Below are 121,896 nucleotides of genomic sequence, written 5' to 3'. Positions count from 1 at the left end.
CTTTCCATTTGATCTGCCATTGTTAATAGAAGAACACACTATTTCATTATGTTTCTCTTCCTGGCAGCCTGCACAGTAATTGCACACAGTAGCTAGAGACAAGTGGACTAGGAGTTCTGGAACGATGAGCAGGAAAGATGAACAATTTGTAAATTAATCTCTTATTCTCGTGGTAACAAACAACTGCAGTATTTATTTAAAGGAAAAAAAAAAAAAAGTTTTACACCAGCTGCATTTTGCTGCACACTGAATAATGTCAACATTTTATGAAGGGTTTGGTACTATTCAAATAGTAAATGAGCTCCAGCTCCTTCCTGGAGTTCATTATTCCATAAACTTGACTTTCATGGGGGTCCAAAGTAAAATGAAAGGATTTTTGAGTAAGAGATGCCAATTTCAGATAGTGATTAGAGTGTGTTTTATTACATTGCTCCTATTGTACATAACATTGGAGAGTCAACTCCTAGATCAATCCCAAAATGTGGTTTGTTAGTGAGGTTGGACTGCTTGTGGTATGTAGCATGGGAGTCATGCCTGTGAAAGAAAAAAGAAAAAAATAGCCCAAAGAATGTGGACACAGTGTTTTTTCCTCACTATAAAAGTCAATTCTCTTATTGCCATGACAGCTAATTATTTTTATTTTGTTTTCATGAACCAAATCTTCAGAAAGATCACACTACAGATTTTAACTGCAGGTGACTTTTTTTTTTTTTTAATGGAAATAAATCTTTCTTGTTAAAATGTAGAAAGCAATTATCACTTCAGCATCCAGATCAGCTGGTGGGTTAATACATGCCATTAATCAGTAGAAACTTCCACAGTCCAATACGTCTCACCTTTAGGACATCTTTTTTTCCCAGATGTTCTGTCTGAAATTTTTTCATCACTTTTCAATCCACTATTCCCAGTTATAGCATCTTTTTTCAAGTCGGAGTTTTTGCCCTCTTTGTAATTTGCACATAAAAAATACAAAGTCATCATGGTCCGTCTTGGAAATTATTTGGCCAAACTTTCCATGCTCAGTTTTTATCTTTCCTTGTTAACATGTTCTTCCACTCTCTTGAGCAAGTTTAATTCTTCATGGGCTGTAGTTGAGAGTGAAGATCAAAAAATGCAAGGAAGAAGATGGTCTAAGATAACATCCAATTTTTTTCCAGCTAAGTGCAGAATTAGGCCTCATTTAAAACTGCCCTAGGAGAATATTTTCATAGACAGAAGATTGGTTATGAGGAATAACAAACAACAAAGCAATTTATCCCCTTGGTTTGAAGCACTTAACCCTAACTACTTCAGGTAGTTTCCACATGGCTGACACACAGGAAACCGATGATGTATGGGCTGGTACCAAAGGCCTGCATGATGGGTGGCTCTGAGATCTGAAGGAGAGGGTCAGCATCACAGGAGAGAAAGCAGATATCTTAGAGGCTGATCGTATAGGAACAGGTATTCACAAAACAGAGGAAAACTGAATATCCAGAACGCAGATCTGGATGTATTTTGGAGGGGGTGGGCATTAAAAGCACTGTAACTCAAGGCTGAACCCAGTGTTGCAAGAATTAATGCAATATTAACAGTTTATAAGATTGAAACTTCAACATAGTGTGTTAATACTGTGCTGTGACAGACCTGCTTTAGATGCACCTGAAGCAGCCAGCTTTATCTTAGCCAGGGTAGCAAAATGCAATAATGCAGCAGACTGATTAAGTCCCAGCATACATTCAGTAGCCAACATATACTCTGCTGCAAATCTACTGCTGTGCATGTATAAACCAGTTTTAGTTAGATAGCTTAGATATGTCATGAGCTGTAATCATTCCTCTGATCACAGCAGGGTATAAACAGCCCTAGCTGAAAATGTAGATTTTTTTGTTTCTTCCTCTTAGAGTATGAGAATTGTATGTGTGTATATAGAATTATATAAACTCACATATATACATTTTTTATATGTATAGACTTAGGGTTCAGATTTGAGGGTGACTCTAATCCATGGAGTTTCACATGCAAAACTAGATTTGAGGAAGTTAGTGCAGGGAATAGAAGGATTCAGAGTTCTAGTGTGCAGTAAATACATGGAGATTCTGAAACTAATATATACTTTGTGCAAACAAACAAACGAAATAGGTACATGTATATTAAAACAAAAGGATACCAGTTTTGATCTTTTTAACTAAGAAAAAAAAACAACAACACTTAAGAGCAATGTTCCACAGGTGCCATGTATATTCTTGTAACAGCAGTCCATTTAGACTCAGATCTGACTCACCTGTGAAATGCTGCAATTTTAAACAACTCCCAGTAAAATCACAACCCTTTGTGTGCTGGTGGGTACAAGAAACCTTATACTCAAGTACATTTCTTCACACATAAGGATTTCTGCTTCCTCCACCTGAATGGCCCATCTCTTAGAAATGCTAAGACTACCAAGGGAGAAATTTGCGGTTTACACGCTTCTTACACGGTATTACGTCTGTCTAACAAAATAAAGGACTGTTTTGCAAGAGGACCCACCACTCAGCAGACTAATTCTGTCATGTTATTGCCAACTGCACCCTGGGGTGCACCAAGCATGACACTGCTAGCTGGTTGTGGGAAGTGATTGCCCCACTCTGCGCTGGTGAGGCCTCATTTCAAGCACTGCTTGCAGTTTTGGGTACCACAGTATAAGAGGGACATAAAACTGTTAGAAAGTGTCCACAGGAGGGCCACAAAGATAGTGAAGGGTCTAGAAGGGAAGATGTATGAGAAGCAGCTGAGGTCCCTTGGTTTGTTTAGCCCAGAGCAGAGCAGGCTGAGGGGAGGCCTCATGGTGGCCTGCAGCTCCCTCACGAGGGGAGCGGAGGGGCAAGTGCTGGGCTCTGCTCTCTGGGGACAGTGACGGTACCTGAGGCAACGGCAAGAGTTTGCATCAGGGGAAGTTCAGTCTGGATGTTAGGAAAAGGTTCTTCACCAAAAGAAGTGGTCAGGCACTGGGCCTGGCTCCCCAGGGCAGCAGTCACAGCCCCAAGCCAGGGCCTGGACTTATTGACCCCTGAGGGCCCCTTCCAACTCAGGATATTCTGTGACTCGGTGGGACTACACTGTTACCCCAAGGCAGAGCCAATGCCTGCAACACTAAGTCTCAGTGAGAAGTACACAGAGTGATGATTCTTTATTCCTTTACCCAACTTGAAATCTACGTTAAAAGGGGTAATAAAAGATAAGAGGGCTGTACTTAGTGTGAAAAACTAAGTTGTGTTTTTGCAGTAGAGGACTAATTTTCTGTATTCAAAGGTGGTTGTGTAGTCATAATAAGGAGAAATGCTAAGTAGGTAAGAGGACAGTAGAAGGCCTCACTGTTCCAAAATAAGGTGGAAGCTTGAGAAAAACAGGATGAGCAGTGTGAGAACAGTAAAACAAAGATCACAAGTTCTCAAAACATAAGAAAGGGGAAAAAAGGGAAAAAGGAGAAATTAAAGGGTTGAAAAAAAAAAAATTGTACATATGTGGTGTAGAGGAGCATCGAGTAGCTTGTGAACCTGTAGTACTCAGCCAATGAGGAAAAAAGGGAAGTGATCAGGTGTCGGGTAATAAGGAATAAAAGGTTATGATTTATTTACTAAAATGTGCTCCTAATTGACAGGATGCCCGCCATTGCAATCGCAAATAAAATAGCTTCACAGAAGATCCTGTCTGAAGAAGATTATTTGAGATTTTTCTCACATTAGCAACATATGATTCAATAAATTTTTCAGAATTTCTCTTGAATGCTTTCCATGTAGAGTTCCCCACTCTCTGGGCACCAGACACAGAGGTTAAGTAATATGAAGGAATATTTCATGCTAAAGTAAAAGTCCATAAAGTGAATTCGAAACCTTTATAAACAAATTTTGAAGAGTGAGTTCCTGAATTCACTCTACTGATATATTAATGCTTTACAGAATCAGTCTCAAACTCATGAAATTCTAATCCTTTCTTACCTGGAATAAATTTTAAGAATTAGTAGTGTGTAATTCAGGAATTTAGCCAGTGTATTCATCGGCTAGAACAGGAGAGCGTGTTACAAAATAAGCATGAGGAATCATTTTAATAAATAATCTGTGGTCCCATGAAGTTGTATGTTTCTGCATTTCTGCAGTTCCAAACTAGAACCAGTAGCAGATACATGGGATGTGAGTTAGGAATACAGTCTTATAGAGGAACTAGTCAGATACACAAATAAAACAGGTGAGTTCTGTAAGCAACAGAACATAGTGCATTTATTTATGCAAAACTTGAAAAGCACTTGAGAATAAATAAGCTAATAAATTAGAAGGAAATAAGCTAATAAATGTCTGTGGGGATGCTCTACCTTATGACATCTGGCTGATGTTCTTAAGAGCTAAAATGCAATTGTGTAAATCCATCACCTAATACTTGAATGCAATTGCTGGCAGGAGCAAAAGGTTTCAGAAGCTAGCCTGCAGTTGAGAAATATCCCTATCAATCTACAGAACATTTATATCACTTTTTCATATATTGGGGTGGTAATACAGGACTGTGGTATTATGAGTACGTTTTAAAAAGCTTTTAAATCTCACTGAGACATCCATCTCACAAACCTTAAATTCTCGTGCCATTTCTTTGACAAAGAGTTATACTTAAAACGGCCTTAAAATGAACTTGCACTTCCCTTTCTATTGTTGGAGCAATTTGCAAAAAACTTTAGTGTCAAAAACAAAAAAAAGTCACCCTATTTTACAACCACGCAACTTCAATCCCCTCCCCAATAACCCCCAGTGTTCAGTGGCATGTACAATTATGAATAAGATCAGACAAGCCCAGTAGAGGATTCATAAAACAATCGTTGCTAACAGCGAACAACCTGCCTTGTGTATCAGCAGGAAGCCATTCAATAAAAGCAGATGTATCAACAACATAAACATGGCTATTTAGCAAAATAAGATTTATTTTCCTCATTTCTGACCTGTTAGCTCTACCTGCCAAAAGCATAAGGCTTTATAAGGCATCAAAAGAACTAATGGAGACTACTGATTATCAAAAGAGTCACAAACGGACAGGGCAGGTGGAAGCTTCCAGGTCATGGACACACAAAAAACTGCAAGTGGAAAAACTCAAGAAACAGGATAGTCTGTTCTCAAAACAGAGATGAAGCTTTAAGTGACTAGCACAGCATCACAGCTACACATTAAAGACTCCTTAATATAATTGTTTCTCTATTAATGAGATCCAGCCCAATTTCAGCAAAAGAGTGGTGTGTCGTTGTTTTTTTTTTTTTTCTCTTTGCCTTAATGTAACTTTGATTCAAAGCAATTGAAAAAAACACTGTGGTTTCTAGAGCTATTTAGTCTAACCAAATGTGGGCAGATCCTGCCGATAAAGGAATGATTTAACTGAAATGAATTTCTATAATCAAAAATAAACTAGGCTGGGGAGCTCCAGACAAGTCTGAATGAAAGAAAACTTTAAAAACATCAATTATTTGTTGCAGCACAGTTAAATATTAATGTATCCTCTTTAAACTCCTTCCAGTCAATCACTTTAAAAATAATAAAACATGGGACTAGAAGGGAAATAAAATAAAACGTCTGGCTAGCTTCCCCTCTCCATTTTATTCAAACACTAGAAAGACCCAAATAATTTACACAGATCTAAGAACACAGAATCTGGCCTTCAGAAACATACAGCAAAGCCCAGGTTTAGACCAGACCCAAGCCCCTGCTAACAGAGAATCTTCTTGTGCCATCCTGCTTCAACAAGTCTTAGGGAGAGTTTCCTAATTCATTTCCAGAGTATAAAAAGAGACAGACACCTTTCCACCACCCAAAGGAGTCACAGAGGAACTAAAGAAAAGCAAAAGTAAAAGCCAACAAACCTCTCCTGGCACGCATATGAAGCCTTTCCTCACACCTCAGCCTCCCACACCACTCACTGCACTGGTTGCAGGTGAAAGCCATGAACGGATATGGGGAGCAGCTGGTCTCCCCTTGCCAGCTGAAACCTACCCATTCTCACCTGTAAGCTGCCCCACAGGGCCTTAGCTGTTGTTCTGCAAACATTGGGAACACTATTTGGATGTTCAGACTAGGACGTTTTCTCCACTTCCCTAATGGTTTGATCTTCCTAACCCAAACCTGCAAGTCTGGGATTTAGCCATTCCCAACAGTAGCAGAAGAATGAACATAAAGGTTAAGCAGGTCATTACAAGGGTATCTCTGGTATTACCTACTAGGAGTTGTCACACCACTCTTACTCTCCAGAAACCACAGTTTCTCAGAGCTATTTGTTTGTAATCTGGTCAGCCTACTTCAGCTTGCTTGTTACATCACACTTGCAGGAGAAAATGTCTTCAAAGCATTCCTTACCCTGTGAGCTATTTGGCAAAAGGAGAACGATGAAAACTCTTCCTCCCCTGGCTAGACTGAGAAACCCTCTGTTTCCTTTGCTCTGTAGACGTTCTGACTAAAAAACATACTATATTTGAATTGATCCAAATGTCTCTTTTGTTATCTGCAAAATCAGGGTAAAATGTGAAGTTTATGAACACATTTACAATGCATTGTCAAATACATTTTTTAACATATATGCCAAGACAACATTTTTGAAACACACATATTACACAGGTTACCCTATGCTTTCCTAGTTTTAATTTGCTGGATAATGTGTCCCAGTAATGTTTCCAGTAACTGTCAATACCCCAGAAATCATTCCACAGATGCAACAGCCAGCTTGATCTTCCGCTGTCAAGTCATAGGAAAAAAGGCAGTCGGGCCATGAACTTTTTACTACCCCAGCCATCTCTCCCTTTCTGCAAAATTCTATTTTCTTTGTATTTCCAAGAGGCGTGTGTAGACAGCAGGTACCGCAAGCCAACTCGGAAGCCATCCTTTTTTTTTATCCAAGAAAACACTTCAGTACTAGTCTTCCATTTGTTTTTGGCCACTGGGACAAACTTGCATTTTTTTCTACAAAGCATACAGCAGTGTGTCTTCAAATAGCCAGGGATGCCCCTAGGCTGAAGGCTATAGTACAACATCGGGATTTTTATTGCACTTTGCCTCCACCTACTGCCTTCAGCAGGATTGTCTTCACGTAAGCTACTGCCTACCTTTTCATTTGCTTGCCTTGGAAAATCAGGCTGGAAAACCTCTCTGATGTATGTCCCTGACTACCTGTCATTCTAATAATATCTCCAGGACTCATGTTCTAGAACAAAGGAAAAGATTGTGCAACAATTGTGCAAAAATACAAAGCAATGGCACAAGAAAGCAAAAAATTAAAAGTAAAGATGCTTGAAAGGTTCATGTTTTCTTTCCTGCACAGTAATAATCCTCAGATTAGACCACTGAAAAATTACCTGTGGCATGGTGCAAAAACTATTCCCTTTTTTTCAAAGACTAAAGTTTCCTGCTTCAGCCTGCACATTCAGTTTTCTATGGCCGTGGACATCTCCTTATCACAAAGGCTCTCATGACATAAGAATGTCATTTGTTGAGTCTCGGTCAAAATCTAGGATGATTTTGCCTTCCAGATCATACTGGAATTGTCATTTCCTTCATTTGAAACATTGCAACAGTAAAAGAGGGTGCATTCTTCCTCAAATGCCATTTCTGGAAAATCAATGGATTTTTCCCATTTTCTCCCCAATACACAGGCACTCCAGAAGTACTCTCATGTTAAGCACTCAGGACAAGTTAGGTTCTTATAGATATACAACCAGTCACTAAGAAAGGAATCACTACCTTCCTTTTACGTCTCCAGTGCAGTTATCTGTCATCCTTAATGGTTTTTCCAAACCATTTTTGTGCAGATTTCATTATTAATTACAAGCCTCCTCCTTGCTCAGTTTCCTGGGACACGAGGTCATTTAACTACAGAGGACTGTTACTTACATAGAAGACCACATAGATGCATACAATTGGAGCTGATCTGAACTGGCTTTGCGCTTTCCATCTTTTCATCATTTCCCCTGAAACAGACAGAAGAGTGTTTTATATTAGCAGTAGGAGCTCCTGCTCTAGTCTGAGGAGGAAAAATAAGGAGCCTTTATGTAAAGTTATGCAGTCTCAAGATAGACCTTTAGCAGGGCATTTTGCAGGATGATTTATCCATTTAGAATTTGATGTTGCCGCCAACTGTATATGTTTTGCCTGAAATCTTCATTGTGATGATTATTATGAAAAGACTTCATTTGGGGATTTTGGATTTTTGATTAATTTAATCTAAGTGTTTAAATTATTTATTTTACACTGTTTGCAAATACCATAGAAAATATAAAACTTCCTCATGTAAAGATATATAAACTTTTCCAGTTCATGGAATCAGTCCATTAAACACACAGGCAACATGATCATTTTTGCCTCAAAGTTTACAACTCATATAGTAAGGAAGCTGTTATTCTTTCTTTCCTATAATATGTATGCACACACACATTTATATCAGATGCAACAAAATAAATATATGTACCTGCATTTGTGTCTCATTTACCATATATATTGGTCAGAATCGAGATAGTCACCATAACCCTAAAATCTAGTAAATACTTTGAACGAGATAAACTTAGTTCCTGGTCTACCTGCCTGATTCTTCAGACCAGTTTTTCTTTCTTCTTGTACAATTACCCTGTCATTTTCAACAAATGTTTTTCCTCTTCTATTCTACAGGAGATCCTAACAACAACAAAAATTGAGTATGGATTTCTTGTTTCCCTTTTGTAATATAACCATCCACAAAACTACTCCAAAATTTGTTAATTGTGCCATCATATATTTTTTTTCTTGTAAAACCCTGGGCAATGTTGCTGGTCCTGGTGTAAAAGCACGCATGAATTTGCTAGTTTCTGGAACACCAAGGAGGGAAAGGTACAGACTTAACTCTGTTCACTTGAAAGCACAGGTATAAATCACTGATATTTTTCTCCTTATCAAAGAAAAGGGAGGAAACTCCTTGGCATTCTATCCACGTTATAGAACTAGATGATCTTTAAGGTCAGGATGAAGGAACTGAGACAAGAGAATAAGCATCCATTCTGCATGAAAACAATGTGTCTAATCACTTCAATAACTAATTCATTGTTTTACATAAATGGAAATATCTTGAATCTTCTTTTACCTTTTTTTTTTTTTTCTATAACCATTGTCCCATTGAGCTCAACAGAATTACTCTTGGCTTACCTCTTGTTCACTGTCAGAACCAAGACTCCTGTTCAAAGACCCCTCACCTTTGCAGAGTCTGGATTCAGACCTGAATTGCAAAATTCTTATACTCATCTTTTTGAGTTGTGACTTTTCACTTCTGGAAAACTGGTGAGATCTCTTTAGTGCCTTTCATGTCCAAAGTGACACAAGAACCATGAATATCGCAGAATAATCACTGAAATCATTTCATCGGTGCTAATCACTGAGATTTACTACCTATTTCCTGAGTAGAAGGAAGACAAATACTTCTTAACTTGGATATGGAATTGGGCAGTTTCTAAAATATCATGTATTTACGATGCACATGCAGCTTTCAAATATGATCTAGGGTGAGGGACTTGTACACATCAATTTCCTCCTTGTAAAATAGAAACAAAACCTATTCTGCCTAGATTGTCAAAGTAATAACCTTCTTGTAGTGAACGCACAGTGTGTCTGCCTTACAGATCAACACAATGTTCTTCTGCCTTGCAGATCAACAGGTAGCCTAACATCTACTTGGGTTCCTAACACTACGAGAACCTCAAACATTGTTCTTCCCTGGCCCAAGTTAATCTCCTGCTCATTCTGAAATGCTTTATACAAAGTGGGTGAGCTTCAAAAAGGATATCTGGGTGAAGCATATCTCCTGTGATAAACCAGAGAAATGACAAGATAATCTAAATTACCCTCTGATTTGGGACTTTCTGAAATCCAAGCTACCCAGTATGAATCTGTAAGGCTATACTGAGTGCTTTCTTCTTATCTTTCTCTTTTCAGGTTCCTGCCAAATTGCGATTCTATCTTCATTCAGATCATAACATGTATCCAGAATCTCAGATCCAGAAAAATAGCTTGAGTTGGTATTACAGTAGGTAGTAAGAAAGGGTCATGACCACAAATTATTTAGAAGCAAGAATGTAGTTATCTGTGAATGAAGCCTATGTACCAGCACTTGCCCTGAATACATCCATGTTTGAGGTCAACTTCTTTTGAAATAATGTACATAATATTATACAATTAAAATGGTAGCTGTCTTGATAAAATATTGCTAACTTAAAAGAACCCTAACAGACTTGCTTTCCCAGACCATTTGACAATGGAACAAATTCTGTGGAATTGATTTCTTAGATAGGATGGATGCTTTCCGTTTCCTAAAAAACTCTGGTGCCTTAATAGTTTAAGTGTTATTCATTCCCTTGTGGATTGGGCTGACAACAGAACCTAGTAATGTGAGATCTATTAAGATTCTCAGAAAATCCCAGGTTTTACTCTGTTTGAACTCCTAATTGTGAATTCATTTGGGAAGAATAGTATTCATGATATGCCTGTAGATTTTGCTGTGGAAAATCCTTTAAATAAGGAACAACATCTGAGATCTTGAAATACACAGAACTTTTTTTTGCAGTCCCTAGAGAATAGAAAGCCTTGAATGCTTACCAAAGAGGGTAATTCATGTCTATTCCATCTCCTAAAAACACTTCCTCCTTCAGATTTACAGTTACTAAGAACACAGAGCAATTTTGATCAAAAGAAGCAGCAGCAGCAGCTGTACAGGAGAAGTGCTCATTTCTGATTGCTTCATCTGGAATGGAAGGGGGTAATGGCATAACTTTATTACACCAGATGCAGTGAAGGCCTTTATTTCATTTAATCTGGAGAACAGAGGAATTTGTCACATACAGAAGATGAAAATAATCTCGTTCTTCTTGACACCACCCAGGCATGATGGTTATTGGCTGGTTCCACAGAAGAAGTTGGAGTTTATGATGACTACTTACTTTCTCCTCCATGACTGTCCTAAGAGGGCTGGTATTTTGCTATACTCCAGAGACATCTTCTGTTGAAAAGTTATTTTTGTTTGGTATTTGCTGGAAAGCACTTGTTTTGGGAATGTGTGCTTCTGGGATTTGTGGTAGGCTCAAAGTTTCAACTGTACATCATAGCATACAATTTGTTTGGCACAGCATTTATATTTAAGTTGGAATTTATTAACACTTACTCTAAGACTCTTCTCTATACCAAAGCCATTTTTGACTAGCAATGTATGCTGATAACAAACAATGGCCACAGATAGGACTTTTTACTTAATTTCCCTTCAAGGGTAGTACAAAGGATTATTCAGCTCAGCAAATGTATCAGTGATTCATCAATGTAGTATGTCACTTTTCTTTTGTTTGTTTGTTTGAACACAGTTTTGGGGGTTGTTTGTTCTGTAATTGTATTTACACCATTAATTCAATATTATGGCTCTGGGTGAGGTCCTTACCGAGCAAGAGCTATCTTCAAAGTTAATAGATATGTTTTATCCACCATCTATTCTTTTGACAAATAGATTTAAAATGCCACTGTTTCTGACACATCAGTATGTTAAAACCTCTTGGCACAAGGGGTAGTATCTACACAGAATGGAGAGCAGGGGAGAGTTGAGCCCAGCATTTCTAGGTCATACCAAGTTATTAAGTGCATTTTCTTGAATATAGGAAAAGCAAAGTAAAAGTTATTTGCTCCTTTTTCTCTAAAGGGGGAATGACCAGTAATAACTTGTTTTCAGTGGATTGGCAGGTTCATTAACATGCAGGTTCATTAACAATTAACATTCATAACCAGGATATAGATTGGCTCCCTTCAGTAGCGTGTCCGATGTCACGTCACCCTTTTTTATATATAGATTTGCAAGAATAATCCTGCTTCAGTGCATGATTTACAGTCTGCCTGGAATTCCACTTGTTATGGTGGCTAATGACATGTAACTCACTTCATCGTCGGTATCCTCATAATACACGCAACCTTCCCACTTTCCTTAGTTTCCACGACCACAGAGGTGGTGCCTAGTTACAGGGGCTCTGTAAGCACTCAGGCAGAACAGCAACAGAAGAGACCTTTGATGGTCCCATAATGATTTAACACCGGTTGAAACCCCGTCCTGACAGTACTTTTGTCACTAGCTCTGCTTGCAAATGTTTTGTAGTGTTTTGGATTTTTTGGGATCCAGAAAGACAGATCTTACTTCCTCATCATGATCTTAAATGTCTATTTTCACTTTCCTAAAACTTTTCAAGCCTTTCCATTCACATTTTCTCCTTTCTGTTCGTGGCTATATTGAAAAACAACAGAACATCTTTATAATAAACATGGGAAGGATTATCAAGCACTGGAAGGCACTGACCACTAGTTCAGAGAACAAAAACGCACAAAAAGATGTTTCTGTAATATGCACTCATGGTACAGTGTCCTGAGGAATTGCATCTCCTTTCTCCATTAACTGCACAGGGAGCCAAAGCCTATCATGCCTGCATTATTAACGCTCCAAACTGTACATTACAGTCCTAAATATTAGAGTTGTCTGACTCTGTTTTAGTCACTAGAGTAGGCAACCAGTGTAAGTGTAAAACCTCTGCCAAAATCCTTGTGTTCTGTTAGATAGGAACAATTGAAATCATGCTTTTGCAGGATTAAACTGAAAAGTTAGCAGCATGAAATTCTGTTCTGCTTGGCACAGGCAGACTGAAACACCTTTCCTGCATAAGATAAAAAGTATCAAAAATGTGACTGTAATCAAATTACATTTTTGGCTTTTGTGCAAAAAAAGCATCACTGTTTCTGCTCGTCTGTGAACCGGTTATTTCCTTATGCTGATTTCATTCAGGTTAATATACATTTTTGTTATATTTAAATGCATTTGCTGTTTACACAGTTCCCAATTCTGGGAAGTGCTTCCTACTAAGAATATGATGTTACAAACAGCAATCACATCGTTTCCTGGATCATGGCATTCCAAGGAGTGGAAAACTGCAGCATTAATTGTCCTTATGCCCAAGTTAATTTAACTGATTCCAAAAATTCCCTTCTTGCTTCTCACCCTGTATCCTGTTTTGTGGGCTATCACTCTGATTTTAAGCAACCGGTATCAGAGGATACTGATGTTACCAGAGCGTCTTCCACAGCTTGTACAGAACCTGTGGTGTAAAACCACAAGAATCGCTGAATAAATTGTGCATTTCAGGGGCTCAAGCGCCACCTGCTGTGGATGAGGGCGATACACACTGTGGAAGCAAATAATCCAAAATACAGCTGTCCTTCTGAATGTACGAATATCTATCTATCTATATGACCATAGGGTTGAAAAAACTGACCTCCTGCAGGCCTGTCCAGCTTCAACTGTTTTATCATTCGATAGACAAACTGTCAAAACAAAGGGGGAAAAATTGTAATTCTTTGCATACCTAAGTGTCAGTGCTGTAAAGTCAGCTTCAGATTTGAAACTCAAGCTGTTTGTTCCTTCCCCTACACTACCGCGGCTAACAAAGAGTTTGAAACCAGAGTCTAGTAAACAGCTGATGATACATGAGCGAAGAAAAGATTGTGTTACATATCTTCCACACGTTGCAGCTCTTAGAGACAATTCTGCTGTATATCACTTAAATACAAACTGCATTTCTGGAAAGGAAAACGTTAATTCTAATCTCTGACTATCCTGCCTCAGGCTTGGCTACCAGCTTCATGAGTGAACAGTGCACCTTCAAGGAAAAGAAATTAATCATCTTTTCAGCTGGGACAATTGGGGTTATTCCATCCTGAGGACACATTTAGTTTCCACTTTCATTCCTGATGAAGAACCTAAATGAACTTAGTTAAGCAGACCCATCACAGAGTCAGAAAAATTGATGCATGCCCATGTGTCTCAAAATAAAAAAGGAGAGTTACACAGAGCTTTTTGAAGCAGAGAAGGGACAGGCAAACGGTAAGTCCAAGCAAGTGATGAGAAGAGCAGTCCTTGCCTAGGAAAGATTCTAGAAGAGGCTGTACCAGTGCTATGAAGTACATGTTCCCATTTCTCTAATTAGCCATATCACCAGTGAAAGAAAAGAAGTGGAACTGATTGACATTAGAGAGAGAACAATAGAGTGGGATGGGATTTCCAGTGATCCTACAAGCAGCAGAAAGCAGCTGATGACAAATTGTTTTAAGCAACCAGAAAAACATGGAACAGACAACTGTGGACTTGTTCTGAATTTGCCAACTGACATGCTCATAAATCTTGAATCTATGGACAAACACTGACTCATTACCACTTCCCTGTAGGCAAGTGCAATAGAGTAACACATGACAATAATATACAATTAATTCTTGCTCGGAGAGCCAGTATTCTGTCCACTCACCTCTCATTTTCACCTCAGATCCTCTTCTGAGGGTAGAGCAATCATACACACATTTCTTCAGTCCCCTGCCCATGGATAAAATTCATTCTGTGAAAATATAAAAATGAAAATAAGTAACAGAAAACCTGTCCAGCACATTTGTCTTCTATCCTATACATGCAGAAGCTGCTTTCACAGCTGCTTTGGAAAGAGTTGTTTGTCCTTCCCTTTAGGCCATGCAGAAAACACCTATTTGGCTGACTAACCTTTTCTCAAGCCTGAAAAGATGCATTAACAATTCTCCAAGGGTCAGCAGCGGTGGCTAGCTAATGATAGCAGACCAGAGGAACGAGCTGTCCTACCTGCTGGTGAGCTCATCCAGCAAAGCACTCATGGTTACAACAGATGTTAAAGCTTTACAGACACATTTGTTCTCCCCTCCCAGCAGCAAGCTCGCACAGCACAGAAGTCTGGAGAACAACGTGGCACTGATACGTACAGAGTGCGCAGGACACAACAAAGGATGTCCACAGGCCTGCTACCGTGCTACTCACCAGCGTGCTCCGACAAGCCTTCTGTGCACTGAGCAGATGTGCATGGCTGCACATCAAGGAAGCAAAGAATAAATAAATAAATAAATAAATGCAATCTTTGCTCAAGTTGCACACCTATTTTTGATTCATTTAATCAAGGAAAGTGAATTTTTATTACTATTTTTAGTACTGATGTTGTTTTATCTTTCTGAAAACATTTTAAACACTTTCAAAGTGAGCTTTTGGTACTGATGAGCCTGGTTTATACTATCTTATGCAACACTTCTGCTAGAACTCTTATGCTATCTCATGGTAGAACACATATAAGACTTACAAAATAGGAACATGGGGGAAAGCGTCTAAAAACATAGACCCTGGATTACAGTTACAGGAAAACAGTGTTCACAATTTCTTAATTATATTTGTTCAAGTACTTTATTAGTTTCAAGTGGCTTTGCATCTTCTTTATAATTCACTTTCCACAGATTCCCTAGCAAAAAGTTTAATGGGAGACAGCCACTGAAACAAGCAATTTTAAAAAAGGACTACGGAAAGTGTGCCTAATATATTTTAAAGTGGCAGTCCCATATGTCCGTGCTGAGAAATTGATTCTAAGGTTTGTTCTGAATACCCCTGAAGTCTGTGGAGATCATTATGAAGGGTCCAAAGTAAAGCTATTGTATTTGTAGGTGATTCATACTGTTATTAATTTGTACAGCAGTAACACTGCAATGTCTCATTTGTGATCCATGGACTTTTTAAGTAAGGAAGGGATCAAACACAAAGAACAAAAAAATGGGTCCCTCCATTAGTGATAAATAATCTTCATTGGAAGCATATTTTGATACTAACTACAAATTGCCTCCAAACAAGCTACAAGCCAAACTACTCTGCAGGCACTGTTTGGTGAACAAACAAATACATTCTAGAAGATCGCAAGCAAAAAGGCACAGCACACACCAGATAATTTCTTCCTCATGCTTTGTTCATCCATCTCTCCTTGGCAGGTACTTCAGGGGGGCAAGTTGCCACAGGTGGTGTTGATTTATGTGATTAATACATGTCCCTTCATTCACTAAGCAACCAGTGAAATAGTCTACACATAGTAAAATTATTTTATGCATTATAATAAATTCAATGGAGTGTTTTAATGCCTCAAACAGTAATGGATTTTTAGTAATCATGTTCCCATCACATAATTTAAATACAACTAGGTCCATATCTTTAAATAATTTCTAAAATAAAATGAGATATATAATTATTAGGTGCTACAGCTGTAAGAACAAATAAATAAATTTGTTCCTCCCATACGAGGCTAGTACCTTCAGGGTGTTAAGCATAATACAGGGCATATTATGTATCAGATAAGCATGATACAGAAGTCAAGCCATAAATACAGTGCAATAGGATGTTTTAGCATCAAAAGTACTTCTAGTTTTTTTGTCAACCACACCAAACTTCAGCAGAGTCACCTCACAATCTCTTTCATGTTAAAGTGTCCTTTCAATAAAAATAAGGTGGGATACCACAGAACGGAGATTTTAAAAAAATAATAATTTCATTTTAAGAAAAACATTTTAAAGGAGGTAGATTTGCTACATGTTTTAGGCATACCATGCAAAAAATTGGTTTCTACAACATATGGAAAGTATCTGAATCAGTAAGACAATGATCTTCATAAATCACTCCTGGTTCCAACTTTAAATTATGTTTTGTTCCCTCTCTCATGGGATATTCACTGTATCTCATACAAACTCATGGTTGTATGTGCATAGTATTCCTACCTTTATAGAGAATTATGTCATATCAACACATAGAGGGTATGTAAAATGAAGAGTAAACACATTTTTATGAGATTCTGACCAGATGGACCCACATACTCCACTCTTTATCACTTCCCTTTGGCTTAAGGGAATATTCTTTTCATTGTATATGATTTATTATATGGACTAACCAAAACTCGGGGGGATTCCTCTTCAGACTTTATTTATGCAGCAGTGCACCGTGGGTGGCAACGGCCAACACAGTGCCACACAGGAGAATAATGTGGGACAGAAATCCCATTTCCCTCACCTTAGGTACATGAAGGCCATGGGTTTGTTCAAGCCAAAATATAACTGCCTATGAACACAATGAGGATTTATGAGATCTTGATCAAAAGCATGTTACAATTCAGTTAAGACAGCTGCTTGTGGCTAGTCTTACCTTTCCCTTCTTGTCACAGGTATGTTAGTTGGACAAACAGTCTATAGTATCAGCCTTTTGTTTTGTCTTCAAGATCTACAACCAGGAATATTCTTCTCCTAAAAACAATGCAGAAAGAACATGTGTAACTGCACATTTACCTTCTGCTTTCAGTAAACATCTACCTGTTGATCCTGTTCGTATAGTCTCAGATGAGCACCTCATATTAACAGAACCTTCACAGAGATAGTTTTGATTACCTTTTCTATATGTTCTGTTTCTTCTCTACATTTTTTGTCCATAAAGACCTTCAGAGAAAACTTATCTTCATAAGTCATCTTAGTCTATGATTTAGCATGCAATACTTAGAAATGTCTCCAAATTCAAATTTTAGTTCTGTCCCTACTGGCAATTATCTGCACCCCAACACTCTCATTCAACAACTGCTAACAACTATTTCATAAGGTGTATATGCAAAGTCCCACCTGACCACTCCCTTTTCAAAGACAAATGCAAGAATACACACCATGCTTCATGGACATTATTGATATCGTAACTGAGATATTTCCTTTTTTTTTTTTTTTCAGTGAAATTTTACTGAAAAGAAGATAGAATAAAAGCAGAATTTCACAGTGTGGACTTGTGGACTTTGAACATACATAGGTCTGAACAGTATATAATGTCAAAATCTATATTATTGACCATACAATAAAAATATAATCCCTTAAAAAGATGCTTGAACTACTACTACTTCAGCTATTTGTGAACTAACTGAACTCATTCTGCAATGTGCTGACAAAAGATAAACACAAAAATGCTAAAACTCCACTTGAATGAGGATCATGCTTTAGCAGAAATTACATATCCATCTGTATTGTTTAGTTGTATGTGGTAAAGCAAACATTCTTTCTACAGATTGCTAACAAGGGATTTATGAATTAATAATGTCATTGATTTGCTTAAACATTTAAATCTGTATGGTTTGGAATTGTCTTTGGCTCTAGCAACCAGATTGTTTAAAGCGACTAAAGTGCAGTGAGTCACAGTTATAAATAATGGCAGTGTGAAACACTAAACAAAAATTTCCTAAATTTTCAACCAAATAGGAACAACCAATATCAACAACTGGTCTGCTCTTTTTTTTTTTTTTTTTAATCTAATAGATAGATTAATAGATGGTGACTACATTTTCACTAAAATGACAATTCTTTATCCCAGTGACTTGGTTTTGAATTGAGCTTCAATCTGAAGTTGCTACCTAGTTGTTAGAACTTAAAGAGAAGGCAATGAGATGTCAGTCTGCACTCCAGAGATGATTCTGAGACCAGAAATCTTCAAAAAAGAGCAACTGTCCTCCCTCTGAAATGACATTCCCAAGCAAAGTTAAGAATATCAAATCCTAGATGAAAAGACAAGTACGATACACAGCTTTAAATCAAGATGGATGTACAGTATATAGGTAAAGCACGGCCACATTGTAATAAAGACAAATGAATAAACCACAACTATATAGGGCAGGTAGCTGTGAAGAGAAACAAAATACCACCAGTGCTATTTCTCAATGGAGATGAGACACTTTCAAAAGGAACTTTATCTTTCAAACTTTACTGGCAGAAAGCAATTCATCTTCTCCTGCGCCAGAGAGGCAGAACCGTTCTCCCGTTTTCAGAAATACAGATAACTCCTTTGGCATTGTTAACAGCTTATACCATAGAAAATAAGGCAATGAAAAATTCTGCCCCTTTAACTTAACACAGATGAGCTTTTATATATGTAACATCCCTCCGTTAAATATATAATCTGATTAAGAAGCAGAAATGTAGCCATTGGTTTTACATTTCCAACAGGTGTGTGTGTGCATACATACATATATGTATACATCATACTTTCTTTTTAAATGCATTTAAGTTAGGGGAACTAGAAGATTCTTATCTGAGATTCATCATAACTAAATAAAGCAGTTCTGGTTTTTTGATGTCTGTTTTCCCTCACTGGGACTTGCCACATGAGTGTTGCCAAATTTATCACTTATTCTTGGAATGTCTCATTTGCATCACTTACTGCTCACATATGTGCCAGAATAACTAGATCAGGACTATCCCCACCAGCCTCTGCACTGCAGTCACCAGGTTTCCTGAGCAACTGACTTCCTTCCCTAAAGTGGAGGGACCAGAAAAATTCCTGAATATAACAACTAGTGAAATTCCTTTCCCTCACACTGTAATGAGGTTATACTAACTACTCCATAGTCAAGGTAAGAGTTTCCTTTAAACCATAATCCCAATACTAAATTCCTGTAACAGAGGGAAAGAAAAGCACCTTTCCATTTAAAATATCTGCTGTCTAGACCATACACAGAGGAAGATATTTATCGTGGAACAATCAGACAAACAATTTTGTAGTTATGAGACACTGAAAAATACTAAGTTTTGGAGTTTGGACATTTTTTCTTTTGTTTTTCCCTGTTTAGAAATTGCACTCCTTTCCTTACTCCTCTTTTTGCCCCCTCTCTCCTACTCAAAGGACAAAGAATTCCAGAGATTAAAAACTTCCTTTGCAAACCAGCCCTCAATGAACACAAAGGTCTATTTTCAAAAAAATAATAAAAATAATAATCAATGGGGATGTGTGACATGATTGGCACAGGGGTCAAGAGCTTCCCTGACATATTTGACAAATATTAAAGACTTTGCCATGCCTTATGTGAATTTTTATTATTTGTGTTTTACCTGCCCACATTTAACCTTCAAGAACATGTTTGCTTACATGGATAGTAGCACGTTGCTTCTGTACAGCTGCTGGTCAACTCCTGTGCCACTTAAATCATGGTAGCTATTTACGTACTCAGCATCTTTGAAAAAATATTTCTGCTTATATACTTGGGGCCTAACTTCAGGCATGTGACCTGTTAACTTTTCATTCTGGAAGTAAATTAGAACACATAACCAGCCACTCAACTTGTAAACACGCCACGTGTTTCTTTAACTATACACCCCCAGAAGTGATGTTACTGCCCTACAGACCTGTTTGCTTCTTCTGGGCTATCCAGTGCTATGCGATCTATAGCACTAAGGGGACCAATGACAAGTTTCTGACAATCATCGGTCACCATTTTTCCTCTAATTACAACAAACCAAAACTATCAGGAGAGAAAGGTGCAAACTTAAAATGCCTTCACAGTCCATTGCCTCTCTTAAAATAAATGTGCAACATAAAGTACCACATTGTACATTCCAAAAATAACCTCCTTGCCCTTCTATTTCTGCCCTGCCTCAGGCTATTGACAAGAAGCCTCATAAACCACCACTCAACAGCAGCATCTGGCAATTTTTAAAGTTCAGTAATAAAAACAAGAAAGGGTTGATCAATTTACTTGACACTTAAAAATAAATCTAATCCAGCCAGGGATTAACAACAGGATTTTTACACCAAATAACTTTGCCAGCAAAAGCTATACAGGAATAAAGACTGACAATCAGATTTCTAATGAACTCCTGGTCCTACTTCCTGTTATAGAGAAAATACCGTATCTAAATAACAGTGTTTTCCTTGAGTGTTGTGGAATAAAAAAGGGTTTCTCTGACCACAGAATCACAGAATTGATTAGTGGTTGCTTTAGGGACCCCAGGTTCTGACCACATGCAAACTATTTTAGGGTGTTTTTTAGGCACAAGTTTTCCCAAAAACCTCTAAGCCTCATTAGCTAAGCATGAAACATGGTACTCACAGAAGTTGCAAGCCCCACAGGTCATGCCAACAAATCTTAAAAACTTATGTGAGGCCCCCGGTACTTCTTTTTTTCATGCTGGTTACAAACTGGTAAGCTCCTGAGAACTAAATGTGGTGCCTCGTAGGAGCTGTCAGTCTCCAGCGAACTTCAGATGCAATACAGGTCTCACTACACCTAGAAGTGCACATTATTCAGTTAGTTTTGCCCTTTCAGTAAAGGTAAAGGCACTTCTTAAATAGAAGTGCTTATGTAAAACAGAATTAAAGCTGGGGATATATTGTTCTTTAAAATGCAAGCCCTTGAAATGCCAAAAAAAAATGGAAATTTGTAGTTAACCTCCTCATCTCTGATCCAGTACCTTCACTGTTACTCATTTCAAACCCTTTATGCCAACTATTTTGGCTACAAAGACAAGATGACTCTGCCCCAGCATCTTCTTTCCACACCGGTCAGCAGACTACCTTCCTTCAGTGCCTTCAAGGTTGAAAAGAGCAAAATATCTGAAGGCAGACCTGCTCCAGTGGAACTGGTATGTGTGGGAACAGATTAGCTTGACATTGGAGCCTCAGTTTGAAGACGCAGGTTTCTGTTGAACTTCCTGAACTGCAGGCATAAAGTATTTCCAAAGAGACGAAGAGTAAATTTCTGCTCAAATTGCTTGGTGCAGTGGGTCTGGCTGGGATGGAGTTAATTTTCTTCATAAAGGCTTGTATGATCCTGTTTTAGATTTGTGACCAAAACAATGCTGATAACACACCCAAGCTTTAGCTGTTGCTGCAGGGCCTTCCCTGCTTCTCCCTCTGCCCTTCAATGAACAGACTTGGGGCGCACAGAAGAGGTTGGGAGGGGACACGAGCAGGCAGATCACCTGAACTAACCAAAGAGATACTCAAGGCCGAATAATGTCATGACATCTTCTGCTTGGGAACTGGCTGGGCATTGGTCTACCCATGGGAAGTGGTGAGTGACAGCTTTGTATCAATTCTTTTGTTTTCCTTCTTTTTTTCTTCACTTCTTTGCTTGTTAAGCAATGTGTATTGTGACCCCAAGTTTTCTTGCTTTTCCTCTTCTTTTCCTCTTCCCCTCTCCCTCTGGTGCTGGGGGGCCATTGGTAGAAGTGAGCAAGTGGCTGTGTAGTGCTTAGCTGCCTACTGGGGTTAACCCACAACACTTGGATATCTTGATCTACATGCCAAGACATTTCAGAGCCAATAAGAAAAAGCATGCCAGAGTTCAACTGAAATGAAACCCAGCTACATTACTTGTGTAGCTTTTGCATTTCTCTCTGGCTGTCTTTGCTGCTGATTGCTACCATTTGGTTGCAGTTGCCTTGGGCAGTGGTCCATCCAGTTCAAAATTAAATCTAGCAGTGGCCAAAAAACTTAGGAGACTTCTTCTGTACTGGGGTCCCCAGCCTGTTTTGAGAGATCCAATAGGCTCAGATTAGCATCTGTGCTTTTTACTGCTATCCAAACCAGAACAAACCTCTGAATATTTTGAGATTCACACATCACCACTATACTATTATTTCCTAGACACTCAGCGTTGCCAGTATAAATTAAACAAGCTTTGTAACCTACAGTTATGGCTACCCATGAAATACAACATGAAGTGCAATGCAGAGAGCACAGCTGCACTCACTTTAGTTGCACAGGTCTACACAGTTTTGACAGATTTGATGAACTCTAATTACATTGAAATACCCTTCTGTCTTTCATGGTCAGAAATCTTCCCCTCATGTGCATTTGTCTCTGTAACACTCTGCACCTAGGGGACGCAAGGAGGATGACAGCCTCACCTTTTAACTCTCTGTCTGTCCCAAGGGCTGAACAACGGCTCATATCACATTGCAAGAGGCAGTTTTATGGAGACAGGGTGACCCCTTGGCCCAGTAGTAACATACCATTTACCTCAGGTTTCTCAGCTATAAACTTTGAATGCCAAAAAAAAAAAAAAAATTCATTTTCCATTATTTTCCCACACTGAGAACAACACCCTGGTTGACATGTGGGATGTGATACTGCATGGCTTCAGCAAGGAATGTTAACGCACAAACACAAAGTAGAATGTGATGAGTAAGACATGGATCTCAGGGAAGCCTGATTTGGCAGGGGGAAAGCACAAATGAATAGCCACCAAGTTACTCTTGCCTCAAAACCAGAACAAGGCCCCAGAAGGGAGTACAGATGTTAATCAAGTCACTAACCCCATTATGCAGTCTTCCATGTCCTACCAGCTAGAAGACAAAAGGGTTTCAGCTCGAAAGCCCATCCACATCAGAACATTTTGGCTTAAAGCATGGCAGTCTGGTCATCACCCAAATGCACTTAAATTGTCCTTCCACCAACTTCTCTCTTGTATACGGGGTCAAGGTTCACCTGGCACCAGCAGAGGTGATAGGTTGTCCTGTTCCCTGCTTTGACGGAGAAGTCCCTGGAGCGATGCAGCTACCAAGACTGGGAGCCATGCACGTGCATTTGGGTTGGAGGCCACTCGTAAGCTTGTCCTCACAGTACAGGCAGATAGAAAACAGCTAATACATGACATGGACTGAAGAACACTTTAGAAGTAAACCAGCAGTTTAAAAGGGATGGTAGGGATGGTCTCTTGGGATCAGGGCTTTTTTTTGGATGTGTTTGCTTTTTTATAAATGGCACTTCATATATGGAAAGCAATAAATTCCTACTCCTGTATTAAGTTAAATGGTCTAGGTCTGTTGACTTCAAAACAGCAGAGTCAGTTTACACTGACCAAGAATTACATAAATCTGTTTTGATTAAAACCATAATAGTTTGAGATACAGACTTCCTCCTTTTTCCTCTGATATTGTTCTAATTGCTCACCACTTGCACTTAAAGTGTTACCGACCAGAGGTTTGTTACTCTCTTTCAGTTTCCAACCAACATGATAAAAATGACTGGAGCTTAGGAAAGTATTTTTACAGTAAGTAAATGCAATAGGCTCTGAAAGGCTCTAAAAAAAAGCCTTTATAAAAGTGAGGTAGATATTTCTTTATCATTGAAGTACTCATGGCTCAGAAGTTGACATATATTTTTATGCTTATTGGATCAGACATTGAGGCTTTTGGTAAAGAAAGTGGAAGGAGATTGTGGGAAAGAATGTCATAACTGCAGGTGCAACAACACATTTTACCTTCCCTAAAGTTGGTGATTATGATCGGTTTGACTCTGAGGTGTTGAATGTACCGTAAAAGTGGACTGAAAGCAAATGAGACTGGTTTAGACCTTAAAATAAATAAATAAAATTTAGGAAGGCCATAAAAAATAAACAATTACAGATTTAACCTTATTGTGAAAGGAATGTAATACAACTATTGCTATCCCACAATAACTTTATGCAGATTTTACAAACACTTCCTTTCCAAGTCATCAACTTGCATTAAGTCTTCAGTAAAATTAAAAACACAATGAATAAAGACAAATATTTGGAGGTGTTTGCATATTACATGGAGCTACCCATTATCAGCTTCTGAGAAAATAGAATTTCTAGTTGATTTCATCCTGTGAAAGCAAAATTCAATATTTAGGCTTAGCATAATTTTTCTCAGTTTCTCAGATAAGCAATGATAATAATATTAAAGCTTACTTTTATTTTCTTTTTCTCCTCCAAAAGAAGTGAAAGCACTACATTAGTCTCCCCTGAACTCTGTGGCTGGTGAAAAACCCTGAGATGTCTCTAAAACTTCATTTCTAACAATTGGTGTATCAATAGTACTTTTGTGATTGTAATAAATTACTTTGCCTGAAACAGCTTTAATAAGAATGGACATCCTTCCAATTTTATTGTGGTTTGTATAGGGAAAAAAACTCCCTCGTTCTATACAATTTTATTTTATTTTATTTTTTTTTAAATAATGAAGAAACACAATCTTCACAAGACAGAAGTCTTAGGAGAATGTCCAAGTAAAACTGGGAACATATATATTTTTCAGGGGTATTTATAGATACAAATTAATCTGCACCACGTGAGTTAGCAGTACATTCTGCATGATCTGTGTCTAATTTAAAATATAAAATCACAAGTACTCCAACTCAGATTTTTACCATAGCATTGAATGCAGTGTCCTGCTCAGCTAGTCAGAAACAAAAAAGAAGCAAATAACAGTGACTTACTAATTATTTCTAGTATATCACTGGTAGCAGGCTTTAAAAAAAGACACAATCAAATTCATTCCTGTTTTAGAAGGTGGTTGTTCATCTTGAATCTCCTTCACCAAAAGATTTTTCAGCCTTCCCATTTCTGGAAGAAATACTCATTAGCATCAATAGCTTTTTCCAAATGAGCACATACATTAAAAAAAAAAATCTAAGAAATATACTTTCCCTTCACAGAATGCAGGAAAAAGAGATGAACTGGGTGACAGAGCAGTGGAACAGTTTGCCCAGAGAGGTTGTGGAGTCTCCTTCTCTGGCGATATTCAAAACCCGCCTGGATGCCATCCTGTGCAATGTGATCTAGGTGATCCTGCAAGGCAGGGAGTTGGACTGGATGATTTCAGAGGTCCCTTCCAACCTTGCCCATTCTGTGATTCTCTGAAATGTTTTCAATTTTCATGTCTTCAGAGTGCAAGCAGTCTGTAAGGGACATGAAGCAGGCTTGACTGTCTGAAAATGGGAAGATAATTCAGATTTTTCTATATGTCTCACACTGGAAATTTGCAGAATCTTAAGGCATCCAAAACAACTAGTCACTTTGGAAAATCACAATCTTTCACATCGAGTCCCTCCAGAATAAAAAGAGTAACAGACAGTACAAATGCAATTAAACTGAGACATCATGGTTGTCCTTTTCAAGGTGCAACCATACCATCCCAGTTCTTTAGAGGGATTTTTATTTATTTATTTATTTTTAAATAAGGAAGGGTGCAATGAATTTTTTTCATGATTGGGTTACAACAACCTGACAAACACTGCACGGCGGCTGCCTAAACAGGTGTTTATCTACATTATAATGATATAGAAAAATACATTGTCCCTCTATGTTCTAGGAGACATAGCAGACTCACCCACAGGAAGAAAATAAAAGTAATTTTTTGGCCTTTGAATCTTTTTGGATGTTTACTTAACACTGATTCTACTATTTAGCTATATACATATATCTGTTTTATTTTTGCCAGAACATTTAAAAAACAGATGGCCATAAAGAATGCTACACCCTGTTTAACCATTATATTTCAAAAATAAACTACAACGTTTAGAGGAACAGCAACAAAGTCAATGCTTATTTAATAGTTTCATTTGGGATTTGAAGTAATAAAAGTCATGGTGATGTCTCTAGTAACATACTGGCTAAACTAAATATCAAGCAACAAAAAAACGCCTGAACAGAGGCACGTTTGGTCCTACCATTCACTGTTGGAAAGCTGTTTCATTGCTGGGGAAATGGCTCCCAGGATCTTCTTGTCTTTTATTTAAAATAAGGGACCTACACTATGGAGTTCATCTTCTCTGCTAGAGCCACTCCTTTTTGTGCAAATAAACATCAATTTATCAAACCAACTCTGCAGCCAAGAGTTATAAAGCAACCTTTGGGAAGTCCAAACTGCAAAGTACATCATCCCTCTATTGCAGAAGGTGGTGTATTTGTCTGTTCTCTATCATGACACTCTTTAAGAGTCTTTTTTTTAGTCCTCATCCCTTCGGTCTTCGCCCAATGCTGAATGAACAAAAGTTCCAAAATCTCAAAATTTTATGCCAAACAGAATTCTAGCCAGATCTAATGAAGCCACATCTGGAGAAGATAATTAAATTATGTGACTATTAAATTAAAGCAGGAGATACAGCAGAACGGAAGCCTGTGGTACATGATGGTTCACTTGGTAGTTGCACCAGAAAGCTGCTGGTGAGGAAGGAGGGACAGGCTGTTGAAGTTCTGCCAGAGGTACCAGTTTTGAAAGGCTCTGAATGACTGATCTTGTCTATGTCTGGCCTCAAATGTGGAAATGTGAACCTGAATAAGTGAGCAGGCTCACAGGCTAAATTGGCATTGATTTCAGCCAGGATCTAGGTGCAAATTTTTACCCTCAAACCTTATCTTTTTATGGGATCTGCTGTCATTAATTTCCTTTTTTTTTTTTTTTTTTTTCTTTTTTTGCCACTTCAGGACAGTTACATTTATTTTCAGATTTTGCACATTTTCATCTTTCTTCAACTCTCTCTCTTACAGTTATATCCTTTCTTGTCATGTTACTCCCATCTTCCCGAGCTACACATTACATCTGCTACATTGAACTTAACCTAAGAACATTCTATTTTAAGCACCTTCCTCCAGTCCAAACCTCAGCAAACAAGAATCTGAGCACAGACACACAAGATCTGAGTGCAGTGATCCTAAGGAATAGTTTTCTGGAATTGCAAGGCCAAACAATAAAGAGGAAGAAAGCAATATAATGAGATGATAAGGGAGTAAGATCTAGCAGAAGAAAAAGAAAACGAAACAAATCTACTAGTATCTGATCTTATCTTCAGTAATATATTGGACAAAATTGCCAAGGGTGACAGTTTAGTGAACATGAAGTAGTTTTTCACACATTTCTGAGCAGTTGAAAACTTATTTAGTTAAACATTTTGTTGAGTCCTCAGTTAAACCTCACGTTCATATTTTAGCATTTAACTTGGAAATATATATAATTTAGGATGGAATAAACCAAGCAATTTAATATGCAGAAAATCAAAGTAATAGGTCTTAAGACTATCTACTCATATTTCCCAGCATTTTGCGATAGATACTTACAAAGTCATAAAAACATCAAAACAGAAATTTAGAAGCAAGAACAGAAAACTGAAACATCTTCAAGCGAGATTCAAAAACTGAAGTCAAACAGAAGGCAACTACAGTTGAATATTTTCTAGCAAAAGAATATTGCTTGTTAAACTATTGAACCATTGTAACCAAGGTTTCTGGAAGCAAAATTGTAAGGTTAATCTGTAAAGGATAATTTTTGCCATAGCTGAAGAACAAAAGAAAATAGTGCAGTTTTTCCAAGATGGATATAAAGAAATTATCAGCGATTTAGATTGCTGTGTTTCTATCAGCCAGTGCTTCAGAAAGCAAGGAAAATGTGAAGCAACCATTAAGTACTAAAACGAAAAGAGATTTCTTACAAGAGTCCTTTGATAGATGCTGAGATAATATATTTTTTAATTAATCTTGAAACATTTGTAAATGGAAAAAGGAAAAAGAAAAAAGAAAAAAGAAAAAAAAAAGAAAAGAGAAAAGAGAAAAGAGAAAAGAGAAAAGAGAAAAGAGAAAAGAGAAAAGAGAAAAGAGAAAAGAGAAAAGAGAAAAGAGAAAAGAGAAAAGAGAAAAGAGAAAAGAGAAAAGAGAAAAGAGAAAAGAGAAAAGAGAAAAAGAGAAAAGGAAAAAGAGAAAAGGAAAAAGAAAAAAAGAAAAAAACATCATTCTCTGTTGAGTGTACCAAATACAACAAGGTATCATCAGGCCAGAAGCTTGACAACACTCCTGGACATAATAAAGAAGAATTTTATGTGGATTTAACTTAATACAGAGCTAGAGTAGTCTGCTGTCTTTCCTAATTTCCAGATGCACACATATTTCGCAATGTCTCTCAGACTCCTCAACAGTGCATTTAAGCCCTTTGACAATGCACTTAATTTCCTCTTAGTCTGTCTTTGCAGACTCAGTCATTAGACTCCTGTGTACAGTTGATAACTACTGAAACTAATAATTTATGAACATAAATGCCAGTTGATACTGTTTTATAAAAGAATAGTCTTATCAAAGACACCTGACTTCATTCACAAGGGTTTTTAGAGAGAAAGTAACTGTGCAGATGTAACAGATACAGACTTTTACAAGACCTCTGACTTCATTCCATATCACATTCAGTTTAAATCATGAACACCATGATATACCATTTTCTATACCATCCAGAAGTCATTAATGATAATTACAGTAGATATAGTGAAATATTGAGATAACAAGGAAGACAGGTTTGTAAAATAAACTGATCTGAATTTCCTAGCTGTCTGCAGGTTTTCAAACAGTATTCATTTCAATTCTGTGAAATACAAAGCAAAGTATTTGGGAACACAACATGGAGGCCACACCTACAAAATGAGGGCCAACAACAAGGAGCCAGAGCAACCAACAACAAACAACTTCCCAGGGATATGTTGTGACTTAAGACACTGCCATGCCTTTCAAATATAAAACAAGAGAACGATGAGTGGGAGAAAAGAAAGGATCTCATCTTTGTATTTAACAAAGCACAAGGGAACACGTCATCCAGTTCTGGCATCTGTGTTTTCTTTATTTTTTTTCAAAATTTTTCAAAATTGCGCAACTGAAAGCAATATTTTTTCTTCCTTGTCAAAAATCAAATGCAGCTAAAGAGATATATCACGATTTATGCCCAATTGTAGTGCATCATACAGTATTTCTAGCCACTGTCCCCCGAGATATCACTCCATCCCACTTTAAGCTCTTTTCAATCTAAGTTTGAAAGCTGCTATGTGAATGACTCACTGACCTTCAATCCTCCCCATCTTTGTTCCTGAGGTTTATGTTTTATCTCATGTTTAATCGTTGCAAAACAGTAAGGGATTATACAGGGGACAGCTCGCATACACAGGTATATAGGCATACAACTACATATACTCACGACGTAACACAAAGTGCCAGAAGACAAAGTTCAAGAAATGCCCATCAAGTTTGATCAGGAAAGAAAAAAGCTGTTTGTACAAATCCATGTTAAGGCACTTAATTAAAAGGCTCTATTTTCAAATCCACTGGGTAAAGTTAAATTAAAATTAAACCTCTGAATTAGACGCCTGAATCTTATCATAGAGACCCTGATTATTATCCAAGGCAATAAAATTATTAAACTTTCTGACCTACTTTATGAAAAGAAAATACAATTTGTCACTATAAACTTCATAAACAGCATTACCAACAACTGCTTCAACTCATTCACTACACAAGTGTGGGTTTCCAGACCTGTTTTTCTTCTCTACACATAGAACAACTAATTCCTTAGTCACTAACTAATCTAAACTTGAATTAGACTAAAACCTTACTAATAGAAGAGCAAGAAGTAAGACCTGCTGAAAAAGATAAAATGTATAATGTTATTGGTCACATTTGAGAAATGGCCACTGCCTCTGCAAACTTCTCTACCTGAACTACATCTGCTGAACATGGCTGTTGAAATATGGGTTGCAAGGGAACAGAGACCAAGATGAAATAAAGGATACTTCTGTCAAACAAACCACCTAAAAATTCTCTCACATTATCCTGTAGTTTGAAGGTTCGCACTTTTTCTACAAGCAGATATCAGCGAGCTCTTCTCAAAGGTAAGATCTCCTGAGAAACACTCATGACAGAGATAACGACTAAGAGGTATGACATAACTGCCACACATAGAATATCTCTTCTGCTATCCACCAGCTGCTTCTATTTTCATAATCTAGAATCTGAAACAAGATAATAATTCACAATGATTACTTCTCATCCATTCTGCCAACAGTGGCTGCAATGAAAGGGAAGGGGACCAATCGCATTACTTCCAACCTCTGTGCAAAAGACTAATGTAGACAAAGAAGAAAAAACAATTACACTACTCTGAAAAATGTTGCTTTGTAATTTTCTACAAAGGCAAATAAGAGAGAAATAAATGCATATGCTAGCTACACAACACATGATCTCCTTTGCGGTGTATTACAGAAAACACGTCCCAGCGGCATACTGTTTGGACATATGGGTCACATTGATTTTTTGGCTGCTTATCATCAAATGCCAAATATGGGCATGCACAATAACATTTGCCTCTTTTATTCTTCATCTAATGAAAAACATTTCCTATAGGTATTTAAAACATAAGAATCTTAAGGAACACAAAAGCATTTTCTTTAATAAAACCATTTTTTTCCCTAAAAGATTTGACTTCTGACAAGAAGAGAGCAAAAGAAATAAGACCAGAAGCATCCATTCTGGTTAAAGATGTACCAACTAAAGAATGCTCTAATTAAGCAATGATAAAATGTCTGGGGGTTTTCTGGATTAATTTTTAGTCTCTAGAGGACTGATTTTCCAAAGTAAAATGGAAAAGGTTAGCAGGTCATGGATCATATGGACTGTTTGGCATAATTCTTTTACAATCTGTGACACAACTTCTGTTAGGATTTACCATTATATCAGTGCATTCAATCAGTTCTACTGGCAGTCCTACTTATTTTTCAGTTTTTCTGATATTCTTCACATTGAAGCCTGTTACATTTCAATTTCATACTCTGTGAACAGAAATATGTTAGTGTAATTTAGGTGGTCTTTCAAAGGATACAACCAGTGCTTTCAGTGTGTAAGACAGATTATAAAGATAATCAAATGAAATGGAAATAACATTGTTACTTGTGGTTTTCCTGCCTGAATGAAGAAAAGAAAGCAGGAGTGACTGCAGTCCAGCTTTCATTTCATATATGTTTCTTATTGTCAGTTCAGCTTCTGACACTTAAACCATATTATTCTTTTTACCATGCCTTCATACACAAAACAGGCAGTTCATGACAGTTTTCTACATATTATATTTACCAACATGGGTTCAGTAAATTTATTGCAATAAATGAGATACAAACAAGGATAATATCGCTATCATTGTGCAGAACTTCATAACGAAATGGTAACAATATATAAGACTTGCTTCTTGAAGTACGAGCCTTGAGCCCTCAAGCTAAAGGCTAAAGCCCTGGCAGCTTGTGATAGCTATGCAGTTGTAACCAAACCCAGTCATAGTTTCCTAGAATTTCAATCTCAAATCTCAGTAACGTTGTGCTTTTATGGACATAATAAAAGAGATTTAGTTATCCAAAAAAAAAAAAAAAGAGGAAGCTTTTCTTTGTTTAACAAACCTAATCTTCCAAACCTTTCTCAGGGCATTTAATAGGGGCCCAAGCAATTAAGTTTGGATCTTGAGTGCAGGAAGATCCTCTATTTTTGTTTAGAATCATTTGCGTTTTCTTTCCAACTGACCTTAGTCAAATTAAAATGACAAATTTTTATCCTTCAGATACCATCTGAGTTTTCTAAGGATCTGTGGAAGGCTAGACTCTTACGTTAATAGGACATACCTGGCTGGACATGAAAGCAGGGGGAAAATAAGTCAGCAAAAACAGTATTGCAGATTTGCATTAAGGACATTTATATCTGCCTTCTTCATGTGGTTTCCATTCAGCCCTTAAAATGTAATTCTGTATGGAAAAAAAAAAAAAAAAGTTGTGTTAAAAAGTTCTGCTGTTGCTAAACTAGGTCTCATTTGCATCTGCTGACAAAAGGTTTTATTAGCATAACAGTGGAAAGCCAATAAACCCAATAGCAGCAAAAGAGCAAACTGTCCTGACAACTTTATTTTTGTTAATGACAAACAGAAAGAACTGCACAATCATTGTCAAACAAACTCTGGGGCTGATCCAACACAGTCTGATGTCTACTTTTCAGTTTTTGACCTCAGGAAGATCATTACTGGGTTCTGAGTTTGTAGCACTGGCACGTAATACAATTCCAAAATACACTACCAGGTTAGTTGCCAGCAACCTACATATAGTAAACCCATTTTTGTACTTAATTCTGTACTCCGTTTGTCTTCAAATTATTCTTTCATTTTTCCCATTTTTTTTTCAAAATACTTAAAAACATTGCAATGAAATTCATAATCATTCCCAGTTCCCTTTTTGCTTTGCTTCAAATATATATGCTTCCTGAAATATTCTTAGAGGACAACCTGACTAGACAGACATTACAAAAGCTTGGTATTATACGTGAAGTTTTCATGTAAGTTTTTTCAAAAACTCTGGGAGAAATGTCATCCAATGCTCATTCTCTCTCACTCCTCTTCAAGAAAAGTTTCACTTTTTTCACTATGGAAGATTCTATATCCTCATTTCTATTTTCTTGCTTGCTTTTACCTCTTTGTTTCATGTGAACTTTAATGCAGACTAAGAAAAGTGTAGTCTTTGGAAATTTGCCAATACTATCCTTTAAACTTCTCTCCCTCCTTCGTACAGATATGCAGATATAGGAAATTTATGACTGGTAGAAAGTAAGAGCAGACCAGGTCACATCAACAGACCCTTGAGGCCAGTATCCTTTCTCCAAAAGCGGCCAAATGCATGTTAATCTCAGGCAGATAACAGCCAACCTGTATGACATCCTAATCAAGTCTCTACCGCTGTAAACAGAATTCCTCAAGGAACCAGAAGAACAAAACAAAAGAAAAAAAAATCCACAACTACAGAAAGTATCACAGTGGATAAGAATATTTTATACCCCAATTTTATATTTAATAATCTACATGTCTTTTTACTTGCTAACAACAATAAAGAAAAACATTGAAGACTATATTAATCTGGGTCATGTTCTGAACCCCACTAACAATAGAAAAATCACTTTTAAAATTCCTAACAAAGTTGTAAATTACAAAATAAAATACAGAGGGGTGGAGGAGTGTGGAACAGTACAGTTGGAGAAAATGTAATTCATAACACCAATAGTCAACTGGAAGAAGAATGTATTGTCAAAAAGAGTTGATGTTATTACATATCTATATTGCAACAGTGCCTGGAAGACCTGCTTGAGATCATGGCCCTACTGCATTAGGCAGTGCATAGAACACAACAAAAGAAATTTAAAATGAACAAACAAATATCAACATCAACAGTAAAAAACAGCTAGAGTCCAGTCCCCAAAGGCTTCCCTGACAACAAACCAGAAAAACATGACTTAAAGTTACATCATGTCATAGACCAACGAGGTGGTCCTCTGCTGTTAATTACATAGAAAGTCACAGCTGTTAACAATGCCCTCTTATTCCATGTCCTTCACAGTTATAAGTTGACAATAATATCATGAAATGAGAAAGAAATTCAAATTTGAGAATGAACAATAACTTGGGGAGAATTTACATCGAAAAATTGAGAGTGCTAAATATTAAAGGCATTTTAATATTTAATTAAAACAAATGCAAAAGTCTTTTCAAACATGCACAGTTAAAACTTGGGAATTTGGGAAATCTGAACTGAAAATATCAGAGGTACTTTTGAAAGGTAGTGAATAAACAATTAAGTATAATTAACATGAATAAAATGTTATCCTCAAGTGCAAAACTCTATGGTATTAACATACCAATGTACACTATTAATGTAGCAATTAGGTTGTTTTCTTCTTGCATAACAAGATCAAATACTTCATATCCAAGAATAGGAAATTATAACTGCTTCACCAAATATGTAGCATTTCCTCATATAACTTAATCACCGTAGGAAAAAAAAATCCTCAAATTGTTATAGAAATTGCTTCAATCTCAACTTACATGAATCAGAAATGAGGTTATGTTAATATAAGGTTGAATTTTTAAATGCATAATACAGATCCTTAAGAGTATATTTATGTGTATGAAAGCAGATAGCCAGAAACTTTGCTGATTAAGTTTAGGCAAATGACCTAAAGTTGTTTACACCTCCGGTAGTTTTGACTCCCTTTGCAAAGAGGTATTTTGGTTTTGGAGCTTTGCTGGTCATTTAGAAATAAGTTTAAAGGGAAATGTTTTGTATGTTACTGCTGTGGTAGTTTTCACCCCTTTTAAGCCAAGCCCTATTTTTTTCCGCCAAAATGTGCAATTACTTGATAACTACTGGAATCTGACAAACTTGTATCCTCAGTACTGACTTCCCAAGTGGCTATCACAAATAGACACTGGAGGGTAATTAAACTGACAAGACTGCAGCAAGTGGGAAGCTTGCTTATCTTGTACTTGTCAGCATGTATATAACACAGCTTTCCTCTCTGCCAGGAGCCCCCAGAGCTCTGCAAAATTGGAACCTCCTGCTTCAGCTGGTTGTCTGGCAATTTGTTCTCGTTCTATAGCTAAGCACTGGGTTTCTGACTGGAGATTATTTTAGATTATTACATATATTTAAAAGAAAAAAAAAACACAAACCGTTGACATTAATTCTTTTAAACATACAATTTTAGTGCAATGCTGGCTAGTTGAGAGTCTTTTACGCAGGTCCATTCCAACAAAAAGACTGCTATTCCTCCAATATTTTCTATCTGTTCTGGATGAAAAAATATTTAATTTTCCAAATCTCCAAGGATACAAAAACACACCAGTAAGGTACATCCACTCCTATAATCTTTCCCCAATAGTATGAATGATCCAAAAGAAGCTGCTGTGCTGCAAATTATTAAAACGAAAATCTTGTAGTTGGACCAACTGTAAAGTTAACAAAGATTGGGGGGAGAGATTTTTAAATAAATGTTGAGTTTGATCAGAAAGATGTCACATCTTCTGGCCTTCACTCAGGTAAAGTTACTAGAGACTCCAGTGGAAGTTTTGACTGAGAAAGGGGTTCAGTATCAGGTTTGTTACTGGTCTTAGGATCCATATCAAGTTAAAATGAGCAGGGATTATCTGCCTTATCTCAAACGCTGACAACATTCTGGCTTTCTGGGGCTACAAGTCATCAACTTTCTGAACAGTTTTTTGATAACTGATGAACCTTCTGATTCTTGAACAACATCTATTTTTCACATCTTTTTAATAGTACAAATAAACACCACCTAAGGACCAGTTGTGGTAAATACATAGGACATTCACACACATCGACAAAAACCATTCAGGCACTTGGTACAAACTATTCAGAAGGGTTAAATGCACATTGTCCAGCAAATGGGAGTTACTACTTTATCATTATATATGGTATCAGTTACCTAAAGTCTTGTGCAACTATAACTTGCACAATAACTTTATGAACTATATGTGACCCACTAAATTCTATCTCTTTATTCAATTAGTATTCCCCCATATTACTTGTAAAGTAATACAATACTCAGTGCAACTGATGAGGACAGTGTCTTGCTGTCAGTGGAAAAATAATTATAGATGTGGTTTGGGGTAAGTAGGTTTCCTGGCAAAATACAAAAGCAAATGGTTTGGTCTCCATGAGTCACTGTGGAACAAGTAGGACATTTTGCCAAAATAGCTTAATAACGTAATTTATAACTATTTATCAGCTCTAATCCAAAAAGCTTGTTTACAGCAATCTGTACCTCACTATTCAGGAAACTGTTTACTTTTTTTCACTTCCCCTCTGTCTTCAGCTTTCTTGCTCTAAGTTATATTGAAAAGTTTATCAGCACAACTTCTACATTTAAATCCTCCTACAGCAGTAGCATGTTTTCTGTCTCAGTAAAATGGTGCCTAAAATTGTTTGCAACAGCATTCACAACGTGTTTTCAATGATTTCTCACTTAATGCCAGAATAACTGATAGCTGAAGTGCTGTATTCTCAGTCTTCATGTGTAACACCAATTTAGTTTTGCCTTACTTTAAGGACACCAAATGCTGAACAGGTGTTTTTCCAAGACATAATTCAATTTACACTGTGGCTCACCTGGCCAAAATTCAAGCAGGAAGGTAAGAGACATGATATATCAGAATAGCCAAAATGAGGAAGCAACAGCCAAACCAAGTGAGAATAAAATTATTCTGTGAATTCACTTAATGCATCTCCAAGTTTTCAAGTATGGCCCCCCAAGCCCCATTAAAGACATCTTTTTATTTATTTATTTATTTTTTTAAGAAAATGGATCAATCACCAGATATATGCTAAAACAATCCCTCAGGAAGGGATGAGATCATACTTGGACTTCATGCTTCTGCAACATACTTATCTGAAAATGAACAAGCAGGTTTACCTTTTCTAAAAAGATCTCACTTTTCTGGAAAAAAGAAATAGATCTATGGCATTTTACATTCCCATTCCTGGGGTGATTGTTTCTAGTTCATTTTGTCACTTTTAGCAGTTGGAATCTGTATAATATGAGTGCTGTCAAGACAGTAAATTCTCCTTTGACAAAAATCTGACACCAAAGTCTGCCTTTAGTTTTAGAATTCCCAGTCTGTGCACTGAGACGCAAGTCTATGCTTTTCATAACAAATATAGAGAATCTTGAAAAGGTAAATTCAACTGTATTAAGCACTACCACAATAAGTGTTAGATCTGATTAATCTATTCACGTTTTTATTATGTTCTTACACCGTGACTGAAGCGTTACTCAGCCAAACTGTTCCTGTTTCAAGAGAAGCCTTCTTAAGCAAAATTCAACCTTAAGTTCTCCAGTTAAGAAAGAATTATACTCACCATAACCAAAATGAATCAAAAAGCACTACTATTGGTGAACTTTGTCGTTTGCCTGAAAGGTGAGACAATTGGTAGGAGATGCTTTTTTGTAAGGTAAATGCAGCAGATGAGGTAAAGAAAATTAACAGCTGAGGAGCTAGAAATGAAGGAAATACAAAACTGTCACAAAGGCAAAGGCAGATGAGCAACACCTGGAAAAGGTCAAGCCCTGCAATCCTACAATAAAGAATTCTATACCTATTATAATGCTGTGCTTCTACAGTCTCCAACGCATCCATACGCATTATTTATCCCTTTCTGATCAGTCTTAGTCAAAGCAGTCAGAGGGTTTTGATTACCCTTGGAAGTTATCAATTCGCCTACATCAACATGCCTTTGAAGCATTTATTCAACCATAGATTAATACGTTGTTATAGAACAGTTATTGGTACATATTTTATTACAAAGAAAAAATATAAACCCCATTATAAGAAACAAGAAAACAATATTTACAACACAGGACCAGTTTCATGACTCTGAATCCAACTTCATCCTACTGAATTTAAGGAATTATGAAGTTTTTATTTCCAACTTGCTTAGCTCCTACAAAAAAGGCAAGTGGAACATTTTCATTACTCAGTTTAAGAAAAAAAATAGTATTTCAGGGTCTATGAAATAAACATTGCTCAAATAAGTCAGATAAATTCACATTAAAAAATCAAATTAATACTGTTCACAGTATTTTCTTAATTGTTTTTCTATGTGAATACTTTCCGGGTTCCACCCAACATCAGGATCTGGCAAAGATATTGAAATAAAGCCAGAAAGGACACTTTCATGCTCTTTCCAGTTCCCAATAAGCTTCTGGCATGTAACCCATTCAACCGTCTGTGGGATGCGAAGAAAGTGGCAGTGAAAAGAGCATATGCATGACATAAGTTAGTCAAAGTCAGCCCAGCGAAGAGACCAGTTCAGACATTCAAAGAAACAGAAATAAGTGGAAAAGAAAAAATGCATCCTCACCCAGAGTAGTCATCCTAGGATGTGATCTTTCTGGTTTTGTCTGTTGTTCTACAACATGAACTGGGGCAAGACTTAAGCCTTCAATTGTTCTGTGCCACAAATGTGTCTCTAAGAGACATTTTGAAGATACATTAGTAAATGCCTATGGATATCTTCAAGAGGTTGATTCTGCACGATGTTGAGTAGCTATCTTTGAGTTCATCAGAAGTCAAAAATAGGCAGTGCTGCTTTGGATTAGATGCTTTTAAGAAATGCAATAAAAAGAGCTGGGAATTTCGTTGAAAACAGGTAGTAGTCTGACATACATGATATATAACAACTCATTAGAGGTTTCTGACTGCTCCAAGGAAAGTTTGTAAATACTTATTTGGAATGGACACATCTGGAAACAATAGAATCATAAAAAAGGGCAAGAGAAAAAAAATGAAATAATAAAATGTTGGGTATAGTTATTCAACACAGTTGGGCTCTAATACAAAATACACTTGATGCTCACTTTCCTGTAAAAATAAGAATATCAGTGAAGGGAGTTACTTCTATTCTTCCCCTCCCTGAATACAATGAATTTATAGTAGGAGACAAGTAGCAGAACATTCACTTCTTTTTGAATTACAGGTACATAAAGTCAACTGTCCAGCAGCCAAAGTAAACCCTCCTCAAATTCCGGTTCCTTCCACTGCCCACAAATCAAGATGGTAGACTCACGTCCTTTCTCTCTTCACGGGAACTGTACAGTGCTGTGCTCTCTTGCAAGCTCTTCTTTACAGAAAAAAAAAAAAAAAAAAAAAAGCTAAAAGAAATTGGATTTATCCCTAAAACCTCTGACAAGCTATATATATATATATTATTGTTATTATTTTAAACATTTCATTACTACTCCAAGAACTTAGGTAAACACCTTGGAGAGGAGTGTAAAAGATTGTTCTTGGCAGACACAAAGAAAGACTGATGGAAGGCCAGAAGGATTACAAAATGCAGCAGGTCGAGCAGTTGCAGCACAAAGCTTCAGAAAGGAGGTGGTCACTGAATTGACAATTAAGCCTTCTTAAAAAGTCCAGCCTGCAAAAACAGAGCAGGCAGGAGAACTGGGGGGGGATTTCAAACCTGACATGCCTTTTAATCACTTCTCATTTACTTTAACTGACTTTCTGAGTAATCTAATTTTTATTGTAGTAAAACCTAGCCTTGAGCTTTAAGTCATTTCAGACTTTTCTTTTTTTTTTTTTAATAATAGGATGCATAAGGTTTGCTAATACTGAGCAATCTTTGGCCTCAAAACCTTTTCCCTTCTCTTAGTTTGCAAGGATACCTTTCTCCCTTAAAGTAAAAGACTACAATGAGAAAACAATTGAGAAGACAGTATTATTTCTTTAGCTTTTCCCAAAGTTCATTTTTTTCACCGCTTGAAGATATAGATTAATGAAGAGATAGTAACTCATATGGAACAGATGTTCTTCTACAGATGAGGAAGGTGATACAATACAAAGATAAATATTTTGTCTTGTCTAATGCAGGTGGTAAGTCATACATCCAGCTTTTTTAGAACAAAGAAAAGAAAGCATTTTTATTCCAAAGCATGTCCTGCAAGAAGTGTCCAGATTTTCTTTCATGGGTCAATTTTAACATTATAACAAGCAATCAATTTTAATCAGAACAATCAGATTTTTTTATTATTATTAAAACATTTTGTTCTTCCCTTTTCTCCTCCATGGTTCATAGAATAATTTAGGTTGGAAGGGACCTCCAGAGTTTACCTGATCCAACCCCCTATTCAAAGCAGCGTACACAGGACCTTGTCCAGTTTTGTTTTGAATACCCCCAAAGAAAGAGGTTCCACCTCTTCTTCTTTGGCCAACATTTTCCAATATTTGACAACCCTAATTGTGAATATTTTTTTCCTTAAAACTAACAATTTCGCTTGTTGCAACTGGTGTCTGTTGCCTCTTATTTATTGCTATGTACCTCCAAGAAGAGTCTGTCTTTGTCTTTCTTCTCCAAATCCTCTCGTCACATTGCTGAAGTCAGAAACAAGGTCTCCCTTCAGCTTTCTCTTAAAGACTGAAAAAAGCCAGCTCTCTCGGCCTCTCCTTATGCTTTGTGTCCCATTTCTCTGACCATCCTGGTGGCCCCACTCTGGGCTTGCTCTGCTTGCCCCAATATGTTAAGGTAAGGCCACACCGCCCGACACATCTTCTCCCTGTCCATCAGGCACCCCAGGTTCTTTTTGGCATAGTTGCCACTTAACCCTAATTAAACAACAACAACAACAAAAAAGTGTCAACGTTTATTTGTAATTTTAAATAGGCTTTCTGGTGAGAGATCCTGGTGTTTTGCTTTACCGAGGTCTTAGAACTCTATTAGTTCTCTTCCTAAAGAGCTTGGATTTTGATGCGGGGGTCTTAAATTGTAAAAAGATGACTGGGTAAAGATTCAGAGACTTACAAACTTCCTTAGAATATACAAACTACAATTTTAGCATTGCTGTGTGTGTTATTGGGCTACGCTACCATAACATTGCATGACGCATAATGAATCTGCTATTTTTACTTCTCAGTCTAATGTCAGATCTTAATAATCTCATTTTTAAGGAAAAATGAATTGATTCAATGTGAGTAATAAATAAAAGCAATAGCTGCATTTGTTTCATTTACAAATAACTTTGGGTTGAAACCAAACTATTTAAACTGTTTTTTTAAAAAGGTCAGCTAACCAGTATTTATTATAGCCAAGGGACCTATTAGCTTACATAATACCAAGACACGGGAGGAATTTAACAGGAAACTCTTTTAAAAGAAAGGCCTTCTGGGGGAAAGGATTCAGTTGCCCTCACCATACAAACTAAAAAAGAAAAAAGAAGTTTCTATTAGTCATTAGAAGATTTAAGAAGTTTTTGCAATGTATTTTTAAACATTTTAATTATATGAAATTCCTGTATCAGAGAAGACTACATATTTTCAACAACAAGAACAAAAAATCAACAAAAAAAAGTGCTTTTTTAGTAAAACTTATGGACCAAGATGCCTTTCATGTAAATGTCTGACTAGCTCCAACAACAATATTATTTGTCAAGGCTAAACAAATCACCTCCTCAGACCTTGATCTTGGGGTCAATGACAGTGCAGTCATTGCAAGCACAGAAAGACTGGAAGAATTCAAAAAGTCTATAGTTTTGAAGACGGGACACCAAATGTATTCAGCATTTATTTTTCATCACAGGATGTCTTATTAACATTGGATTTTTTTGTAAGCTCTTGACAGACTGCTTCCCAGTTAACTCAAATCACAGAAACACAAAATAGTTTGGGTTGGAAGGGACCTAAAAGACCATCCAGTTCCAACCCCCTGCCATGGCAGGGACACCTCCCACTACACCATGTTGCCCCATCCAACCTGGCCTTAAACGCCTCCAGGGATGGGGCAGCCACAGCTTCTCTGGGCAACCTGTTCCAGTGCCTCACTGCCCTCCTAGTGAAGAATTTCCTTCTAATATCTAATCTAAACCTACCCTCTTTTAGTTTAAAGCCATTACCTCTTGTCCTGTCACTGCACTCCCTGACAAAGAGTCCCTCCCCTGCTTTCTTGTAGGATCCCTTTAGGTTGGCCTACACTGTTCTCATTTCAGCAGGCAATATGCAATGTATGTCAGCAACAGAACAGCCATAGAGATTTCTGTAATTCCTACCACTCTCAACAATTTGATGTAACAATAGCATGCCTTGTACCATAAAATTTTAAAATATCATCTTCAGGTGTCGATTGAAAAGCATGAATAGATATAGCATCCCATATACCCCGGATGGATATCCCAATATATCAAATAATAAAAAAAAGAGGAATATTAAGTTAATGTACTTAAAAATTATACCATAGCTTATTTAATTGCCATATAGATTTTTAACATCATTTTATGTAGAGTTCTTTTATATTTTTATATCTATCCTAATACTCTGTATTTCAAAGATGGCATAGAATATTCTAAATAAACTCATGTTTTTCAGAATTAGCAGCATGTATGTACAACTGTAGCACTTCTGGGCAAGCATGCAGAACAGGATAGTTAATACTAATTCATGTGTGAGGAGACTACATGTAGGGAATGGTGTGATACGTATATCTGTTTGATGAGAATACCTGTGTGGTTTTACATATATTTCATTTCTGGCCAGCTGATGATCAGCTGCCATTCTTTAAATGTCCACCTTGTGACTGTGAATGCATGGGCTTGTATGCATGAATACAAATACATACAAGAGGCCTGAAACCATCTGAAAAATAACTGTCTTCAAGCTTGGGTGTATTTGGAGTGCAGTGTTTTTTGCCCTTTTTTTTTTTTCTTTTTTTTGTGTGTGTGTGCACGTGCACACGCTTTGGCCTGTTAGTAGCACCTACGGTGACAATCAAATCCACACTTCAGAACTCTCTCAGGAGTTTGATAAAGGACTCTGACTAAATATCAATTTTTTCAAAGCACAGTCATAGGTCAGCAATGCAAATACTTAAATTCCTTGTAAATAGCGTTTGCAATGCAAGAATGTATTGAACTCTTTGGCTTGATCAAACAGGAAAAGTATTGTGAGCATGCCAAGAACAGGAGATATTTTGCTCCCCACTTTTGTCTATTTTATATTGTTAAAACTCTTGGTGTAACAAGCAATAACATCATATGGGCACAGAAGAGTACACTTTTTACACATTACAATGCTACCAGAGATAACAAGGTTATTTTGGTAGGGGCTGGTCTATGTGGTTAAAACAAGCCTGCTACTCCAAAAGAACACTTAACTCAGGGTACTTCTTCTGAAAGAAAAGTAACTTACCATGAAGCAGGTGAGTTAAGAACTTGCAAACCAGCAATTTCCAGGGGGCAGCTTGCTCTATGTGTTAACATCCCTACTTTCCACAACCAGCTTGCGAATCTGCACCATTGACCTCTGTGAGTGAATCACCGTTTTCTCCGGAAAACACTTTGTATACTACAAGTTGTCATGTAGCTGCAGTTCCACTTAAAAACATTAGTACCAATAATATATTAAGAGAGGAAGAGTCACACTGTTTGATATAAAACACTGAATGATTTTTCTTTTTTCTTCCTTTTTTTTCTTTTTTTCCTTTTCTTTCTTTTTACAACCACAATGAGGAATAATTTGCAATTTATGGGCAAGAATTTTCCAAAAATGAGAAGTTCCAACCCTCTCCCCAGCAACAAAAAACATAGCAATCAGGGCTGGCAGCTGGCATGCTAAATTCCAGCTGGGTATAATTAGAAATGCCTCACATGTGGGAGCTGAGGAATTAAATTTGCTTAGCAAAAATGCAGCAATTTTGCAAACACTTCTTTTCTAAGAGGTTTTAAAGTCCCGCACTACCACAGATCTTTATTTCCATCTTTATAAGCTACAAACTATTTTTTGTTAAAGGCTTGTATTAACATCCTGTTACAATAAAGGCTAATAGACTTAAAATATTTTTTTTTCTTTGCAATTGTATCTTTTTTTATAATTAGGTTTTAAAGAGTGCTAAACTAAAGGCACCTTCCATCTTCATATGTTCCTTGCTGAAATCAGCGTATGCATCTCCTGGTTACTGTTCCTCCCACGGTGAAGTTCACCTGATATTCACAGCAAATGTTTACTGACACTAGTCACTGGCAGCCAGCAAAAACTGTAGGGGATCAGCTCTTTCCAACTCAAAGTCAAAGCAGTGTATTAGAACCACTTTGCACACGTTATGCATTTCCCATTTGCCAGACAAAGGCGCAAGGGATAATTCCAGTTAATAATACACATATTTCCAACTTTTTAATATGCCATTACCAACACTGATGGGTAAACAAAAATCTAAACTTAACAATAGTAAGCAGCAGTCTTTTGAAATAAATTACAAGACCTAAAATAGTTTAGGAGTTTAATTGTGAAACCGGAGTTCTCACTAGAATTGCTTGCCTGCCAAGAGAATCACAGTACCCCAACTACTGCTGTTTATTATTTCCATGTTCCAAAAAATTTTCTGCAGTGAAGCCACAAAACCACCAGGCATTTACCCCTATTGGCTTTTCTGTAGTTCACAGATCCATCAAGCGATGTATTCAGGAAATACGTTGTTCCTCTTTTGACATCATTGGCCTACTTATGTTCCCCTCAGCCTTATAAGGGAGAAGAATTTGGTTACAGATGAATCCTTGTGCAAGTCACATTCCTTTGTCAGTGCAGTGTCAGACCGCCATATGCAATCTGGGAACTTCTCATTCAGGACAAATTAGAGTATAGATAAATATATTCTGTAGAAGGGTCCTTCCTGAGGACCAACTGTACACGTTTGTACAGTCCCTCCTCTCACCTATAATATTTTACCTGGCCATTCCTACATCATGCCCAGTTTGGGCTAGAACAACTTTCAAAGTCATATGGCCTTTCTGCGAAAACAAGAGAAAGAAACCCTCACTTCTGCAGGTAATTTGTTCCAACTGGCAGTCATGCCCCTACAAAATACAGCCCTGTATCTCATCTGAATTTCTTTGACTAGCTTTGAGACACTGGTCATTGCTGTTTCTCTGTTTAGGTTGAGGAATAACTTTAACCTAACTATCACACTCCTGAATATGATAATGAGCTTAAAGAAGTACATGCGAAATATATATGGCTATAGTGCTCAACTCTTCACCCAAATCATGCTAAACATCACCCCATGGAGGGAATAGAAGAGGTTAGGATATAGAAGAGTGTTAGGATTTAGCGTAAAATTATAGGAGAAGAATAAAAGGAAAAAAAAAAAAAAAAGAAGATGAAGTTAGAGTGAGGAAAAAGAAGAGCTATGGGAGAAAGAAGAAATTGGAAACCTATAAGAGGCTGTGCTCTTTCTCCTCCACCAAGATAGGGCCACCTTCTTGGTAAGCTCTGTGCCTTCACCTTTTGGTGAGGAATACCTGGAAAAGCATTTTGCTAGCACTATTATCATCTATCAGCATTATTGCAGTAAGTGGATTTCTCAGCAGCAATTCCAGATCTGATGTATCTGTCGCCTTACTAAATACGTTCAACTTTGTGAGAGTGTCTCAGAGAAAGCCCTTAGCAGGGCTCTGAAACAGGCAAATGCTGGACTCTGCTGAGTCCCCTTTAATGCGACATCCCCCCACCTCTTCCTGTGGAAACATAAGGATGGCACCTGATGCTAACCTTTCCAGTTCTGTAGAACAGAATCACTCCCCTGCTTTTTCCTGCTGCTGCTCCCCGTTTATAAAAATCAAGAACTGCACTAGCCATTATAGTCTCACTGCAAATTAAGTTTCAATGTTTTTCTTACTACACCACCTGAAACCTTTTTAGCCTTCCTACCCTGAAGAATTTTCATTCTGTATTGGCCTTCCTACTGTCTGAACCATAGCCCTTAGGGAAAGTAAATGATGAAGTCCCTGGCCCACATGGAAACAAAACAAAAAAAAAAAAAACAAAACACAAGCAGGCCTCAATGAAGGTATAAAGAAAGTTTGCTGCTCATTCACTGAACTTGGTAACTATTAGTTATGAAACACTAAAACCTCTTAAAGAGTCACTTTCTGAAACACAATCTTGCATTTTGTCATTGCTCTTTGTATACGAGGGCAGATCAGCTTTATTTTTTTAAAAGGTAAAAATCTAACCTAGAGCTATGAAACAAATTACTACAGCTCAGTTTTGCACTACAGTAAGATCCACCTTCCAATGCTTATCTTTTAAGTTATATTTCATTTATTCTGAGAGACAAAACGAACGTCCTCTTTGCTTCCAAAGCTCTCCATGAAGTTTCAAACACTTTGATACAATGGTCAATTAGAAGACAAACTCCAGGAAAGGTGGAATGGTGTTAAAAAAAAAAAAAAGGAAAGAAAAAAACAAACAAACCAAAACCACCACACCCTCCAAATCTCCAGTTCCCTTCCCTGTAATTATTAGTAATAGAGTAACTGTCTTCTAATCACTCCCATATTCTGTTGCCTTGAGCAGTACAGGTGACCAAAACACAGATGATATTTAGAGTTCATACATGCTTTCAGGGGTCACGTGTTTTGGGGTTGTTCCTTTCTTCTTCTTTCTAGTAACCTACAAGACTCCTGGCTATAAATTGTTCCTTCTAGCAACCACATGCCATGATTTTGCTGGCTATTTTTATTCATTAATACCAGCTGCTTCACAGTGCCTGGAGGTAACCGAAAAAATATGTATATATGTTTTAACCATATGGTAAAAGCTGATGAAGGACGGCCTTTTATGTAGGATAACCCATATACCGTGGTAAAATTCAGACTTCTGCAAAAGACCAGGCAAAAAGGCCTGTTCTCCACTTGAACTCTCAAGGACCTGTATCACTGCAAGTTTCTGAGCCAAATCCAAATGCGCAAGTTTGCACTGCTCCCAAGAAGTCAGTAGAGGAACATCCATTTCCATCAGCGTGGACTTTCTGATCAAGTGCCTTACAAGCCTTACATTGACCTTCTGTACAGGGCTAGATTTTACTTTTGTGCTTGAAGATAGTGAAGCACCATGCAGCTAAGCAAAAAGTTCCCTTTTGACCCCCACTAGTCATGATGCACTTCGGTTCCAAAAATATTCTGTTGCCATCATTGCTAAACAAATAAGGTTTTCTGAGATTATCCAGTTTCAGAGATTAACATATAGACAAAAAGTTAATAAAGGGATTAGATAGCTGCAAAAACTATGTATTCAAATAACATGCTCTAATCCTTTAAAGTAGTAAAATAAAATTAAGGACATTAAGTGCTAGCACTTAAACAAGTACAAAAGACTACTTCAGCAAATACTTTTTTTTCCATGCACAAGAACAGGTTTCCTATCTGTTAAGCACAATAGTTTTAAACACAGAATCATTAGAACAAAATATATCAAAATAAAATGGGAAGTGGGGTTTGCAGAAGAGTATCAACAAAATATGGTGGAAAAGAGCCATTGATGGACTTATCCAGAAGGGTAATATTAGTATCAAAAACTAAACTAATTCCAGGAAACTAAGTTGATTTCTTTTTCCAGAGGTGAGCTGCCAAATCAATTAATGGATTATTTTTAATTTGTTATATAGCAAAAGAACAGGGTTTTTGTTGCTGTTGTTTTTTGTGCTTTTTTCTTCTTCTTTTTAAAGACTGTGTACATTTGTGAATTTTCTTTCGCAGCAGTCTTTCATTTTTTTATTTACTGCTTCCTTCAGGTATGAAGCATTTTCTCATTAATATAGCCAGCACATTCTCTGGCTGAAGAGAAATGGACAATCAAGACCTGTGAAGTCTTGAGCATTCATTTATGCTGTAGCTCAATTTAAAAAATGGAAACAGAAAAATACGTTTGTATCTTCAGGGACATAGTCTTCAAGACTTGCCAATGGTTTAAATAGAAAAAAAATGTCTAAATGTTGAGTAAAATTGTATCTGTTTGGAAGGTTAATTTCCACAGAACTCCTCAGTGATATGGAGTAGAATTAGTTTCTTAAAATGACAACAAACTGAATTTCACCAAGTGATTAAAGGAAAGTTAACAGTGGACTCTTTCTCACTATGTTCTCTGTGAATATCTAGCTAATTAAAACCATGATTTTTCTATTCTATGTATTACAAGTGGGAAAAAAAGCAACAGCTTTGCTCAAATTTAGAACAGCCTTTGTGGAATCCTGAACAGCAATAAAATCAAATAACAGCGAAAATCTCTTCATCTGTGGCTTAACAGGAAAACTTTTCATGGTGGTTTGTATTAACTACCCGTTCTTTGCTATTGTACATGTGCCATTAAAGTATTGCAAAGACACACAGAGTGTGCTTCTCTGAGCAGGAAGATTATTATGCTGAATTCCAAAAAGCTTATTTATGTGCTACGTGTTGACATTGGAAATATTACTACTCATTGACACAATAAAGAGCTCTTGTTAAAGACATTTCTCCAACTTCAGATACCTAGAGGTACCTATTTATAAGGTCACATTAGTCAGCTAACACCTTTTCTTCCTATAGAGTCATCAAGAATACAAACCTCGCTCAGAGGGCAATTCCAAGCATGGCTTGCATTCTGGATCACCACTTAGAGAAGTCAGTGCCTCTCTCTTCTTCTTTATTGATGACATGAAGATTTGGCTAGGTAACTTTTACAATTAAAGTAAGTAACCCAAAAGCGCTTAAAATAATATCCTGCATACTACCTAAATCTCAAAGAAACATTCCAAGCCTCGAAAAGATATTGTTTGCTCTTCCTCGTTGGTTTTCATACTACTGACTTTCAATATGCAAAGCTTGGCTGTGTGGCATAAATCTTTTCCTAACTGGCAACAGAGGAAGAATGACAAAAGATCTGAAAAATCACATATTATTTCTGTCTAAGGCTGTGCACCTGTCCTCTGCACAAAACAACTGCACTAACCAACCTGAATAAGCTTATTAAGCAATACGGCATCCAGCTCATTCTTCCGTATCTGTGCTAGCCTGCAATCCCAACAAAGATAATCATGTGGCTTTGTCACTGAAGAAAACAGATGAAATTCAATGGAAACATATGTCGTGGTTAAGATACTTTCTCTGTTTTCACATCTCTCTCTGCATCTATACATGCATTTATAAAAAAAATACTTTATTATCTCTTGAATTTGAATATTAAAGAAAAATGTCCTTCACAAGTCACCTCATTTTCAGATACTTTTTTTTTTACAAGCAGAGTTTTCAAAGTTATTTTATATTTCCCATGATCTGCTTCCTACTAAACAACATTTACACTACAGAACTAATTCTGCGAGAAAGAATCAGTAATTCACCTCCTGATCAGAAATTAGGATAAAACTCATCTAATAACACAATTTAATCATACTGAGTCCACTTTGCTCACCATCAGGCAACTTGTCCTGTGGAAACAGGCTAGCATTTCTGACACACATTCCCCATAAATGGAAAAAAAAAATCATCACAACATGAAAAATGAATGCAAATTCAGTTTGAAGAAAAAAAATGCTTCTAAGATGGCTGAAGATATATGTCAGCTTTTAATGTTAATTGAACTATTTAAGGCACAAATAAAACTTAATTTTATTAGTGATAAGGATAAGAATCTGCTAGGTATAAATCCAGAGAATCCAAAAATAAGAAAAGTGATAGAAGTCACATGTGACAAGTTGTTCTGAGGAGGGACAAAAAACCCAATCTAACAATAGAAAGAATATAATTTTATGCCCCTCATGCTCTGGTGAAAAAGAATTCCTCAAGATGAAACAGAACTCTGTAAAGCTAGGTACCTCAGAAGCAAACAAATCAGTATGCAATTTTTTTTTACTACTTAGTTACAGTGAGAGAAAAATTAATCATTTAATTCATTATTTTCTTTATGGCAAAGATAGCCTGATGTCATTACACTAAATGTAGGCTTCCATCAGAAGGAACTAAACTGAAAACCGACAAACCAAACATCAGTGGCTGGCCATCTCTTTCTTAAAAAGAGAAAATGGGCAGCAGAAAGGACAGTGTTTCAGTTCAACTCAGATAAATACACTCCACAACTGTCTGCATAGAAAAAAGCTTAAATAAGCCTGTAATTAAATTCTATTCAGTTCCTGCTTTTTTATTTGGGCAAAAGATCAGAGCAAATGCAAATAAGTGTGTCACATATGAACAGCAGGACTGGCTGGTATTTAATTCTGAGGAAGACCATTACAGTCCTGCTTGTTCAGCAGAACTCTGCAAAGTGAAGTCTTTTACCCTTCCGCACAGATTTAAAGGCAACCTTCGTTCTTACCACATAGGACAGAAGGCAAGTAAAAAATCCCTCAGTGACTGTTGAAGTTTTCAGACAGTATTGCAATCAAGTCATTCTAATATGCAAGCCTGTTCAGCAGCGTCAGGAAAAGATCAAGGTCAACTCCTGCAGTGAAACTGTGCGATGCCTTATTTATTTATTTATTTTGCCCACTTACAAAATGACTTTGCCAGGGACAAGATTCACCTCAGAACACAAGAGGGTATCTGCCAGCGCCGACTGCTGCAGAAAGAAGGCCCAAGCATAGCAGCCTGTTCTCACAGAAGCCTACAGAGCATTTTGCACTGGACCCATTAAACTAATCCCAGAGCACGTGCAATAAAGGCAAATATGTCATTATCCCATTGGGAATGACATCTAATTAGTGCAAGGTCAACTGGCCCCCAGAGAGGCTGTGACAGAGCTCAAACACACTTACATATGATAACTATCAATCTGCAGGATTCAGCTTTGTATTTTCACACTGGATTGCAAACACTTACTGTACCAGACAAGGGAAACTCTAAAACAAAGAAACTTACCGCTTTCCGATTGAAGTTTCCTGTTCCTGCCCTCTCAAAGCTTAAAAGTTCTTTTAAAACAGATTTAGCAGCTCTTGGATAACTGAAATTCAGTTTTAAAGCAAGAAATCGTGATGCTCAGAATGAGCTTGGTCTTGCAGTTTTCATACAGTCAGCTCTTCAGCAAAGACCCCTGCATAAGATCAAAATCAGTGAAAACACTTAACTCCTGTAGTCTTTTCCGGTGCTAAAGTTTTAGTGTTCCCCAACCCCGAATAGTAATGTTCCTGCTTGAAGAACAACGGGCTTTTCTTTTGCTTTTTTTTCCAATGAAGCTTGTAACAAATATGACTTTCTGATAATTTCCCAATTTGTGCCATCAGCAGCATGGGTGTTGTTAGCACCACTCTGTGAACATCCCGCAAAGGATGTGCTACCAGATGCAGCTCCAGTGTGTCACACTGCAAACAAGGACACTTTCCTCACAACCATGAGTTAAAATTTTACCTTGAAATACAGCCTTTCTGACAGTTGTACTAAAAAAGTGGTATCTCATGGCTAAAAGAAAAAACCTCCTACAGATAATTCCACATCTCTAGTTCCAGATTGGGCACAAATTCTTTCAGCATCCTTGACACTGACATTCCCACCATTCCCACTTGGAGTTCCATAGATAGAAACATACAGAAGTAGAGCAGTCACAAGCAACTGCAACTATCTTTACCATCTCTTTGGCTACATCAAAAGAGCTGTTTCTCCCTGATGTGAAATCAGCTGATATTTCTGGAGTTGCAGCTGTTCCAGCCTTCACAGCTCCAGTTAGGAAGCAAAGGTACACTGGGTCTGGCTGGGACAGAGTTAACTTTCCTATTTAGATTAACATTCCACCAGATAAACAAATGGCATTTGCCTTGGCTCCAACTCCATATCCATTGTACAAGAGAAGCAGTCCCAAATTTCACGGTCTCAGTTCCTCTTTTGCTTCACTTCTTTGCTTCAGATGCTTGCCTTCTAAGGCTTGGGGGGCTTTGTTTGTTTGTTTTGAGCTGTTTTTGCTTTCTCTGGGTTCTCACCTGCATTTGTAGCAGTAAACAAACCCAGAGCGCCAGCACACACCATCATCTTTCTTGTAGGTGATGGGCGTAAAATGGAGTTTGGCCTGAACAGGAATACACAAGCCCCTCAGTTATCGCCTACTTCATTTATAATCCTTTTCAAAATTATTTCCCTTTAATTCTTGTTTCTTCAAATGCTTCTATACTTTATAATTTTATATAGATAAAATTAATGACAACTTATTAGCTGCTATACTAGAGCAAAGGTTTTAAATTTGTGAGCTGCACTTCCCAGAAATGCTCACAGGCTACTACCACTAAGGGAAACTCAGAAGAGAACAAGATCATAGTCTGACTAATTCTTACTAAAATAACATCACCCATAAACTATAGTGGTTTACAAAGTGAAAAAGACTGTAGGCCTGTATTATATTGGCCCTGACCAGAACTAGAAGCTCCATTGCCACACAACACTCTCCAGCCCCTTCTCTCACAGTTTTCACAGCTGACTGATGAAAGTGTAAACTGCATGAGTTCCCTTGCAAACTGCAATGCTTCCCTTCTCACATTCAAGTCTAGAAGATTCTCAGCCCGAAACAAAAAGAGCATACTTTTATGAGAAACGGAAGAAAAGATACTTGAGTGGAATGTACTATGAGCACATATTTTATTAAAATTACACGCTGAGATCGAGCAGACGTTGAAAATTCCACAGAAACCATGAAATGGATAAAAAATTTATGCTGCATAGATTCCTCTTCCACGCTGGAATTCCTCGCAGCAGTGGTGGTGTCCCAGTGGAAATACACAGGCACAGATCTCTGGGTTTTAGTGGGCAGGCCTTCTTTGACTTGTATTAACCATTTTGTAAGCCACTGGCTAAAAATCTCCTACCTTATGCCTGTGCTATTACTTGGCTAGTCAAGTTTTAGTTTGTGGGTTGTTTTTTGTTGCTGTTGTTTGTTTTGTTTTGTTTTTGCAAGCTGCATTGTCACATTTCAGAAAACAGTGACTTCTTTCCTACCACAATAAAAGATTGTGCATTCCAACATTCAGTCACGGATTAAATAGAGAATTAGTGCATACTCTGCAGATTCTTAATGCAACCAGATTTCTCCATAGCCAGCCAGATATTTCTTCAAGTTCACATTAGCTTAACTTTAATCCTTTTGAAATGTTTTCCAAAGGTAATTTCATAAAATCAATGTGGAAAGGCACCTACATCCTCAGCATTAGCTCCAAGATCTACAGACACACGTAGGATCATAATTGAATCAAGAATGGATAAAGAGGCTCAATTTTCTTTCATCAGTTAGGTGTTTGTGGGGAAAAACCTGAAATGAGGAGTTGTTTCAAGCTGGATGTTTTTTTTTTCACCTATGTAAATTTAAGGGAAAATATGAGATTTCTTGTTTGAAATTGTCCAGTGTAAGATGGGTCTAAGTAGGCCATTAGTTGCACTTCATTACCAATATTCAGCAAATCCTCAAACTGAAGACAATGCAACTGTTTGAACCTCAGAAAACAAGTTGGTCCTCACCAAGAGACATCTTTATGTATGGAAATAGAAAGATCAGGAGTTTCATGTGGTTTTGTTTTTTGTGTTTTTTTTTAAATATACTAAATATGTGAAAAGGAAGCTGCCTATTTACCTCCAGAAAACAATTGACCAAAAAATGTTTATCTCTTTCTGTTCACCTTTCAGACAGAACATGCTGCTTTGAATTTCCATTTATACCCTGACAATGATTATAGAAAAGGCACAATATTCTTTTGAAAGAGTTACATGTTACAAGGTATAGTCTTTTAATATCAGTGCTTGAAGGATAATATCCTGGGATTGTCAACCACCAACTCGTCATCTTTCCCAAATTACACTTTTCTCCAGCATATCAAGCATTTCACAAGAAATTGTCACAACACAAAGGATAACCCTGAACCAAAAGTTTGTATGAACAGGAAGCCAGCTAGAGTAGTTTTAATAATTGATAAAAACTGTGTACCCAAACTCTACATAAGTTGACCTTTATATGACTTTTTTTTTTTTTTAATTTAACAGAGGGAAAAGTACAGTAAGTAAAATAGCCAAGAATGTTTACAAAGAAAAACTATAAACCTGTAATAGTCTTTGTAAAGCCATTTTGCTGTGGAGCTCAGAAGCAGGCATTCAAAAATACAGTAAAATAGTAAAAATTATGAAGAGCCACCACCATTCCGAGTGTCTCTAACTACCAAGTAAGGCAAACAGATTTACCGTTTTCAGGAAGAAGCAGTATTTTTCCCTGAAGAAATAATGAACAAAGGGTTTATAAATAACTGTCCCTAATGAAGAAGTGTCAATAATATTTAGCATTTTGCATTGTACTTTTGATGTTGACATTGATGGCACGTTTATTGCTCTGCTGTCACATAGCATGATAGGAAATTTTTGCTCACATAATTATAACACTGGTTCTTTCAGACTGTATCATAGTTTAAATATAAACTATAATAGTGGTAAACTGTTTCCTACTGGGAAGTTACGTATAAACATGATCTTGTCTCATGATTGTCTTTATTGTCCAGAAAAAAATTTAATCAAATGATCAAGCTACTGCTTTTCATAGGTGGTAGAATATTGTGTTCATCAACTAGAAACAAAGCAGACCTTGATGACACATTATCAGTTCTGCAACCAACCTTCCACAGACTATCAGACTGTAGTTTTCCATTCCAGCAGGCAGCTCTTCTGAGCCCTATGTTTAAGGGATCAAGGAGTCTCTTCTGCTTCCACTTAAGCCTTTGAGAAAGCTGTCAATGAAATCAAATTAATAGTATGAGAGCCTAAATTTTTTCTCTTTCTCTGAGTAGCACTCCTGAAATCAGAGAAACATTTCCAAGTTAGAGGAGTGGATTTGTCCTCCTGAAATGTCATGTTTGGTAATAAATCAAATGCAACAACACTGTCCAGAGAGTGTTAACATGTGGATACTGGTTTCTCTCTGTCTCATCATAATTATTGCAACAAACTTAACTATCAATCATTATAGAAATAATTGATTTAGTCCACAGAAATTTGGACAAACGCCATCTGAGTGGAAAGCCTGGAGATCTACACGTGCTCAGGAAAACCTGAAAACTCACAGCCTAGACTGCAAGCCTTTTACTTGACATCATAACTACTGTTATGAGATGAAAATATGTGGATATGGCCAAAATGCTTACTCTTCTCATGAGGTGAAATTTAGACTGATAAGCGTAGGACTCCACAGAAGAAACAGCTCTGCTTGCAGAGGATAAAAGAAAGATGCAGGCACTATTTCCATTCCACTGAAGTTTATGCTGAAAAAGATGTTGTTGTTTTTTTCTCCTTTTATACACAGACAGGTAGCATTCTGTCTACAGTCATACTTCAAAGTGTTGTGTAGTGGATTTTAACATGAAGGTTGGGTGACAGTCCTTATACTGAATCCAAGGCTCCTCAAGTTTTATGACATTAAAATCTCTGCATTCTGTTTTAAGTTGGAGCCATTTATTGTCTAAGAATTCCAGATGTGGTTTTAAAGCACTGTTTTCTAGCTTTCAGTGTAGTTGCCTTCCCCCTTCAACTTCAAAATGATATCAAGATGAGGTTTCTAGGGCAAACAGTTCTGGAAATGTTGAAGGCATGAGACTCTGGCTCATGCACATATACACCCTCCCATAAAGAAAAAAGTGATTTTAATAAAAACTAAATAATGAAAAGGGATACAGGTAAAAAATTCTCCAATATCACAAGAGTAGACACAGAGCTTGCAGGAGACACAATGAAAACCCCTCAATGGACACTTCAAAAGACCACTAAAAATCGAGCTATATTCATAATCAAAAAGTTTTTCACGAAAGGAGACAGCAAATTTAAAAGAGGCCCTGCTACTCCAGCCCTCAGGCTTTCTTCAAGGTAAAACAATACAACTGAGCAGAAACCTGAGCACTGACTTCCTTTAAATCACATGTTTACCCAACACCTGCTTCGCTGTTGGCAGGGAACTCCCATATCCAATAAATTGGACATGGAAAGCTTTAAAGTTACCCTTGGCAACCTAGCTTATCAGGTCCAGCTTGCAGCATTAAACATGAAAAAACGGAACTAGCAGCGCTCTCTTTCACAGCAGCTAAATTAAGAGTTTTGAGTTTTAAGTTTCTGAGACCAATTCATAAACCAGAAAAAAACACTACTTCTGAGCTATCAGTTGCATTCATTGTAATGTCAATTCAGCCAACTCACTCCAGCCTGAAGTTCCTATTTTTTTTATGGTTAGCGGTGAAAAATTCTGCATCAGGTTTGAGGACTAGAATACCTTTCCTACACACCTCTGACTAGCGTTCAGGTACCACCATAAATCCCATTCCTGTAGATGAACAAACAGACATCCCTGCAAAGTTACACAAAAAATCACTTTCCATCTCATTTTTTCTTGTGAATTCTCCTACATAAGAGAAGGAATAGCTTTTCCTTTCCCTGCTGTTGGAGACGGTGCCATAGACACAGTAAAATTCTCTTCTGACTCATAGGAAAGCTAATTTATAACAGAGATGAGAGCTTCTTTCTGTGTTCCTACAGTGCACAGCACAAAAGCTTAAAGGTTCATGACTGGAGATGACAAGGGATGCCATGTGTGTAAATACAGTAACAGACACACACATATACTTGTCTTTGAAGCTGCCAGCTTTTACTGGGAAAGGGAGTTAACATACTGATTATAATATTCTGATTAGCACCTTTAATCCATCAGGAAGGGAAAGCATCTGGATTACTTTGTTAGCATTTTGTCAGGATGCCCGAAGTAATTTTTATTGCTTTTGTAGCATGGGAAGGCAGTAATTTAACCCTCTGTGTGACCCACATGTGGAACTTCTTGAAATTAAGGAAATACAAAATGCAAAGGAGGTCCAAACTCAAGCCACTTACAGTACCGTCTACACAGTCCACAGTAGCCCTGTTCTATTTCCACCACCACCACGCCAAGACATCCATTCATATCCTCCCCCTGCAGACTTCTACTGAATTATTCCAGATGTAGAAGCTTGCTTATCTCCAAACTGTGTCTAAAAAAAATTGTGACCTATTCTACACGTTCCATTTTGTGTGTCTAATGCATTACTGAGTTGTTAGTGTTTAGATCCCCTACTGAAAGGAACAAAATCAGGTAAAAGTCAGCACCCTTAGCAGATATCCAGTATTTTCCATTGTGACCCTCAGATCCTTACTTGAAAAGTCATCCCAAGTATTCACGTTAGTCGAACACAGGCATATGAGATCTCACATAGGAAAACAGAATTCTCAGCAGTGTGGTTCTTTACAAAAAAAAGAATATTTTTGCCTTTTTCTCAAGTTGCTCATATGTACTGCAGGAATCAAAAACATCTGGAATTCACCAGTTCACCTAGGAAAGGTAGTAATTTTCTAGCATTTATTTAACTCCAAGGATTAGGGTTTGGTAATCTCCAACTACCTCATTAATCCATCTATTTTGGAAAACTGGGTCCAGACTGTCCTCCTTGCATCAGCCATATGGATGGGTGTTATTGCTTTCGTATCTCACACGCCCAATACATCAAAATGATCAGTTAGAAGTGAGCAATCATCCTGGGACCATATAAAAAGCAATGGATAATACCCATAAATTATCCTGTGTGAGAGCAGCAGGTAAAGAACCACTTGTAATGTATACCAATGCAGAGGCAGAAAGTGGGAGGGAAGGGGAACATTTTGGAATCATTTCTGGAGTAGCTTTTTCGTGTAAAATACAACTTCCTTACAGAAGACACTAACAGGAGAGGAAAAATTAGAATTCTACAATGAAAACATTCATGATATGGGAGAACTGCTGTTGTACAGAGCACATTCTGCCCACAAACTGACCAGATGCTCTCGTTCTTTGTCAGGAAATTCCCCTGGGAACACTGTAGCTGTTGCTTTAGAATAAATAATGAGTTAGAATAAACCTGAAGGCTTCTTTAATACCAAGCATTGTAAGGAATGCTTTCTAGAAGCACTATAACAACAGAGCCTCAGCATCAAAAGAGTTAAGTATGAAAACTAGATCTGCTTTTTATCACTGTATTAATTTGTTTGCAGACATTCCTGCTTCTAAATTAACTTTACAGAATGACTCAACATTCATGCTTACCACTCCACATATTGTCCAGACTTCATATAGCACAAGCAGCACTTATAAAAGATCTACTACTGCACACTTCCACCCATGTTTGCCATTCTGCCAAAATATTTTTTGTATCTTTCATCCTAATTACTTTAAGAATCAAACCTGACAGCAAAGAGTCTCAACTCCAACTTTCAACAGCAAATCACTTCTGACCAGCTGATAATTCTTGTCCACCTTCACAGTTAAGTTGAAATTTTGCATGTACACCTGCACAGAGAGGAAGTGACTTCTGCTTCTGGATTCTGCATGTCCTGTATATTGATGCAATCTAAAAAGAAAACCAAATTTGAAGAAAATCTGTTCAGCGATTCTAGAGGAGTAAGCTTTACACTACCAAAACAGTTTCAATTGTCATGGTTCACTGGTGAACATGCCTCTTGTCTTTTCACAACTCCATCTTACTTTCTTGCCTCTTACAGACATATAAATCCCAGTAAAAGTTACTCTGTGTCTCTTCAAATAGAGGAGGAAAAGAGAAGGAAGTCATTCTCAAAGCATTTGTCTTAAACATTATTGTGAACAAGTAAACAAAGACTGCAAGCAGTCGCCCCATTCATTATACAGGTCCCTTCATCACAGCCTCCCACCATCCAAAAAAAATCTAGATGAACATGCCTCATCCAGACTCTGTAGCAGGCCAGTTTCCTCATTCTGAAAAATATTTTGACCTGTTTTGTCCTTTGTACACCTCTTAACAACAGAAAAATAAGTTTCTATGAGAAGGATATGGGAAGTTCCTAGTGAACAGGCTAAGAACAGTTATGACTGTTCCACTGATTACCTGCAAATACTTGAAAAGATCCCAACAGATCAGTATTACTGTGTACTTAGAGAAGTATTTTACTTTTTATTTTTCATGTTCTTCTTCAGCAGTTAATGTTTCACATACTGAATTAACCACCTTCAGGATTTTTGAGGAATCCTAGTAGAAGCAAATATGCCTTGTCTGTCAAGGAAGACAATGAGATTACCCTGATGTTGCCGTTGGAGATGTTGAAAAACAGATACTTAACCTTCAGGACTAAGCATTTCTACCACAGGAACTGCAAAGATCTAAAGACTTCGGTTTTTCTTGCGATAAAATTCGAGGTCAGTGTGCCATAATTTTTGTTTGTTTGTTTTTTCTTTAAGTTGAAGTAAGATGAATGACTGTATCTGGAACCAAACACTGGCAAGTGAAATCAAATGGGATAAAACATTCCCTATTGACACCTAAGGCAACAAGCACATAAAAAAATATGGATTAGTTATCAATTAAAAGAGCAAAGCGTTTTTCTTTTTACTCATTACTTGGTCATCTTTACAGGTCCACAGCAGAAGGAAACTATTGGATAACTCAATGAACTCCAAAACTAAACAAAGAAAGCAAAAAAGTTTAATTATGCTGCATAAAGAACTCTGCTTTTTAATTACAAATACTGAAAAATTAATGTTAAAAGCTTCTGGAGAATAATAAGAGTACACTTTTACAGTAATTTTAAAACTGTTACTTTTTCCATTTCTTGAGCACCTATCCATAGTTAAGGGTCTAATTATTACATTTTCTCCTACAAACTACTAAAAACAGAAAATATCCAGCAGTTTAAATAACATGAAAAAAGCTGCATCTATTTAACAGCTGCAGAATTCATAGGACAGAGGCAATAAAATATATTAAAAAAAGACAAGAATTAAAAATCCTACTGCAAGAATATTAACTGTAATAAAAGAGAAGACATTAAAACCAGCAGCTAGTTAGGTGCCAGGACATAATAGAACCCATAAGGACAGGCAAAGAATGATGCTAAGTTAGGGAGAAAGAGTCTGTTTTCAGAGAAGAACTTCCTGACCGACACCACAACAAAGCAACATGAACGGTGACTGTGTGGTCCCCTTCTCGTAAATAAATCAGGCGTCAAACGTTGATCTGCGGTACATAAGAGGCCTAAGCCTTCTCCAAGGATTTGTAGTATTCTGTCAGCACAGTCCAAGCCTTAGGAGCCATGAAGCCTTCCGGTGGGTTTTGTCCTTCTCGAGCCAGCTTGCGCATGCGGGTCCCTGATATAAAATCAAAGTCTTCGTGGCTGAGAGGATAGGGATGGGAGTTAGGGGAGAGAGGGAGAGGAACAGGTAGGGGGAGGAAAAAAAAAAAAAAAAGAAATATTTAAAAAGAATGCAAAGTTGCCCACAATTCTTCTGCTTTTTTGATAATTTAATGAAAGTTCTTCTTGGAAGTATAATCTGATAGTAACCGTTATTTCCAGACATTTGTCCATCAATGCCAGTACATCTTTACGCACCCTCTACAACACAGAGCTTAGGTAACTCCTGAGGTTTAGCAGCTTGGTCCAACTCATCTTCTGGGAGTTGAACAGAGTCTGTGCCTTCATCTAGCCTGGCTTTCTCTCTCTATGATTAACTCTGCTGAGAGACAACTCTCTCCTCCACCTCCTGCCTCAGTTCTCTGTCAACAACAGCAGCCATCCTATTCTGTACCCTCATCCTCTCTGCCCCAGCAGCAGTCCAGCACCACATGCTGGTAGAAGGTAGTCGTTGCAGTACTGGTTAAAGAAGATCATTTCAGTGCACTAGAGAATGGAAGAACAACATGGCAGAAAATCTCATAATGAAGGACAATTTGCAGAACAAAAAGTAAAAGCCTTGGAGGCAGGCTCCATAGCTTTTGCAGTTGGGCCACTGCAAGCCACTCTGCATACATTTACATATACATATACACATATATATATATATATATATATACACACACATATATATGTGCATTTGAGTACTCATGGCATGTACAGTTCAAATAAAGAAAAAAGCATAACCTCAACTGGAAGCATAATAAAAATACCTTTCCATAAAGATGTTTTTCCTAAAAAAAAAAAAAAACACAGAATTGATCTGGACAGATTTACAAATGAACCCAGATCAGGATTACTGATCATCATTAACATGACAATCTAAATTAAAATCAACTTCTCAGGTAAGTGGTGATAAGCAGCAAAAGTTCCAGTCAAGTTCAACTCCTACTCGTCACAACAGTGAAACAGGAAAACCAAGACTAGAATGCCACAATTCTACCAAGTGTTCCAAAGAAAAATGATTTATTCTTAAATTAAATATGGCAATTTTACTTACGCCATTTGTTCAATTTGCAACATGTATCCATTACTCATTCTTTACTTGTCTGTTTGAAATAAAAGCCAAGTATTGATCTCAGATGCACATGCCTTAGACAGAAACAAGAGCCAAGTGTGTGCATCAGAGGGCAGAACTTGGCTCTAAGTGCTGAGCTATGCTCAGTAGGGTATGGAAGTTAGCAAGATGCAGAAAGCATTCCACAGTTCCCTTTCACAAAACCACTAACCCCATAACTTTTTGATTTGGATTGTATGCATCTACACAGCAGCAATGCCATACGTGCTCTTTTCTCATTGCCCTTAATTCAGAGAGCAATCTCTGAATTAGGTTCTTGAAGTTCAACAACAAGGCAAAAAACCCTACCGTGCTTCGATTTTGCAAAATATAAATTACACAAAAATGAAAACTTTAAGCTGATGCAAGCCCATCAGAGAAAGAATAATGTCACCACCATTAAGAACCTGTAAATTTTGTTCCTTGGTACAGAGATGCCCAATGCTCACTAACACTGCTCGAAGGTAACTTGAGTTCTTTAAGAACTATTTCTACAAAATCTATGTGGTGAAATGAGAAGCCTGGTTAATATTCTAGAAAAAAAAATTAAGTCTTCGGATGACTGGGAAGATAAGAGTAAAGCAAGTGCTATAAAGTTTCTCCATGTTTTCTACAACACCAAACTCCAAACACCAAAAATACATTGTCTGTTTTATTCCCTCCTTGCCTGTTAAGATTTCAGAAAGACTTAAATTCCTCCATGGCCCACAAGTGAAATAATGGTACCAAGGCAATAAATTTACATGCACCATAGAAGTTTGCTTCAATAAGAACCCCATTTCCTTCAGCTTCCTCTCATCCCTAGTTGTGGCTGTGCAAGAAGCCGCTGTAAGAATCAGAGATAGAGAACCACCCAAAAAAGAAAAATCCACTACGAAAATCTAGATAAGCCTTAGAAAAAGGACAGAAAAACATTAATAAGGGTCATTTAAGAAACATACTACATTCAGTATATAAAAATATTTCTTAAGTAGTCATTTTCAATCATTTCTAAAGTACCGAAGTACTAAGTGATACCTTCCCAAACTTCTGTTAAATAGGATTTACTTTTAAAAATTTTAAAAATTAGTAATCCCTAAGCTGACTCACATGGAGCTTTGGCAATATACACTGTCCATTGAAATGGTCCAGTAATTTTTGCCTTTTTTTTGTAAATTCCTTCCTTTTCAATTTTCTGTTCAAGCTTCCAGCTTAATTTCCACAGTATTTAGGTGTTATTAAGATAAACAACACCTAAATACTGCCTTCACCAATGGCAAAAATAAATCTCTTGAGTATCAGAAAGTGCTATGTCTACTATGTAGAAATGCTGTAGTGTGATATGAAACACAAGCACTTTGAAACAAAACATGACTATGAGTAACTTACTTCTTAACAAAAGGAAACAAAATGAGGAGTCCAATAATTCTGTCCAGTGAGTTTTGAGGAAATTGGGAGCTACTCAGCATAAAATGGACTTGAGCAGAACAGGAAGCGTGTGTGGGGAAATTGGGGAAATGTTTGACCATTAAAGCTGTTATGTAATTAAAAGCAACAGCCATCCAAATTCCATTCTCAAGTGAAATTTGGAATGAATCTCAGTGAAAATCAACTCAGCCTTTTTTTGAGCACGGGATTTAAGTGCCTTTCAGACTTGTATTCAATAGCTGCTGGAAGTAGCTTTCTTTGAGCCACACTGTAAACAAGTAAATGCCTGTAAAAATGATTTCACATCGTACTATCAATCAAGTTTGACTAGTATTGATGTAATATTTGGTGCCTACACAATTAAAAGCTTTCTCAAAGCTTCATTATGAGCTTAAACACTAAGAGCAGTGCTCAAGGCTAAGATTTCAAGCTCGTAGTTCTTACAACAAAACAAGCAAGCTATCACCAGTTTGCACGTAGGAAACAACTGCATGTAGATGCCCACAGTCCTATAGGAAACCTGTAGGTTCTCAACTCTGCTGCGTCTTCAAGGTGTCCGTAGAGTACTTTAAAACAGTAACCGAAGGGAAAAAAAAAAGCTCTCCTGTTCAGCAATTATTCCCTACAGGTTTAAAGGTTTAATCAAAGTATAGTGCATTTTATACAGCTGATTTTTGCTTATCATTTATTGGGAAGTAGTCTCTTCCCAATAAGTGTTCTTTATACTACCTCCGTACCAGCTATTCCAGCCAGATGGAGTACAAACACATTGATTCTTGGGAATCCTAACCTTTTCCTAGGGTATCTGGCACTGTGCAAATGACCTTCCTGAAATTCCCATTCCCTGCAGAGGGCAATGTCTCTAGTGGCAATCTGAGGGTCTTAAGAAATTACTCTTAAAATCAAGACTCATGACAACAGTAAAGACCCATGCACTCACAGTTTCACTTATTCATTAAAAAAGTTTTTCTGGAAGCAAACATATACAAATAGAGCAATAACATGACTTCGCTCTGTTGGGACTTCAAAACACGTTCTACTCAGCTGGCAAACTTTCAGATCCAATTACTTCCTAAGACAATTCACAGACGTCTTTATCTCAGGTTCAGTCTTTTAACACTTCTCCTTTTCCACCTTCTTATGCCCTGAACATAATCTGTCAGGAGGTGAAATCCAACCTTATAATGCTTCTCAGGAGGATTTCTACTGGACTGAAATTTGTCTTAGCAGTATCAAGTTGTGACCTACACCAGAACTTCAACAGGGACAGAGCACTGTTCCCTACAGTGTTAGCCTTTGTCATGTCAGTCTACACTAATGTCTTGGGAACACCCTGTCGTGCTGAGTGAACCAGCTAGTATCCACTAGGTTCAAAACCGAACCAGTTATGAAAAAACTCTGCAGGAAAGCAAAACATAACCTATATGCTTAATATCATCGTAAGCAAAGCAAATCCTTTACTTGCCTTTCTGATTGGCAGAACGGTTCAGGTATTTTGAGCTGCTGTGGTGCTTAAATGTATCCTAAATGATATACTAATGTTAACTGAGAAACAATATTTCACATAACTAAATTAAGGCGTACAATCAAGCGTGCCTATTTCAACCTCTTGCTGCCACTTTAAAATCAGATATCACATCAAACAAGTTCGGAACAGTATATACTTGGCTGAAACTGCTACCTGTAAGTATGACTTGATAGTATGCAAGCAGCTGTGACAACTGTATTTCATAGTTTATTCCCAGGACTTTTTAAAGTCAAAATCATCACTACTCTTCAGATACCCATGCTTCATTCACATTTTACAGAAAGCATGAACAGCCTGCTACGGTAACCTTACTTATGGGTTCCTTCTAGCTGAAGTGATCTCACTGGTTTTCTTCAAGGATGAAAAAAAAAAAAGCCATTTTTTCCAGACACTGCAGGGAGGTTTTTCTTTTTTTTAATTATTTTTTTGGCTGTATGTGTGTTGGGTATTTTGTTGGGTTTTGTGTTGAATTATCAGACTAATTTCCTTTCTTAATTAATTTTTTTCCTCAGCAGCAGTCTGTGGCTGCATTTTTGGGACCGATCTTCAGTAAAGAATTAGGAATCGTTGCTCACCCAAACAACTATTAAGCCACCAATCCCAAATTACACTTGTTTGTGGTAACTGAGAGGCCTTTTTGGCTGAAGAAACATACCAACTTTTTCTGAACAAATTTCAACATTAGGATTTGTTTATGGGGTTTTTGTTTTTAATTTTTACACTTCAGTCTGATAGTGGCTCTCAGATCAGATGTTTATTGGAAGGTCTCCATTGTAACTACAGTTCTTTCTGTAAACATTTCCAAAACATGTTTGGTCATCTTCAGTTACTGATCCACATTCAGTTCTGTTTCAGGAGTGGTTGAATTTAGACTACCAAGGCACAAGGAGTTACCAAATTTGGATCTTAGAAAACCCAGGAACCAGAACAAGTTCTGTTCTCACAGCAGTCTCCACCTCAGAACCCAGCTGCCAGCCTTCTGAGATCTGTTCCCCTGATTTACCAACACTGTGGAAATGGCACAGTGAAGAGAACAATGACAAAGAAATGACAGGCTTAAGCCTTTTGCCTGCAGTTACCAATGCATAGGTCACACATCATTCCAAAAAGCTCCCTTGGCCATTGCTTAGTGATGTGGCCCTACAGATGACCGAATCCCTGGTGAATGACTCCTCTGGGGCAGGGACAGTCGGCAGCTGAGGGCTGCAGGGCAGCACTCGGGATTTCAAGGCCTGAGCGTACCAACTGTTCTCGCTTGTAGGACAAGAACTGTGAACTCAGAAGATTAAGTCTCCCAGATCTGAAGCTAGGATTTAAAATCTGTGGTGGTCTTCAAAAGTCTGCATCATGACACATACCTGTTGTAAAATTGGGAGGTCATGGGGGCAGCAGCTAAGACATGCAGCTCACCTACAGCTCAGTCTGGGGGAAACCCATGCAATAAATGCTTCATGTAAGCTTCCATGCCTCTGTTAGTGATGTAAATTCTTGAACTGCCTATTGCCTGTCAACTATCCAAGCCTCAAGGAATTGAATTAGACGCGATAGAAATCAAGTTACCCATTTCTAAAACAAGCCAGAGCAATGCTTCTATGCATACAACCCTCTTCCCCACATTTTCACATTGTGTTTTTCACCACGTAAGTGGTGAGCTCAGGAAAGACTTACACGAACATGACTATTTCATACCCAAGGGTGCTCCAGCAGCACTGACACTATAATGTTTCCAGACAACCCACTGTTCCCTGCCATTCTCCTTACAGAGCCGAACACCACATGGTCCAGGAGTCTACCATGTTTTTGGTGTTACACAGACTATCTTGAAATGCAGCCAGCTGCACCCACCCAAGCTCTAATTCTGTCTGGAGCCTACCACAGTGTTCTGTCTATGGTGAGCAGGAACAAGAATGGTTTTCTCTTCAAGGAGTCTGCATGCATCTGCATTGCCATCTAGAGGTTTGCTGCCACACTCCAGTCTATCCCGTAGTTCACAAACAGCATTTAGAGAACGACAGGACAAATGGTCTGCATTCTGACAGCAGCACGGTAAAGCTGCATGGTAACAGCAGTATGAACTTTTTTCCAAGACAGTGACAGAAAAAAATGCCTCAAACTAAAGGCAAACCTCTTACCAGAGGTTTTGTTGTGTTTTTTTGTTTGTTTTAGTTAGTTTTTAATCATTTACTCTGGCTAATGACAGAGGTACACTTTTACTCCCCTTGATCTAAATCAAATCTATCCTGCAAAGAGTCCCGTATCAATAATTACAGAATCAACATTCTTTAAAAGTTTTCTGTTCCATGCAATGGGAATTCTGGTGTCTTATATTGCTACTTCCCTCCTATTCCAACATAGTAAAAAGTGACACCAGTAGAACTCTTTCACTTCGGTCTTGTTGTATTTGTCTTGGCCCTGGTCAGGCCTCACCTGGAGTACTGTGTTCAGTTCTGGGCTCCCTGGTACAAAAAAGACAGGGGTCTCCTGGGAAGAGTCCAGCGGAGGGCCACAAAGATGGTACGGGGCCTGGAGCATCTTCCCTATGAGGAAAGGCTGAGAGACCTGGGTCTGTTCAGCCTGGAGAATAGAAGACTGAGAGGGGATCTATCTCATCAATGTGTATAAATACCTGAGGTGTGGGAGACAGAGGGATTTGGCCAACCTCTTTTCAGTGGTTTGTGGGGACAGGACAAGGGGCAATGGCCACAAGATAGAGCATAGGAAGTTCCACACCAACCTGAGAAAGAACTTCTTCACAGTGAGGGTGACAAAGCACTGGAACAGGCTGCCCAGGGAAGTTGTGGAGTCTCCTTCTCTGGAGATATTCAAGGCCCGTCTGGACGCCTACCTGGGCAGCCTGCTCTAAGGAACCTGCTTTGGCAGAGGGGTTGGACCCGATGATCTTTCGAGGTCCCTTCCAACCCTTACAATTCTGTGATTCTGAGATCTTTCAAACCAACCTATTTAATCACTTGGACAATAAACAAACAGGACAAATACCTGTAGTATCTACTACAACAGCCTTTTGACTGTTATGGTATAATGCATACAAGCTGGGACAAAACTAGCAAAATTTACATCAGAATTTAGTTATTGTGCACAGCAATGACGATTTCTAGGTGCATCTCAAATAATGAATGGCACAAAGGTAGTGAAGTATTCAACAGCTAGCCGTCTAAGAGGCAGTAAGTGTAGAAAGACTTCCATGTCATATGTCAGGAGTATCCTTCCCTCTGATTTTATTCCTCCTAATAAAAGTACCATCTGCGTCACTTTGTAGGTCTGGTCTGATGCTGCTACCCAAAGCTACACTTGGTTGAAGAAAAAAAAAGAAAAAGACACCCGGTTGCAATACTATCCAAAGAGATGCTTCAGAGCACTGAGGGAAGCCTTATACTGGAATTATGCCTAAATGGGAGGAAAGAGGAAGGAAGAACAACATCAGCAAACTACAATTGCTAAATAAGCCTCCCTGATTAGATTCTATTTCAAAACATCTGCAGTGTAGTAAATCATCAAATTTCCAAACACATATGGACATTGTAGAGTAACACACAGCGAAGCTATTTTAATTCTTGTCAGGTTTCAGCAAATTTGCCTTTGTCTTGCTGCTTATTTCCAAGCAATGCAACAACTTACCATAAAATTAGATTTAGTTGTGCAAGAGAAGATAACACTTTACAGCTTTCAAAAATAAAAGCAGACCAATTCAGGTGCTTGGAATTTACTGCTGAAATATAAAGTATTCACATAACTTGCAACCAAGGCTAAGCCAGCACAATATCTACTAAAGTATAATTAATTGTGAGAAACACAAGACGCTGAATAAAATATGTTGGTTGATTGCCACAAGCCAGTGACATCTTTGGAGACTTATACTCTGTAGCATAAGCAGCTGTAGCATAACTGTAGCATAAGCAGCTGAAAATTTTCAGTTATTTACTTCAGTACTAACTTCAACTGCAGTTTGACTTAAAAGTAGTTTCAATAATCTGAATAACGAGGTTTAAACTAAAATGACAAATCGCCTTTCCAGTTCCACTCACTGACACCACAGCAACACATGCAGTAAGTTTTGGACTCTGTTATGCCACATGCAAATAATCTTGGAACAGTCAGAAGACAAAATTAACTGTCCCGTAACTAAATCATAAAAACAAAAACCAGTTAAAAACTCCTGGGTCATACAATGGATTTAGGGCACCACTTTGCATTATCGTTAAGCAAGCAGCTAGTTGCCAGTACATTGTCCACTATCTTCTCCCTGCTGCAGTCTCCCATTATTTCTCTTGCATCATATCTGATGCTTACCTGACACCAAGCAAGCATATTTAGGAAGATAAACCAGCAGAAAGCTAATCCTTCCATTAAAACGAGTAATAATATTTTTCTGCGGACCTAGCTACTTGTGCCAGCTTGTTCCAGAATTACATAAAATCCAGTAGCTGGGAGGAAAATGGGAGCTTCCAGTGGCAACTAAAGTTGGATCAGCTAAGTTGTGCTGTGAAACTGCACCCAAATCATGGCTGAAGTCAAGTTGCATCAGTGGTCTAAAAATGCCTCTGAAGACTGGTATATTTTAGCTATATAAAATTAGTTAAAAACTACTCTTTTATTACTGGAGGGTGCAGGGGAAGAAAAGGCAGCTGCTGCTCAAAATGTTTTAGAACTAAAACACAACTTACTGCTCAGAGTCATAATAGTCCATGCACTTCTTTTTCTTATTATAAGCTGCAACTCTGAAGGGTACAATTTCCAGTGCTCGGAGGCCTGGGGCCATTGTCAACACTTTAGCACCATGGGTTGGTTCATACAGATCTTTCCCAGTGTCAGGGTGCGGCATTCCTGCTGGATCTCGCCCTACAATGTAGAAGTTAGCTCCTGCAACCATCCGTGATCTGCAGTGCCACTGAACCTAGAACACATACAAGCGAAAAAATTAAAAGAAAACAGTTAAAAATATGACCTTTAAAATGTGTGCACTGTGTAACTACCCCATTTCCCCCCCAATCAAACAGATATTCTTTTCACTACGGAGCCACACCACAACATAGAATCAACTATGTGAATCACCAAACTTACAGCTAAGACATACCATGCTCCTGTTTCATTTGCATAGTAGGATGCTTAAAAAACTACTTACTTTACTAGTGTTTGGAACAGCATAAACTGAGGATTTAGGTCCTGCCATCCTAAAGCAGTCTCAACAACACTAAATTACCTGTAATGGTTTAGTAAGGATTTAAATTCACTGCAGTCTGATACATGATTTTCCCTGTAGAACTGTTTCTTTTCTTTCAAGGTAATTACTGGGAATGCTAAAAACAGAAAAACACTAAATTGGTGCTTATGAAGCACGTCATTTGAAATCTCACAATTTGAAAGGTGATATCCATCCTGTTGATAGCCACACTGACTTAACAGCAGCTTGTTGCTCTGTAAATCATTTGCACTACAGAAATAAATCTGATACCAATGTCTTTTACATAATGTACAGAAAATGATTAAAGGAAGAATCTCATTTCTTGGCTACACACATTATTGACAGGCTGTATTCTGAGGTCACTGGTAATGCTGTATAGGTTTGGAGAAAATTCTTATTCTATCCAGAATAAGGACTGTGGATTTCATTCCTTCTCATACGTTCCTGAGTATGAGACTGAAGTAGAAGACTTCTATGAATTCTCATAAAAGGTCTATGGGGAACATTGCAAGATTCCCTACAGTAAATCACTCACATACCTCCCTCCTTTGGACTGAAAGGCACTGCAAGCTCTGCTTGATCAGTCAAACAGCCACTAGAAAGTAAGTGCCCTCTGTCTAATTTATTTCCACCAGTGGTATCTCCTATCTATCACAAAGCTACCACAGAATTAACCACTTGAGCCTAGTCAGAATTTGAACTTCCACAAACTCTACGGGTTCCAACCCAAGTCCCAGCTTTTAAATAAAGTGTTGCCAAAGAATTATTTCCTATAAAAGCCTTGAAATAATTCTCTCTAAATTAAGTTTGCCAAAAAATAAACAAAGCCTTTTTTTTCCTTATTTGTGTATAGCCCTCCAATATACACGCTTTTCACTTAATAGTAATCAACTCAAGTATCTGAACATTCAGGATAACTGTAAGATGCAGTAATTGATCTTGAAACTCCTTCTGAAACAGGTCCTAAAAAGAAGGAAAGATTAATTCATTGTCATGCCCTTCTAACTCTAAGGCAAATGAGCACGAGAACAACATTGTCTTCTGCCCTTTCCAAACAAAATCCTTCAATATAGAACATTCTGGTTGATAACAGAGGGATGTTTTACAGTTTGATTTCCCAATAAATTTAGTCTTCTCTGTCCACTAAAAAAGCACCACCCATGAATGTCAGGCATAGCACAAAACAAAATATTTTAGTGCACTATCAGAGGGGTTAGGCACACCAGCAAAAGGTTCTGGTTTTGCTGCTGTTGATTTAAACTCCTGATGTACTTACCTCAGTTGGTCCAGCATACATCATGGGGGAAGGAAATATAGCCACCACTGTTGTTTCTGGATTCAAGATTCCCTCCTCCAGTACCGCAGCATGCTGCTTCATGCGCCACATGAGAGGAACATCGTCCTCCTTTGTCCAGCCTCCAAGCGGATGCAAGAGCAAAACAGGGCGCCTGTAGCCACGTTCCAAAAGCTGCTTGTGAGTGTCCTGCATAAGAAGCGCATGCCCGTTGTGCACTGGGTTGCGTAACTGGAATGCAAAGACAGCATCTACAGAGGAAATAAAAAGACAAAAGATAAGGAAGGCACGTTATTTTATCAGGAGTTGTACAACAAGAGAAAAATCTTCAGATGGTACAATCTTTGCTCTCAATTCTATCAAGTGTAATAGTAGTAGTCACAGGTCATTATTATACATGGTTATACTCAATAAGCAAATCTTAAAAAAAAAAAGGTACTAAAAATCCATTATTCAGCTTCCTCCACTTTTGAAACTTGAGCAGAGTTGCTTTAGTTTCTCCAATAGCAATGATCTCTTCTTCAGATTTTTCAGTTGCACGAGCACTTATTATCCAGCTAAATTGCAGTAGAAAACCAAACTATGCTACCTGTCTTTAAGGCTCAATGTATCAGGAGAATAAATGGATATTTGCAACAAAACAAATATAAAGGAATTTAATGTGCTTTATTAAGTCTCCTTCACCTAAATGGATTAGAAGAGTTTAGGCTCAGTAAGAGCAAAATTAACTGCCATCCTAACGTGTTACAAAACCCTTCAAAAAAAGGAAGATGCAACAGGTTTTCTCCCTTCTGCAAATTAAGATGAATAAAGGCACCCTACAAGACAGCAAAATTGCCTAAACTGAGTGGTTTCCCATAAGCAACCAATGAAATTGCTTAATATTCAAGGATCACCTCCTCTGAACTCAAGCTCAAATGAGTAGGAAGTCTAGCAAAAATGCCAGGATGCCTGTGTGGATGAACAAGGTGCTCCTGGCCAAACTCAAACAAAACAACACCAAAAAAAAAAAAAGCATAGGGAGGATGGAAGCAAGGACACACAACCTGGAAAGAACACAGAGACATTTTCTGAGCATTCAGGGATGAAGCTAGGAAAGCTAAAGTCAAACAGAATTGAATCTGGCACAGGTTGCCCAGGGAGGTTGTGGAATATCTTTCCTTGGAGATACTAAAAGCTGCCTGAACATGATCCTGAGCAACCAGCTCTAGGTGGCCCTGCTTCATCAGCGGGATTGGATAAGATGACCTCCAGAAGTCACTTCCAACCTCACACAGCCTGTGAAATCCAGAAAACAGGTTTTTATATTTTTCAGGTATCAAATATATTTACTAGGAGAATAGCTAAAGCTATACTGGTATCTTAAACCAGCAGATCCTGGAAATAATGACCGTGCTGAAAAAAGACAGGAACTTCGGACCAATATCAGTTTGCTGATGTTAAACCCTTCCTTCACACTTGGAAGTGGTTTGCAGGTGCCTGCCAATTACTGCCACACTGAAGGGAGTAATGATCAATTCTTCTTTGCTTTATGGTATTACTCAGCCTCTTATTTATTTGCCTAACAACTGCTTAAGTGTGAAAGACTGTTTTGTTTCTTCCACAATATAAAGTTAGCAACTAGCTCAGTTTTTAATTGTGATGCATTCCACTTTGCACCCATTTACTTCCACGGCTGTCATAAACTTTGTTCCCCAGAAGCAGCATGGAATAGACTTAAAACAGAAGAGCATGAAAGCTCAACACTCAGCCATACCTCTACAGGTCAAGTTGAATCTGATGATATTTAAATCACTTTCTACCACATTTTAACATTATCTTTTCTTGCATTAATAACATGTCTAGAGTGCTTGGAAAGATGAAATCAGAACCTCAGGGGTTACCATCTTCTCTTGTGCATTTTGGCAAGATAGTACCTGAGGTTATAAAAATTAGTTCTAGTTAAAGGCAAAGAATACCACTTAAAAGAGCACTGAGATTCTCTCTCCTTGAAACAAGGCTTGCCCCTGCAGTATTGAGGCAGCAGGCATTTGGATAAATCTTTGTAGGAAGAAACAAAACAAGAAAAAATTACTCACCAGCATTCATTTCCTTGAACTTCTGTCTTAGCTCAGCTGGAGTGAGACGGTATTGATCGAGTCCATCATTCCAATAGATACGATCAAGGACCTGTAGATCTCCACCTACCAGCCAGTTCCCTTGCTCCATAACCATCTAGGAAAAGAAATGAAAATCCATGCTGGGTTTGCTTATCAGCTTGTTCTAAGCACTGAGACCACTACAAAGGGGGCACAATATTTACAAAGATGAGAGTTCTAAGTTAATTACATTTAACAGTCTGAAATCAAGCACCAATATTAGAAAAAAAATCACTGAAACATAGTCCAAACATGTTACGCCATGATGCAGAAGAGATGCACTAATCCATGGCAGATTATGGCTTATATATGGCTTATATGGCTTATATAAAGGCTTATGCCTTTCTTTTAAAAAGAACAAAACTTACTGTTTTCCAACATCTCCTCCAATATATAGAAAAGCAAGTAATCCATGTTCTTAACCAACCTTATTTTATAACAAAAAAAAAGATATGGGCTGGAAAAGTTAATATATTGAGTAGAATGAAGTTGTATGCTTTACAGTTTTCGGTCAAAGCTAATGTAGTTCCAGTATTATGCTGCAGTTCACATGATTCTGGTCAGCAATAATGTATCAAATAAAACAGTTCTAATTTACTCATCTGATTTAATTTATGAATAAAATCAGATCTTTAAAGTAAGACAGCTTTTGGATTTGTTTCACTTCGGCACTTTATCACGGCAACATGTATTGTACACTCACTACAATTCTTTGAATATCTTCCAACACCACCTCACCCTTTATCACAAGAATACTTACAGCAAGCTGCCTAACATAATCTATCAATGGCCATAGAAATCAACAATCTGAGTGATTTTTCACAACACATTGCTTTTGAAGACAAGAACAAAAAAGCCTTTCAAGTTTCATATACATTTCCAGTCATTTTTCAGCCTGATGTCATTTAGAGATGACAGATTTCCTTGATACAACAGAAGAGTTTGTGTGTACCAAACCCACGAGTCAAGATGTTAAAATTAACTGTGATTTTTGTTCTTTTCTTTTTTTGGTTATTTGGTTGTTGTTTTTTTACTTTGAGATAGAGGACATGCTGTTGGGAGTTAAATGATGCTGCGGTCACCAAACCACTCCCCAAGAAAACACCAGATTTTGACATCTTACCAAGGTGTGAGGGAAAAGTGTGAGAAAAACATGAAGATGAGAAAATCAGCACTACATTAGCTCTCAGACACCCAAGGATTTCTGATGAATTCAGAAAAGCCACAATTTATGTACTGTCGTGATACTACAAGGCACATATGCATTGATACGCTGTCATGATACTACTATACACACCAGTACAGACATAAGAAGATGGTTTTTCATCTTCTACATTAGTATCAGCTGTGTCATTCTGATATTGCCAATATATTATAAGAAGTCATTTAAATCTTTTCTGCGAGATTTTCTTAGCATTTCTTACAGTTGTGTTACTTCAAGTTTTCAATAAAAGGGTAGTCTTACGTTCATCAGCACAGAACACAGAGGACATCTTCCAGAATACTCTTACTTGTATCTAGCAGGGTATGTCCTTTTCCAGATATACTCTTAACTGTATAGTTGGAGTTGTAAAGCTTCAGTCAGTGAAAGATGTCATTACACATTAATAAAAAATTTTTAAGAATTCAAAAAAACAGTTTTCAGACAGGTATAACTATCAGTCATACAGCTGTTTTTAGAAAACATCAAAGGTTTTCCCTTTTAATTGCAAGCTCATAATTTGAGATTTATTTCCTTTTATCTGATTTTAAGTCATATATGTAAACAAAGAGATATTATGGAGACAGAAATGGGAAAAGAAACATATTTATGGGCTCCACAGAACTATAATGTAACATTCACATCATCTTTCAAAACTAAACTCAACAACACAAGAAGTAATGTTACAATTAAAATACTTCAGTATGACATACACATAAGGTCAAGACAATAAAACATACTGAGCACAACGGATGGGTAGTAACTCCCCAGAGAGTTAAATTACGAACTCTCCAGGAAGGGTGCTTGTTTCAAGGGCATTTAAATCAGGCAATTCTCAAGTGCTCCACATACAAGCAGAAAAGAAGTTTTCTTGCTTCCGCAATGCATGTATCCACTGATTAAGGAGCTTTGATGACCCATCTGGGTCCACAGGGGAATAGATTTCCTAGACACTACACTCCTCTGTAGCACAGATTCTACATCCTGAATTCATTTCATGTGTACTTATTGACATTAGATTTTCACGCTGAGTACAGACTACTCAACAGCTGCACTAAACAAAAAAGCACCTCTGTTTCCACTCAGATGTTTTAATTATTTATCCAAGAAGTTTTGGTGTCAAAATACACTAGTTACAGACATCAAATTGAAATGTCCGCAGACAGGACAGATAACAGGACTAGCTTTTCAACTTTTAAACACACACCTTAATATAGGGATGCTCCTTGCATGTCGTTCCCCACTGCCTCGCACAGCGTTCCTCTTTCCTATGCTCATAGAACTCTGGGTTACGGAGAATGGCCACGCGGTGACCCTCATACACTAATGCGATTGCTGTACACCCATCCAGTCTCTCTTTGTCTTCCTGTGTAGCTGTTAGCACTATAGGCACTGACAGGTTAATGACTCCCCCTGCAGAGTGAAAAAAGCCATTATCCATAGCACTGGTCATCAATTATATTTTGGAAATCTAACCTCCTAAAAAGTTACAGCCCAGGCTGTAAGTTTATCATACAACAGACTCAAGTGTATATCTATTTCAGAAAAAAAGTTGAATCAGGCAGACATTTTGCATAGTTTGTTCAACTGAATGCTTACCAGCTACTAACTTCTGAAAATAACCCAATGTATCTGAATTTAAAGCTTATGTGGTCCTCATTTTTAAACATTTACTTCACTGCTAGATGCTAGAAGTCTTTTTTTCTTGACTACAAGGGTAAGATTTAAGAAACCAGTGGAGTAAATACTGCAACTATCATACAATTGCTTGAATTATAATAAAAACAGATTTAACAACAGAATGCAAAACTCTTGGGTGTTCTCCAGGAGAAAAGTCATTGGCCCATTGAAGGTAATTTGAGTTTTGCTATTGGCTTCAGTGGAGACAGGCTCTAAATAAGGCTGGTTTGCCCGTAATTTAAGTAATACATATTTTAAAACCTTGTCTTAATCATACTCTAAGCATGATAGGAAGTTAAAAACAATGAAGCTGGGTGAAAAGAATAAGAGAAAAAAGATAAGTAATTCTTTCTATCTCCCTTCCTTTGTAATTCAAAGGGAAAAAGTGTGCTGCATATCCTCTCCTAAACTGAGTCTCACCATTCAGAGTTATTTTCAAAACAACTGGATCATAAAATTGAGCTTGACAACAGTCACAGGGAAGGCAATTTGCCACTCCAACTTTGATGCTTAGTAAAAACCTCTTGCTTTAGCAGCAAGAAAATAAACACTTCCAACTGGGAAGAGATCTCCAAGTGGTTAGTTATTAAAATTTTGTGAGACTGCAACAATAAGTATCTCTCTCTAACACCCATCTTCATCCAATGAACTAACTGGAAACGGAGGTAAGGTAGTTAAGTGAAATGTTCTGTTGTTGTTTTGTTTATTTTTATTTATTTAAAGTCAGAGGAAAATAGTGTCAGCTTGAGACTATTTCAGATAAGTTAAGCTTTAAGGTGAGAATATCAGCACACTTGCATCAATCTCCATAATGCAGAAGTCCATCCATGTGAATATTGCATTTAAGGCTCAAAGGACAAAATGCATTGCAGGTATTTTGTCTCCCTCTTTAGAATCAAAACCCTGGAAAATTACTGCTGCTGTGACACTCCAGCACTAACATACCAAGCAGGGAGGAAACTTGCAGGATGTTTTGACTTAACTGTTGTCACTGGCTTCAAGTAGCAAAGCAGCTTTAAGCCAATCACATCTTTCTAAAAAGATTCTCATGCATGAATGTTGCAGTAGATACCTGAGAAGAGGAAATATGGTCGCATCTAGAGGAACGTGACTATTCTATTCTAGAACTGAAAATTCTTTCCTTCACAGGAAAAAATTACCTACTACTGTTATTTGTTTTTCATAGCTCATAGTTTATTTGTGGCACCACAAGAGGTATTAACAACACCTGCAAGAGAAATTTACAAATTTCTAATATTGCTATATCTGAAATACCTATAAAAGGCTTTAAAAGCTTTATAAAAAAAATCTGATTTACAGAAGATTACAGGGCAGGAGCTACAAGCTATTTTAGCAGTTAAATGCATAGCAACTGCAGGGTACAATGCATTTGGCTTGACACTCAGAAGGGCACATGGAATGAAAACCAAACAAGTAGCCCAAAAAGCTATTGCAAACTTGAGATACTCCAAAATAACTGGATGCCCTCATGTTGCTTAGGATAGTACCTCAGAGACTTCTGAAAAGGGGAACTGGAAAAGTTTGGAGACAACAGAAGAAGTGAAAGACATAGAAGTGAAAGACAGGTGACATTTTTTTCCTGCTATTTGGTCTCCAGTAAGAGAAGAGTAACACAGAAGGAAACAGGAAGACAGGAATCTTTACTATCTCTTTTTTCATACAGCGTGCAAAAAAACCCTAAAGGTTTGAATAAAACAGTTTTCTAAGAAGAATAAATCAAATAAATGACAGAATCAAACTCAAATTTTAAAACCTAATGTTATCACTTGTCAGCTACCTTATGTTCATTCTTAGCCCATTACTAATACAAAATAAAATATATTTGTTTAAATTATCACAGGGTAATTGTTACAGTAGAGTCATTCAACTGCATGCGACAATTGTACATAAACAAGCCCCCTTCTCAAATTCTGATTTCATACTTGCAACAACTTTAGCATGCAAGTCACTTCATTGTCCTTTCCTTCATCGCTATTGAAGGACAAATCTCTTGCTATTCCTCACAGAGCTAAACAGAAATTAAATTGCAATTTCAAGTTCTAAAATAAATTTCTTCAAAACAAATTGGAAATGTTGCTTTCAGGTTTAAATGTTTTCAAAAGCAAAAACATTTCCAAAATATAAATTATAATTTGTAAAGGCAAAAAAAAGTAAGGCACTGATTTTTCAAACTAACATGGTGGTAGGAATAAAAAGAATAAATGCATTAAGTTTAGAAGTAACAATTTTAGTATCCTATTCTCTTAGCTCAGACTGCACACAAACATGAGAAAGTGTCACTACACCATCACTAGACAGCAAAGCATCAACAATGTTCCAGAAATATGATTAATTTCCTCAGTTTTACCAACAGAAATATCTTACCATCAAGGAGACAATCAAAGTGAAGGCACTGTAGGTATTCTCTCTCTCTCATAAAGCCATTCAGGGGTGTTGCCCAGCCTTCTGCCAGCACTTGCACCCATTGCATATCCACCTTGCAAAGAAACAGAGAAATAGAGCAGATAAAAGTTGCTGCTCAGTGACTGACATTTAATGTTAATCATAATAGAACATGATTTATCCATAAGACACAGTGTACATGAAAGATTTCTCAGTGTTATAGTCTTAATCACAAGAAGTTCAAAGTCTCTAGAAGGAAAAAAAAGAACCACTGTTTATGACTTTGGCTATTTTCCAGTCTCACACGTAACATCAAATATCATTTTGTTACACACAAAAAAGCTTCATTTGTAAATGTTTGAAAAAGTTCAACTTAAATAAAAAAAGTGGAACTCTAGTTATTTTAAGCTCTTGGTTATCTTGCTTTATTAAAAAATAAATGCAACAAAAACCTACACCACATACAGTTACCACAAAAATATCAGAAAAAGGAGGGGAGGGGGCGAATGAATACTAACAGGTCAAATCTTAAAACATATTAGAAAGGAAGTTTTTATTGCGGAAAGTAGTGAGAAAAATCCAGAAGTAAAATTCTCTCAGGACTAGTACTTATTTTAGTTTAGGATATATCATCTTACAGGGAATTTCCTTCCTTACCATTTAAACAGTCACACTATGACTTAGTGTGTGGCCTTTATTATTTCTGCATGTGCATTACTAAGACCTGGTCAAGAGTCTTGGACAAAGGACAAAGTCCATTGACTTCACGTGTGCAAGTTTCTCTTGTAAAAAGCATGACTAATTTTATTACGTTGTTTAGTTTATGTTGAGACAAGCATAACACAAATTTTCTTCCCTAGCTGATGTTATATACTTGCTTGATATTTAACAAACCACTGGTTAGGAGTAGAGGAAGAAAGAATTTGTTTTGCTAGATGGGAAGCCATTTACAATGCAACACTACAGAAACTTAATAATGGTGACCCTACAAATTTATTCCACAGCAAAGCAATATATAGTTTTACAGATACACGTGAAAAGAATCTAGAAAGACACAGAGAGTGAGGAGGTCACCTCTCAGCCTCCTTTTCCCCAGACTGGACAACCCAAGTGTCGTCAGCTGCCAGGCACACTGCTGGCTCACAATAATACTGTTAAAGTCAGTGAAAAAACTCATGTATTGTATCTGTGTTTAGACGTAATTCTTCAGAAAAAAAAGATGACCAGGAAGAACAGATAAACAGCCAGAAGCAGCTTTGTCTAATTAAATTCCAAGTTGGAAAATAATGCATTTAACCGAACTAAGAACAGAGTCAATTAAGTTGATCCATGCTTTTCCAAGTATTCTCTGCTGGAAGCCAGAAAAGTAGCATGAACTCATTCTAACCAGAAAACAAAATGAAACAAAAACTAACAAATTAGATCTGGTCACCTACCTGTTTAAGTACCTGATCACTTACCTCTAAAAGTTTGCAACTGTATAAGCCTTATATATAGGGTTACTACTTTAACCTGAAGGTTACCAACAAAGAGAGTGAAGCAGCAGCAACTGATTTCCACCGTATTTCTAGGTCATTACAATTTAAAAATATATATATTTATGTAAGTAAGCTAAAAATTCTTCTAGAAACAACTATCCGTAGAAGGTATGCAAGGCATGATTTAGTCTATGGATGAGGGCAGAAAAAAGTCACTGTAAATTTAATCACCATGCTTAGGATTAACTAAGTAACACTATTTGAAATACCAGGCATTACTTATGAAGTTTCAACTGTTATTTCTAAAAAGCAAATGAAGAAAACACAAATGCTGTGATGTTTCTCAAGAAGAAGGGAGAAAAGCCTATCAAGTTACAATCTGTAACTAGTACAGGTATTTTGACTATACACAGTTCTGCCGAGCAGCAGACTGTTTTTTCAACTTCAGTAATGAGATAACTGAACACACAATACCTTATTTATTTCCAAGGTTAACAGAGACTCAGCATCAGTTTTGGCCAACTGCAGCTTGTTTTCTGGCACATAAAGTTCTTTCACCTCGTAAGAGGCATCCACTGGTACAATGTCCTGTATAAAAGGAATAATCAGAATTTAATGTTTGGTCCAAATGCTTCTTGGACACTAAACACAAGGTCAAGAAGTAAAATTCTATGCTGTACTGCTCTGTGCCAAGAATATGTGCATTAAGCAATTTTTATTCATTTAAAAAACAACATTGATCCAAGATTATGATATATGGCTAGCAACGCTGCTGGCTTGAGTAATAACAGTGAAACATTCTGGCAAGAAGATTTTTTTTTAAACTAAGTACCTCATACAGTTATAACATTTATCTTGTAAATATTTAACTACTGAATTAAGTGCAGTTTTTATGACTGATTAATGCCTATATTAGCTACAGCAGAAAGGATGAGTGTATGCTTTTATAGATGCTAAAGTAGTAAAAAAATGTTGTAGAGACTGAACAAACTTACAAACTTAAGTAAGTGATTATGCAAGATGTGTTAGCAATGATAATAGGGAAGTAAACTGAAAGTCATTAATACAGAAGTACAAATTGAATGTGTCAGCTACAGCTAGTAAAATAACACCAGTGTCCTAATTATAACCCAAATACCACAGAACATCAGTTTTATACTGGAAAAAGGCGGGGGGGGGTTCCTCCTTGGGTTTTAAATAAAACCTTCTCAAGACTTTCTCATTTCACTATACTCTAGATCTTAAACCCCTCATAAGGATAAAGGCACACTTCTGAGGAGAGGGGAAGAGAAGGGAAGGTCATCCGTGACAAAACTTTGAAGAGTCTCCTGACAGACGTAGTTCTTTTTTAAAATGGGGTTTTAAGTTACTTCTGTAAAGTAAATCTTTTGGAAGTGGAGTGGGAGGAGGAAGCTCACCCACAGCGCAAATTATACATAAACCTTTAACAAGAACACAAGGAGTTATTTTTTATTTTTCCAATATTTGCAATCCATAGTAAAGAAGTGTGCCTATAGGAAAGGCAAAGTTTGCCCAGGAGCATTAAAGCATTTATCCAAGCAAAGACATTAGGCACCAACTCAGTGGAAAGTCAAAGAAGCGGGACGATGAAAGGAAGTGGGAGACAAAATGACGGCAGGAATGTAAAGAGGTGGTGAGTCTAGCTAGCTCTTACCCTATTTGTGTCTCCAAAGACAAATAAAAGTAAATAAACTAGCACTTAGAAGTTGCGCTGCATAAGGAAAAGCTGAATCCATTAGGTATCAGACTTCAACTGGGAAGTGATTATTATTTTAGATAGTAACTTAGGCAAAACCTGCCCTGTATTACAGAAGCAGAATTACAGCCCAGGAATGCTGCAGCAAACTCCCCGTAGCAGTAAGCCCAGAACCACAGAAAAGCACTGCCTGCTGTTATGAATAGCAGACTTTACAAGCAAAGCATAGTGACTGGGTACACATTACGCTGCTTCCCAGAAGATCCTGCTCTGAACCCTAGTTTCTTACCATGCTATAAAGTTCTACAAACCATCAAAAGCTTTACATAAATGTGGCTATTAAAAGTTTTTTTTTTCAAATATTATCCTGCTTTTAGTGTCCCACTAATGTGCAAAACAATGGAAACAAAGGTCTGACAATGCATTTTCTGTAAACAACCTCTCTACCTCACTATGGGGATGTAGACAGCCTGAAGGCAGCTCCAACAATGCTGAAGGACAGTAGGCCATAAAACCAGAGCAGGCAATCCAGCCCTGTTAGAAAAGCAGTTGAATCCCCACCACCATTGCCTAAAGAATCTGGTAGAAAACAGTGATGACCACAGCCATGGCCACACAAGCATTGGTATTTCTACCCAAGTAGAAGAAACAGCCAAAAACAGCTTGACAATATTTTTAATCTGGGGTCATTTAAGCCCCTATTAGAGCAACCGAAGAGATTGTATGGCTTGAGATGGGCTTATTTTTGTTGTTGTTTCATAGGGTTTTTTTTTAATAAAGCGCAACATAAATATGATTATGGCACATTACATTATTTAATGAGTTAAATATCTAGATAATTTGTAGGATTAGTAAATCTAGACTCCCTAGCAGACACAAAAATGGTACTTAAAACAGTATTATAGATTTTAAATAGCAGCAAGAGGAATTCATAGGTCTTTAAACTGAATGAATTTTAGGGAAATGCTAGGCTAGCAGGCCATCTAGTGACCACTTTAACATGGCAAAGTTAATCAAAGATTCATTCTACCAACAGACAAGTTACACAATATTCCTCTACGCTTAACATTTGTCATTAAATTTGAACAAATAACTGCAAAATAATAAAATATAAACTAGATGCTTTATTGGAACGTGTGCTATCTTAAACTGTGATGTCAGTTCCTTGCTGATGCAAGCATCCTTAACAGCCTGTAAAGAAGGGGCCCTCAGGCGAGTTTCCAGTAGATAAGCATTCACAGGCACCATCTGATTTATAAGACTGGTTATTCAGTAATGTAAGTTCATATTAATTGATGTGTGAGGCCACAAAATAGTTTATATATGGAAAAAGCAAACATCAGTGTTTGCTTGACTGTAATCACTGATGTTTTGATATCTACAGCTTGCAGGGAAGTAAGTTTGTCAATACATTAAGGAAAAAATGGAAAGTGCAACGACAGTTATGATCTTTAAAAAAGGGAGGTAAGATTTTCTGCTTCTTCTCTTCCCATCAGTTCTGTTCTATCACCTTTTCAGTAAACTGATAAACAAATTGTTTTCACTGTATTAATCTTAATCTATAACCAGTTGAATTCAAGATCTTTTCTTTCAAGTGTATTAAATAACATTTCTGACTGCTTTTAGGTTGACAATATATTTTTTTACATTTCATACTTTTAGAGACCATTTTCTCAGGTGACACATCAAGATTACAGCATGCTGAGTACCCTCATCATTACAGGAAAGATGGTTTGTTTGAAGTAATGTAACTAATGGATTGGGTGTAAATGCACTATTATGTGAATAGCTGTTGCAGAAATAAAATTCTAAATCAGAAATCCCTTAAGCATCCTCTTTCTACATGCCATTGAACTTTATTCCTCATCTTCCATCCTCATCCCATCTTCAGTTTAAGTAAAACTGTCAGTTTTCAGCATTTGGTTGTTCAGTGGCGACAGGATTACCATTCAGGCTAATTGGCATCTTATTTCTCTGAGATATGACCTCCTTCTCTAACTTAATTAGAGCTTGTTTATGTCACTGCACTCAGGTTCTGTTGGCTTTAAGCCCGAATCTTCCATGATGCAAATAAAAAGAAAACAATGACTGGCATATAACTTAAAGCACAAAACACAGTTGATTTTTCCTGCTGTGGTATAGGACCAGAAGGAACAGACAAAGATAACTAACACTTGGCTCTCAAAACTATAATATAACAATGATCACAGCTTTCATGCACATGCAGTACAAATTATTATGGCTCATGGTACTACCAACCTTCAAAGATTTTCTTCTAAGCACTCTACTCATACAGTATGAAAAATGAGATGTTGGCATAAAACAAGTGTGATCTAAAGGAAATATATCCTCATAAAATCTTGCACTACTAGTTGCTTCATTTGGGATGAAGCTGAAACATCCTAACTCTACTCTCAAAAAGAATAAATACATAAATCATTCTCAGCTTGAGTATAAATCTCGCTGGATTAAAGCATCTGTTTAACTGTACTCTACAATGAGAAATTCTCAAACGAATGTATTTCTAGAAGATGCTGTATTTGGTAAAAATTAAAAAAATAAAAAATTGAACAGATTATGAAAACTACATTCAACATGATACTATGATCAATTACAGAACTACTTTCAGCTCTTCAGCAAAACATTATAGGGTGTGAGGCTCTTTTCCCCTCTAAGTTGGTTTGTGAGTTTGGATATTGACAGAAACAGTATAATTTTCAAATTGCAATGAAAACAGTACAGTTAAAAAAACAATTCTGGAAGTAAGTGCAACTAATATTTTTTTTTATAGAGCTTAAGAAGTATCTTTCAAAGCTACTTGCTTATTTCTCCAGAAGGCTGTATAAACCAAAATAAATCTACAACATCTTGGGAGGAGTTAAAAGAAATAAAAATTCTTGAAGTAGGACTAATCAAAAGTTTCAGTCCTATCTATGACCTACCCATCCACAAAGTAAAGAAGGGAAGGGTTCACCTGTGTGGCTCACTGTAGGTCAGCTATAAATACAGATCTTGCTTGGAGGAGCAGGAAGTTTGAACCCATTCATTGAGGAGCAATGAGGCTGGTGAAGAGACTAGAACATGACTTAAGAGGAGCAGCTGAGGGAACTGACACTGTTTAGTCTTGAGAAAAGGAGGCTGAGGGGAGACCTTATTGCTCTCTACAGCTACCTGAGAGGAGGTTACAGAGAGGAGGGTGTCAGTCTTTTCTCAGGTGAAAAGCGATGGACATGAGGAAACAGTCTTGAGTTGCCTCATCAGAGGTTTAAGTAAATGTCAGGAAGAGTCTCTTCATGGAAAGCATGGTTGGGTGTTGGAACAAGCTGCCCAGGACAGTGGTGAAGCCTCCATCCCTGGAGGTATTTAAGAGATGTGTGGACGTGGCACTTAGGGACATGGTGTAGTGGTGGACTTGTGTTAGGTGGATGGTTGGGCTTGGTGATCTTATGGGTCTTTTTCAACCTAAATGATTCTGTGGTTCTGTGATTACTGCCCAACTGGAGTCTCCATGACTAACACAGAATGTCTGTGAACCAAAATCTTGCCTGTCCCTTTTCCCAAACTACAGAAGGTAAAAAGCAGAGAAGAAAGCAAAAGACATACAGCAACAACAAAAATGACACCATCATTGTATCTTATTACACAATTCAATGTAACTGGAGTTTGTTCTTTAATAACCACAAAAATATACATGCTTTCTAGAAAAAAAAAGAAAATCTGAGCTGGTGATATCCATTTCTGTAATACCATTCAGCACTGTATTTTCAAAAGACAACAATCGTAACTACAGCACACATACCTCAAAATCAGGAAATCCCTACCTTAAAAGACACAAGTTCTCCTTACTTCTCTAAGCAATGAGAAGAAATCAGTGGTATATTGATGTGGGAATTACTGAAATTTAATACTGAGGTGTTTGTTTGTTTTTTTTTTTGAGGGGGGGGGTTGGTTATACTTAAAAGCTTGTGAAGTTTTCTGGTCATTCTGGCTTACATATTTACTGCTGTAAGTATAAAACTACTAGTATAGTCTTGCACGGCCTTTATGCAGCACTTGCTTTTTCCCTAGCTTCTCACATGAAATAACAATTAGCCTTATCACAGAATCACAGAGGGACCTCTGGAGGTCATCTAGTCCAGTTTCCTGCTCAGAACTGAACCAGGTGCAGTCGGCTGCTCAGGGACTTGGCCAATCAAGTTCTAAGTAACTCCAAGGATGGAGCATCCACAAATTCTCAGGGCCACTTGTTCTAATCACTTTCCTCAACCTGCTTTTGCTAATACGGTATTGTATGCCATTGGCCTTCTTTGCTGCACAGGCAGCTGCAAAAACACTTATTTGCAACATCACAAGCTATTTATAAAATCCTCATTGTCTATGCTTGGTCTTACAAATCCCAGTTGGTCCCACTCAATCACCCTTTGGTGTAAGTATTTGGTTTGGACACTGCGCTCAAACAAATAAGTAAACAGCTGTATTCATACAAATTTTCTGCTGAAGCCATTTTGAAAGAAGGAGACAGAAAACAAGGTTGCATGTAAAATAATGACTCAATACCCAGCCAGCAGATGGGTATAATCAACTGTCAAATACACTCTACTGAGGGAGTAATTTACAGTCAAATAATGAAAAAGAAGGTCAAAGACCTGCAATGCGTGTTCTACATCAATGTTACAGATATTAAAAATACTTATCTCCCATGTTGGTAGGCTTCTCAAAAAAACATTGAAAGATGGGTTTGGGGCCTACTGCAATTCAAGCTTATAACCAAGGTGATCACACAGTATCACTTAATCACAGTTTTGATAAGCCAGTGAGGACCTAGATAACATTGAGGTCCTAGATCCATAAAGAATAATTATGGTTACAGTGATGCTAACTGTGCAGTATAATTGAGGGGAAAAAAATATGTACAGATTATACAGAACAGCAGAATCCATTTCTACATACTTGCCAGGAACTGCTACCCTCAATTTCTATTTTGCTCAAAATTCTTGCTGCTCCAAAATACAGATTTTGAATACACTTGCAAGGAACTGTGTGAATATAGTTACAAAATCAATGCTTTCAAAGACCATGAGGACCACCTCCCCAAATGCAAGTATAATACTGAGCCTCAGAAGAGAATGTTCCCAGGCTTAGACAAGAACTCAACCTTTGGCTACAATTTGGAAGATGGGTGGTAGATAGAATAAGAGAGAGGTTTATACATACACCCACAATGGATTGATCTAAGTAGTAGAAGTATATAATCAAATTCCCAACATTTGTGGGTTTCTTTTGTGGTACTTGCAGCACTGCTGTAATTTTATGCCCCTAAGAATGGGACTTCTGTACAAAAGTAGTTAAAAGCCACTTTTCCTCAGTACATTGAAAGTTAGGTACTAGAAATGCAACTCTTTCCTTATATGCCTTTGGCACTTCCTTAACAATAAAGGTGGCATTCCTGAGAAGTGACTTCTTGAGAAAATATTTCCCTGGTTAAATATTGAACCAATTTCATTACTGGGGAATATGAGCTTTGTGTCATTAGCTAGATCAGCTACATTTGTTGACAGGAAAAAACAACTAAAACAATGAAATCTCCATAGCCAAACATCTGCAGTAGGTTTGCTTGACAGCATATTGGACGGTATCAGCAGACTAAGAGCCAAACTTATCAAGCCCAAAGCCACACATGCCTTTCTGACTATGGATTGAGCAAAGACTCATTTGTACAGTATTGAAAGGAACTTTTCATACGACTTAGCATCAGCAGCTTTAGGAGATACAGTACCTCACATGCTAGGTCCCTGAAAAGAACTTTGAAGCGTTTTATTTATTGCATTTACATGCAAAAAAAACCTATCCAGGTGCCCCTCAAAACTGAGTTACACCACACAAGAATTTTCCAGATTCACCAGCTGCTTATTACTCCTCCGTGCAGTTTCCTCCCTTATCTTCCATAAAGTATTGAACATATTTCTGGAGAATACCTCAAAAATTTGTTTGCGAGTTCTTCGCAAATATTATGAAAAAGTTTTAAGAACCAAATTTCCATTTCCCATGAAATAATAAATGCTTCATATTCTTAATATATGTCTGTGTATATCCATCTGTCTGCATCTATCTCAATATACACACGTTTTTTCAGCTGTGCTGTCTTTTACTACCATTACTTTCTGAACTAATAGAAGAAGAGCCCTTGAAACTCAAGGATTATCAACATCAAATGGACTTCCTTTCAGTGTATTGCACAGCTATTAAAAAAATATATTTATAATGCCGCTGTCTTACAGTTCTTTTCTTAATAATCCGGTGCGATTAGTAATGAACAAAACCACGGCTTTTTCCAGCTAAGGGAAACCTACTAGAATTATACTTAAGATATCATTGGGTTATATGTGGCCTGTTCAGCCATGCCTTGGTTTCATTGTCTCCCTAAAGTAAGCAACCACCAAAACATCTTGCCATTCATTGCACTACTCTCTCTAAAGAAAAAAATGTTAAAATGTGCTTTAAGCAAAGGACAGAGCAAAGCTGACTGGGCCAGAAGCCAGCATTCAGCATTGTGTACCAAATGTACTAATGCAAGAGTTGCTTGTTGGCACCCATGATGCAGCTTTCTAGAATTGTGAAATCTGAACTGGTCTTCTGAACAGGAGGCTCAGGGCTTCCCACAGTAAGGAGTTGCCACCTCCCATAGATAGGGCTCATACAGCTCTCTCCTTTTTTCCTCCAAAAAATATTCAGATGAGTATTAGGGTACAAGTCTAGCACTCTGATGTGGTTTTCTCCTGTGTCAGGTCTCCTGAGCAACCTGGATCAAGCAGTGAACCGTTAACAGAGTTTTCTTGAAAATTTAGAAAAAAATAAATCTCTCTGAAGCTGTACTGGTGACAGAAAGCTACAGTGAACTCAACGCTGACTATATGATGAGGTCTTTTGGCTTGTACCAGCTTCAATACTTGGTGGAGCTTTACTCAATCTACTGCATACACCTCCAGTTTCCCGTACATCCACCTCACAAAGAGCATGAGGAACTGTCTGTTAGAGCATCTAAATTAAAATCATGGTCTGAAATGGCATCCTGCTACTCACTGACTACAGGTAAGAATGTAAGGAGACAAACTCCTTCTGCACAAACATTAGCAAACTCCTTCCTATCAAGGTGAAGACTAAGGAAAAGAGGCAAACCAAAGCCAGATGGCTGAACTTGTTGTTACCCTGACATGTTGATCCTTCTCCCTCTGAGTGATTACCATACTCTATCAGGGAAGGCAGAATGGCATATAAAATTCCATCCCACACCAGAAATAAAATTCACCAGTCACCAACCGTAAGCTCTGCTTTCTTTTCAATATGAAGGCTTTGACACTGTCTGTAGAAGCCAGCTTATTAGTGTATTAGATAACACTGTTGGTTAATACAGCTTAAAAACATTAGGATAAGAATAACAGCAGTTCAGGACATATATAAGGAACATCTCAGTTAGGATATGAACTGCTGACAGATCAAAGCTGAGAGCTGAAGATAGTAGTTACTTTGTCCATTCTCAAAATGCCACCAGCCTCCTTCTTCCTGACCACATACTACTACCTTCTCTGGGTCGTCAAGTCATTACGTCTCATGCAACTCTGCAATGAACTAGTGTAGGTGATTAAAAAAACACCACCTAAAGAACAATAAAAAAAGACTGGGGTACAGTTTCAAGACTGTAAAGCCTTCTCATGATGACTGCCACCACTTTTGGGGCTTGTGTTTGCTTTTCAGGTTGGGTAATGAACTGAATCCACTTACCAGACAACAGGAGTAACACTAGAGCTTCAGAAGGGATGGTGTAGATTGTGTGAGGGAGGAAATAGACCTGCCTTTTCAGAAGCTATAAACTATTGCGTTAATTCAGCCTTATCAGGAAGATCAGCTTCCTGAAACAGTTGCTACACAACTGCAAGATCACTTTTACTACTGTAAGAAGAACAACGCAAAGAAGGCCAGACACAATCACAGCAGCCCCTGTCAACTCAGATTACCGTGGTACTGCATCCCTGTTTCTTCATGTTTGCAGTATGTATTAATAAATATGCTTTAGAGACAAAGTAAAAAAATTGAGATTTACAAAAGCTAGCAAGCAATTTAAAAGTTGACAGTCACTGCTGGTTCTGTAACAACTGAGACAACTTCTCTCCCTTAAAGTTATGAGTTATGATAATGAATATAAATGAATTTTCTACTTGTCCAAAGATAATTCACTTGGAGACCAATGTTGTTGCAATATTTAGGTTGAGAGCAGGACAATTTTAAAAGCTAGAATTTAAAAATGCGTACGTCTTTAACTCAAAAATTCTGAGTTTCCCAGTACATACATTCAGATTTCATGCACCAATGCTTTGAAAAAGTTACTAAGATACAGCTGCATTGCTGCTCACCCTCTCTTGAAGAAGTTCCACAACTTGTTGTATGCAATCATTCACATCACAGGAATCAGTTTTTAGCACAAGCTCTGGGGATTCTGGTTTTTCATACTCAGAATCAATTCCAGTAAAGCCTAGAGAACAGAAGACAAAAATCTTAAATGACATCTTCCAAAAGATGACTGCATTTTAAGATTGTTCACGTAACAGTTTTCTAGACATAAACAAGGCATGAGCACAAAGCTTTACTTTCCTTAACAGACGATTTCTTAGGGAAATCACCTGCTTTTTTCTTCATTGGGCTATTTGCTAATCCTACCACATGACCGCATCTAACTTCAGCATTCTGCAGCGTGTACATTGTATATGTGTGTTGCTATTTGATTTACTCTGTGAATAAAAAAGGTAGCATTAGCAAAAGAGCTGTGCACTTCAACACAGAGTTAGTAGATACACATTCATCAGCTGTCTTTCATTAGTAGCCATGATCTTTTTTTTTTTTTGCGTGTGAACACAAAGCCTGATTTTGAATGAGTATATATTTAAATTCACACTCACGCCAGCAATACCTTGAACAGTAGGGAACTGCATCATCTATTACATTACTTTAGCTCACATACCTATCATAAGATAGCTACTTAAAAGTAAGGTATACACGTGTGACCCTTATGGTTGTACGGGCTATTTTCACAGACCATGTAAGTGACTGGTGACACCTGTTCTGGCCTAGTTAGCTAGCAATCTGCGTTGAAACAGAGGAGATTCTAACTAACCACGCATGAACAAGAAGCAAGGAAAGTCAAGCTCAGTGTCAAAGCATGTAGCGCTACAGATCTCATCTCCAGCAGAGACATTGGCTGGGCTCTATTAACTGGACACCTACATCCTCCATAGTTGTAAATGCAAACACTGTAATTCAAGTTTTGCACTTCAGACTTAAATATTCTCTAAATTAGTAGCTTTATTCCCCATCTGTGAAAAATACCAATTGCTGCAGTACCTAATGTGAAAAAGAAAGGCCAGTATCTGTTCCAAAACCTGTATACTTTAGAAGTATCTAATGACTGGGGAATTGGAATAGGAGAAAAAAATGAAAAAAAAAAAACAAAACTGTCCCATTACCATTCTTAGAGAAAAGGAAGATAACAGAAGTTGTTGTTAACAGGCATGTCCATTTAATTTTCAGCCTTCATATCAAGCATTTCATAAGACACAGTCACTGCTAGATTCCCTTGTAGGCACTAAATACCTCACTACCACTTCTGAAGTTACAAAATTCCATTGTGGGCTTTGTAAAAATTAACAAAACATTAAGAAAGCTCTGCGGCACAAACAAGGATTCTGTACAGTATAATATCCTTGCATCTTTCCCACTCAAGACATCTTGATATGATTCTGAGCAAACCTGAATACAGCTGTATTTATTGCCCATTCTTCACTGCGTATTTGGTAGTACTAGAAGCACTGAGCTTCATCCAAGTCATGCGGAGTATCCTAGGTTTCTTGAATTTTGTGTCAAGTCTTGATTATTAGTGATGTCATCATCAGAGCATGAGCAAACTCAACCCATGAAAGTGAAACCTTTAAAAATTACTTTGCTTCTTAATACAGGTGAAAAATGTTATCAACCTCTTCTAGCTATAAAATAGAGAGCGAACAAGCTCTTTAAACAGTATTTTCAACAAGTGATCACACTTTTAGTTGTTTTGGAGGGGGAGGTTGGTTTTTTGTTCATTTGTTTGTTTTAAGTAATTGCAGGCTGTACTTCAGAGTCTTACCTAAGTCTGGGGACAGGAAATTATACTCATGGGCCCTAGCACTGAACCTTGATTTCAAAATAAAAAAGTTAGTCTCTTTACAGAAAGATGGTGACACTACATTTTGGAAGGGAAAGAGGGTAATTCATATTAATACAATTCTTTAAGGACTGAAGAGGAGTATCAGGCTCTTTTTTCTAAACTAGTCAATAGGCACACAAAGCAGGTAAGACTGTTCCTCAATTCTAAGAGCTTGCAATTGAGAAACCTTGAGCAGATTAGCAGATTACACAGTTCCTATGTGAGGATAGGCACTTTTGCCCCTTTACTGTCCTATGCATTTGTAATAGTCAGCTGCCCCAGACAGAATTTGATCCCATTTTTCTGCTCAGTCTTATCCCCAGTTCTGCCATTTGGAAAAGTGACACACTCACAGACTCGAGCACACCCACTTACGTGTAATCCAGTTACAACATTTCACCTATATAGAAAGGACACAACTACGTTTAGGTTCACCTTTAATTTCTCCAGCTCTGGCTTTCTTATAGAGCCCCTTAACATCTCTCTGTTCACAGACATGCAACGGAGCATCCACAAATACTTCAAAAAAAGGCAAACTTGCCCCTTCATGAATTCGTCTGGCATTATTACGATCCTGAAAGAAAACAGGAAAAAAAGTACTAAGAGACTGAATCCACATAACATTGGTATTGCTTTTCTGCTTTTGAAGTTCATTTTAAAGAAGCTGATAGTAAAATGTAAGCAAATTCTCTAAGTCTGAAAAAAGAAACACAATTTGATCAACTGATGCCCCACCAGCTAAATCATTTTTTTCACAGTTCTTCACATGGTCCCAGTTTCAGAAGTAATCTCAACTTGTTTCTATACTTAAGTTTAGTGTTTCTGGAGTTTGAACAATCATCTCTAGAAAATATGAATGTCAAAAAGAAATAGCAAGCATTTCATCCTGGCTAAGTTCAGTGACAGATTCTTGTAACTCAAATTCTGAGTGACATTTCGCATTTTTTATTTTCCCTCACACTATCTAGAGGGTTTTCACATTTACCTGAGTATATGGAGAGATGAAACTAGTGATGCACACCAAACCAGCATCTGCAAACAGTTTAGCAACCTCAGCAATCCGACGGACGTTTTCTTCTCTATCTTCGGGTGTGAAACCTAGATTCTTATTAAGGCCTTGGCGAATATTGTCACCATCCAGCGTGTAGCATGGAATGCCATGGCATACTAAATACTCCTCCAGAGCCATGCTAACTGTAGTCTTCCCAGCACCTGACAGACCTAAGATATTGAATTAAAATAGGTATTGTAAGAATAAAAAACAAGTTGGGGTGAACTGTAGCACATGTACTACTACCAGTACAACAAAACAAAGGCAACAATAGCAATGCCTGTTTCCGCCTTTTGGAGACGCTTACCCACAACACAAGCTAAGTGCCTTTTATACAGACAACAGATACAGGGAGAATGAGGCACAAAGTTAAGTGTGCCGTTTGAAAAAGACAAAGAGTCTGGCCTTGAGAGCTGTTGCTGTTCACAGAGGTGGTACCTATTGCCCAGTGCTGCTGTGGCTGGCAGTTGTTTCCACCTGAGAGCAAGCTAAATTCAGAAATCCAAAACAGAGTTAAGGAGATGTTACAATTACATTAGAAGAGGAAGCTCTCACGGTCAAGTGAATTTCAGTCAACAGAAGGGGCTCAGACCAAACCACACTGTTCTTACTCCTTGCAGAGTAACAGCACTGAATTAGATTACCACACACAGAGCAAAACTCACTCTCTCAAGACTCCCACACAGCAGTCATGCTCCACTAAGCAGAATGCGTCAAAAACAAGCAAAGGTAATTTGAATACGAAACTTCTGTCCAGTTCAGAAACTTAGGCAACAAACCTTCAAACAATGCAGAATGTTCTTGCTTGCACTAAGTCTACTGCTTGCTTTAAGTTGGGAATGCATTTAAGTAATTTTCCAGACTAGAATCTAGGAGTTTATATGAAGTGTGCGCTTAAGCTTAATACAGGGCAATCAATTCTTAAATGGGACACAAACTCAAATCTTGATAAGGCAACTTTAATCCTTTGTGTAAGAAAAATGGTAAGGGTAATGGTAAACAAAAAAAAGAAATACTAATAGTAACACTACTGAGTGAATAAAATTGCTTTGATTTTTATTAGCGATGGTTAAGAATTATTTTAGTTTTCAGAGAAAGAAACAAAAATCACACAAAACAACAGTCAGCTTAGTATTACTTCAAAGACCTTTACAATAAAGGATGACAATCAGACTAAACGAGCACTTAGTAAGAAAATGCAAAGCAAACCTTGAGACCTGTAATAGTTTAGGGCAATTTAAAGATGAAGAGTCATGGTACTGGTTCATCCTTTGCTCAGTTTAATATCCACAAGATGCAGAGCAGTCTATTGAAAATGAAAATATGTATCCCAGGTCAAGCCCAATACAAGAACCTAAGCCAACACCTGTATCTCTCTTCCCCTCTGAATAAAAGCCCTCCTGTCCATCTCTGATTTCTTTATGGCTTAGCTCATATTCAAGTCTCTGAAAACGACTGCAAAGGTGTGAATAATGTTTTATCATCTATAAAAATTATCTACACTCAAGACAACTCAAGTTTCTTTTGTCAGTGCTTACTTGTCTAGCTTGAAAAGAGCAACAGCTAAAAATGATGAAGCTGAATGTTGCAACTTAGGCCAGAAACAGCTTGCCAAAAGGGGAGGTCCTGCTCTCTTGCCTCTCTTCACTCAAACCATCCTACCTCCATTATTCTACCACCTCTGGTGCTCATTAGCCAACTCAGTTTGCTAATCTTTTTTATTTATTTTTATTTTTTTGCCGTGTTAAGTTCACTGATGATTGAGCAAGTTGAATCAGCTCAAGGTCAGACTGGGTGGGGTGAAAGTAGGGCTAGGCTGGGAACAGAACAATGTTCTTTCGGCAGCAATTAGAGTCAGAATGATTTGGGTTGGAAGGGACCTTAAAAATCACCCAGTTCCAACCCCCCTGCCACGCGCAGGGACACCTCCCACTAAAGCAAGTTGCTCAAAGCCCCATCCAACCCGGCCTTGAACACCTCCAGGGATGGGGCACCCACAGCTTCTCTGGGCAGCCTGTTCCAGTGCCTCACCACCCTCACAGTCAATAATTTTTCTCTTTTATCTAAACTGTTTCTACCCTCCTTTATTTTAAAATCATTACCCCTTGTCCTATCACTACAAGCCCTAGTAAAAAGTCTCTCCCCTTCCTTCTTACAAGCCTCCTTTAAACTGAAATGCTACACTAATGTTTCCCTAGAGCCTTCTCCTCTCCAGGCTAAACAACCCCAGTGCTCTCAGCCTTTCTTCATAGGAGTGTTCCAGCCCTCTCATCACTTTTGTGGCCCTCCTCTGGAGCCACTCTAACAAGACCATGCCTTTTTAGAGCAGGATACAGTACTCCAGGTGGGGTTGCACAAGGGCAGAGTATGTGGAGAATCATCTCCCTCAACTTGCAGTCCCCGTCCTAGAAGATAAGCATGGCCATCCAAACTAAGATTTCAGCTACTCACCATTTACTTCTCATTGATTGCTCATGTTTGTGGTTTGTAATTTTGTTCCTGCATCTAGCTTGCTATTCACTGAAATGTTCAGTGTACCATGTAACATCTGGTTTCCAACATGTAATGGAATGTAAAAGTTAAGGTCATTAAACAATGATTTATAAAAATCAGCTTTGAGCTGATAAGTCTTTAAAATAACTTACTCAAAAAATTGTATTATATTATTTTACACATGAAAGTAACACTTTCCCATATTTTTCATACATTTCTCAGTTTTTTTCCACTATGACCCTCTAACTTTACAGCAGAAGACATTCATTATAATTTCACTCTCAAATAAATCTTACTTTAGAATTGAAAATTGATCTCTGAATACACCTTTCCTACACTACTATACCATAATTGCTGACAACAGGAGAGAACCTTGAAGGAAATGTACCACCACAATTTCAGCTTTTATTTTAAAACCTAGCAGAGCTTTGAAGACTCCTTTACACAGTTCTAGAATACTTACTTTAATACCTATGGTCTGTTTCAATCTCTAACACTCTCTGCTTGGAACAGCTCTCAGTAATTTCTTAGTAACTAAGATTGTAATCATTAGTCCTTTCACACAAGTCATCAGCATTAGCAGAAACAAATTTTACTTGTACTAAGTTTCTCTGATACTCTGTGAAGATGTTCTGCATTGCAATATAACAGTATTCTAAATGGTTTGGAAACTAATTAAACAAGAAATTTGGCTGCATTTCTTCTCAGTGATAACTAAAAAACTCCGAAGTTAGTCTGTTAATGCTTCAGAGTACTTTGAAACACAGAACAAACAAACAAAAAAATCACACTTATGAAACAAAGCTATCTTCCAGGATTTACTTAACACTCTTTTTTTATAATCAAAACAATTCAGTGGAAAAAGACCACGCTGACTTCAGAATAAGCCCCACTGTGCATTGTCTCAACATGCAATTGCTGTCCAAAGGCATATGTTTACAACAAATTGTTATTTCAACCCAAAGACATGAACATTATAAAGAGGAGACCTTTACAGAAATGATTCAGAAAAGTAGACCGTATAAAAAAGGTTTTATATATTAGCAGTTGAAACGGACAGTAAGAAGAGCAAGAATGTGGTTAAAAAAAACACACTCTAAGAATTAATCAGTGGACAGTGATTAATTTAACGTTCCTAGAGCACTGAACAAAATGCAATCTCAAGTTATTATCTGTCCCAGACCAATTTCTTGATAAGTCAGCCTAAAAAATAATAATAAAATTGCATCAAAGGCTCAGATGCCACGAACATTCAACTTTGGAAGAAAAAAGGAGCTACAGCTAAGCAGCCTTTCAGAAGACAAACTAAAACAAGACACAAGGATCCTGAGAAATCCAAAACTGTACCTGTTAACCAGACTGTGCATCCTCGAAAACCACTTCTTGTTCCTACCACCTGGCCTCTCTTATTTCTGCTGACATGATGAGCTTGGTAGGTAACGTTGGTTGCCCTCTGCATTCCCTGTAGAAATAGCAGATGATTAGGTCTTTAACTTCTGAAAAGATAAGCTGGCAAAGTATAGCAAAACTTATTCACAGGCACAAAGAAGGAGTTGGAGACCTGTGAGTGGAAAGTAAAACCAATACCCAATCCATCTACTGCAGTGTCAAAGGACACAAAGGAAATTAAACACCCACAGCAAACCACACACCTTGTGCCCCTCCTCTGAAACTTGGGTTATCAGGTTAGTCAACTGTTTTCATATACAACCAGTTGAAGAAAATCAGCCAAAGAGAGAGATGAACTGCTAGACCTGATTCCTATTCAAGTCATTTAAATCTAAGGAGAGAGAGTGGATTCCTCGCACAGAAATGAAGGTTTCTGTCATAAGCAGCCAAACATTGGCTCACTTTTAACTCATAAAAAGACACTTTTTCATTGCAAACTATGAATGTGATCCACCTTTCATTCAGCAGTCACACCTCTGAACCACTCTGCCTTTATCTTATCTTCAGTCTCCAAAATTAAGACAGTTATGATATATTCTGAGTCTTTACAGAAAATATTTCTAAAGTGACTTTTTAAAGAAAGTGTTTACAAAGATGTGATTTTCCTGATAAAATTCTGTCAAAAAAAATCCAGTTAAGACTTTCTTAAAGCTATTTATTCATCATAATAAGCTGCTGTATCATCTTACATAAGATGACATTGCTGTCAAGCACATTTCATAATCTAAGCCAAAGGAACAGGAAGATCAGCCCCAACATTCCCTTGAGTTTCACTGGTATCAGATTGTATGAACTTTGTTCATGGAAGATCAAGACCTTAGATAACCAGACCAAGCACGAACAAGCGAACAAACTGAAAAGAAATCTTCAAAAAAATGAGGAGGGGGGTGGAATCGTTTGCTTATGTAATGCTGCTTTGACTTCTCTCACTTACAAACATATTGCAAGGTATTTGCATTATCTTCTCTTCCATCATTGTTTCAGTGCTAGCTGGAAAGGAAAGCACGTAATCAAAAAAAAAGGAGGGAAGACATTCATCTATTGAGTACTAGCAGAGAGCTGTATGAGAGACAAAAGTAGGGTTAACAGAAAAATGTTATCTACTTATAATTTCAAGAAATGCTGTTGCATCATTCTTCTGTAGAACAGCATCTCAAAATTTAGTTTATCCATAACTCAATAGGAATGTATGAATATGAGCAATTGTATCTGTCCCTACTTCTGTACACAGCTGGGCTTATAGCTGATATGGATAGAAACTCAAGTTAGGAACAGATGTTCACATTTTTAAATAAAACAACTCTAACTCCATGGTGACAGCCCAGCACCTAAAATTAAAGGAAAACTGAAAATCAACCCGTAAGAAACCACCACCTGCACAGGTTATAGCCACACTTACTCACCGATTGTGTTATCTTCAAATAACTTATCTCCTACAATACTGTTTGCAGATAAAGTCAGTGCAATAAAGCTAACTAAAACCAAAAATCAAACAGGCTTCTTGCAGTAGAAACAATTACATGCTACATAAAATTGGAGATCATGGTGAACAACCAAAAATTGTGGAATTAAAAACGTGGAAAATAATTTAAGGACTTACCCTTCAATTGAAAGGAAAGATACTGTGTATAATGAATGTACACAGCAACTCAAACTAATACATTAACAGCAACCTTCTCTCTCATTAATTCCACTTGTAACACACTGTGGTCTCCAAACACCGCTCCCCTGCCACCGTCTCAGTAGAGTTGCAGTATACTCATAATAAGCAACGTGTCCCCCAGCTTCAAACACTAGGTATCTCAGTTTGCCTAACACAAGAGCTTTGCCTGTACTTGAATGATTTCCAAAACTAGAAAATTTCCAAGAAAGCATCCTACAAAAAATTTACATTTAAAACAAACAAACAAACAACACACGCCTTGCTTTTGACGCACAGGATTACCTCTGTTATCATACACAAATACTTTAGAGGTCAAGTGCCTCACCCAGCAAGACTTCTTCCAGCCTGTATTCAGTAAATTGCATCAGTTTCCTTTGTTTTCCAGAAGTAGCAAAGCAGCAGTGAAACTGATCCAGGCATTTCACTAGCACTACACTTACAAAACATACGAAGCCCTGAAGAAGCAGGCAGAGTTTATTCATTAAATAATGAGAAAGATATGAGTTTAAGAAGTAAATGCAAAAAGGCATTAAGTAAGGAATTAGACGGGAGAGACGTTACACCACAGCAGCGAGAAGGCCAGCAGATTGCTAGAAGTGAAGGCACACAAGTGCAACAGAGCAGCCAGCGAGCTCAGTGGTGGGACAATAAGCACATGTATTAGGAAATACTCAAGAAGCTGACATCTAAAAACTAATCTTAAGGTGTTCAAACAGATTGCATGCATTCAGAGACACTCCCATGCCCAGCAGCACCACTTAGCACATAAATGTAACAGCTCAGTCCCACTCCTTGGCAAGGTTGTAGCCAAATGCTCCTTATACTCCAATAGCAAAGAGCTTTTCACAGAAGTGCCATGGAGAATTAACCATTTAACAAGTCATTTTCTGTTGCTGAAAAAAAAAAAAAAAACAACAGTAGTGTTTCTTAATTGTGCTCACTTTCCTACTAGATGATCTACCAACGACTACCACCGCTGAGCAGACAAACTGAACACTCGATCCTCAACAATCTAAATTTTATTACTGTCCCTGACACACACACTTACTGCAAATACTGCTCTGGCACAGAAGGGTACTTAGGAGTAGAAACCAGTGGCTGACATCAGTTGTGCTCTTAAGTTATTTAACCGGTCTTCAAATTTCCTGTACATAAAATTTGGTGAGTATCAGCTGATGACATGCAATGGCCATCCAAAATGATAAGAGAAATAAAGAGCAGTCATTTCATTTTATACTAGAGCAAAGCACTGCTCACCTTGGAGAACTCTATAACCAATGTTAAAGGAAACGAAACATAAGAAAATGAGTAACAGCAAAACTCAATTTGATGAGCAAGTACTTTCTAAAAAAAAAAAAAAAAAAGCTATTTTAGACCACTTAGCCTAATTACTTTCCTTATAATAATCTCTACTGAAAGTACACACCAGTGTTTTTTGTAAAGAGGGTAATGAAGAAAGGTTATCAATCTCAACGGTCCACTTATCTGTTTTTTTTTTTCCACATCCATTGGAATTTCCTCTCTAATTTGCCCACAAAACCGTTTCTTTCTCCCCGTGTTACACATTAAGTGCCTCTGTACTACTTTTAAAAACACTACGTTTTAATATTTTCCCTGCCCACCATGTCAGATAAAAGTAATGCTTCAGTCCCCTGCGTTGCATTATAACAGTATAATCAGCTGAGAAGGCTGACATATCCTTCCTTTCTCCTCCCTCTCTATGCTAGTTTGTTTCTCACATGAAATCTGAAGTGCCATAATAGGTTAATATCTTTGTACTAAGGATAAAAAATGGAGTATTAACATAAAAAGCCTTTCATGGATGTGCACTGAAGAGCTGTAACGACAAGAGAGCAAGGAAGGATGACTCTGCAGCTTACTTTCTTTGGCACAAGGATAGCCTTTCAGCATTACAGGCAGTTGACCAGAGAAATAAATACAGACATCTAAGAACTACGGAAACAGAACAGAAAAAGAAGATGGGGACCAAAAGGAAGCATTAACGCTGCCAATTTCTCTATGCAAAGACTTGCTAAGATAGACAGGAACTGTATTTTTTTTTCTTATCCTATTCTTGATGTTTTGCCCAGTTACAACTATCGATGCCAAACACCTTTGATACAAGGACTCTGATCAGACACCCAGATGTAGAAGAGCAAGCCCAAATTGCAACACCAAGACCAAAAGACAGTAGAAAGGAAAGATTATTGCTTAATTGTTTCAGAGTTAACGGACAGAGCACTACGCTGACATAAACTGTATTTATTTTTCATTACTTTAGAGCAATTATGAAACAACGCTTCAACAGCCACCTTTCAGCAAATTTAACTTTCCACAACGCAAGACCTTTGGCGCAGGAAGCAAAGCTTCAATGCCGCGTAGGGACTCCCTGGGCTACAACACCAACTTCGGACCACCAGCTTTGAAGCTGGAAACATCAGAACAGTGTAAAGAACAGGCGCAGTTTCTATATAAACCATACATATTCAAGAAGCTCACACTAATTCTGTAGTCTTCTGTTCTAAGAAGACACTGAATTCCCCAGGCTAAAAATTCCCATAAGCTAACAATAGCAATGCATTCAGCATCACCTCCATAATGCAGTCTTATCTCTAATGTCTTTCCATTTCCCAATCATCCCCAATATTTTCTAGGCCATTTGTACTTGTCCGCCATCTGTCCCTTACAAGTCAGGGATTCCCTGATAACAATACATTTTTATGACATTTATAGCATTTATCCAGCACTCAAACAAATGGTATCTTTCTTCTTCCCTTCAACCCACTCACTGTAATATAGAGGCAGCAACTTAAGCAGACAGAACGTTTCCCATTTTCTTTGTCTACATCGAAACACAAGCAAGGAGAAATTAAACGGAAACAGTTCTAACATACAATTCTACTACTACAAAAACTAGAACAACTGCACTACAGCTGAGAGTCTGTCTGTTCGCCTACCTAGATGAGGTTTCAGGACCTGTTGGCCAAAAGATCTGCCAATAACGCCTTCTGGTAACTACCATCTCCAATTCTGGCTTGCAAATTTGTGCTTTGATTTGGACAGTTGTGCTTAGAAACAAAGGACCAGTCTTAAGTGATACCCAAACAACAAGACTTTTATAGTTATTAAGAAACTTTAAGTCATCAATCCATTTTTTGCCATGGCTTACAGTGTTATGTTTTATCCCACTTCCATTTACAGCAAAAAAATCTTACTTTTATCCTCATAACTGCTCTCCAGAACATGGACTGCCACAGTGATGCTGATACAGTAAGGTTATCTAAGCACTTTTGCATAGAGCAGCACCCAATTGGCCAAACGCATGCTCTCCTGCCACTTCCACAGACCTGATTTATGCTAGACTTTCTTTGCCAGATGTTCTAATGCTGTGACAGTTTCAAAAACCAGCGACAGAAAAAAGAGAGACTGTTCTAAAGCACTGGGTACATAAGCAACTCTGTGATAACCATACCATAAGGAGTTTTATCTTTACTTGCAAACTGCTGCAACACCACCACAAGCAGTTTGTTCACCACCGCTGGAGTCGAGACATCAGCTGGCATCAGAGGGAACAGACCAAAATGAAGTACTGACAGCCAGCAATGCCTCAGCTGGGTACACAGGCAGAAACAAAAATCAGAGCAAGTTCTTGTTGCCTCGTTTCACAGGTAATTCCTAGCACCTCAGCAGTCTGAGCTACACTCAGGAATGTGTTCCACAAATCTTGCAGCCAAGCTAGCCACAAACACTGACATTGTGCTCTTGTGTGTTGCTCTGTAATTCAGGGTATGCTGTGCTCAGAGGTGGGCTTGGCAAGCAGATGAACACATGCAGAGGGTTCCACAGAGAGGGGCATTTTGAATAGTACCAGCCGCCCAAAGTTCGGAAGATATGGCTCTGCTGGCTCCCCTAATGGCTGCTGATTCCATCGGGGTGTAATAGGTTGCTTTGACTTTGCTCTCAGACGAACAGATGCAGAGTCAGAAGTGCCAGCACATTTGAACATTTTTCTATGGAGTGTGTGAATCAGCAGGATATTTTTTTCCAGTAAATTTACTGGATTAAAAAGAGCACTTCAGCTGAGGTCTTCTGAAGAAAAAGGAAGAGGTGGAAGACTTCCTCTGCTTGCCACGTATCCTACAGGGCTCGCTAACATCAGATGAGCTCAGCAAACAGTTAATCAACTTTTCTAAATGTGTCACCTCCCTGGTTTGGGCAAATCCATCATGATTTTGCCTCTGACAAATTAAATGATATACAGTATCTTTTGAATATACTTCGTCACCTACACCCTGAAATGATTTACTTCACTATCTTCTTCATAATATCTGATGTCACCTTTTCCTCACAGAAACTGACAGAATGTAATTTACCAAATACTCTTTTGTCAGCAAGTTTGAACTCGCTAGCTCTGGAAGAGGACTGGCATGGCACAGTATCTACTGAACAACTTTCAGTATGGTAACAGCTTCCCCATTTTTCAGGGGACAGTTGTGACTCTTTCCTTAGTCTTTTAGTAAGAAAGCTGTGGCCTGTACGACTTACAGCAAGGCTTCAAAGATGATTCTGCACTGTTACTTACATATCATACGTCTTCAGACCTTATCTCTTGTCTGCTTCAGCTCAGCATTGTTTGAAAATAATCATACATCTATTTCTCTTTTTTTTTTTCCTCCTTACTTGCCTTGCATCACCAAAAGTATCAAATGTTCTCAGTAAAGGCCTGCAACATGCCTTCTAAATAGCTTCATTTTGGTCTCCACTGTAAACCGATCTTCCCCCATCTTCAAGCACAAGAATGAAGGCTTTGGTTATATTTTTTTAACGCCCTGTCTCGACACTTTTCCACACAACTCCCGCCGCACAAAGGACCTCAGTCTCTGGCCCCGCCGGCTTCATGAAAGCCCGCATTGTACATCGCCTTCCCGAGCCCTCCTTCCTCCGCAGCGCCGGGGGCGACAGCGGCGGGGACTGGGGGGACCGGGCTGCAGCCGCCCCCTTCGGCCCCCCGGGGTCGACCCGTTAAGGGTCCCGGCTCGCACCGTCCCCTCCCCATCCCTCGCCGTCCCGGGCGAGAAGCGGGGCAGGGGCAGCCCCTCATCCCGGCTGCCACATCACCACCAGCGGCTCGCCCGCTCCTTCTTCTCCTTCTCCCCCTCCGCCTGCCCCCCGCACGCCCACCTGCCCGCCCGCCCTCTCACCCAGCTCGGCATCCTGTTGCTCAGCTTCACTTTCTTGCACTGGCTCTCGGGCAGCTCCATGGCCGCGGGAGCGGCGAGAGGACGGAGGGAGAGCGAGGACGCGCGTTCCCTTCGGATGCTCCAGGCGGACCAAGCCGCCGCTGTCGCCGCTGCCCGGCCGAGGGTGGTGCAGGGAGGAGCCGGGAGGCAGCGAGAGGAGGAGGAGGAGAAGGAGAAAGAGGAGGAGGAGAAGGAGGGAGGTGCATGGGGAAGGCGAGCCCGGCCACACGCTTGCGCGGCGCCATGACGCGCCCACGGGCGGGAGATGGCGATGAGGGGACGCCGCCATTTCCGCCGGCACGGGCAGCCCCGCTCTCGGCTGCCCCTGGCGGGCACCGGGCTGTCCCCTGAGAGGCCCTGCTGTGCTCCTTTCGTTGGGGATTAAAATAAACCAAACCCGCAGCGCAGGCAGCTCCGTCCTCGTTGTGACTGAACGGCCAAAAAATAAAAATTAAAGTGTTTTCTACGTCTGTAAACAGACGGAAAGGAGCTGTGTGTTTTCTACATGTTAAAATATCTGTAAACACACTGAAAAGGGGTTTGGGGGGTTCCGAGGTGCAGAGAGTTGTGCCTGCAGGGGGCCGAGCTGTGGGCCCTGTGGGGTTGTGGTGAGGGATGGGGAAGGCAGCACCCGGCCTTCTGGCTGCAGCACCAGGCGAAATCCAGGATATCGCAGGCTGTCCAAGCCCAGAGTGACTGAAAATCAAATAAATCCTTTTGGTACAGTCGTGCTTACTTACAAGACTACACAAGAAGTCCTGCTCGTGTGGGAGCCTAGAAGACTCCAGCAAGAAGAGGCTGTTTGCCTGTACTCAGACAGCACCCAGAGCTCCCCATCTTCTCCAGCGGCAGAAGAGGGTGGGAGCCCCCCAAAGCCATCAGGAAAAGCAGGCACAGGGTGGGTGTCAGCTGTGTCTGTTTTCTTTCATAGAATCATAGAGTTATTAAGGTTGGGAAAGACCTTCAAAATCATCTGGTCCAACCGTCCCCCTACCACCAATATCACCCACTAAACCATGTCCCTAAGCACCACGTCCAACCTTTCCTTGAACACTCCCAGGGATGGTGACGCCGCCACCTCCCTGGGCAACCCGTTCCAATGCCTGACTGCTCTTTCTGAGAAGAAATGTCTCCTAATTTCCAACCCAAACCTCCCCTGGCGCAACTTGAGGCCATTCCCTCTAGTTCTATCGCTAGTTATCTGCAAGAAGAGGCCAACCCCCAGCTCCCCACACCTTCCTTTCCTTTTCTTTGAAGAAAGACGGCTTTGCTGCAAAGCTTTGGCATGGAGGCAAGGAAACTCCAAGCAGCAGCAGTAGGCACTGGTGGCAATGTAGCCATGAGTGACTTGGAAGGCAAGGATTGTTTTGATTGAATCTCCCACCCTACAGGGATGCCCCAACAAAAAAGGCCACTGCTGTGCTGTGCTCTAAGAAATGGCTCCTGATATGAAATGACAACCACCAAGTTCTTGGATTCCTTACTTCAGGAAGGGAACTGCTTAGGTGCGACGCTTCAGGTGGAGATGATGTCGTACTAACATGAGTTGGAATTCACTGTGTAAATATTACCCCATTTGTATTAGTTCAGGAAAGGAACTGCTTTAGCACGTAAGTGCTAATCTCAAGGTGGAAGTGATGCTGCGCTGACTAACACCAATTGCATTTACTGTACAAACATTAGCCCATTTACAGTCTGTAGATTTTTTGTTCTTTGACATTTTAAACAGGAAATTAAAAGGCCCTCTTTGTGGTTGAATGTTTTTTTACTGCTGTATTAGAAAGACATCTTTCCAAAGATACTATGGTGTTGGTCTAAAGCACTTTTTTTTTAAATGTGTATTGAAAGCTTAAAATCCTTGTGCAAGGTAAATGACCTCTCTGAAATCCGAAGAAAAAAAATGCTCTCAGGTAGTTTGAAGGTCAGATATAATTATCACAACGTAACTAAGATATATGGTGATTGCAGTTATTTGCTTAGGCTTGACTTGAGTGGGAATGTTGTACAGCATGCTATCCTGCAAATAATCGTTCAACAGATGATCCCTCCCTGTACAGGAACATTCGGACCGTGACAAACAGTGACAGAGACGGGGCCTGGATTTTAATTAGCAAAATCTCTCATACAGTGCTCTCCCAAGCATGGAAAGAGAACTAGCATACTGCTGTGGAACAGTGAGTTGGGAGCTTCTCCCTGTTGACTATTCAGTTGTATTTAAGGCAGGCCTGGTTAACTGCGCTTTGCATAATACTGTTTTCTGTGGCTTAAGAGTAATTCTAAATGTTATTTGCAATCTCACACTTCTGTTTCAGATTCTACTGTTATTTTGTTCTAACTGTATTTAATAGAGGTTGGTACTGTTCATTTTGCAGTCTGTGGGAACAGACACTAGTGGGAAGACTGTAGTTTGCAAAAGTTGTGAATTAAATCAAAAAACACAGGCAGCTCACTTAACGATGCGAATGACTTCTTACAGCTACATTTGGCTCCCCTGTGATACTCACATAGTGACTGGGAGCAAGACACTGAACTTTTTTAAATGCTCTCCTTAGGGGTTTTGCCTTGCCCAGCTGTTTGCTGGCAAGTAGCTCCATCCTATCAGGGGATTTTTATTGTATTTTTTTCCAGCTAGTTTCTAAAGAAACAAAGAAACTGTGTTGGATTAGATTTGAAGGGTGAGAAAGGGAAGCTTCGAGCACAGATTAAGTTTTAGGCAACTGTATTTGCAGCCTGGAAAATCGTAAGACAATAAAATGGAGTTGTATTAATCAAGCTTTATGCACAATACTGCTCAAACAGGCTGAAGGCAGGGAACTGCGTGATCCCTTCCGCAATATATTGCAAAAAAACTTATGAAGGGACCATATAGTAGTAAAATATGAGGTGTGACTGCAGATACAAACACTTGTGATCAGAGCAATGACATAATACTGAAGGCAATAAAAACACATTTATGAACAGTTCTTAAAATAGATCACTGTTTATGATTATGCTAACATTGTAAAATAAGGTATACCCATGTTTGTGTATATAGTATGTTAAGATATTAACTATAGCGTAAAGCCACACATGTATATTAGGTAGATCAGGCAATCACCAATATTTACATGTTTTACTGAGGCTAATGGCACAAGCATGGGCCACATTTCCTCAGTTCTTGTCAACACTGTTTCAGTGAAAATGTAGACTTTTTTTTTGATGTACAGAAGATAGATATAGAAGTCCATCCAGAATGGCCCATGAATTTTGGCTCTAACATCTTAACCTTCTTAAACTGTTAGGGAGATGAGAAAAAGATTCTTTAAATATAGGAAGTGAAGATGTGAATATTTATATATAGATTTGGAGAAAATGCAGAGCATCTGAATTCTTTGTTAGGTTATGTGTAAGCTCTGCATGGCTATTAAGGCATAAGTTCCAGTTCCACTTTTCTGAAACCTTTCCCAGTGGATTGATTTAGATAAGCAAGCCACGTGTTTCTGGGACTTCAAAAGCAAATTTGTATGGGAGCGCTTAGTGAAATTCAAATTAATAAACAATCTCTGATAAATTGCTGATAAATTATTTCTTAATCTGCTTGAGTTCAAAAACAGTTTTCATGGTAACAGGTGTTCTTGCAACTGTTCTCTATGGATCTAATGTGCAGTACACCTGTGTCCTTGCTAAATGTCTGGTAAGAGAACGAGGGGCAGAAATGACAATATGGGCTAAAACTTTGAAGGAAAGAAGGTTCTTTCTCTGAAAGAACCACCAGGATTTAGTATTCTTGATTTGATTGTGATGCTGAATATTTCTGCCAAAGAGATACTCTGTAAAATTGCCATAATAAATTTGAATTTAATGTTCTTGCAGGAGCAACAAAAACAAAACATCCACCACTGTTATGCTTAATTTCAAAAAGGGAAATTATATAAAAATGAAGGTATTTGTTAAAATGAAATTACTAGAATCTGGTAATTACTAGAGTCTAGCACAGAGGCTAGTTACAGAAAGCCTGTTGGCTTCTGATTTGAAGGTTGAGAAAAAGAGGCTTTGAGCACAGGTGAGGTTTTAGGCAAAGCATCCTGCACCCACATAATACCACTGTCAGCCCAGAGCAAATTATACATGTGGAAATGCTGACCAGTGCAGATCATAGGGAAAACCTTTTAATTTTACATAGCTATAATGCCATAGAGAATAATTATCTATAGCCAGGTTCTGCATGGCCATTTATACTATCTAATACCAATCAATCCCAAACATATAGTATAAGTCTCAGTGTGTACTACGTTATCTAACAGAGATACGCGATACCGTAACAGAAATATAGGTACCCTAAAGTTTTAATCGTCAGGAAATTTGAGCTACTGACAACATTAGGAAAAAGGTGAGTTGTTTTCATTTAGGTTATATTCCAAAGAAATGCAGGAGAAAGAATCAGCTTTTTTTTTTTTTTTCTGAAAAAAAAAATCAAAATATTGAAAAATTATAATGCCTGATATTTTTAATACAGTGTTTCACTAGGCAAACTATCCCAATATGTCAATTGAAGCAACACAGCTAAATCAGGCTTTAAGATGTCCAGAAATAGACAAGTATTTTGAGAAGCTTCCAGTCATCAATTATAATATAAAAGGAATGTCTGAATTAGACTTGACTACAGCCTAGAGTCAAAATATTCTGCTGTTAAAGACTGATCATCTGTTTGTGTATGACTGATTTACAAAACCAGAAATGTGTTAGCTAGAAATATTATCTTCAAAATGCATATTACCTTATTTCTAAGAAGGAAGACAGCATTAATGAAGGATTCTGTAGAATCCACCTACTATAGCCACTTTCAATAAAATGAGCAGTTAGGGCAAAAATTCCTTAAATATTGGAATTCCCCCCCGGTAAGCATTCTGATCAAATTCCAATGACATGACGTTCACATAAACATGCGTATATTCAAGCGTGACTCAGTAGTACTGCAGGCAGATTGCAGTTTTGCAGTTTATTTGAGAAAGTTATCACCTTTAATGTAGATGATGCTGCCTACATTGAAAAGAATTATTGCTGTTCTGTCACGATTGTTTCCAAACTTTATTTCTCACAAAAACCTTTCTTCTTCTGACACCATTCTGGTGAGAACTTCAGAATGCCTTTTAAACAGATAAAGTGCTTTTTTCAAGCTTTTCTCAAGTATTTTTCAACACTGAAAGTGGGGCAATGAAGCAACAACCTCTAATGGCTCTTAACCATGTTGCTTCTTATTGAGTGGTCTCCTGTTGGAGGTGCTGTTTTTCTTCTGCCACGAGGTTCGTGCAGTGGAAAAGATGATAACCAAAACCAACTTTAAATTGCTACCTGAGGTTACCCAAATTAATGTTTGGGTACTTCCTTTGTAATGCAGCTTGTGTTTGCAGACAGCATATGTTCACCTACATACAAAATACACAAATGCAGGAGTCCCGTATAGCTCCCATACTTGAGAAAGATGGTAATACAAGAGATGTTTCTGGGAACCTGCTCTCTGTCTTCAGCAAAAGCTTTTAATAAATTCTTTAGTATTTGGATTGATGAGTATGTCCAGCAGAAGAACAATCCAGCCCAGCTTTTTAAAGAAGCCACAGAAAGATCAGCAGAATTGCTAATAAAAATCCTTGGCGATGAGAATGCCATTTGTTTTCCGATGTGCTGCTGAACATTCAACTGAGATTTCTTTTCATGTCCCACAATACAGAGGATTAGAGCTCTCTGCCCAATTATGTTGCCAGTATGCCCTCTGCTGAGTTTGCTCTTTCGACAGATAAACTCACTCCATGTGCCATCAGCGTTCAGAATGAAGTGGTCAGCCTTGATCTGTTTTGGCTAGCAGCGAGAGAATATGGCTGCTGCCGGTGCCAGATAATACAGTGATGTTAGGAGAAGCTGAACAGATGTCATACAAGGTAACAGGACAGACAGCAACTCTGTGCTGTCCTACAGAAGGCAGTCTCTCCCAAAGTTCAAGAGGTAGATTGTTGCAGGTACTGGCTAGCAAGGGGCTAGCAGGGGCTACTAGAACCCTGCCTTAAAACTCCCACAGAGGCAGTAAGTGCTCACTTTGTACAGTGAAAAGTTGAAATGCAATTTTAACAGTATGACAAGGAAGCCTTCCAGGTGTAGAGCAAAAGTGCATAGTGCACAGGTTTGAAAAGTTGATACTCATGCTCCGTATTTTGGAAAAAAAATAATACACAACGCCTCTAGAGAATGACCACTAGAGGTCATTCAACGAATAAGAAATACTTAAGGCTGTGGCTTTCCTGTTTGGCGATTTTCTGGTTTGGGGGTTATTTGTTTTGTTTTGTTCTTTGCTGTTAACAACATAAAGAATTAGCATTACAGGAGAGCTAAGTATGGATTTCTAAAGACAACTGTCTTTGGAAGTGATTTTCCTTGTACTCTATAGGCCTAGGTGAGTGCTGACATTTTCACATTTTCAAGGGGTGTTAGTTAATTTGACTTTTTTTCCCCACATCTCTGAATGTGATGTTATGCGGGGGGAAAAAACAAAAAAAAAACAAACAAACAAAAAAAAAAAAAAAGTGGTAATCCTGCAAATAAGCTAGACCTGGTGGGATCTCTATGATTAGGAATGGAGCAAAAGAAGGTTATCAGTCAGGAAGATAGGAATGTGCTTAGGGAAGAAAAGTGGGAGAAGGGCGAGCAGTTACAAGAGACAAAGAAAAGGTATGCAGTGGTTCTTACCCTAAAGCCAAAAGACCAGCTCTTCTGGGCTCTGAGACTAGTAGGAAAGATGAGCTGAGAAACAAAGTGAACCTGAACAGCTTGTTTTCACAGGAAAGAGGACACACAGAGGACTTCCACACTTACCAACAAGCCTAGGACATAATATCCCTAGGAATGTTTTATCAAATCAGTACTGTTGAAAGGGACGTTCTTCCCATTAGTAGATGCTTTTCAACTAAAGTAAATAAATTGTACATTGCAGAGTAATTTCCTATGTCTCTGTGCAACTGAGTTGTTTTCTCACCAGCTACAACAATTCTACCACTACCAATTTCTACTCACTACCTACATCATTAGCTTAATAATAGTTCTTGTCTTTAGAATACAAAAGGATTTTCTTAATGAGTAAAGCCCTTTTTCATGAACATTTTAATATAATTTCTTCTCCAGTCATTTGATTTGTTGCAAATGGAAAGTGAACCATTAGAGTGCTTTTCAATAATTTATTACTCTCCACATGCAAATCCGCCTCCTAAGTATAAGACGTTTAGGAGCAAAATCTCCATCTCAACTTGAAAACATTTTTGGACTGCTAAATAGAGTACTGTGTCACAGCCATACCCACCTGTTGGAAACAACAGTAGCAGCCTGACTGTTTGCCAAGGAAACAATGGCATATTTCAAGACTGTGACTGAACTGATATTTACCCCAAAAAATATTTATTTGGAAGAAATTTTAAGGAAAGGTATCATAGTTGTCTTTAGCAGTTTTGGTAAATACACAGACTTTCAAACTTTAATGTTTCCTAAATGGAACTAGCAAGAAATGAAATGATTCAGAATCAAATATTGCCCATAACAACTTTAAAAGATTGAAAAAGCATTCTGCGTGAAAGTTTCACAGCTACAAGCATTCTACACATGGATTCTAACAGATTGGTGAGCTACCACAGAACCACTAGGCTTTGAAAGATAGCTTCATAACAATCTTCACTGAAAAAGTACATTAAAGGATTCAAGAAGACCACGATCAACTTGTGGGAAAACAGGACAAAGATCACGGAATGCCTACTTGCAGGGAAAAAGACATTTATACATCATACTTCCATTATTTTTTGTCCAATATCAGACATTTTGATGTACATTTTGGAGGAACATCTAGAACCTATAAAGCCACATAGCTGCTAACCATCCTTGAAAAACAGAGCACTTCAAATAGGTCTGCAAATTACTACTTGACTCTAAAGATTTTGAGCTTAGCTTTCTGTTTCAGTTTCCTGTTCTGTAACGCATGAATATTAATTCTTTTTACTATTTTGTAACTCCTTAATTTGAGAAAAATGCTTTGAAATTGGAGATTTTTTTATATCTTAAATATTATTATGTCAAGTGCATTAAATAAAGTTATCCCACTGTGATGACATTTACTAGTAGTGAATTATAAAATATATTTCAGTGGAGAACACCCAAAGGCCAAAGCTAACAGAGACTCAAAACACATTTCTAATACAGTTCATAAGGCATTTAATCCCAGAGACTCAAGTGAAGAACAGGCAAAACTCTCCTGTACTCTAAAATATTTAATCAAACTGCAGACATTTTCATAAAGGTTAAAAAAAAAATAAAAAAAATATTTGCCAGACGTGCAAGTCTGAAGCAGCTTTAACTGGAAGTCTTTTTTCAAGACTAGGGAACTTGGAACTCATTTTACCAACATAACTGCCTCAATCTGCAACAGGATGCTTTACCAACCCAGGTTATGGCAGAACCATTGCAGGCTGTTTTGGTGTTACTTCACACCCACTTTTTCCACCTCAGTGCCTAGGACAGGTTCTCATCTCAGATTGTGGTCAGAGGAAGGCAGAGACCAGCCTGTGAAGCATTTGCACCCAGATCTCTCCCTGACTTAAGTTGGAATAGATGATTAGTGCACTTAATCAAATCAAAAGGAGCTGAAGGTTTTAGCCTTTTTTAAGAGGCTTTCAGCCCAGTAGCTAAGGATCAATCTCTAAATGCTGGAGTAATCGTCTATATCCTTTTATTCCTTTTGATGTTCAAGAACAATATGCTGCTATGCTGACAGACACACCAGCAGATCTGAAATTGCAGAAAAACAACAATATAAGCACAAGCAGTTTAGCAGTTCCTCCTGAGGGCACAGTCAATTTTGGTCAAAACCATTAATCTAGTGACCCAGACTCCTCTCTGTCTCATTACAAGTTCTCTCTTATGGCTATAAACAAGGTAAAAAATGGGAGGGAGAGTTTTATAAAGGTCTCCGAAACAGAGACCTTTTAATCCTTTTCAGCTTTGAGATCACATTGGAATAATCTTTTGAGTCACTAGAGGTCCCTAACCATAGAGCTAAACAAGATCACAAGGGTGACCCCTGGAAAAAGATCTAGAGCTGTTGTTACTGTCTGAAATAGATTTAGCAATCTCTTGGGCAAGCTATTCAGTGAGCAAACCAAATGGGATTGCATCCAGATTCTGACATTTCATTCAGTGACAGCAGATTATGTTTCCGGGTTGGTACCTGTCTGTTCAGCAAAGCTTCACTTTTGAACTGGGGGAAGAAATCCTGAAAAACATAGCCCCAGGAATGATGCCTTGGAGACCATCAGAACAGAACATAGTGAGATGGGAGAAGGGTAAAAAGAGCTCCTTTCATTGCTGTGTGAAGAATGGAGAGAGAGAAGGAGGCAAAGAAACTAAGAGGTACGGTATATAACTGGTGGGAAAATTTTCCTGAAATGTCAGCCTGTAATATATCTCGGTAAGAATGAATCATTACTGTAAGCTGTGTCCTTATTATGGAACTTTCTTTGTTGTTATAACCTTCCTGCCACTTCTGATTCTATCAGGCTTTCTCCCCAGTATCAAATGGTTAGAGTTGTGCTGCAAAATTATTCACTGGCTCCACTCAGAATAGAGTTCTGGCTTCCTGATGAATATTCAGGCAGCAACTACTGTGAGATGTTTTTCATGTTCATCTTTTTGGTCTTTTTACCATTCAGAACTTAGGAAGCTGCATATTTTTCAGTTCATTGCCTTCAGGTTAGTTTACCAAATCATTTTTTACAGATTTTTACCAAAAACAAACAAACAAACAAACAAAAATGCTCTGCCAATTTGCACAAAATGCAATAACTTACTTTCATACCAAGAAGAAAGGACAAAATAATGAAGGCTTGAGCCTGATAACTTCAGTTTCAGTTTCACTGTCCACCTAGAGCCATTGGGCATGTATACAGCCTGAAATGAGAAGCTCGGCTTCCTTTAGTAAAGAATCCAATCAGATAATCTGGATGACTGTTAAACATCACTATGAATGTACAATGTCTATTTGGAGCATGTTTGTACTCATGTAGCAGTTACAAGGATTTGAGTAGTCTCTCCGTTTATGAGCTGTGCTTACCTTGGACTTCAAACATTAATTCTAAGCCACGTGTCATTTCGTTACCTGCATTTTGAAGCAGAATTCCAAGGGAAGTTGGCATAAGATCATAATATTTTGGCTATTATCTTTTGGACAAGGAGAGGCTTGTATGACAATACACCCTTTCTAGTCTGCAAAGGGAGAAAAGGGTGGGGCATTTAAACCACATATCACCTGGTTGCAGAAGATGGTGAAAAAGACAAAAAGTCTTATCACAGAGCGGTTGAGAGCTTAAAAAGTAGGAAGAACTAATCTACTTGATGAGCATTTTGACCCAAAGTAGGTAGAGCAATTGCTGGAGGGAGTCCAGTCACAATGAACAGATAGACTTCTAGTTATGGGAAAGAGAAAAGCACACTGCATTTAGATATTGTTTTCTAACAAATAAATTTGGTAGCTTATAGGTAATGACAGATCATATTTTAGTTTTTTTTGTAGCTCACTAAGATTTTGCCTTCACATCTATGTACGCCCAAAGAACTAAAACACGATCCAAAATTGTCTATGCAAAACAAATTCTTCTTGAAAGTTTGTTTAAACAACAAAGAAGTCTGAAGAGTCAGCAATAGGCACAGGAGTCAGTTTGCTGAACTGTATGTTCAGTTTCAAAAGGGAGCATTACTTTGCACCTCACAATACAAACACAAGTGAAGGACCTGGAGTCTCTTCAGACTCCAGAAACCTAACACATACCAGGCCCAGTGGACTGAGAGCAAACAGCAGAGTCTGGTAAGTGTCCAAGGAGCAGACTGACCTGGTTTGTGGCAGCGTTAACTCATGTATTTCATTGTGTTTCAGTTGGTCCTGACAGATGTGACCGCATTTTGCTTGGCATTTCTAAATCCTTATATAGATTATATTTGTATATGGCCTTTAAAATCCATGCTCGGCATTTAAAATATATTAATTTACATGTTAATTTACAAAGGACTCAAGTAATTTGCAGCAGAATGTTTAATAGTAATTAGAGAAATTTTAGGAGATTTATTATTGTGATGAATAATTTTTCACGTTAACACTATTACTCAGAGTTGGATTGTAATGATAGGAAAAAAATACAGCCATGCAAGAAAAAGAACATTTCAACAGTATGCTTTTGTTCTCTAGAAAATTGTGCTGCAGAATCATCTTTCAAGATGTTATGAGAGAAGGAAAAATAAAGCTCAGAGTAATTGGAAAAAAGAGAACATTTGGATAGGAAGGACAACGAAGCATAACGGAAGAAGTTAAATACGGTAGAAAACAAAGAAAGCTTTGAATTTGTAAAGTGAGGTGTACCTCTGGCAGAATCATCACTGTATTCATATCCAAATTTTCCTTTATAAAAAGCCTTCCATCTCCATCTTCTGTTAGTCCAGAAATCAAAGCAGATGATCAAGAGAAAATTACTTGAATTGTAGGCTTTCACATATAGTTATCTTTTCAGGAAAATTGTTCTTCCCAACTAAATTTTAGAGACAAGTGTCAGTACTCCATAAACATCATTGCAACACTTCCAGTGTTAACACATTCACTGATGATTTAGGGAAATAAACAAGTGCTTCTACATTGACCTCTGACCTCAATAATTTGTCTAAATAACTATACTGGTAAGGCTCCCTCTGTAGGAGCTTGGCAATGCAATAGAATGAAGATCGTGATCTTATTATTGGAACAGGGTGGAATATTGCCAAAGGACTGTTTTATCCATGTTTCAACAAACAGGGTGTTTGGGAGGGTAGTGGGAGAGGTAGAATGTCACGTGGAATTTTGCACAGAAAAGTGCAAAATTCAAAAGTGCAAAATTCACAGAAAAACCTGCAATTTTCACTGGAAGGGTCATGACAGGCAATAAAGTTATTTCTTGTTTATGTTATGTACTATCTCAAACTCCTCTAATTAACCAAAAATACATTCAGACAGAGATGGAAATGAAGCTCCTTCTAAATGAATCATTTTAATCCTGCTTGTTAAGTTTTTACTTATCCTTTAGAGCATCTTTACTGTTTTACTAATTTTTTTTTTATTTAGCAATAGTATTTTCATAGCAAACACGTTAGACTGTTTCAGCTCACATTGATTTGAGTTCCTTAGCTTGGTAAAGCTGCTACTTGACTTCATTCAGAGCGTGGTTTCAAAGCTGTGTATGAACAGCTGGCTACCTGCTGTGGGGGTGGCTCCATGTGATCGTGAGCCTTTGTGTCTGGTAGCTTTGATCTGGTTCAGCTGACCCGTATCACAAAATTACTTCATTTCTTGCTGCCACTCACGTTCACCTTGCCTCGTGTGGCTGGAACAGTCTCCATCTACTTGCATCCTAAGCACTTGTCTATACATACAGTTTTACAGCAGAGCTATAGTGACCAGTCCCTAGTGTGCAGATAGAGGATTTAGCAGCGAAAGTTGTTTTTTTCAGAGTCCATTTTTAGCTACTGGCTGTTCTCTTCTGATTTGTTTTTTTCTAGTTTGGTTTTGCAGAGCTAAAAATGAATGAGGCGAGCTCTGTAGAACTTGTCATTACAGCACTCAGCGAAAATTACACCAGATGAAAGCCTAGTGCAACTATTGTGGGAAACCACATCAAGAACCAGTCTGTGTATATTTACACAGCAGCCTATAAAGCTTTATTGTGATCTGACATATGACAATGTCCTCCATAATCTTCCTGTGTAATTTGAAATTGTAGAAGTACAGTTTAATGTAGCTTTTTTAGCTCAAAGAACACATTCTCCTCAGAGAATTTTGTCGATTTCTTGGAAAATTTCCCAGAGATGTAACTAAGCAGGGATGGGCTAACCTGACATAAACAGAAGAAAAGAAAAGAGAAAGCCAACATAAGTAATTTACATGCTTGTCTTTTAAACATCTCCATGTCTGTTTAAGTATATAGGGAGGTATAGATATAGAAGCTGAACTTTTGTGTTCAACCAAACTATAAAACCAGTCATTTCTTCCCTACAGACACTATGTCATGAGAGGGTTCAAGGCACAATGTTGGCTGCCAGTTCTTTCCTACAGAAGAACAATTTGTTTGACATGGAGAACACAAACAAACTTCTCACAGACTTTCCCACCTTCCCCTGCACTTCAAACAATGCAAGCTTTTCATGTTGTTTACTCAGAAAAATGTAGCCGAGATCCAGCAGGTAGTTTTCCACAGATTCACACAGGAGAGGAGTCGCAGCTCTGAGAACTAGAAGTGGAATGATCTTGTTCTGAGACAGCAGAGTAATGTGTCTTCTGACTGAAGGAAACACGGTGGTGATCAGCAGTCCTGATCCAAAGTAGCTCAAACACACTTCTCCACACTTGGTACTTGTTAGTACACAATTTGGCAGGTTTGGATAATTTCCTTTGCTCCCCTCTTCGGCCTCACCCTTTCCGTCTAAGACCACAATTTTCAGGCCATTAGCTCGAAAGACTCCATTGTAGACCTAACATTTACAGCAACCCTTGTGGTATATCTAGACAAGACAGCCCTCCCTTCAGAATCTGTAATCTCTCACTTCAGACCTTATATTTGAAGCCCTTGATTCACTGTGGTTTAAAAAAAACTTTGAAGCAAAATGAATTCTTTGGCAATATGGAAACCCACAGGCTTGTGGCCCTTTTGATCGGCCTAACTGATGCCCCTGAAAAGAGAGACCTTCTCCCGCCTTAATAGGCATGTCCCTGAAATAGCGGACAGGGTAGACGTTGACCATCTCTTCACATTTCAGGAGGAATTTAACCAAAAAACATCATCCAAGAGACATTGTTTTCAAAGATGTAGAATAAGTCACTGTATCTCCTTGAACACCACTGTTAAAAAGGTAAGGCATCAGAGAAGAAGAGCTTTCTTTTCGGGCCTTTTGGCTTCAGGAGAAACTGCTCCAAAATATCTGGGGCCAAGGCTTTGACAGGCATGTCAAGACAGTCATGGGAGAGTCAGAGCCTAGTGGGAACATTAAGGCCTTCCATATTTCCAGATAAATGGTTGCTTTACAGCAATTTTACCTTGAAGTGCCTTCTTTGCTAAGCAGAAATCAGATTCCCCTGAAGTCATTACTGGGAATGCTAAATGACTTCATTTACAGAGGATATAACAATGGAAAATGCAGCTCCTTTCTCGACGAGCAGGAGTTCAGATTCCTTCTTGAAATTTTTGCTGTTCTCCTTTATGATCCCTTTCTACAGCACAGGACTGTTTCACCCTGGAATGGTATTTTCAAAATTAGCTTGAGGTGGATGTTGTGAAGATCTAAAACACAAGTTTTATATTTCACATAAAATAATAGATATGCAGATAGATATGCACATAAAATAATAGATATAGACGGTTTCAGGTGCCCTAGAGATTTCAGTTCTCCGGTGCTATGCCAACACGGAAAAATTCAAGTCCAAATATCTGCTACACAGTAGGATTTGTACCATTCCTTATGGGAATGCCCTGATCTTTGTTTTTGCTTGTGCTCTTTGCAAATTCTGACAACGGTCCCCAGAAAGTTGTTCAGTAAAACACTGTGCAGCTGATGCATCTTTCTGGTCTTGTTTTGGGGTAGGTGATGGGAAAAAAACCTCACGCGTTAATTAGGAAATGTATCTGAGAAGGTCAAGATAATATAAATGACTGAAAAAAGTGACATCTTTTAAGAACATAGCATATGACAGAGAAGAATGATTCAAACTAAGCTAATTAGTAATTGTTATGGTAAGTCACAGTGACTTCCAATAGCAAAGAAAACAAGCATTCAGGGCATTCAGCGATTAACTTAAATGAGATACAGTTACAGCGAGCCTCCTCTTTTTATTCCCTAGTTTAGATACAGCCCCAGTGGATTTGCTGACCATTAGGCAAGCAGCCAAATTAGTCCTATTTATGTCCTTATTACCACTCACAGAGAGTAAACTTTCTACTATAACTAATTTTAAAAGAGCACTTCTTTCCTAAGTTCCTTTCAGAAAGAAACAGTGTGCTTTAAATAAGGTAGAGGAGTTTCAAAGTCATTTTTAAACCATTTATGTCATTACCATTAATGGTGGAAAGTCTAGCTTTAACCAAAATGTAAATGACTGTTTTTATAACTTAAGGTACACGTCTTCTCCAGCTTTTCTAATTTAATTTTGAAATTAATTCACCTTAAAAAATAAAAAAAAAAGAAAGTGAATCTCTTGGATCTCAGACTGCATACACGCTACTTTGAGAAGTATGGCAGAGAAGAAAGTGTACTTGATGGATTTGTGCCATGTTAGTGATCAGTACCTGCTCGCAAAGAGTCCAATGAGCACTAGGACAAGGACAAGAAAGGGACAAATAGAGCTTGGCTGTGAGCAGCTGGGTGGAAGGAGAGAAGGCAGCATCAGTAGGAAGAAGGAAAAGAGATGGAAGGAAGGAAGACAAAGCAAGACCTCCCCTGTTTGTAGATAGCAAGATGTTAGAGCAATTCAGTACTTGGGTTGTTTTAGTTGAAGTTGAACCAGCTAAGCCATTACCATTCCTGTTTTCTGTGCAGTTTAATCATCTTCTGTGTTTTCATGTAGAAACAAGACAAACCAGCATGTGTTAATTAGAAAACATGTCTGAGAAAGATAAGATAATGTGAACAACAAAAAAGTGACATTTACTGAGACCATCATTCATCTCTCTGCTCCTCCCTCTCTCCTGCCATGTAACTTATGAGTGAGGTAATCTTTCCTCATATATTAGCTGGCATAATTTGCTTGTATAGTTGTTTCTTTAGGCAGCTCAGTTCTTCTCTTAATAGCATAGTACTACTTTCAGAGCTTATTTTTGGAGTAACAATTAAAAAAACAACAAAAAAAACCTGTTACAGTGTCTTAAATAGTGAACTGAAAAGCAGAAGGCTGTTTAATAAAGCAAACAAGGCAAGTATTGTATAATATTACTAGAGATTAGCAAATACAGTATGGGAAGAGAAGAAGAAGTAACCAAGTAAACTACAAGACTATTAAACAGACTTTGATAGTATACAGGGTTTTAAAACACAGCATAGGAAGGAATAATTAACACATCAAGGAAAATGTATATTTTAAAAAAAAGTGAAGAGTAAGAAAAATCCTGTTATGCTGTAATCCTGTGTAAGAAAAATCCCTGTTATGGGAAGCAGACTGTGTAAGACCTAACTACCTGCCTTTTTTCAAACAAATACAAAACAGTTCTTTATTTTTCTAGTTAAGAGAAACGCAGTAAGCCTAACTTTGATGGACCTTATTAAACCATTTGAGATATTAGCCTATGAAAAATTAGCCTACAATGGGAAAAAGCCTACACTGTAAGAGAAAATAAGAATTTAGAGGTGGGAAATGAACTGGAATCATATCAAAATTACAAAGAAAAACACAAATTCCATTGTGTTGGATAGTTTGTACTATCTTCATTACCAGGGCAAAAATGCGAAGATTCAACCTGTTGCATTAAAAAGGGAAGTGTATATTTGGAGGCAAGTTACCAGCAGAATTCTCTAGGATTAATATGGAGACTAAAAATAGTGGATAGTATCATAGCTAATTTTGGCACAGCATAAGTGTGTGCTTATGACATTTTCTGATGACAAAGTTTGGAGGCAATGTCAAACTAGAAAAGGCTTGGAATATCATAAAGGTCATTGAACTTCAGTTACAGAAAGAGGATGAGGTTAAAATGTACAAAGTGCAAGGTTGTACACTTTGGAATTACTAACAGGATTTTTTTACTACCAGCTAATAGTTCATGGTTTAGAAAAGAAACTTAGGGGGGAAAAAAAAAAAAAAAAAAAAAAAAACATATTCCTCTGTTGAAGCTGAATTATGTACTACCACGGAGATTAAGCTATGAATAAAATTAGCGTTTCCTACAGACAGGCAAGTGTGCAAGATATTATGTAACAATTTGTTATGACCTTTTCTGAAATAATATAAAATGAGTGACAATCTTGATAGAAGAGATTAAAAAGATACAATGTATTTAGCTTATTACCTTATTTTTTTATTTAAGGAAAATCTGAGAAAAGGTGTATCATTGCTCTCCAAACATATGGGGGATAAAGGAAGATACGAAAAACATCAAAAGGAAAGCTACTTAAAGAAGAACTCAAAATCAGGGTAAGGTCACCGGAGTATATTGGCATGAAAATTTATTGTGGAAATTAGAAGAGTTTCAAATTGTTAGGGACATTAAGTACTGCAATAGCTTCACTAGAAGAGTATGGATGGAAGGATGGGAAGAAAAGAAAAAAAAAAACTCTTTTAAGATGAAAGCTTGAAAAATTTATAAATGGAATTATATGACCTGTTTAACTCTTTCAGGCAGGAGCTGGACTCCATAGTCCATGATGCTGTATTCTGTTTAGGAAAAAGCAGATGAGTAGGCAACAACAAGAGTTCAGTCAAAATATAAAGGAATAAAATTTAAACGAAATGCAGCTGTGATCTGATCACCAGAGCCTAGGTTAGCCAGCAATAAGCTTGAAATTCTGGAAAACTTTACTATTCTGTTTCTTTTGCAGCATACCCAGCTGCTCTTACAAGTACTTCTGGGACATTTCCAAAGCAGCTGCGGGAGGTAGATCTGTGTCCTGTCTGTGCAGTTCTACTTTTGTTTCTATTACAGCAAATAAGGACCTGTTTTCACTATACCGAAAGACCAGAGCTGGAACCTCTTTTGGTAAGGCTCCTCTATACTACCCCAAAAACCACTTTGCTCCCCAGGGGTATTCCCTCAGTAGCAACAGCTTTCAAGTCTTAGCCCAAGAGTTTTCGGCAGAATGGAGTTCTTGTAATTTATGTACCTGTGACACCTTTCTACAGCTGCACAAACCTGAAGGTTTTGTGTGCCCTAAAGCCTAGCTACTTTTGCCAGTGTGAGCAGTTAGTCTAATAAAAACCCCTTCTCTTTATAAAACTTTGCTTTGAACATCTTGTAAACAGCAGGGAAAAGACAAAACCTAAAAGCAATTCTCGGGCCACCTTATTTATAGTGGAAATAATTTTTAAAAGTCTAAATAACGTAACTTACTACCAATTTTATTACACCAAGTCTTGGGTTCTGCATTTTGGCTCCTTTGTTTGCCTGGCTGTTCAGCTGTGGTCATAACCAAACTTCCACAGTTGCACTGCCTTCACCACAGCCGGTAACTGCTCATTCCCATGGAGCATGTCACTGGAGTAACTCCATCAGACAGACTTTCCTCCTGTCTCCCCAGCATGGGTGAGCCAGGGGCATGCTGAATTTGGTCCACTGCCTGTGCCAGGGCAGAGCCTGCTGCAGCAGCTCTGAGGCTCTCGCCTTCAGGGGCTCCGGGGCCTCCCTGTACCTTTCGGGGTTCCTATGACTCTGCCACAAGCCCAAGGTGTCAGCAGTAGGGCTTGATGCTCAACTGCTGGTGGCAAGGCTGCTCTATTGCTGGTTGATATCATGGCTTCCCACAGGGAAAGGCCCTGGGTGGCAGTTGGGGCGGCCATTGGGGCAGCACTGCAGGCCCTGCTGGGGCAGGAGCCGTAAGATGGCGGCAGGAACCACAGGGCCTCACAGAGGCCTGTGTGGCACTGTGGGAGTCCCTCAGAGCCCCAGGGGTCATGACAGAGCCAGCGGGGGGACCAGGAGCAGGGGACAGTCAGGCATGGGGCCACCATGGCCTTGCAAGGAGGCCTGAAAGCTCTGGCTTGAAGCGGGCTGTGAGGATGGCTTGCTCTGGTGCACTGGTGAGCTACGAAAGTGTCAATCCCAGTGCCTTAGGATCAACTGATTGCTCATGTTTTATCCCTAGGCTGGGAAAACTCCCCATTTCCCTCTTCTTTCTGGTTAAATCTTCCTATTCAAAACAAAGTAACCCCATTCTCCCCACAAAAATGGCCTAGTTTATCCATGACTCCTTTCTGCAGGTTCCTGAAGCTAATGCTCTTCCACAGTGATAGTTTGCTCTAGGTCATGACTTGTAAACTCTTCGGGTGGTCTCCTAAGGCAGCCAAACATGCAGGCTGTGCTTTTATTTTAAGGAGAAATGGGAAAAGCATTTGATTA

General features: G+C 38.1%; 1 protein-coding gene and 2 long non-coding RNA genes across 3 annotated transcripts; 1 reads left to right on the top strand and 2 right to left on the bottom strand.

The window, feature by feature from the left end:
* Positions 1-835: 835 nt before the first annotated feature.
* On the bottom strand, positions 836-51,599 carry LOC121069056. The gene is made up of 7 exons (XR_005819221.1): positions 51,262-51,599; positions 50,210-50,381; positions 31,846-31,965; positions 24,874-25,365; positions 17,032-17,129; positions 14,315-14,401; positions 836-1,085 (listed from the first exon to the last, which is right to left on the bottom strand). It is a non-coding gene; the product is annotated as an uncharacterized LOC121069056 (long non-coding RNA).
* A 7,185-nt stretch (positions 51,600-58,784) lies between these two features.
* On the bottom strand, positions 58,785-103,479 carry PAPSS1 (3'-phosphoadenosine 5'-phosphosulfate synthase 1). The gene is made up of 12 exons (XM_040554751.1): positions 102,743-103,479; positions 95,777-95,891; positions 91,871-92,106; positions 91,321-91,459; positions 89,063-89,181; positions 79,412-79,525; positions 77,442-77,553; positions 74,584-74,789; positions 72,116-72,251; positions 70,020-70,288; positions 68,226-68,455; positions 58,785-59,494 (listed from the first exon to the last, which is right to left on the bottom strand). Exons 1-12 carry the CDS (start codon positions 102,800-102,802, stop codon positions 59,356-59,358), a joined length of 1,875 nt encoding a protein of 624 aa, XP_040410685.1. The 5' UTR covers positions 102,803-103,479; the 3' UTR covers positions 58,785-59,355.
* A 14,916-nt stretch (positions 103,480-118,395) lies between these two features.
* LOC121070211 lies at positions 118,396-120,485 on the top strand. Its single transcript, XR_005819947.1, has 3 exons — positions 118,396-118,562; positions 119,872-119,978; positions 120,383-120,485. It is a non-coding gene; the product is annotated as an uncharacterized LOC121070211 (long non-coding RNA).
* The last annotated feature ends 1,411 nt before the right edge of the window (positions 120,486-121,896 follow it).

Source organism: Cygnus olor, chromosome 4, assembly GCF_009769625.2.
Source record: "Cygnus olor isolate bCygOlo1 chromosome 4, bCygOlo1.pri.v2, whole genome shotgun sequence".
Taxonomy (NCBI): domain Eukaryota; kingdom Metazoa; phylum Chordata; class Aves; order Anseriformes; family Anatidae; genus Cygnus; species Cygnus olor.
The sequence above is the reverse complement of the archived record's forward strand: the minus strand, read 5'-3'. Positions and strand labels throughout refer to the sequence as shown.

What these genes read in the sequence shown, in the direction of transcription:
- PAPSS1 (XM_040554751.1), bottom strand. Translation starts at nt 102,802, where the DNA reads ATGGAGCTGCCCGAGAGCCAGTGCAAGAAAGTGAAGCTGAGCAACAGG. An exon ending in TAACCTTGGAAATAAATAAG is followed by an intron (nt 77,554 to 79,411) that starts GTATTGTGTGTT and finishes TTTCTTTGCAAG; the next exon opens with GTGGATATGCAATGGGTGCA. An exon ending in CTTTGATTGTCTCCTTGATG is followed by an intron (nt 74,790 to 77,441) that starts GTAAGATATTTC and finishes TTCACTCTGCAG; the next exon opens with GGGGAGTCATTAACCTGTCA.